Genomic DNA, 117,746 nt, shown 5'->3' with positions numbered 1-117,746 from the left:
ATTAAAAACAGGGTACAGGGAGTTGGGGAGATAGCTCGGTGATTAAGAGCACTGACTGCTCTGCCAGAGGTCCTGAGTTCAATTCCCAGCAACTACATGGTGGCTCACAACCATCTGTGATGGGATCTAATGCTCTCTTCCTGTGTGTCTGAAGACAGCTACCATGTACTCATATAAATAAAATAAATAAATCTTTTAAAAAATATTTTTTAAAAATGGGGTACAGAACTAAACAGTTCTCAAAAGAGGAAACACAAGTGTCTGAGAAACACTTAAAGAAACATCCTTAGTCATCGGGGAAATGCCAATTAAAACTTCTTTGAGATTTCAAATCTTATACAGGTCAAAATGGCTAAGAGGTAAGACAAATGACAGCCCATGCTGATGAGGATGGGGAGTAAGAGGAACACTCATCCATTGCTGTGGGAGTACAGACTCGGACAGTCACCATGGAAAACAGTGAGGCAGTTCCTCAGGAAGCTGGGAATAGATCTATCTCCAGATCCAGCTTGACCACTCTTGGGCATCTATCTATAGGGCTCTACACCCCGCTACAGAGACGCTTGCTCATCCAGGTCCATTGCTGCCCTAGTCATCATAGCCAGAAATTGGAAACAGCCTAGTTCCGTCGACTGATGAACAGAGGATAAACAGTGGTACATTTATACAATGGAATATTATTCAGCTGGTTTTTTAAGCAGTCATGGAATTCAAAGATAATTGGGCAGAGCCAGGAAAAAATTACCCCGAGTGAGGTAACCCAGACCCAAAAAGACAAATATATGTGTTTTCTTATATGCAGGCATTAGCTTTTAAGCTTCTGACAGGCATACTACAATCTGTATAATCACAGAGGTTAGGTATAGAGGAGGAAAGTAGGGGAAAGGGCAGGGTCTCCCAGAGACTTTATAGTTATGAAAGACAGGGAGAGATCAGAACAGGAGTGGTAAGTGGAGAGAGTTAGGAAACAGTTAACATTAAGGGCCATTTGGAAACTTACTACAACAGAAGCTTCTTGAAATATATACAGATATGAAAGAACTCTAAATGGACTCATGGAATAACAGGGGAGACAAAGCCTCAACCAGACGTCTTTTGCCACTAAGTCAGACCTCCAGGGCCAGGAATGGGCTACACCTAGTTGGATTGTTGGCCAAAGGGGACCCACAGAACACCCCCCCCCAACTACTCAGGGCATTGCTCTCCACAAACGGATGGTAAGGCCCTACTGTGGAAGACGACACTTACATTCTCTTGAAGTTGAACTGGTGCCCAGCCAGAGCCCAACCCCCACTAACTAGTGTTTGTGACACTGGCAGGTATGCACTCTCCATGCTACCAGAGGGGAAAGGTAACCACCAAACCAGCTGGAAATCATTCTATCCACAGTGGTGACTTGCCTGCATGATACATGGGCACAGTGGTGGCACACATGCCGTGGGAGCAACCAACCACTATCTGATTGGACTCACGACCCACTCGGTGAGATGGAAGCCATTCCCAACACTGTCCAGATGGCCAGAGACCTTAGACTAGATAAGTCACGGACTTAGAGGAAAGCCAAATACTATTGCTCTGCTAAAGGAACCTCGCGATGAAATGACTCCAGGTGACGTTCTCCTATACCCATAGATCAGTGTCTCATTCAGTCATCAGCAGAGAAGTTCCCTGCTGCAGGAGATTGGAGACAAATACAGAGGCCCACAGTGGACAATGTGTACAGAGTGAGAGACTTTGAAACACTCAGTCCTGGATGGGATGTCCCCATCAAACCCTAAAGGTGTGGCTTAAAAATGTGGCAGCTCGAGCTGCCCCACGTTTGGGGGCCAAAATGTCTCTGACCGTTCTGTCATTGTTCGAACACATACTGCCAAAGCCTTGGGGGCTAAGTTGTTAGAGACTGCACTGCCCCAAGCTGCTCAGTTTGTGGGTCGGAGTTCAGCAAGAGAGAGAGTGAGGACAGACGCGAGGAATGCAGACCAGACAGAGTGTGATTCAATCCCGTTTATTCTTCAGTCTCTCTTCTTCTGTCCAAGTCCCAAGTCTTGAGTTCCTAGTCCCTAGTTCCTAGTCCCTAGTGCCTCCAAGTTCCAAGCTTCTTCTTCCAAGTGCTAAGTGCCTAATGTCTAATGATCTTCCAAGTGCCTAATAACTAACTCCAAGTTGTACTCTAAGTTGTACTCTCTAACCTAATTCCTAGTTCCAAGTTGTACTGAACTCTTCTGTCTGCCTCTTGCCTTTTATAAGTCTCACTTCTAAGCCATGCCTCTAAGTCAGGCCTTTAAGTCATGCCCTTAGGTCTCCTCTCTAAATCTGATCTCTAAATCACGCCCTTAAGCCTCGGCTCTAAATCACACCTTTAAGTCTCACACACCCAAGGGAAGATCCTGGGTATCTAAAGCAAGATGTTATCAGAGTGTGCTCAGCTGTTGTAGGCTATTGTAATCAAGTCTCTTGTCAGGGTATATGGCTCAAGATGGCTGCAAGGATGATAGCCGCCTTCTGTTGGCTCCCCACAAAACCCCTCCCCTTAGAGCTTCAAAAGGAGATAGAAAGGTGATAAGAGCCAGAGGGGACGGAGGGCACCTAGGAAAGAGCGTCTTCTAGACACAGTAAGATTGGCATGCGTATGGACTCACAGAGAGTTCACACAAGCACAAGGGTCTCTACAGGACCCAGCCAGATGGGGGTTGCAGTGCCAAGAGAAAAGGTGAACACAAGCTCCCATCCCTAACTGAGAAGGTATTTCCAAATAATAACCACTTGCAAAGAAAAACGTAGTTTTCCCCAACAAAGTCTCCAACCACATTTGTGGGCATGCCCCATGTCCAGCAGTAGATGGTCAACAGAAACCAAACTCAATGGAGTTTCTGAAGATTTTTTTTTTTTTTTTTATTTGTCTGATATTGCTTTGTGGTTTTTTTTGTTGTTGTTGTTGTTGTTTTTTTTTTTTTAACCTTACTGGTCTTTTGCTTGTAAATAATGATCTCTGATTTTGTGTTTTTATGGTGTGTGTGTGCATGCACACACAAGTACATATATGTTTGTGCTTCTTTGTTTTATGAGGGGTTTTTTTTTTGTTCTTATTGTTTTGTTTTTTCCTGTTTTTTTTTTTTTTTTTTTTTTTTTTTTTTTTTTTTTTTTTTTTTAAATAAAGAGAGAAAGAAGGTATGGATGGGGTAGGGAGGTGGGGAAGACCTGGGAAATAAGGGAAGGAAACCAAGATCAGGCTAGAAAAAAGAAATTTATTTTCAATTCAAAAGGGGTGTGGGGAATAGGGAGGATTATTAAAACAAAACAAACAGACAACAAACACCTAAGCTTCAGAAGCTAAGACAAAGTTTCCACCATTTGTCTGACTGATGCTGTTGAAAGTATTTCCCATCATGCTCTCTGATCTCTGCAGCAGAGGCTGGAGGACACAGTGGTTCCAAAACGTTTGCTTTTGTTTGTTTTGTGTTGAGATAGGGTCTTATTGTATAGTTTTGCCTGGCCTGGAACTCACTGTATAGACTAGGCTGGATTGGAACTCACAGATCTACCTACCTCTGCCTCCCAAGTACTGGGGATTAAAGGCCTAGGCCCACCTTGACTGCAAGCCTCTCCCTCCACAACAACCATGCCATCAGCAGAGAGAAGAAATGAATTAAGGGGAAACAGTCAGAGAGGGAATCAGCAGAAAGGAGAGCCGAGTTGGGGGGAAATAGTCTGATATTGACCGTATTTGGAATCTGACTGCAAATAATCGAATGTACTCATGATCACTACCTGAAAGCTTGAGTCAGGCTGTGGCACTTCCTAGGGAGTCTGCTGAGGTGCATGGTGAAGAAACCTGACAAGACTGAGCAGTGTCTCAGATATCCTCAGCATCTTAGTCCACATAAAGAGATTCATGGAGAGAGAAGCACTAAGAGATTCATGGAGGAGGACAGACTAAGGCAACAGGGGCAGAGGAGGACTGAGAGAAAGAGAGAACAAACAAATCATAGTGACTATGGAATAGATTTAATTTTTTAAAATTTTATCTAAATGGACACTTTGCCTGCATGTATGTCTGTGTACCAAATTTGTGCCTGGTGCCTAAAGAGACAGAAGAAGGTATCAGTTCCCTTGTTACTAGAGTTACAAATTATCTTGTGAGCCACCACGTAGGTGCTGGGAATTGAACCCAGGTCTGCTGAGAAAGCAGAGAGAAGTCTTGCCCATTAAGCCATCTTTCTAGCCCACTACATAATAGGTTTTTAAGACTAAAGTTATTACTAGAAACAAAGGACATGTTATAATAAAAGGATCAATACGTGATTGTACTGGCTGGTTTTATGTCAACTTGACACAGGCTGGAGTTGTCACAGAGAAAGGAGTCTCCCTTGAGGAAACTCCTCCATGAGATCCAGCTGTAAGGTATTTTCTCAATTAGTGATTAAGGGTGGGAGGATCCATTGTGGGTGGTGCCATCCCTGAACTGATGGTCCTGGGTTCTAGCAAGTTGAGTAGGCAAGGGGAAGCAAGCCAGTAAGTAACATCCATGGCCTCTGCATCAGCTCCTGCTTCCTGCCCTGTGTGAGTTCCGGTCCTGACTTCCTTTGGTGATGAACAGCAATGTGGAAGTGTAAGCTGAATAAACCCTTTCCACCCCAACTTGCTTCTTGGTCATGATGTTTGTGCAGGAATAGTAACCCTGACTAAGACAAATTGGTACCAGCATAGTAGGGTATTCCTGTGACAACCTGACCACAGTTTTGGGGAGGACTGTGGAAGGACTTTAGAACTTTGAGCTAGAAGAACAATTGGGATGTTAAGAGCTCTGTGGGATGTTCTGTAGGAGCTTGGAAGATAATGTTGAGAACAGTGCAGAAGATGGAGGCCTGAATTGTGAAATTGCAAAGGGAAGATTGAAGACTCTTTTCAGGGCCATTACTGTTTTGATTGTTGCCCCAGCCATCAGGGCATTGAACAGGGGTCTGGGGAGGTCACCTGAAAGAGAGAAGGGGGGAAACAGGCGAACGCAAAGAACCACGATTTATCTATAGGCTGATCAAATCACCATTTTTACTTTTTCACACAAGGGTTAAATACACAAAAAGGCAGGATGAGGGGAAGAGGATGACGCAGGAGCATAGGTGTTCAGGGGGAGTACAGATATCTTCCAGAACAGAGTGTCAGCTGGGTAAAGGTTCAGGGGACAGGTCACTATGACTCTGCCTATGATTCACTTGTCCTTATCTAAGTTGGTACTATCCACCAAGGCTACCCAAGGTCTATGACTATCCACAAGACCTATGACTACTTGTTCTCATCCAGGCTGGTAAATTTCCACCAAAGCTGCCTGTTTACAACGTCTTATAGCTATCTGTTTCAGTGTTTTTCCACAGAGACCTAAGACTTTGTGTTAGCAAGCTGACTTAGGCCTATTGCTGATTTTAGGCCTTCAATGTATAAGCAAGGCTGCCCCTGACAGAATGTGAAGATTCTGTGGTTTTGGTTAGCTGGGGCTGGAGAATCAGCTGTGAACTACTAAAGCGAAACCTTTGCATTACTGGGACTATTAATGCTGGTTAACTGGAACTAAGAAATTAGTGGTGATTAAGAAGAGACCAGTGGGCTGAAGAGATGGCTCAGAGGTTAAGAGCACTGACTGCTCTTCCAGAGGTCCTGAGTTCAATTCCCAGCAAACACATGGTGGCTCACAAACATCTGTAATGGGATCCGATGCACTCTTCTAGTGTATGTCTGAGAACAGCTGCAGTGTACTCATATAAATAAAAAAATAAAAAAAAAAAAAAAGAGAGAGACCAGCATCACTGAGGTGAAATCTTCTGGGAAGGTGTTTTCTGAGAGCATAAAGACGCTGTGTTCCAGAGATAGCCAAGGTTGTACCTCTTGCTGCGGCTGGACTTGGTAATGTGTAAGAGTCACCCAGGTGGTACTGGTTTGAAAGCATGAAGGGGTCATGGAGAGCAGCTGAGGCTTGGCACTGTAAGAGGTCATGGAAGGCCATTGGTGAAGGTACAGCCTCAGTTGCAATTGATGGCACAGAATTGAAGGGGTCATGCAAAGGAGTGTTTTGGAGATGCCAGTACCATGAGATGACCACCAAGAACAGAAGCAGCAGTGGAGTACAGGCAGCTGGAGCCTAGAAGACAAGGTGTGTGTGTGATACAAAGGCCAGCGCTGGAGAAGTGACCCAAGCCCTTAGAGGAGCCCAGAAGATTGTGAGTGGATCCCAGACATTGGACAGTTAGAGTCTGACTTTGGTTTTGATGTGACTGTGCCCCATATTTCTCCCTCTTGAAGGAAAAAAAGTATTTTAGTGGAGCCCACGGTTAAGAAACTTTGAATTGTAAAAAGACTTTGAATTTTAAGAGATTATATATTTTTAAAGGATTAAAAGTTTAATATGTAAGAATTTGTAGACACTGTGGGACTTTTAAAGTTATTTAGATCTTGGGGATGAATAAGTAAGTAAGGGTTGAGGCTTAATAGTGATGGGTTTGTGTGTCAAATTGACAAGGGGTGAATTGTCCTGGCTGGTTTTGTGTGTCAACTTGATACAAGCTGTAGGCAGGCCTGGAGGACCTTTTCTTGAGTAATGATTGATGTGGGGGGGGGGGCGGTAGGGGGGTCCCAGCCCACTGTGGGTGGTGCCACCCCGGGCAGGTAGTTCTGGGTGGTTCAAGAAAGCAGAGGTCACTAAGGCAGTGGGTACTGGAGAGTATCACAGAGAAAGGAGCCCCCCTTGAAGAAATGCCTCCATGAGATCCATCTGTAAGGTATTTTCTCAATTAGTGATGGAGGAGGGAAGGCCAGCCTGTTGTGGGTGGTGCCATCCCTGGGCTGGTGATCCTGGGTTCTATAAGAAAGCAAGCTGAGCAAGCCAGGGGGAGCAAGCCAGTAAGTAACATCCCTCCATGGCCTCTGCATCAGCTCCTGCTTCCTGACCTGCTTGAGTTCCAGTCCTGACTTCCTTTGGTGAATACTTATTAACAGAGCATAAAATGCAAAACCGACACATCTAAAGAAAATGGACGAGCCAAGAATAATAACTGGAGATTTTGATGCCTACTTTCTTGTTTATTTTGTTGTTGTTTTAAGATTCATTTTTATTTATGTATATGTGTCAATGTCTGTTAACTGTTTAGTTTTTTTGTTCTTGTTTTGTTTTTGTTTTTGTTTTGTTTTTTTTACCAACTTGACACAAGCTAGAGTCATCTGGGGAAAAGGGAAAGTTGATTGAGAAAATGCCTCCAACAAATTGAGCTGTAGGCAGGCCTGGAGGACATTTTCTTGACTAGTGATTAATGTGGGGGGGGGTCCCAGCCCACTGTGGGCAGTGCCACCTCTGGGCAGGTGGTTCTAGGGGGTTCAAGAAAGCAGAGGTCACCAAGGCAGTGGGTATTAAGGAGCAATCCAAGATGACTAGAGAATTGGTCGCTCACAACTGTCTGTAACGCCAGTTTCAGGGGATCATTAGGAGTAGCCTTCTTCCAGGCTCTGCTTCGGCTTCTGTCTCCAGGTTCTTGCCTTGGCTTCCCTCAGTGATGAACTGTGATAAAATGTATAAGGTAAATTAACCCTTTCCTTTGCTTTTGGTCATGGTTTTTAATCATAGGAATAGAAAGCAAACCAGGATTGTCTCTGCATGTGTACATCACGTGCGCAACCCAATCTCCTGGTGCTGGATTTACAGGCAATTGTCAGGTGCCCATGGTGGCTGCTGGGAGCAAGCAGCAGACATTTAAAAAATAAAAAGATTTATTTGTATATGAGTGTTTTGCCTACACGTATATCTCTGTGCCATATTTGTTCCTCATGACCACAGAGGTCAGAACAGGGTGTCAGGTCCTCCAGAACTGGAGTTATGGATGGTTATGAACCACCATGTGGGTGCTGAGAATCAAACCCAGGTCCTCCGCAAGAGGCCGAGCCATTTCTCCAGCCCTGTACAATAGATTCTTTGGGTTGGGGGTTTCATGGCAGAAAATGAATGCATAATTCCTTTCTCAGGGTCTGACCCAAGATTAAATACCTTTTACAAAGAGGACTATCTGGGAAGAGAAGCTTATTAGCTAAACCCTCAGGGCCTCTAGGTACCTCAGAAGCATGGAGAACCCCATTTTGGGCCTACGTGACCATAGGACATGTTTCTTTTGCATGAGGAACATGGCACATGACAGGGGACAGGGAGTGACCTAAGTCTCAGGTGTGTGCCCACAGAGTCTCCTAGTCTCTACTGAACTTCCTGGCATGGTTTTACCATCCAATATACACATCTAATGATTTGCTGGACTCTGGTAAAAATTAAAGTGTCTCTGCCACAAAGTCTAATCATCATTACTAATTTTACATGGAGAAACATAGGTATTCATATAATGGAAACTGTGTTTGTGGTGGTTTGAATATGCTTGGCCCACAGGGAGTGGTACTGTTAGGAGGAGTGGCCTTGTTGGAGGAAGTGCGTCACTGTGGGGTGGGCTCTGAAGCTTCACCCAGTACAGAAGAGTCAGCTTCTCCAGGCTGCATTTAGATCACGATGCAGAACTCTCAGTCTCAGCTCCTTCTCCAGCACCACGTCTACCTGGATGCTGCCTCGCTTCCTGCCATGATTGTAATGGACTAAACCTCTGAACCTCTAAGCCAGCCATAATTAAATGTTTGCCTTTATAAGAGTTGCTTGGGTTATGGTTTCTCTTCACTACAGTAAACCCTAATTAGGACAGTGTCTATGCCTAAAGGCATAAAAACAGGGCTGAGGAGGTAAAGAATGCTCTCTGCCCTTGCAGAGGACCAGGGTTCGGGTCCTAGCATCCTATCAAGTGACTCACAGCTGCCTGCCACTCTGGCTCCAGGGGATCTAATGCCCTCTGGCCTCTGAGGGCTCCTGTGAGTTCACACACAAACTCACCCAGGCACTCACACATATACACATCTTGAAAGAAAAAAAAAATAATTAAAAGCTAAATGTGGTGATATGTACCTGTCAATATTGTGTGTGCATAGAAACAGAAGAATGGAGGAGGATCTCAGAGTAGCCTGGGCTATGTAGCAAGTCTCAAAAAGCTTCACACACAAAAAACTATAAAATGGTGTTGAAAGAAATGGTCTCTTATCCATGCCTAATGTCCTTCATTGTCACCCACTTAGACAAAGCCACTGTGGTGATTCACTTTCCCTGGTTCTTTGGCTCCCACTGTGACTACCAGAGAAATTCAACACTTGGAACTTTACAAAAATTAGAGAAAGGGGGCTTGAAGGTATAAGCACATTAGGAAGGGTGGGTCCTGTGCAAGCATGAGGACCTGAGCTTGATCCATGTAAAAGAAGCTGAACATGGAGGCAGAGACAGCAGGATGTCTTGGGGCTCGCTGGCCAGCCAACTGAGCCTAGGCAAACCCTTGGCCAGTGAGAGTCCTATTTCATTTAGAGGTGTGTGGCGGGAACAGTAGATGGCTCAGCAAGTAAAGGTGCTTGCACTTAAAGGTGCAAGCCTAATGCCACGGGTTTGATTCCCCAGGCTCTACATGGTAGAAGGGCAGAATGGAGAGAACTGACCCATGAAGGTTGTCCTCTGACCTTCACACCTGCACTACACACACACACACACGCACACACGTTAAAAAACAAAACCTGAAGAGGCTTGTGTGTGAGCTGTCCTCCATGGACGCACACGCACAGGTACTCTCGAATATAGAAAATGACTGGGTTGGGAGCAGGGATGGGGGTCCTACCGTTAGTCTACCATTTGTTTACTTAGTATAATACTAGGTGAGGTCTTTTCGTTTCCATAGTTACCAGGGAAGTAATTTAAACAAACTCTTGAAAATAGAATCTTTGTCTGAAAGCCTTGTCCTGGGAAACAGTGGTGGCCATGTGAAGAAGGTGGTCACTCTTCCAAAGACCTCAGATATTTAGGTCATAAACCAAAGAAAGGGTCCTTCATGAAGCCCTGTCAGAGTTGCTGTTCCAAAGCCCTTACACAGAATGACACAGCCCCAATACGATGCTGTGGGTGGTTTTGTTCTTGGCTTGTTTCCATGCAGTCAAAATGATGATTACAATCGCATACCAGTGATACTCTGAAGTATCATTAGGGACCTACGAACATCGACTGTAGACTAGTTTTTAGCTAATGTGCTCACTCTGCCCTGAGAGAGCACACTCGCAATTTCTCTTTCATTTTCATGCAGGCCCTGCATGGAATTTTCCTCTCCTCTTTATTCTGAGGGAGTAATGCATAGTGACGTGAGCCTCTTATTGTTTCCCCCCCCGGGGGGTGTGGGCATTTCCATTTTCTTCTCCTGCTTCATCTTTTCTCCCATTATACACTGTAACAGAAATCCTCTTCAGGGTTCCTGTGGCCTCTATTCTAACAGGAGAGCACATGAAAGACAGAGAGAAAGAGAGGGGGGAAGGGGAGGGGAGAAGGAAAAAAGAGAGAGAAGAAGAAAGCAGCTGGGAGCTGTGAGTTGTAACCATCTCCATGGAAACAATTCCTTAGCGATCAATCTGGAAACAATTCTGTAGGCATCACCGGAACAGCAGGGTCCAATCACACCAAGCCTTACAACAAGATTCAACTGTGTGAGGAAAGATCAGGTGTTTTTTTTTTTTATTATTTTTTTTTAAATTAGTAAACCAAGAAGCTAATAAAAATCACCTTTACCACGGTATAATGCTCCTTTAAACTAAGACGTTCCTGTAATAAAAGAGGCAAGAGAACTGGATGTACTAATTCCAAGACCTTCTAAACGGTCATAGTGGTAGAGCACTCATCACAAAGAAATGATAGAGACACACTTCCAAAAGAAACAGCAGCACTGATTGAAAAGTCATACATTAGAACCATCAAAACGAATTGAGGATTGTCACCCATAACAACACAAAGTGTGTGCAGACAAAGCCAAATATATTTGGGCGGTAAATAGACTGAATACCAGGGGAAGAGGGAAAGGGATTACAGAATTCCACCTACCCAATCATGTTGAAGGAGTGAAAGAGAAAGGAGCCCTGTAATTTAAACCCAACAGAAGAAAGGCACTGGGGAGAGTTCATCCTAAGTGTTCAGCTTGGAGTTCTGCTAATAAGCCAGTTACTTTTTGGTTTGTTTTACTTCCAAGACAGGGTTTCTCAGTGTAGCCCTGGTTGTCCCGGAACTCACTCTGTAGAACAGGCTGGCCTCCAACTCAGAGATCGGATCCGACTGCCTCTGTCTCCCGACTGCTGGGATCAAAGGTGTGCACCACCACCCAGCTAAACTAGTTACTTTTTTTTTTTTTTTTTAAAGAGAGCATACTTTAGACTCTAAAACAACCCCCAGCTATTAAAAGGAACAATAGGATAACCAAGCATGCAAGTCTCTAGCCAGAAAACTACTGCAACCACATAAAAGAGTTTAGTGTTATCTAGTGTAATTATTTTCACTCTTATGGGACTGGGAACCACATCTGTGAAATAAATACCACTTTTTAAGGCTATGCAGACACAGATGACATGGAGGTCAGAGGGTCAGGAGTTCAAGGACATCCTTGGCTACCCAAGAACAAAGACAATGAATTGCTTACCATGCCATTCCAGTAAGTCCTTAATAAATCTGAGCTATGACGGCTTCTGGAACAACTTTTGATTTTCCTGTCTGTAATTATCATCACACTAACCCCCCCAACCTTTCTCTGAGGGATATTTTGGGTTATAAAATCAGTAGAGCACTAAAGACTTTCAAATAGGTTTGACGATGAATTAAAGCTGTGAAATGGAAGTTTCCATACAAGAAAGTAATTGGCCTCTTGGCTCTAAACAGAAATAAAAATCTCACAGTAAATAAAATCCATTCTTCTACCGAGCCGATGTACCACCCAGCCCCCACTCCACTCCTAATGGACTTCCCAGTGTCTGTAGCACAAAGAAATCTCTGAACGCACACTGAAGGGTGATTCCAACCTAACCCCATCCAGGTTTGCAGTCTTAGTCTGTCCAGCCTGGCCTCTCTTTGCCCTCACACTGTCCGTTCCCACTTTAACTTGCTTTGCTCTTCTAAGTCTCTTACACCAGGGCGGCCCTCCACCTTCCCAGACTTTCCATGTGCAATTTGTGTTACAACTTAAAAGGCCATAGCAATCTTGGTAGCACGACAGAGCCTCAACAAGCGTTTCTTTAGGTGTCTCATTCTGCCAAGCACAATTTTTTTTGGAATACCAAGTTCTATTTAGGTAAAGTCTACTGCCATGAGCCGCTGACCCGTCACTGGGTTTAATGGAGAGAAAAATGAAACTTGGCAGGCAGGTAGGAAACCAATCAAGACGTCGATGAACAAAAGGGATACCCCAGGCTAGGGCGGGAACCCTGCTGGGTTTAGAGGCTTTGTATCTTCGCAGGTGCAACATTTTTTTTTTTTTTTTTTTCTGATTGCATAATGCAAACATGGTGGACGAGAAAAGCCTTCCCCTGGTTTGGGAAGAGGGGAGTTAGGGGGGACAGAAACCACGTGGCTCCTTCCGCGCCGGGGGCCTTTGTGGCATTTATTCCCAGGGGAGCAGAAGAGGGACTTAGCAAACCGCGTCACCACGGCTCCTCAGAAGCCACACACGCGCTCCCGTGGGGGGGGGGAGCGACAAACCCGAGCTCGGGCGTTCAGAGGGGATGGTCGGTAAGCCGGAGACGACGGAGACCGCCACAACTCCGGCGCACGATTCCGCGCCCCACCAAGGGTCCCCACTAGGCAGGTCCCGAGTGCGCCGGTGAGCTTCGCCCCGCCCTCACCAAGCCCACGCTGTCACTCAAGTCTCGCGAGAGCAGCGCGGCGGGCCTGGGCGCTCCGCCCCGCCCCCTCCTTCTCGCTCGCTCCCTCCCATCCCCCCTCGCCAGTATCTTAGCTGCGCAGCTCCCTGAGCGGTTGGCGGCCCGGGAGACGGTTGAGGGGGGAAAGGGGATAAAAAAGAAAACAAAAACGTTGTGGAGAGCGCTAAGCCGCGGACCGGCCAGTCGTCCCTGCCCGCGACCGGACCCCCGCGAGCGTCGGAGTCACCCCACAGGGTATCTGAAGTAGAAGGGGGGTAGGTTGGGCCGGCGGAGCCGACAACTGAGTGGAGAGAAGGACGAAGAGGCCGGGAGCGGGTGAGGGAACGTGGAGTCGCCGCGCGCTCCGGCCGCTCGCTCTCCCGGGCCGCTCGGCTGCCGCCATCTTGGGGCCGGTAGCGGCCGGCTCGCCTTCCCGCCTTTCCCCGCTCGGGCTACTTGGTCGCCTCCGGCTTGCGGAAAGTGTCGGGAAGGAGGGAGTGAGGGGCGGGAGACCCGAGCTCTCCCGTAGGGATGAGGGTGGGGAGCTCGGCGAGCCGCTGCGGGTGGAAATGGCGCCCGGCGGGCCCGGCCTCCCACCGCGGCCTCCGGTGCGCTCGAAGGGACAACCTGGGCTGGCGGGGCTGCTGACGCGGACTCCCGGGATAGGGCAGGGGGAGCGGGGGGGACGGAGGAGTCGGTGACGACCGGGGCGCTTCGCTGCCAGATGCAGGACAAAGGCGGCCGCGGTCCTCCTTTGTAATTCCGCCGCTCGGTGCGAAGGCCTCGGCCGGGGACCGGAGGGGGGCTGTCCCCTGGTTCTCCGGTCTCTAGGGCAAGCTAGGCAAACGGAAACTCTCCAGGAGGAGGTAAAGGACGCTTAGCCGACCTTTTAGTCCCGAGTTGGAACCGCGGAAAGAGTACGTACGCATCTCCAAAGGACTCCCACCCACCCCGCGCCCCCGGCTTAGATGCTTCCCTAGACTTTAATTTTGTAAAAGAAGTGGATGGCTTATCCAGTAGGAATAGGGCGAAATGGGTATGTTTCAAATAGGTCGGGTCCGGGTGAAGTACGGTGGTGCTGTTTTGGGGCAGGGGTGGGATAGTTCAGTAAGGTTTTGTGTAGTTAATTCTCCAGAAGTTGTGTTTTGTGTCGTTTTGTAATTGAGACCGGAAGTCAAATGCATTCCGTTTCATTTGATGGCTAGGCATGTTGAAAAGTTAATAAGTATCGAACTGTGCTGTTTTGAACCAGAACTATGTCAGTTAAAGCGGAAGCCTAATCGCGTACTTAGTTGATGTGGTTTGGGTCCTTAAGTTGGAACTGTGTCAGTAATTTTCATTGAAGATGGGTTAAAAAGGAAAAAAAAAGACACCTGGGCCCGAGTTAGCTTGTAGTATTGCTCAGGTGTAATGGGAAAACTGTTAAGAATATTCCAAGATTTAAAACAAAAGCTGGATAAAACGCACAGTAGTATTTTATGAGTTCCAGGCTACAGAGCAAGAAAACTCTGTCTCAAAAACAAAACAAAACAAAAAAAAAAAAACTTGTCAAGAAAGAGATTACCGCCTAGAAAAAGGATATCCTTAATGGACTTCGGAAATGCAGAGGGCTCAGCTCTACTGTAACGAACTAAATGATACGCCCACACTTTCTTGATTGGATTACATTACCAATATCTTTGCTTTTTTGAGACAGGATCTTGATGTTAGCTTATAAGTGGATGTGTACAGAAGGCTGTCCTCTAACTCTTGAAGCCTCTGCCTCCCAAATGTGTTTTGTTTTGAGATAGGATTTCATTATAGATCGTGCTGGCCTTGATTGGAGGAGCTTGGTATTTCTGCCTCCCAAGTGCTGGGATGGCAGCTGGGAGCCATCATCATCTCTTGTTCAAAGTGATATTCCATTGATTTTAGTACATTACTAGTTGTCAGACTATCACTACAATCCAGTTTTTAAAACGCTTCTATCATTTCAAAAAGATATATGTACCAACAGTCATCCCACGACGGTGTTCTCTATTTCAAACTTCAGAAGCAACAGATCATGGGTTTTTTTAGATTTTTATGCTCTGGGTATTTGTATAGTTGGAATAGTATGTAGTCCTTTTGTGACTGAAATTTTTGTTTTCTATTTAAAGTCTCAATGTTACTAAAGTTAGCTTCATTTTAACTGCTGGTATTTTAAAATTGGTCCTAACAATTGGAGGATTCGTGGTTAGTGTTTTGCTGCTTACCATCCTTCTCCTTTGGCATCCCTGGGCCACGAGCAAGGGGCTGCACCTATATAGCTGGGGGGGGGGGGGGGGAAGAGTGACTCAGGTTGGTCTCCTGCCTCAAGCTCTTAAATTAGTGTCATGAGAACAGTTGGGATCCCCAAAGCAGAGTAGTGATGACACTGTTACAGAGATTGGGGTATTGTAAATAGTAAACTGTTACATAGCCTCTGAAAACTATATCGAGGACCAGAACAAACTGTCCTTGGTGTTTTAGTAGGACTCTGGAGTTGACCTAAAAGGTCTGTTAGAGCAGGGCTGCTGCGTCCCTACTTTCTTTACTCGGAATGGAAAGTCATCCTATGAGACAATTTGTTGTCCAGATCAGTTTTTGCCCAGTAAAATTTTGTTAATTGAAGTCAGAACTGTTGAACCAAAATTTTCCTCTGCAGTGAGATATGAGCACATATACCAGATTAATTAACTGAAATAAAAGATTGTTAAATAAAAGTTATTATCAGTGTAGTGTTTTTCAGAGTTCTTGTTTTCCTAACAACTTTTATTTGGCAAAACTGGTGTGTTAAGTTTTAGACACACAAAAGAGCTTTCTCTCGAGTTTGCTACTGAAATACTAGTCTTTTCCTCCCATTTATTTTAATTTTATGAATGTTTTGCTTGCTTGTACGTCATGTATACCATATGGGTAGAAAACCCAAAGAGTGTTGGATCCATGGGAACTGGAGTTATACAAAGTTCTAAGCCACTGTGTAGATGCTGGGAATAGAGGCCAGGTCCTCTGCAAGAGAAGCCAGTGCTTTTTGTAATGAATTACAGCCATCTCGTTGGGGGGCTGGGGGACTATATCCTAAGCTGGTGTGGTAGCACCTGTAGTCCCATCTGAGTGCTGTCCAAGTTCTAGAGCTCCACCTGGCAATGGTAGTTGTTCTTATACTCAAACCTCAGCTACGAATAGACAACTAGTATCTATATATACACCTTTGCCTTATTAAACATTTGCAGTTGGGCAGGTGTCTCAGGAAATCTTTAGTACTCTGTAGCTGAGGCAGGACTACTTGAAGTTCAAGGCTAACCTAGACTACTGAGACCCTTGGATTTTTTTTGGTTTTGTTTCTTGTTTTGTATTTTTGTTGATGTTTATTTTTTGAGACAGAACAACCCTGGCTATCCTGGAATTTACTTTGTAGACAGGCTGGCCTCAAACTTCCAGAGATCTGCGTGCCTCTGCTCTCCACTTCCCAAGTGCTGGGATTAAAGGCAAAGATCCTTGTTTTAGAACAGAAACAGATTAGGTATATAGTGACATCCTGTCTGCAAAACAAAGTTTTCAGAGCTTTGGATCAACATTAGTTAAAAAAAAAAAAAAAACCAGTGTGGAGTGAGGAAAAGGATAGTGTGTGTTACAACAAATTTTACTCTGGTGGTAAAATCCTGCAAGCCTTATTAGATCTTCAGGGTTGTTTGGTAGGAGGGGGGTGAATTTCATTGCCTTTTCCTACCCCACCCCAAAGAAGCATGTTAATAGACTACTGTTGCTGATTGTCCCAGGAGTCACTTTAACTTTTGCATGCATTTTGAGCTGTGACTCTTGTCAGAGTTGTTGGAGTCTTGGTAAGAGTGTGTTGTGATTGACTGCTTTCTGTGCTTGTTTATTTTCATAGCATTTAAATCAAGCGGTATTGAAATGGATTGGGTTATGAAACATAATGGTCCAAATGACGCTAGTGATGGCACAGTGCGACTTCGTGGACTGCCATTTGGTTGCAGCAAAGAGGAAATAGTTCAGTTCTTTCAAGGTACCTCTAGTACTAGTCAAAGTTTAGTAGTATTTTAATTGTATGTGTTTTTTATTAGCTGTTATTGTTTTTAATTTATAAAACTCATTTGATTTTAGAACTTAGTTTTGTGATAATCTGGGTTATATAGTAAAATGGGAAATGTGCTCCAGTTACTATTGAGTAGAGAATGTGTAGGCTATGTAAACATTGATGATGTACAGTATAGTTAACTGAGAGTAACTGATGACATGAGCTGTGAGTTACCATTGGGAGCACAGTTAAATGATTTGTAGTTTTTCGTGTAGTGAGCTTTTAGAAATATAATTTTAAGACACTGGTCACAGAAAGTATTTAATCCAATGATATTTGAAGAATATTCCATTTGTATTATGGGGTGATGGGAAACTAAGCCTTTTGTTTTGTTTTGTTTAGATTTGTTTTAAATATTTGATTCAGATGGGAATGTTTCAGCCTTTAACACTGTTCCCCTTGATGGGGTATTTGTCCTTGGGTTAAAGGGTTGGAAATCGTGCCAAATGGGATAACATTGACGATGGACTACCAGGGGAGAAGCACAGGGGAGGCCTTCGTGCAGTTTGCTTCAAAGGAGATAGCAGAAAATGCTCTGGGGAAACACAAGGAAAGAATAGGGCACAGGTGGGGATGGAGAGTTTGGGATGGTGTTACATTTTTATTTTTGGGGGTTGTGGGTCGCTGTTGCTTAAATGGGGGAGGTAAACATAACATTTTTTGGGGGTAGTTTTAAAGAATTGATAATTACCTAAATTTAACATGGAAACTACAGATTTGGGTGGGGAATTAATGCTTATAGTTTAAATTAAAATTAGATTGTTTCCATTTCTTTGTAGGATGTTGTTAAATTTGTTTTTGTATAATCACCTGGTTTTTTGTTTTGTTTTGTTTTTTACATACCTATCTTTGTACTAAAGGAAACAAACTAAAAATCATATTCCTAATTCAGTGTTTCAGATGACTCATTTGTCTATGTAAAACTTTAATATTTAAGTTTGTAGGTGTAGAAAATGTTAACCGTATGTTTTATTTAGGCAATTTAAATTGGGATATGTACCTAGATATAGACAAACTTACTGTATTTTGCCCAGTATCTAATTTACTCTCTAATGCATCTATGCTGAAACTTGTACCTTAAAACATTTTTAAATAGGTATATTGAGATCTTCAGGAGTAGCAGGAGTGAAATCAAAGGATTTTATGATCCACCAAGAAGATTGCTGGGACAGCGACCGGGACCATATGATAGACCAATAGGAGGAAGAGGGGGTTATTATGGAGCTGGGCGTGGAAGTATGTATGACAGAATGCGACGAGGAGGTGATGGATATGATGGTGGTATGTGTGTCTAATGAACAAAGGCTCTGTTGTCATTTTCTTGATGTTCCTGACACTTTGTCAAGAAATACAGAAATGGCAGTAATTCCAGTACCTATGAGGTTTCAAAACCTGGTCGTGAAGTTATGGGATGTCCATGACCATCTGGTAGAACTTGATTGATGCATATATTGACACCTAGAGAACTTAATGTAGAAATAACAATAAAGATGATTGGCATGTTTTCTTCCTGGCATAAAGATGAGACTTGGTTTTCATGTTGTGTTTGAATTTATCCTCTGTAAATTTCCATCAAGTGTTAACTTTTTCTCATATGCAGTCAGCTGCAAACATTAATGAAGAAGCTAAGACAGCTGACTACAAAATGATTTTGTAAGCTATTTTACAAAACAATGGCTCATAATTGTATTTCTTTTTCCTTACATTTTACACAGGCTATGGAGGTTTTGATGACTATGGTGGCTATAATAATTATGGCTATGGAAATGATGGCTTTGATGACAGGATGAGAGATGGAAGAGGTAAACAGAATATTGTCATGCTGAAGTGAATTTTACTGTTTCCTTTGTAAAGTTCCAGTAGTAATTAGGTAACTTTCCAGTAGTGGTAAGGCAACTTTGATAGGTTAATGGAAACTTGTGTCAATGCACTGCTTTGGAGATTTATATGGATATACTTATGTGAACCCACAATGGTTTATAATCTAGGCATGGGAGGACATGGCTATGGTGGAGCTGGTGATGCAAGTTCAGGTTTCCATGGTGGTCATTTTGTGCACATGAGAGGGCTGCCTTTTCGTGCGACTGAAAATGATATTGCTAATGTGAGTAATTGCGGTTTTATAGTGTTTGCGTTTTTTGTTTTGGGGTTTTTTGTTAGTAATAATTACTCATGGCGGGGAGGCCAAACTGGGCTAGAATTTGCAAATGCTTGGCTTTGAGCATGTTAGAATTCTAGGCAGCTACCATGCCCAGCTGACTCATCTATTTTATTTGTTGAGATTCAGACTAGGGTTGTCACTTAGTGATTGATTATTCGCCTAATGTGTACATAAGTTGTTTTGTGCCCATTATGTGCTGACCTAGTGATATTTTTAAGCAGGTAAAAAAAAAATGCATTAAAAATAAACAACAAAACCCCAACTCTGTTTAAGAATAGTCAGGTAGGAGCTTGCCTTCAGCAGTACGGTCTGAAGCAATCCCAAACTCAGATATTCCTAAGCATATTTATCATGGAGCTGTATCCCACAGTTGCACAATTTTCATTTAAAATTTAGTATTATCTAACTTTAAAAACAAAAGTGCTTTTTGTGTTTTAAAATATGTACTCCTTCCCGTGGGAGCTAAGGTGACCACTTCTGTAGCAAAAGAAGACTAGCCTACCTCCAGTGCTGCAGCCTTTAGAGACTCTCAGTAGTGTTAGTGGACTAGGAAAAAAAAAATTAAGGTATGTGGTAACTTTTAAATAACTGGAATTTAAAAATGAATAACTTCTATTTAGTTCTTCTCACCACTCAATCCAATACGCGTTCATATTGATATTGGAGCCGATGGCCGAGCTACAGGCGAGGCAGATGTAGAGTTTGTGACACATGAAGATGCAGTGGCTGCCATGTCTAAAGATAAAAACAACATGCGTAAGTGGTATCTCTGGTATGCTTGTTTTATAGGTGTGTGCAGTTTATAAAATATTTGTTAAAGTGCCTGTAGTAGGCCCTAGGATTTAAAATCATTTGACCTGTTAATAATGCTTAAACTTTAATGGCTGTCTGAATTAGTTCTGTATTTATGGATAAGCCTATTTAAATACTAGCTAACTGACCTCTGATCTTTGATCCAGCATACTTTTCTCTACTACTCTTACCTTTTTCCACTTTTTTTTTTTTTTTTAAAGAACATCGATACATTGAACTCTTCTTGAATTCCACCCCTGGAGGTGGCTCTGGAATGGGAGGTTCTGGAATGGGAGGCTATGGCAGAGATGGAATGGGTAAGTATAGTTCTGTATTTGTGGTGGGTAGCATCTCACTCTGTAACACGGCCTGGCCCAAAACTCAACAATCCTCCTTCCTGGTGCTTCAGCATATCCTTCCAAAACCTAGGTTTATACATTTTGTAGAATAAGCAAGTGTTGGCTACTCTGCAAGGCAATCATCCTCTGTCGCTTCTTTCTTATGCGCAGATAATCAAGGCGGGTGCGGATCTGTTGGGAGAATGGGAATGGGGAACAGCTACAGCGGAGGCTATGGCGCTCCTGATGGCTTGGGGGGCTACGGTAAGTAGTTGTTTCTGAATCATGGTAGTGTCCTTCATTTAAAGTCATGGATGTCTCCTGATGGGAGGTTCTTGCTATCTTCTTAAGGTCGTGGTGGTGGAGGCAGTGGAGGTTACTATGGGCAAGGTGGAATGAGTGGAGGTGGATGGCGTGGGATGTACTGACAACACCACCCCAACGTACACATCCTAACACACCTGCTCTACTAGACTTTCTTACAGATCTCATTTCTTTTGTATTTCAAGAACTTTATAATGACTAAAGGAATGTGTTTTCAAGATATTATTTGGTAAAGCTGTGATGGGAAAATCTGTTTTCTGTAGGTTTTATTTGTTGCATACTTTGACTTAAAATAAATTTTTATATTCAAACCACTGATGTTGCTACTTTTTATATATAGGTATTCCTAAAGAGTGCTGCCTTCATAAGATTTGGGATGATATATTTTACTGTTAGCATAGTGCAGTATTAGAGGGTTAGACTGCAAGTCTTAGTAAGTAGGCATCTAGGATAGCACTAACTTTCACTCCCAGACATAATGTAAATAAAAAGCCTAAAGATGTGTTCAGGTGGTTTCAGGAACATAAGTTAAGCTAATTCTATATTCTCTTTTCAGTCTCATTTATCAGGCATAGCTCTGAATAATTTATAAGAGGTATCTAGATTCTAAATATTCACAATTGTATTATGAACAGGGAGGGGAGGTAGGAGTATTAGTTGAAATTATAGCCAGAGATTTTAAAACCCTCATAGCACTTGACTAAGATACCAAAAATGTTCCCAAAACTTGAGAGTTTGTTGGAGTAGTTTGAAATTCTCAATAATGACAGAGAAACTCAGTGTAAACACATGGGTATTTACTATAGTGGGTGTATGCTTACTTGTATGTTCAGTTTCTCACCCAAGAAAACAGAGTCTTTAGTGGTGTAAATGACTACATTTAGGAAAACAACGTTGTAGCTGGTTTTGTGTCTGAAACTGGCTTTGAGTAGTCAAATGATCAATAAGACTTTTCCCCAGATTGGCTAATGGATCAAAATGAACCTGTCAATGTGAACTCAGTTATTGAACTTGCTACTTGTTTTTGCTAGACATGTTATTGATGTAATAAATGTCAACATAGGAGATAAAGGAATGTTGTCTGTCCTAGAGTGCTGTGTGTTGGTTATTGGCTATAATGCACTGGTATAGAGCATCGCCATGCCTTTAATCCCAGCCCTTGGGAGGCAAAGGCAAGTATTGTTGGATGCCAAATTGAGGTTCTGATCAAGTGACTGCAAAGGAGTGGTTTTTCCCCATACTAAGAAAAGAGAGTTGCCACGGCATGTCTCTAGGAGCCTGAACGGTGAGTTTCTGTCTTATGGATTTAACTTGGTGCCTATACACTGATGAGCTAGTTTGCATGCCTGACACAGAAGTCAAAAGCACTTCAAGGGTTACCTTCTTAAAATCTCAAAGCAGGTGGCTGGAGAGGACTTAAGCAGAGTGGTTAGAAGTACTTGTTGCTCATTCAGAGGGGACTTTTGGTTCCCAGCACCCACATCAGGTGAATCACAACCCAGTTCCAGTGAATCCAGTACCTTTTTTTCTGGCCTCCATGGTCACCTGCACACACATGGCATACGCACGCGCGCGCGCGCGCACACACACACACAACAAATCTTTTAAGGCAATAAAAATAATTGTTAATTTTCTAGATCTTTGTTTTATAAAATCACATTTATTTTAAAAACATTACAGATCAGAATTACAATTGCAATTCCTTGGCACCATGATCACATCTTTGTGGTAGTCCTGGCTAGGGAAGTAAGGGAGTGACAGACATTTTCTGCAAAACAAGTGTGAATGTTCTGTAATGAGTAGGATATCCTAAATTTAAAGTTGGGTGGCTTTTTGGTTTTGGTGATAGTAGTGTGAAGTGAATTGAGAATCCAGGCCCTTAATAGCCACAGTAAGCAAACATTTTACCACTGAGCTATATTCTTAGCTCAGACACAATGGGGAACAAGTTAATGCTGCTCCAGAAAAGGCCCATGTTTATGACACAAATTTTGAGTAGTAATGAAAAGCACATAATAAAGCATTTGAATTTTTTTCATCTATGCTCACTTTCAACAGTCAGAAAAAAATGTTAGTCATCCCCATCAATACAAACTGGTTCAAGAATATAATTCTCTCTCTTTTTTTTTTCCTTCTAATTTTTGTGCCAGGTTTCCACTGTGTATATATAGCATAGGGATGGACCAAGCAAGCTGTTCTTGAAACTTGTGGTAGTCCTCCTTTCCTGCCTTACTATCTTAATTCTGTCCATGACCATTTCTGTCCATGCTCAACAAATGACATCTGGGGATCAGGGAGTAACTCAGTTGGTAGAGTACCTGGCCAATGTGCACAAAGTCAGGGGTTCCATCCCCAGCACCACATGCAAATACCAGACAGCTGTAATCTCAGCAGCTGGGAGGTGTGAAAGGTCTTCCCCTGCTGCACACCATGTTGGAAGCTGACTTGGGGTTTCCCTGTCTCCAAAAGAAGAGACATCTAGAAATCTGTCAGACCACAGAAGCTGGTAAATACTAGTTTTGTAATTTTGGCAATTTATAAAAACTTAAACACAGCAAATGAAAAGATCCTACAGAAAAAATACCCAGTGACTAAACAGTGTTCTTGGGAATGTAAAATTGCTAGAGTTTTGAAAGGCTTATAGACTTAAAAGTACAAGACTGGACATTAATACATTTAAGATCCTAAATGGTCATGATAAGTAACTTAATGCTTTTCCCACCTGCTTAAAAAAAATAAGGAACCACTATCTATTTAAGACCATAGCATAAAGGTACTTGATTCACATTGGGTAAAATTCTACTGTGGGTAAGTGTAAACACACCAATGTAATGCTTCCTAGAAGTTCTTAAGAGAACTGAGGGTGGAGAAACAATTCTTTCATAGCAAAGGCAAAGTTTTAAATGCTCTTATTTTCAGTGCTTAGAATCTTTAAAGGCCTGTGGTCTCACTCGTTGCCCTGTTCCCTGGGAAGGATTATTTTCTCCTTTGGAATCTGACCCTTTACAAAATCTGATAAGGATGATGGTTATGAGTAAAACTTCCCTTAAAAAGTGAAAGAAAAGCTAGAGGCCAGACCACTGGTCCTTTAGTCCTCTATATGAAAGGTATGGGCAAGTAAAAAGGAAAGGACGGGATAAAATCATTGGTCTTTTCCGTTGTAGAGAAGGGAAAAGAACAAGCAAATAGATAAAACTAAATTAGAATCTTACCAGACAATGAAGAATAGACAGGCCTGGGATGGAAGCACACACCTGTATCCCCAGCACTTCAGCACCGAGTCAAAGTTCATGGTAATAAACGAACAACTTTGATTCAGTCTGTCTTCTTTCTTTTTCTTATTTTTTCCCCTTCCCTTCTCCCTCTTGCTCTGTCCCCAAGTATACTGTAGCTATCTTCAGACACCCATATGAGGGCATCAGATCATGTGGTTGCTGGGATTTGAACTCATGACCTCAGGAAGAGCAGTTGATGCTCTTAACCGCTGAGCCATCTCACTAGCCCCTTTCTTTTTCTTTTTAAGACTGGGTTTCTCTCTGTAGCTCTAGCTGTCCTGGAACTTGTTCTGTAGACCAGGCTGGCCTTAACCAAACTCAGAGATCCACCTGCCTCTGCCTCCTAAGTGCTGGGATTAAAGACATGCACCACCATTTCAAAAGACAATGTTAAATCAGCATATAACATAAAGTGAATGCATTTCCAGGTTTTTCTCTGAGAATTGTGATGATTTTAAAGTGCATTAAGAGATATACAGGCACCATCCAGTGCCAACTCCACAGTTCAGAAGCAAATAAGCTGCGGCTTTGTTTTCAAGAAGGCCTCTATACGGTAAGGCAAGTGTCCATTAGCTCGCTATCTGACCTTGGTTAAAGGTTACTTGATTATTGAAGTAGTGATAAAACATGCTATCTTCAAATCTGATTGAGTACAGGAATGGAATACTAACCCATATAACTTAGAAACCTGTGTGGTAGCTGGAGACAAGGTACAGTACTGACTTGGCACGGCTGTACACAGCCCTCACGCACTGCAGGTGCTTCTGTGCAGGAGCACTGAGTCCCCGTGTCATGGCACGTTAGAGGAGCATCTCTGAATGAGCACTGCGTGACAGGAATCACAGACTCGAACTGGCTTTGGTGAAGAAGGCAAAGGCAGCTCGTTGTCAGAGCAGGCATTACAGAAAATTTCCCCACAGTTTCTACAGTGGTGCTATTAATGGAAAAATCAGGGGAAAATAAAACTGAATTAGAAGCCATTTTGTTGCCAAACTCTTTGGAATCAGTTTCACTCCTCTTACCTTTCTTTTGGAGAGTGAAAATTCCTTCTCACAAAGCTTGCAGTGGGTTGCATCTTTGTCTTTTAGCCAGACCAGTCCCTAATAGGGAAAGATGGATGTTAATGTTCAAATCAGTAACTCTTGCCCTTACTTTTAATAGTATGAAAACAGGCATTCTCATGTGCACAATTCCTGTGATTCATTTTCACCATTTTTTAGGGGTCACTTCTGTTCAGAATGAAGGGATAACAGGAAAGAAGGCGCAAGGCTCAGGCAGTAGCTCTCAGAGCTAGGTCAGAAACTCAGGAAATGTGGACAGAAGAGTGTCCAGAAGTGGGCAGGGCGCCTGACTTGAAGACAAAATAATGAGCAACTCAGCTTCTTCAGAGGACATTTGTTAAAGGTGCTGTGTTGTCACAGAATGATAACATTCTGGCAATGAAAACACTGGGAAATAACTGACAGGCAGTTGACTTGAGGAGAAATAACAAGGGTGGGGTACACCTGGGAGGCAGTGGTACTTCTTGGATCTCTGAGTTCAGGGCTATGACAGGAAACCCTGTCTCAAAAATAATAACAAGAAAGTTCAGGCCAGGTGTGTGATTGCATATATCTTCAGTTCCAGCACTTGAGAGGCAGGAGGATCACAGGGTTACAGTGAGACCCTGTCTAGACAGGAGCTGACCAAGGGGATGTAAGGAAGAGATGAGTTTGAGAGAGCAAGGTAAGAAAACATGTTACACTGTGGCAGTGTTTGCCTAGCATGTGCCAGGCCTGTTCAGTTCCATTCTCTGCACTACAAAAGGGGAAAGCAGTATGACTCATGGAGTACAGGGATAGATGCCAGAGGAAACAGCTATAAGAACTGAAGCAGCTCCAGTTTTATAATAGGTTAAAGGCAAGGAAAGCAAACGCTTTTTGTTTGAAATCTTTAGAATGGTGTTGGGCAGTGGCTCAACCATTAAGAGTGCCACTGTTCTTCTATAACCCCAATTTCAAATCTAACCCCCTCTTCTGGTCTCTAGATTATTTTTACCTAGTTCAGAGTACTGGTATTACAGCAACAACATAACCTAGTTTCTAGGACATTAGCATGACTTTTTATTTGTTTTGTTTTTCAAAACAGGGTTTCTCTGTGTAGTTGGGCATGGTGGTACACACCATGGGAGACAGAGGCAGACGGATGTGTCAGTTCAAGGCCAGCCTGTTCTACATACAAAGAGTTCCAGGATATCCAGGGCTACACAAAGAAACCCTGTCTCGGGGGGGAAAAAAATGGGCGGGTGATTAGGAGTAGAAAGCCATCTGTCACTCATTCACAGGTCCTAGGAGTCTTTCAGGCACCAAGAGTAACACATTGTCAAAGCAACATATGCATCAGAAGCCTTTCTTAGAAGGGTATAAATTGAGGGTCAACGAGAACATGTTAACACTAAAGTAGCATTATGGAGTCCTGGTTCACCAGGATCATTATACAGCCTCTAACAGATACTAACATTCCCTTCTTTTTAAACATGTCAGTAAGGATGGAGATAGTAAGAGAAGAGCAGCTGCCCCACCCACTCCCCATCAGGGCTGCCACCTCTGTTCACATCCTTCTGATGCAGGGACCAAGCCACGGGTCCCCAACATCCCCGTTTCCAAACATTCCAGGTTTGCCAACTAAAAAGCTTTGAGCTGTTCTCCCAAACCTGTTTACTCACCTGTAACGCTTTGTTGGCTTCTTTTATGTCATCTATTTTAAGTTTAGATCTAAAAATATTATAAATGGGTCCAAGTTTAGTATGCATGTAAATAAGAACACTTAATATTTCACAGATTATTTTTTCATTGCATATAATTTTAGATCCTAACAGTCTCTAAGGGGATAGATACTTTGTATTTTCCTATTTTTTTTTCTAAATGTCCTAAAACAAAAATCAGTGTTTGAGATTTCCACACTTGATTTTGGTTTTTGTTGAAATAATCTCACAATCTACAACTGAGTTTTCCAAAAGCTTTTGTGTATGTGTATATTTGTGAAAGTGCTGTACAGATCCCTCTACTAGATTCCCCCATCCATATAAACCCAGGTGTGGTGGCCTGCGCCTGTAATCCTAGTTTATTGGGAAGTTATACAGCAGGAAGATCTGAAGTTGTTCAAGGTCATTCCTGACTACTTGTATAAATGTTATTTTTTTGTTTTTGAAACACCACTGAAATTACATAGCCCAGGCTGGCCTCAAGTTAGGTTACAGATAAAGCCTGTTACACCCAACTAGCTTGCATTTTCAGTGGACAGTCACCTTCAGGAGATCTTCTCACCAGTGGATACTGAAGGCTTGAGGCTACTAGTTGTTACTAAACATTAGTCACATTATACTAAATGGTTACATGGTATATATTTTTACCTGCTGTTGAGCTCTAAACATGTTCTAATTTTCTCACCAGAGTAACTGTTAATTACACTTGAAGTGGCTGGATTAATGGCATATGGTTCAGCCTATTTTTGACACTGAGTCATATGAGGCCAGGAATTCAACACCAGCCTAGACAATATACCAATATCATTTCTCAGAAAGAGTAGTAAAGGGAGAGAAAACACAATCCTAAAATAAAAAATTGAAATGGTGGTTTTCTTAGATATTTCCCACCTCCATCCATTTATTTTTAAAGATTTATTTATGTGTATGAATGTTTGCCTGCATGTATGTATGTGTACCATATGCATGCATTATGCTCGAAGGTCAGAAAGAAGCCACTAGATTCCCTACAATTGGAGTCATAAATGGTTGTGAGCTACCATGTAGGTGCTAGAAATTTACCCTAGGGTCCTCTGCAAGAGGAGCAAGTAGTTTCTTTTAAGATTTGTTTATGTATATGAGTGTATGCCAGAAGAGGGCACCAGATCTCATACATGGTTGTGAGTCAACATGTGGTTGCTGGGGAATTAAACTCAGGATCTTTGGAAAAGCAGCCAGTGCTCATAACTGCTGAGCCATCTCTCCAGCCTCTACCTTTTTTTTTTTTTTTTTTTTTCAAAAAAGGCATGCACTCAAGGCTGGCCCTGATTCTTTGTGTAACTGAGGGTGACTTAAATTCCTGACTTCCTTTTCACTATGGATCCCAGTAACATTACAGGATCACACTGAAGCATGGTAAGCTTTGACCCTGCAGGCATAAGAACTACCTTTACTTCCCAACATACCTGGCTCTGTCTGATAGCCCTGGACATTTTCAAAATTCAGCTTTTGTTGTCCTGACAAAATTAAGTTTCTGGATTCTTTATCACTGAAGAACTCAAGCAATAGTTTTTGTTCTCACTTGTTGGAACCCTTCAGAGCACAGAGCACTGGAATGCACAGAACTACTAAAATGCCTCTAAAGAATCTAGTCTTGCTTTTTGTGTCCCCATGTGCAAGCCCCTCTGCACGTCCGATGTGGTGTGGTACGAGTGTCTTTCACACACGTGTGGGCACTTAGCTGAAGGAAGAAAGAGGAATTACTCGCAGAGTTTGCTGCCGAGTTCTTGCAGAGCCTGTTCTTGTTCATGATATATTCTTTTCAACTGCTGATTTTCATCCTGGAGGTTAAGAAACTCCTTCAATAGAAAACAGAAAATATAACTTAAAAAAAAAAAACCCTCCAAATTACATATGTATCATTAATTAGCAAAGTATGAATATCTGTGAGCTTTGTTCTGATCGTGCTTTTATTTCCCACGTGCTGGCATTACAGGAGTATTCTATCAAGCTTGGATAAGGAATTGTCAGATACTTTCCTCCTCCCTCCATTTCTCTTTTTAAAAAAAGATTTATATATGTGAGTGTTCTTGCCTGCATGTGTTTCCATGTGCATGCTTGATGCCCAGAGGTTAGAAAAGGCCATCAGACCCTGCAGCTTGGAGGTAAATATGGTTGTGAGAACTGGAATCTTAGCTCAAACTGTTCTGGAAGTCACTGTAACTCGGCTAGCCTCAACCTCATGATTCTGCCTCACCCTGCTCAGTACAACCTCCTTACTCATATTCCTAAGATGGCCAGTATATCCTGTTTACTCATGTACATGCAAATTGTATAAAGCATCTTGTTTTAAAAGATATATATGTATTTGTGTGCAGGTGCATGTGGAGGTTGGAAGATAACCTGGTTGTTGTACTTGAGACTGCCTACCACCTCTTTGAGACAGCCTTTCGCTGGCCTGGAGCTCACAAATTAGGCTAGACTAGCTGGCCTCTGGGGAGGGATGCCTCCCCAGAGCTGAGACTACAGGCCCTACAAGCACTTTACTGACAACCATCCCCTCAGCTCCCAAATCATTTATATAAGTTAACAGAGAAGTCGGGCACAGTGGTTCATGCCTTAGTCCCAGCACTCCTGAGGCCAAGACAGAGCTGCTGTGAGTTCAAGGCCAGATTTTGCTATAGAGTTCAAAGATAGTCTGGACTATAGTATGAAATCCTGCCTCCAACAACTTGTCAAGATGTAAAATTTAAAGTTTTACCACTATTTACTTTTTTAAGGCTTATGATTTTTTGGGTTTCGTGTCTAAGATGAGATAGGACATCTTTTTCCTTTTGAAGATCTTCTTGCAAAGTCTGCCTCCATTCCTTCTCAATCTTCAAGTCCGTTTCCAGCTGCACCCTTGAATGGCAAACATAGAAGCTCAGTGTGTGATAGGGTCTCATGTATCTAAGTGTAGCCTTCAAGTCCTAGTTCTTCTGTGTCCACCTCCTAAGCACTGGGTCACAAGTGTTCTCCACTGCCAGGCTGTGCTGGTAGTCCATGCCTTTAACCTCCGTACTCTGAAGGCAGAGGCAAATGGGTCTCTGAGTTCAAGGCCAGCCTGGTCTATAGAGTAAGTTTCCTGACATCCAGAGCTACATGGAGAAACTCTGTCTAGAAAAAGAAATAACACCAAAACAACTGTGCTATCATACCTGGCTCTTTTATTATTTTGTTAAAGGTGTTTTTTTGTTTGTTTTAAGACAGGTTTTCTCTGTATAGTCCTGGCTGGCCTCAAACTCAAGAGATCTGCTTGCCTCTGGGGCTTGAGCCACCAGTGCTCAGTTAAAGGCTTATTTAAATTACAAGTGGTAGTGAGACACCTGGTATGGTGCTGTGGACTGAAACCGAACTGGTGATCTTCTGTAAGAGGAGTCCTATGTCACTGAGCCATCTCTCCAGTCCCTTTATATGCTACCTAGCCAAAAATAACCTTTAATGTCTGATTCTTTTGACTCTGCCTATATTAACGAGGACCCAAGGATAGGCCACACACCTTTAATCCTAGTACTTTGAAGGCAGAGGCAGGCAGATACCTTTTTTTGCTTTTGAGACCCCAGTTTAGTGGGTAAAGGCTCTTCCTGCCAAAGTCTGACACCTGAATTTGATCCCTGATCCCACAGTCCCACATGGTGAGAAGAAAACCAACTCTCACAAGTAGGCCTTTAACATGCACATGCATGCTCACAGACTAAATAGAGTAAAACCATGCATTGCCTATATGTTTGTATGTACAAAGTCTTATTTTGTCTTTATTTTATTGAACTTCGGTCTTTGTGCAAACTAAGAAGCACATATTCTTTTTTTTTTTTTTTTTTTTTTTTTTTTTTTTTAGAAGCCCATATTCTACCACTGAGTTACACTGTAGCCCAGAACAGTTTAAAGCTGCTCAGGAGGGTTTCAGTCTTTACAAGGATCACCAGTGCTCTCCAGGGACCATGCACTGCCTCTGTTATTCAAAGAAGATGGGCTGGAGGGATGGCTCAGCAGTTAAGATATACACAATTGCATGTAATTAAAAATGAAAATATTTTTTAAAATCTTAGAAACCAGGAGCTGAGGATGCAGCTCAGTGGATAGAGTACTTATGCAGTGCAGACAGCCTCCCAGCATTACAGAAGCCAGGCATGGCGGTGCTCACCTGTGATCCCAGCATGGTGGAAGCAGGAAGAGCAGAGGCTCAAAGTCACCCTCCCTTGTGTAGGGAATTATGTACACCCGCCTGGGGTATATGAGACATTATCTCCAAAAGTCAGTAGATAAAAGTCAATAGATAAAATAATCAGAGTAAAACTATAAAAATTCTTACAACTCTCCCCCCCCCCCCCCCCGCGTGTGTGTGTGTGTGTGTGTGTGTGTGTGTGTGTGTGTGTAGTTTGAACCCGGGGCCTCACCAATGCTAAGGGACTGAATGGCATCTCTAACCCAATTGTTTTTCTAAAAAGGACATGTATTTAGTGTGAGGAGCTGGGACATTTGCAGGACATGTCCATACTGAGCCATGACAAGCATCTCACACCTCCTTCAGGTGCTGTACTGGCTAGCAGAGACCATGTCAGTACAAGGATTTGATTCTGAGACCAAACACTCACAGCTGCTGCTCCTTCTGCGAGATCTGTCTCTGCAGACTGTCGGACTTGCTCAGACACTCTTGGGCAGATTTCTCATCCTCAGCTTCAGCTTCCATTTGCGCCTTCTCTGCTTGCTGCAATCTGGTGTAATTCAAATCAACTTTGGGTAAAACTGAGGCTAGAACTAGGGTGTAAAAGGGTGAAGAAGACAAATAAAAGAAAAATGGGGAAATAGAAACATTTCTAAATGAAAACAAAGTTTGGGGGCGAACTCACAAACTCAAACGTGAAAGAGCCACACAATGTCTAGAAATTATTTTGTGCTTTTTTTTTTTTCAATATAAGATATAATGTGCCCAGAAAACTATCTTTAAATTTGTTTTATTTCTTGTTCATAATTAATGCAAAGCAATACAGTTTTTTACTGTTAGGATAATGATTCAAATCTCAAATATGGCTAGGTATGATACTGCCTTTTTACAAAGCCATGAGCACACTTGGGTCTATAGTAAGTGCAGAACACACCTGTTGTATGTGATGCTAAGATTTGTATGCCAGGAATCAAATGCACTACAAGGCCAAGAACAAAGAGCAAGGTACTCTCAGTAACGGAGTCTTCCTATCAGAACTCTGTGCTGCTGCTTAATTATGCAAAACTGTATATGTATGTGTATATGTATATTTTTAAGATTCAAAAATATTGAGTGCTTGGCATCATTCCCTAGAGAGAATTTCTTAGATATTTGTTTTACATTTATGAATGTTTTGCTTGCATGTATGTCTATGTACCACATATACGCTTGGTGCCCACGGAGGTCAGAAGCAGATGTTAGACCCCATGGAACTGGAGCTACAGACAGTTGTAAGCCACACCTTGTGGGTGCTGGAAGGTGAACCCAGGTCCTTTATAAGAACACGCGCTCTTAACTGCTGTGCCATCTCTCCAGCCCTCTAAATACAATGTTTATTCTTTACCTTGAATCTTAAAGATTCGATTACAATGTCATGTTTCCTGTTTTTATTAAGTCACTGTTTGTCTCCAGGCTCAGCCACACCCCTTGCCTCCCTTGGCCATCAAGATCTCTGAGGTTTATCTTCAATATTTTATAAGAAAATATTTCCCAGAATTCACAAGAGAACTCTTGCATCTTCATATCTGCCTCAAACACCCTAAGTAAGGCAACACACACTGCGAGTATAAAAGCCTCCAAGGAAAGGAGAGGAAGTCAGTCAGCTCTAGGTCTACATTGAAATGAAAGGACTAAGGCGGTAGGGTGGACTTGGCTCTCTTCTAAGGTTACAGGAAGTAAAGTGAGTGAGGTAGGCCTGCAGTTGTGCTATCACAAGAGGGCAGGAGGATCAGAAAACAGGTGCTGAAGCCCAGGGCCAAGGCCAGCCTGGCTTGAGAATTGCTTTAAGACTTAACTTAGAAATCAGTACGGAGCCATTAGGCAGAAAATATGCCAGTGGGTGTGGGTATATGTTTTATCTGTGCCAACACAGCTTGAAACCAAAGGTTTCTAGCTTCCATCAAAAGGTAGCTAAGAAGATAAAACTTTGAAAATCTTGCCATCCTGGATCGAAGGTGAGACTCAGATCTGCCCTTGTGCACAAGGCTGAGGATCATGTGAGGAGCCCGCCCAGTGCACCTGCTGTGTCTCACAGCAGCCGTGAAGGGTCCCTACAGAGCCTGTACATGTGAGATAGCATAAATGCTTTTTCATTTAACATGTGAGAGAGTATGGGGGTCTGCTCTTGGAGTGGGTTTCAGAAGGAGATGTCTTTGACCAGCTTGTACTGGTCCTGAGGGTCACTGCTAGCACTTTTCACCAGTGACACTGCAATTGTCCTAGTTTGAGTTAACAAGTCGTTGTCACTTCATAATGGAATGGACAGAAATCAAAGACAAGAAACGGTAATAAGGATGTCCAAAATGTAAAAGTGGGGATAAAGAAAACAACAAAAAGAAAGAAGAAAAAAGAAGAAAGAGGATGTCAATAAAAGAATATTTGTGTCATAAACCATCAGCAGTTATGTTTTTCCTAAGTAGGTTCAAAGAAAGCAATGGTGACACATGTTGACTCAACATGACAGGGCAATGGATATGGGAGGATTTCCAATAGTAAAATGAAAATAGGGAGCCCCACTGGCATGAGAGCCTGCCTTGGGAAAGCAGCTTCACGTTAATGCATGCTGCTTTCAGAGAGGAGACCACCAGCATCAAAGGATCGGGCAGCGTCTCACTGGGCAGTCCCTCTGTGCCCCGTTTCATTTTTCCAGGTGTTTGTTTTATGTCACAGATTAAATGACAAGAAACTACATGTAATGTGCCTTTAAATTATCTCAAAAAAGGCAACTTCAAGTGAATCGCCCTAACTAAAGCAACTTGATTCCATGCAGCAACCAAAAAAAAAAAAAAAAACAGACAAAACCTGGCTTGGCTTTGGCAGACACAGGCCCTAGGTGAGGTCTTCCTAACAACTTTCTGTGGCAGATGTTAGAGGTGAAGGAAGGGGAAGGGAGACTCATGTGAGTAGCGTACCTTTGTTCCAGCTGCCTCATGGCTGTAGTGATTTTATTGGTCTTTTCTTCTAGTCGGGCAATTATTTCATTTTTTTCTTTCAAGCCATCTTCAGAGCCCTATTTATAAAAACAAAACAGCTATAGTGATTTTGAAACCTAAACATTAGGCCAAGTATAGTTACTTTTGCCTTGGAGTCCTAGCACTCAGGAGGCAGAGGTAAGAGGATTATGGGTTTGATGCCAGCCTCACTACACACGGGCATTGAGGCCAGTCTGGGCATCAGAAGATCCACATGGCTGACCTGTGGAGTTGGGCCTCTGGAGCCCATCTGATGGAAGGAGGGGTTGGTTACTCCTGAAACTCTCCTCTGCTTCCACACATCCCAAGGCACATACACAGCCCACTCACAGTAATACAAGAAACAATTCAGTGTGATTGAAAAATAACGGACTGAACATGGTGGCTCACATCTTTATCCTAGCACTTAGGAAGCAGAGGCGGGTGGATCTCTGAGTTCGAGGATTATAGAGTTGAGTTCTAGAACAGCCAGGGCTACACAGGAAAAACCCTGCTTGGGAGCTGGAGGGTGGTTGTATTTTAAAACATTTAAGTTGAATGAGGTAGGGGCCAGCAATCTGAATTCAAGGCCAGGACTGTCAGGAGGGGCCTTGTCTCAAAATAACAACTGAGTGTGAGATCATTTAGTGGGTAAAGGTGTTTGCTGCCGATCCAGAAAAATCAAAGTTGGATCCCCAAGATCCATATGATGAAAGAAGACTGCCCATTCCACAAGGTGTCCTGACCTACGTGTGCGCACTGTGGTACACACACACACACACAAATACCAATTAGTGAATGTAGTAAAGGATTACTGAGGGCCAGATGTGGAGCACAGGCCTTTAATCCCAGCACTGCAGAGGCTAAAGCAGTGAGTTCAAGGCTAGCCTGGTCTATGAAATAAGTTCTAGACTAGTCCAGGCTACACAGTGAGACCCTGTCTCAAAGACAAAATACTGAAATTAAGAGGCTGGAGAGATGGCTTGTTTTGGCAGAGGACCTCAGCTTGGTCCCCAGCATTCACATGGTGGCTCACAACCATCTATATCTCCCATTCCAGAGGATTCTATGCCCTCTCTGGACTTCTAAGGGCACAGGGCATGCATGTGGTGCACAATCATACAATCTACATTAAAAAAAAAAAAAAAAGTGAAATTTAAAAATCAGTTGGGAGGAGAGGGAAATAAGGGGAAATAGATGTGGGACGAGGTGGGTGGGGTGTCCCCAACATGAGGGGGGGTCTAGGGTTGGACCAGCACAAGGAGAGGGGGACACTTTTTGTGAATTTGTAGCTGAAATGAACAAGTTAGTTATTGCCTGCAGTAACAATTGCCAAGTCAACTAAGTCTTGTATTGGAGGAACAAAATAGACTGGCAAAATGGCTCAGAAGGTAAAGCACTTGCCACCAAGCCTCATGAGTGTCATCCATCTCCAAAACAATGTGGTGGAAGGAAAGGGCTGACAGATTATCCTCTGACCTCCACATTTGCATCTTAGCATTCGTGGGTTTGTAATCTCAGCACTGAAAGAACGGAGTCACTAGAGGCAGATAGCCTGGCCACCCTTCCCGTGTGAGCAAGCAGCTTCAGTAGCCAGGGCTACAAACCACTCCTGTCATTGCCTTCCCCAGCATGGCTGAGTATCCCTCAAACTGTGAGACAAAATAAATCCTTCTTTAAATTACCTTAAGTATTCTGTGCCAAAAATGAGAAGAGAAATATACCATCTCAAAGGAGAAAGGATCCAGGTGTGGTGGCACACAATTTAGCACTTGGGAGGCAGAGGCAGTTTATGAGCTCCAGAACAGCCAAGGCTAGATATATAAAGAAACCCTGTCTCATAAACCAAAAATCAAGATGGGGGCAGCTCAGTGGTACAATGTTTGTCCCACAAGCATGAAGCCATTCTGTACCTGCAGCTTCTGATACATCTCAATGTTGATTGCTTTGACTTCTTCCAGCTGTTGCCGAAGGCCTATGAGAGTATCTTGTTTCTCGTGAATATCTTTCTCCAACAACTTCATGGCCAGTTCGATCTCATGCTTCATGCCAACTTGTACTGATAGCTCATTCTCCACATCCTGCAATTTCACAGTGTCTTCAATTCCAGCTTATCAAAATCAGATGTGCAACTGTTAACAAGACTGGGAACACTCACTGTCCCACTCCTCTGTCCCGCTTAAGTCTATTACGGAACATCAGCCTGCCTGGGGCGGGGTTCACACATGTAGGGTAGCACTGAACATGGAACATCAGCCTGCCTGGGGCGGGATTCACGCATGTCAGCCCAAAACTGAAGAGAATGGGGCAGGAGGACTGCCTTGAGTTCAAGGCCAGCCTGGGCTACACAGTGAGGTCTGGTTCAAACACAAGGTCTGGGCCTACTGCTGTATACCTTCATCTAGCACTCCTCAGGAGGCTCACTGAGGCTAAAGTTAGCCTGGTCTACATATAAGGTCGAGGCCAGCCAGAGCTACATAGATTTCATCTGTCCTAGTTTGCTATTTTTTTTAATTTATTTTTGTGTATATGAGTACACTGTCGCTGTCTTCAGACACACCAGTAGAGGGCATCAGATCCCATTACAGATGGTTGTGAGCCACTATGTGATTGCTGGGAATTGAACTCAGGACCTCTGGCAGAGCAGTCAGTGCTCTTAACGGCTGAGTCATCTCCCCAGCCCCCAGCTAGTTTGCTTTCTATTGCTGTGACAAAACATCAAACAAAAGGGCGGTGGTGGCACACACCTTTAATCCCAGCACTTGGGAGGCAGAGGCAGGTGGATTTCTGAGTTCGAGGCCAGCCTGGTCTACAGAGTGAGTTCCAGGACAGCCCAGACTATACAGAGAAACCCTGTCTCCAAAAACAAAAACAAAAAACAAAACAAAAAAAAGACAGAGGGTTTATTTGGCTTAGGGTTCCAGCCCATCAGTTGAAGGCAGGAACTAGAGCAGAAACCATAGAGGAATGCTGGTTTGCTAGCACACTGTCAAAACAATCAGATGAAGACATTTCCTAAAGTTAAAAACAGGAAGAGTATGCTGAAAGGCTAGCAGTAGCCTCTTCTTTGCCTGGGCAGTGGGTATTAGTATCTGCATTTTGCTTCATTAAACTATGTGTGCATTTTTTGTGTATGTCCCACCATTTGAAATCTACAGTTTTAAATATGATGTTGCTAACATTTACATATTCCACTGTTCTCTGTTTCTGTGATGGTCTGCATTCACATTAACAACCAGAAACTGTAACTCAGTTGTAAAAATACTGAGAGATGTGGGTGGTTTTGTTTTGATTTTCAGACAGGGTTTTTCTAACAGCTCTGGCTGTCCTAGAACTCGATTTGTAGACTAGGCTGGCCTCAAACTCACAGAAATCCCCCTGCCTCTACCTCCCGAATGCTGGAGATTAAAGCTGTGCACCACCACCACCAGAGTTGGGTTTTAGTCCTGCTCATCTTCCCTAGTGTCTACCTTCTTCCCTTGACCCCCCCTCATCTTCCCTAGTGTCCACCCTCTTCCCTTGACCCCCTCATCTTCCCTAGTGTCCACCCTCTTCCCTTGACCCCCTCATCTTCCCTAGTGTCCACCTTCTTCCCTTGACCCCCCATCTTCCCTAGTGTCCACCCTCTTCCCTTGACCCCCCATCTTCCCTAGTATCCACCCTCTTCCCTTGACCCCCATCTTCCCTAGTGTCCACCCTCTTCCCTTGACCCCCTCATCTTCCCTAGTGTTCACCCTCTTCCCTTGACCCCCTCATCTTCCCTAGTATCAACCCTCTTCCCTTGACCCCCCATCTTCCCTAGTGTCCACCCTCTTCCCTTGACCCCCCATCTTCCCTAGTGTCCACCCTCTTCCCTTGACCCCCCATCTTCCCTAGTGTCCACCCTTTCCCTTGAACCCCCATCTTCCCTAGTGTCCACCCTCTTCCCTTGACCCCCCATCTTCCCTAGTGTCCACCCTCTTCCCTTGACCCCCTCATCTTTCCTAGTGTCCACCCTCTTCCCTTGAACCCCCCCAAAAGAAAATATAAACCAAAGCATAGAAAACACTGATATGTGTGTTTAAAGCGCCATGGCTCTATTGATGTCATTTAGCTTTATGGTGCAGCCTAGACTCACCTGTGGTGTGTCTAGGGGGAATGTCGGGAATATCAGTTAGCTGACAGAGGGCCCAGCCCGCCATGTAGTGCAGTTCCCTGGGCATGTGGGCCTGAGCTGTATAAATAAAGCTAGCTGAGCACCTCTGGGTGAGCAGACAAGCTTCAGGCTCCAGCCTTACATTCCTGCCCTGCCTCCTCCCAGTGAAGGACTGTGACCAACCCTTCGCTTTGTAGACTTGAGTGAGTGCTTTATCACAATCACAGAGAGGACTAGAACTCTGGTTAGCTTGACCACCAAGCCTGATGAGCCGAGTTCATTCCCTGTGGCAGAAGAACCACATGATAGAGGGGAGAACTGACTCGGGTAAGCTAAGCCTCTGACCTCCACACATGCCATGCATGTGTGCAGACATAAAGAATAAATGCAAAGACAGAGTCAAAGTGCATTATGGGTGTTAGGTTCTTCTACACCTCCAAGACGCTAAGGCCAAGACACCTGAATGGTGTTGCCTGAGAGTAAATTATCCCGAGTTTTGCTAATGTAACTAAGATTAAACTACCTGTCGGAGCTGCGACTCGTCTCGAAGCTGCCGTCTGGCATCGTTATACATCTCGTCTAGACCTTGCCGGGAATGCTTGTATGTTTGAAGCTCAGTTTCTACATCCACTTTGGTAACCTAGGATGCAAAGTTCACACCATCACACAGGGTTCTGTCATCCCACATACCTAGCCTACAGGACTCAGGACCCCAGTTCTCTGCAACGGTGACTCACCTCCAGGTGCTGCCGAGTTCTCATTAAGATCAATTCATTTTCACTCCGTAACTGATGGTTTTCTTCTTGGAGCTTTATGATATTATTCTTCGCTATTGCTAACTGCAAATTGTGAAACACAAAGAGCCATTCTGAGCATCTTTGGGTAGGCCTGCTGTATAGGTTACGTGTGTGGCTACAAACTGCCGGAAAGAAAACCCTAAAACCACTAAGAAGAGTCTCACACTGTACAGAAGCTTCCATCATAAAAATGTGCTGTGGGCTGGAGAGATGGCTCAGCAGCCAAGAGTGTTTCCTGCTCTGCAGAGGACCAAAGTCCAGTTCCCAACACCCACACAGGAGCTCACAACCATCTGGAACTCCAGTTCCAGGGATCTGGTGCCTTCTTGGCCTTCCATGAGCACCAGGCATTACACAGGCATGCCTGCAGGCAAAACAGTCATACACATAAAAATAGGTATGAGGAGCTGGAGAGATGGCCCAGGGGTTAAGAGTACTGGCTGCTTTTCAGAGGTCTTGAGTTCAATCCCCTGCAAGCACATGGTAGCTCACAACCATCTATGATAGGATCTGATGCCCTCTTCTGGCATGCAGCTGTACATGCAGATAGAGCACTCATAAATAAAATAAATAAAAAAATAGGTATGTTCATCTTATTTTGGTGGAGTTTTTTAGACAGGAACACACTGTATAGCCCTGGATGGACTTGACTTCAGCTCTGTCTGCCTCTGTCTCCTGAGTGCTGGGATACCAGGCATGGCCACCATGCCCAACTGTATTCTTTTCACTGTTTTTTTTTTTTTTTTTTTTTTTTAATAGTTGTGTATGTATGTATGTACATCATATGTGTGCCTGGTGTCCAGAATTCAAAAGAGGGTGTTGGATTTCCTGCAACTGGAGTTACCGATGGTTGTGAGCCACCATGTAGGTGCTGGGAATTGAACACCTGGTCTCCTGCAAGAGTGGCCAATGTTCCTAACCACTGAGCCATCTTCTTAGCCCTCGTACTGGTTCCCTCCACAGTTGAAGCACAAGCTCATCTGCTAGGCTTATGAGGAATGGTGCACTTGTCAGACTCACTGTATGTGGAGTGCAGTGTAGGAGGAAGCCCAGGAGAGTGGTGTGTAAAGCAAGCACACTGTAAAGACTTGTGCACATGGAAAGAGATGGTGCTGGGTTTCAGAATGTGACAAATGTTCATGGTGACTCAACAGGACACCCACCCCATGGATGTGACAGGTGACAGGACTCAAAACTGTCCACTCTCAGACAACTTCAGCATCAGAGCTTTACACTAGTGCCCAGGAACCTTGCCTCTGAAGCCCGGAACAAAAAGAAAAATCCTGAACAAGCAGAGCAGGGGCCATCTCCTGAAGGAGGCAGCAGTTTGTACATTTCTGAACACTCTGGGGAAACAGCCCAAACCTTGTGTATGGAAAGCCAAAAAGAAACAGGCTCATGGGAGGCTCCAGAATGTCCCCACAAAGGATCCCACCAGCAGTAGATACATGGTGTTCTTAAGTGCTCTTTTTTGTTTTTTGGTTTTTTTTGTTTTTTGTTTTTTGTTTTTTGAGACAGAGTCTCATGGGTCAACTTGCTCAAATTCAATGATCTGTAGCTGAGGCTGGCCTTGAACTCCCTACCATTTCCCTGCCTCTCATGTGCTGGGATGTAGGTGTGTGCCACCATGTGCTGGGATCATAGGTGCGTGCCACCATGCTTGGCCGCACATATACATTTCTTATGTGCAAGTATTCGAACTTCTCACAACTGCCTGGTTTGGAAAGAAATCAGAACAATTCTAAAAAGAATTCTAATTAACATGGAATAATAGGGTCATAGTACTAATAACTGACTTCTAGCATACTTCATGCTTCTACCATATTTCAGAAAATAGGTTTGACAGACTTAAGGAAAAAAATCAAGTGCATACCTTTAATCCTGGAACTTGGGAGGCAGAGGAAGGCCTAGGCTATACAGTGTGACCCTATCTCAAATAAATCTCAAGAAGCAACTCTACAAATAGAAGAGCTGATTTTTTTTTTTCCTGGAACTCACTCTGTAGACCAGGCTGGCCTCGAACTCAGAAATCCACCTGCCTCTGCCTCCCAAGTGCTGGGATTAAAGGCGTGCGCCACCACTGCCCGGCTAAGAGCTGAATTTTTAAAGAGGTTTTATTCATGTGCTGGAGAGATGGCTCAGCAGTTAAGAGCACTGACTGCTCTGCCAGAGGTCCTGAGTTCAATTCCCAGCAACCACATGGTGGCTTACAACCATCTGTAATGGGATCCAATGCCCCCTTCTGGTGTGTCTGAGGACAGGATTATACAGTTCTGCTCGTGAGGAGAAATCTGACTAGCCAGGCAATGACAGCCAGGCCTACACATAGACAGTTGTAATGAGAATCTCATTCCATGAATTTAGGATTCTGTGTGACTTTTGTCTCTTGGGCTGATTTCCAGTTAAAATCACAAATAACAGTACCCCAGGGTATGCAGTTGGGATATGTGGTCTATGTGGGTTCCCTAGAACTCATAATCTTTGACTGCAATACCCCACCATGTTTGGCTGGGGGGGGGCGGGAAACGGGGTATGAGTATGTGACTGTGTGTCTGTGTGTGTATGTTATGGTGTGACAAATGCTAACAGCATTCACACTTAAAACAGAAAGGATCACAAACAGCAGGTACTCAGAACACAAACATCCATTGCTGGAGACTGTACCTCTTCGATCAGCTTAGTGTTTGACTTTTCTAACGAGTCCACTCTTGAATGGAGGCTGCTGACTGTGCTGCTGGAATTGGCAATGAAAAATAACTCATTCAAAATCACACAAGCTCAAAAAGGCGAGGACAGTACAGCTCCCCAGACTCCCGGTTACTGACACGTACCAATGACCCACAACAAAGTTTCAGAGGTAAGCAATTTCATTAGCCTGGTTAAGTGGAGCTGGGCTAAAATAGCAACAAAGACCACAGCAAAACAATATTCCTGTTTTGATTTCTCTTGGACTGACTCAGCCCAGGGCCTTGAACAGGTAAGGCACCTCCATCTAGGGGGAGATGCATCAGCAGCTTCTGGGCCTTTTATTTTAGCTTTGGGTTTGATTGGTTGGTTGGCTTTGGTTTTTCAAGACAGGGTTTCTCTGTGTAGCCCTGGCTGTCCTGGAACTCACTCTGTAGACCAGGCTGGCCTCAAACTTAGAAATCCGCCTGCCTCTGCCTCCCAAGTGCTGGGACTAAAGGCGTGTGCCACCACTGCCTGGTGGGTTTGCTTGTTTTAAGGCAGGGTCTTGCTTAAGCCAGGCTGGTCTCAAACTGACTAGCACAACTTCTGACCCGACCTCTACTTCCCAGTACTGGGATTATTACAGTCATGGGACATAGCTCTCCCTGGGTAGTAGTCATTTCTGTTCTGCATCTAGTCAGCCCCTCAAGCACCTCTCAAAAATGCTTAGCAATCCAAGGTGCTAAGGAGAACGGAATAAAGATTAAGGTGGAGACAAAGCAGGCCCTACAGTGAGGTTCTTTAGCTAGTGAGGTGCTCAGGATACTTACTTGAGTTGTCTGTTTAGCTCTTCAACATAATTCTTCTGGTCTAAGATGGCGGCAATTTGAACGTTCCTATGGTCGGGAGGGAAAGAGGCGTTTAGAATATACCTAAAGCATCTGGAACCGTGTAAAATCTACCACAGTGATAAAATATGGCTTGGCTTTTGAAACAGGCCGCCATACATCAGTAAACCCTGCTGAGCAACCTACTTGCTAATGGGTCATTAAACACCTTAAGCCAAGGCTCCAGGCAGGGAGGAGCAGAAACCGCACCGTGAACAGACAGCTCGTTCATTCGCAAATAGTTACAAGTAAACTCCAACCCTAAAATGAGGAGGGGGGCGTACCTTTCCTTGTTTCCAATCTCTTCTTCATTCTTTAAATACATCGAGAAATCAATCACTCCAACCTGAAGTGAAGAAACCCATTTTTATTTAAAGACAAGTACTGGTCACCAGGTCTGGCATGATGGGTAGTCTTGTCAGTTTTCACTGGCCTGAAGGATGAGCGGTCAGGGAAGCCTGCCAACTGGGTCTAAGCGGGTGCTTCCAGGGATATTTAGGTCCCGATGGCTCTGAGCTAAGGAATGGTTTATCCCTTCTTTACTTAAAACCTCAACAGACTACAAGGAGCCAGGAGAACTGTGGCAGCTGGGAGCTGGCTGGAGGAAGCCACTGCTGAGAACAGGCTTCTAAAGAATACATCTTGGCCCCCTGGCCTTGCCTGCTACTCTTTTTGGCCACCCTTTCTGCCATATTGTTCCCTCGACACCACAGGCCCATAGCTCAAGCCAGTCTGCCAGAAACCTCTAAACCGAAGAGCCCAAATAAACACTCTGCCTCCTTTGTGGTGGTTGAATGACAAGTGGCCACCATAGGCTCATGGATTTTAACACTGTCCACAGCTGGTGTCACCATTTGGAGAGGTTATGGAACCTCCTTCCAGCCTCAGTAAACTTTCAGGGTTTATAGCCACACTCCGTTTCCTGTTCCTGTGGGCATGCCATGCCTTCCCCACCATTAAAGACTCTAGCCCTCTGCAGCTGTGAGCCAGAACAAACTCTCTTACCGTGCTTTGGGGAACAACATTCCATCCTAACAACGGGAAAGTAACACTAGCTGTTTCTATCAGGTGTTTGTCTAACACAACATGCAACTGAATTTTGCTCAAGTGACTAACAGCACCGAGCACAACTCAGAGCTACAAGGACCCAGGAAGAGCTGTGCGCAAGGAAGACACGGGTCTGCATTACCCATGCTCGTCGCTCACCTGGGAGTCTAGGTCCTCTCCTTTCACACACAGATTGGCATCAATCACATTCAGGCCGACCAGCAGCCCAACAATCACAGCGCCCTCCTCCTCCATCATCAGGGCGTGGTACTCATAGAACTCACTGGGGACATGAGAACAGAGACCTTCATCACAAGCCTAACTCTTACAACTCAGCTTTGAGACCTTAACACCTTCCCAACCTCGGCTCCCACCTTGTAGACGTGAATCTACCTAAGTTCCTCTAAATCACATTCTCAACCTGTAAAAAGGCTCGATGTCCACATAAAAAAACAAAAGGACTGAAGGAAGTAGGAGACAGACATTTTGAGGGAAAAACAGAAATCAAAAGAAAAAGGGATAATGCTGGGCATGAAAGCCTCCTGCAATCCCCGGGAGGCTGAGACAGAAGGATTCCTATGAGTTCAAGGCTAGCCTGAATTATGCAGTAAGTTCCAGGCCATCTTGTGCAGAAAGTTAGACCTTGTCTTTTTTTTTTTTTTTTTTTTTTTTTTTAAGTTTTATTATTTTATACATGTGTTTTTCCAATATGTATATATATATAATGCCACGTGTGCAGAGTGTCCACAGAGGCCATAAGAAGGCATCTAATTCCCTGCAATGGAGTTACAGCTGTGAGCTGCTACTGTGGGTGTTGGGAACTGAACCCAGGCTTTCTAGATGAACTTCCAGTGCTCTTAGCTGCTGAGCCATCTCTCCAGCTCGTGGACCATGTCTCAGGGTCAGAGAGAACGGAGGTGACCTGGAGGCCTAGGATGCTGGAATCTCAGGACTCAGTCACTGCTGCTGATTTGATTGTAACACTAAAATTACAGCAGACATTTCAGTCTTCAGATTCCTTAAGATCTTTGGAATAGCTGGCTATGGTGGCACATACCTTTAATCTCAGCACTCAGGAGGCAGAAGCAGAGAGATGTCTTGAGTTAGAGGGTAGCCTGATCTACATAGCAAATTCCAAGCCAGCCATGGCTACTCGTGATGCCCTGTCACAGATTTTATATGTTTGCATACATGTATGTGCCTGGTACCCTGAAAGGCCAGAAGAAAGCATAGGAGTCCCCAGAATTCAATGGTTGTGAGCTGCCACGTATGTCCTTGAAACTGAACCCTGGTTCTCTGCAAGAACAGCAAGTGCCCTTAACTACTTAGCATCTCTCTAGGCCCCTAAGTATTCTTAATGGGTAGGTAGTTAATCATCAACTAAGGACACATGGAAAAGTACACTCTAAAGGTGTCCAAGAGACGTGGTCCCCAGGCATGCTGGCACACACCGGTAGTCCTGGTACTTGAAAGGTAGAGACAGGAGGAGAAAAAACTCAGGGCCATCCTTGGTTATGCAACAAGTTCAAGACCAGTCTGGCCGGGGAGTGGTGGCGCACACCTTTAATCCCAGCTCTTGGGAGGCAGAGGCAGGTGGATTTCCAAATTCAAGGCCAGCCTGGTCTACAGAGTGAGTTCCAGGACAGCCAGGGCTACACAGAGAAATCCTGTCTCAAAAACAAACAAACAAACAAACAAACAAAAAAGACCAGTCTGAACTATATGAGACCCTGCTGAGAGAGAGGGAGGGGAAGAGAGAGCCTTACAAAGAGACCAGTCTAAAACTGATTTTACCAGTGTTTTTATAATCAGGACAAGCTCAGGTGCCATTAAGTGTTTCATGTGTTTCACCTATGGCTTTAATTGGTCCTGGTCCTCGAAATACTGCCGAGGAGTCCCTGTGCTTCAGCTATGCCCGTTGTCATTTCACAAATGCCAACGGCTGAGATGTGAAACCAGAGTCATACATAAAAACAAACACAGAACACTCACTATTCCCGAATAGCAGAGGGGTGGGCCAAGAGAACGCAGGCCAGGGGTCTCCCTGGACCAGCTCCCTGCTCCCTGCGCTGCTCCGAAAACTGTCTTCAGTGTCTGACCTTCAGTTAAACAATGCTCAGGATACTGCTGAAGTGCTCAGTAAGATCGTAAAAAGTAATCTTCAATCAAACCCCCAAGTGCCAATGCAAATCTGTATCCGCAAAATTATAATTCGGAGGAAGGGAAGCACCTTGGAATCGTGCTGAGGTTACCCCGTGTTCAGCGATAAAGAGTTGATGCGATTTCTCTCAGGCATGTCCCTCTCCCGCCCTTTGCTTTCTCATTTTGCCGCTCCTGCTATTTCACCGTATTTCATACATCTCTCCTCACTTCTTTTTGGATGACGACATATAAATGTGATAAAAAAATGAACATGACCTAATGATACTGACCTCAGGAGCTCCCTCTGGATAATTAAGCAACGCAGGTAATCGGCCATTTTTTTCTGCATGAGGGCTAATCGGAGCCACGCTCTAGCGCGGCCCAGGGGGGTCCTAGAAAGAAGAGCCATTGGGTTACAAGACAGGTGCGAAATTTGCAGGCCGCGTGCTTCGTATCTGCTGGTAAACACTGTTCACCTTTAGATCGTGAAGCTGATTTGCGGGGTCGGGGGCGGGGAGAGAGAGTGGAGAGAGAGCGAGAGAGAGAGAGAGAGAGAGAGAGAGAGAGAGAGAGAGAGAGAGAGAGAGAGAGAGAGAGAGAGAGAGAGAGAGAGAGAGAGAGAGAGAGAGAGAGAGAGAGAGAGAGAGAGAGCTCTTTTGACCAAGAGGACACACCCGGAAACCAAAGATTGGCGTTGGGATCGCTTTCCAGTTCATTTTTGGACATGGTCTCCCACTGAACCTAAACTGTCCTGCCCAGTGATGCCTGTCTGCCTTCTCACCCAGAGCACCTAGTTTTTACTGGGGTTCTGAGGGTACAAACTCAGGTCTTCGTGCAGTTAAGCCCTTTTACCCCCGGAGTGATCTCCATTGTCCTTATGCTTTAAAGTTTCTGTGTACGGGTGTTTCACGTGCATCTATATGCATATAGCGCCTGCAGAGGCCAAAAAAAGGGCATTGGATCCCCTAGAACTAGATGGGGTATAAAGAGTTATGAGCTGCCACATGGGAAATCAAACTCTTGTCGTCTCAAAGAGCTGAGCCACCTCTCCAGCCCCTTACGCTAGTTTCTGAGCAAGCAATTCTTCCTCTCAGTGGAATTTTTTTTTTGAGATTTTTTTTTTTTTAAATTTATGTCACATAAGTGTTTGCTTGAATGTATGTTTGTGTATCGTGTAGATACAGTGCCTGCCCACGGAGACCAGAAGTGGGTGTCAGGTGCCCTAGGACTAGGACTAGAGATACAGACAGTTGTGAGCCACCATGTGGGTACTGATCAAACACAGATTCTCTGGAGGAGCAGCCAGTGCTCTTAACCACTGAGCCATCTCTTCAGACCCAAGTTATTAAGTAGGGCTGTAAGCCTTGGAAGAGAGAATGCTGTAGAATATTTACTTCTATTAGAGGTGTTATATCATAGTGGGCTGACTTCACACCTACACCATGGGACATGTATGTGTCTGCTGGAAAACACACACATACTCTTGAACACACACACACACACACACACACACACACACGTTTAGGGTAAAAATGAAAACAGCTACACCATCTTCGTCCTAAGGATTAAGGGCTGCTGAGACAAGCCTAGTGCCCTGAGTTCCAGCCTCAGATCCCGCCCTAAGGAGAAGACTGACCCTGAAAGTCCTCTGACCTCCATACGCATGTTCTGGCATCTGCATGCCCTCTCGACCCTACACACACATCATACATAGGTGTTCATGTGTGTGTGCAGGAACACACACACACACGCACAAATAACAATATAAGTTTAAAAAATGGAGGAGCCAGGTGTGGTGGCATACAACTTTAATCCCAGCACTTGGGAGGCAGAGGCAGGGGGATCTCTTGTGAGTTCTTGGCTAGCCTGGTCTACAGAGTGAATTCCAAGACAGTCAGCCATACATAGTGAAACTCTGTCTCAAAAAAATAAGAAAAACAATTTGCTAACTTGAAAAAAAGTTTTCCAGGTTCAGGATTTCTGAGCTAGAATGCACTGGCTTGCAGGTTTCTAGTTGTTGGTGCTGTTGTCCTGACAGAGTTTCTCTGACGGCAACCGTGTGAGGTGAGCTGTAACAGTGAGCAGGGCTTTGGTAGGAGAAAGCGGAAGTGGGGCTCAGGCCTCGAGGATGGTAAAGCAGGCTGTGAGTATCCAGGGATGGGCAGGTGTACTTCAGGGAACAAACAATAGACCATACTTACTTAAGGCCAGGCAAATCCCGGACACTCGCTCCAATTTCCTCTGCTTCTGGGTACAGCTTCTCCACCAGTTCCAGAGGGCCCCAAATAGTTTTGTTATAACTTAAAAATGATTTTCTCACTGGATAGAAAAATATATATAACATGTAATTTCAACTCATAAAATGGGAGTAACATCCATCTTCAAACATTTAGTTAACAGATCTGGAGAGTCAGTCCAGTGGCTAACAGTGCCTCCTCATCAAGCATGAGGCCCGAGTCAATCCTAGTACCCACATGGCAAGCTGGGCATGGCATCGGACGGTGGAGGACAGCCTTGAGGGCTCACTGGCTAACCTGCCCAAGCGAAACTGAGTTTCCAGTTTAATGAGAGAGGCTGACTCAAGACAGTAGGAAAAGCCGGGCAGTGGTGGCACATGCCTTTAATCCCAGCACTTGGGAGGCAGAGGCAGGCGGATTTCTGAGTTCAAGGCCAGCCTGGTCTACAGAATGAGTTCCAGGACAGCCAGGGCTACACAGAGAAGCCCTGTCTCAAAAAACCAAAAAAAAAAAAAAAAAAAAAAAAAAAAAAAAAAAGCAGAATAAAAGTACTTTCCTTGTAAATGCAAACAATTTTAACCTTTATTTTGACATCAGGTGACATTTGAGCTGGGGATATAGTTCCCTTGACAGACTGCTTGCCTAGCACTGCAGGAAAAACTGGGCACCATAGCCCCGTCTGTCATCAGGGAGGTGGGAAATGGAAACACTAAGGTTGCTGGACCAAACGCACACGCCTTTAACCCCAGCACCTCTGAGCATGCTCTGTGAGATGGAAGCCAGCCTGGTCTACACAGACAGTTCCAGGACAGTCAGGGCTACACAGAGAGACCCTGTCTCAGGCTGCTCTTCTGAGAACAGGGCTTGGTTCTCAACAACAGATCACCAGGGGAGCCGATGCCCTCTTGTGGTGCCCTTGGACACTGCACGTAGGCAGCACATAGACAAACATGCAGTCATTAAAAGACACACACACATACAAAAAAAAGTAATCAGGCCTTCTGCAGATATAACGTGGCTATCATGGGCAGACTGCAAGGGCAGCCACCAATCTCAGAGGCTGCACAGCTGTACAGTCGTGCGTTAAGCCTGTGACTACGACACCTAATACACTGAGTTTATGAAATCCAGGATGATACAGCCTGAAAACAATTTGAAGTTCAACTGTTTGGGCCATGATCATCAAATTCCAATTCATCAATTTAGGGGAGAAGAAAGGTTTTGATCACTGCCATTTCAAAATAAATAAATGAAGGGAGCAGGTTAGAGAGATGGCTTCTGGGTAAAGGCACCCCCTGTAAGCCCGACACCAGATTTTGATCCCCAGGACACACAATGGAAGCCTGGAGACCGGATTCCTGCAAGGTGTTCTCTCTCTCTCTCCCCCCCCTCTCTCTCTCCTCTCTCACACACACACACACACACACCTTGGCACACAATTGGTAATTTCCTTACATAATAAAAGTACCTGTGAGATGGGCTGGCGAGATGGCTCAGGGGTTAAGAGAATATACCGTTCTCCACAGGACCTCACCCAACCCACCTGTAATGCCAGCTCCGGGGAATCAAAGACCTTAGGCCTGCAATGGCCTGCACTCATAAATATGCACCCACATGCATAATTAAAAAATAAAATTTAAAATCCTTTTCAAAAGTATCTGTGGGCTGGGCAGGCGGTTTAGCAGTGATGGGCCCTTGCTGCTCCTCCAGAGTGTAGAATTCAGTTCCCAGCATTCAGGTCAGGAGGCTCCCAGCTGTCTCTTAACTCCTATTCCAGGGGACCAGACACCTCTGCTGGCATCCGTGGATAACTGAACACATATGGCATAGAGGTGCATACAGATACACAAAAATATAATTGAAGTAGCCGGGGGTGGGGCTGGAGACGTAGCTCAGGAGTTGAGAGCACACACTGTTCCAGTAAAGGGCCTGGGCTCAGTTCCCAGCACCCATGCCAGGTGTTCACAGCACCCACGCCAGATGTTCACAGCCAGGCCTCCATGGGCACCTGCACTCATACGCATAATTTATTTATTTATTTGAGACAGGGTCCGACTCTGTAGGTCTGATATATAATTTAAAAAATTAAATCTGCCGGGCAGTGGTGGCGCACACCTTTAATCCCAACACTTGGGAGGCAGAGGCAGGTGGATTTCTGAGTTCGAGGCTAGCCTTGTCTACAGAGTGAGTTCCAGGACAGCCAGGGCTACACAGAGAAACTCTATCTATCTTTGGAGGGGGGGAAGAGGGTGCACAGGAAGCAATTCTAAAATATGTGCCCAGATATATATTCCCAAGATAATCTTTCAGCACTTTGTAATCTGGAAAATGTTTAATAATCTGAGTTTACATGGGAGAGTGGGTTCTGTTCAGAGGTGGCTGAAGATGGCTATCTACTTTTTTTTTTAAAGATTTATTTATTCTTTATGCATATGAGTGCACTGTCACTATCTTCAGACACACCAGAAGAGGGCATCAGATCCCATTACAGATGGTTGTGAGCCACCATGTGGGTGCTGGGAATTGAACTCAGAACCTCTGGCAGAGCAGTCAATGCTCTTAACCGCTGAGCCATCTCTCCAGCCCCTGGCTCTCTACTTCTAATGTTCCTGCCTCCACCTCCCAAGTGCTGCCATTACAAACACGAGCCACCATGGCCAGTTTATGAGGGGCTGGAGGTCAAAGCCAGCAGGCTAAGCACACACCCATCAACTGAGTGCATCCTCAGCTTGGATGTACAACTCTTTCCCAGCCCATGACACAGACACTGGTCATCCAAGTAAGAGATCAAAGCTGCCTCCAAACCCGGGTGTACATTTATGTACATATACACATGGATGGATGGATGATGGATGGACGGATGGATGGATGGATGATTTTTTTTTAAACAGGTTCTCATTATGTCATCCTGGCTGGCCAAGGAACTCCCTATATAGACCAGGCTAGCCTCAAACTCAGCAACTTGCCTGGTACTTGCCTTCCTTGTGCTGGGATTAAAGCTGTACCACCACAGACACTCCAGTCAACACAGGCTGGCCTCAGACTTGCTCTGTAGCTGAAGATGTCCTTAAACCTCTGAACTTCCTGTCTCTGCCTTCATGGCTGCTGGGATTATAGGCATGTGTTACCACGCCTGACTTAATTGTTATTTTAAGTAAGAGAATTACTATTATCCAATATATATTTAAACACTGCATACTACAGAGCCAGGTGTATCATCTTATCTTGGGGTATGCGTGTGTGCAAGGGAGGCCAGACAGTAGCTTTGGGAAGCATTCTCAAGAGCCATCCACCCTGTGTTCTGAGGCAGGGTCTCCCCAGAGGACCAACGGATGGAAACTAAGCTAGCTGAACTCCAGGGATCCTCCTGCCTCCTGCTCTCCAGGTTAGGGATTACAAGACTGCTACCAAGTCTAGCTTTCTGTGTGGGCACTACAAATTGAACTAAGTCCTCAGACTGGGCCATCTCCCTGGCCTGCTATCCTGTATTTCATTCCAAACGTAGTTCTGAGTTGCATGATTCCTTGAAAAGCTCTCTTGCCTCTGCACAGAGAAGGCGCCCACCACTTCAGTCCTTGGGGCTACACGGCAAGAACCAGACCAGTCTGGGCTACTTGCCAGTTCCTTGTCTCAAAACATAACTATCACCTGAGCACGATAGGGCCTGGTTAATCTCAGTAGACAGAGACAAACAGACTTTTGAGAGTTGGAAGCCAGCTTGGTCTATATAGTGAGTTCCAGGCTAGCCAGGGCTACATAGAGAGCCCCAAAACCTACACATTTTCCACATATCAACCTCTGATGTGACCTGCGTAGCAGAGGGTCATCCTTTCCCGGATCACACCTGGTTCAGAGGACACTTTTCCATGCATGGGGACATTACTATCTCAGCGATCTACTTTGACGTAACTTTTTCAATAGAGTTCAAACTATCAGTGAGCTCACACCACCATCTCCACTCAGTTTCAGTTTCAAAAGCAATCTAAGGCCACTCACTGAGAAGGCTCAGTGAGAAAAGGTACTGGCTGCATGCAAGTCGCCCTCTGATCTTTATGTTCGTGTGTGTGTGTGTGTGTGTGTGTGTGCATGCACATGTGTGTAAATAAATGTAATTGTTTTTAAAATTACCCAAGAAATTGCAAACCTGTTGAAGGGTAAATGTGTAAAAACATGTAATCAGGTCAAACATGTTGGCACCCGCCTTTGATCTCAGCATCTGGGAGGAAGAGTCAGACAGGTCTCTGTGAGTTCAAGACAAGCCTGGTCTATATAGTGAGTTCAAGGCCAGTTATATAGGACTATCTCAAAAAATTAAAAAAAAAAAAAAGTCATCAAGTATGTTTTTCACCAATTATTATTTAAAAAAAAATGTAATGCAAGATGGTGCATACCTTTAATCCCAGCCCTGGGGAAGCAGAGGCAGGCAGCAGATCTCTGTGAGTTGCAGGCCAGCCTGGTCTACAAAGTGAGTTCTGAGACAGCCAGGGCTGCACAGAGAAACCTTGTCTTAAACAAACAAATGGTTTTTCTGAAGATCATACACACACCTTAAACTAGATTCCAAAGCTCAAACTGGGGAATTCCAGCTCCACGAAGCCATTCCATTGGCCCAACATTCAGATTGAAAATGCAAAATAGTCAACGGCAGCTCCGGCCTCAAAACTATCACTCCAGGACATTGAGGGCGAAAAGCGAGGGACCAGAAGGTGGATTGATTCTGGAAGTCTCGTCATACCTTTCAGGCCGTGTTTCAGACAATGCTCCATTACCACGAAGAACTGCTGCAGAGGGGGGTAGTCGGAGTCCAGCGTGCGGCCAAAGCTCAGGGCGGACTCAATGAGGCCTTTGATGCTCAGCTTAGCCATGTTTAACAGATTGGCTCTCTCCACAGCCGTGGGGTCCTTCGTAGCTGAAAAATGCAAATAAGTCCAACATCATTCCCAGGACCTGACAACAGTGGCAAGTCCACACGTCTGTCCTTCCCCATGGAAGTCAACACTGTCCGCTTTTCCCCACTTTGGCAACTGGGTATCTCCTCAGGCCAGGGCGCCGCCAGGAGACCTCTTCTCTCTCACAGTGCCACGCCCAGTGCGGCCATGCTTACGGATCATCCTCAAGACTCCACACAGAGAATGAGCTCTATTTTCTGGCTGGCAAGATTGCTCAGAGCGGATGTGCAGGCCTGAGCTCCATCCAGAACCCACGAGGAAGCCGGAGAGAACGTCTCTGACCATCACTGACCAACTACAGTTATATTTGTGCTTATCTACTGTGTGTGTGCGCCTTTGCACACACACACCACCAACAACACACCCAACACACACACAAAATACACACCCAACACACACACGCACACAAATCTTTATTTCAAAAACATTAGCCAGGCAATGGTGGTGCACATCTTTAATCCCAGCATTTGGGAGGCAGAGGCAGGTGGATCTCTGTGAGTTATAGGCCAGCCTGGTCTACAGAATTCTAGGACAGCCAGGGCCACATACTGAAACTGTCTCAAAAAAAAAAAAAAAAAAAAAAAAAAAAAAAAAAAAAAAAAAATTCAAAATACACTAGCAACAAAATAAAAGGTATCAGATACCAGAATCTCCCAGAACAAACATCACAGGAAAAACAACAGAAAAAAAAATCAAAATATTCTGACAAATATGGGGATACAGAAGAAACAGCTCAATCGTAGTCGTCTGTTCCGTGCCTTTAACCTCAGCAACTGGGAGGTAGGTTCCAGGCCAGCCAGGGTAACATAGTAAGACCCTGTCTGGAAAAACACAACTCCCAAATCAAAAGAACAGAAAAAGAAAAGAAAAAAAAAAAAGAAAGGAGAAAAAATTCTAGTATGGGCTGGAAAGAGGTTAAGTCCCAGTACCTGTGGCAACTGCTTAACTCCAGCTCCAGGGAGAGCCAATGCCTCTGGAGGCCCCTATACTCCGGTACACACCCATTAAAAATTATCATTTTTAAAAATCAGCTGTTTTCCCCAACACTCAAAACACTGCAGAGTGGCACGAATAGTTTCTGCAAAGATGGCAAAACAGATGTGAAAAAAACAAACACAACATTTCTTAATCTCCAGATAGCTCTGCCATGGCGTTGCTTCTGTAATCCCAACGTCTGTGATTCTTGAGTCCAGCCTGGTCTACACAGTGTTTCGTGACAGCCAACCTTTATATAGTGAGACCTGTCTCAAAAACAATCTTTAAGTAAGTGACAAGCTCAGGTGGTCAAGGCGTTCACTAAACCAGTTTGGGTTATTTAGTGGCACACTTTCTCAAAACAAAACAGCTGGGTGTGGTGCGGCACACATTAATCCCAGAATTTGGGAGGCAGAGGCTGGGGGATCTCTGAGTTCGAGGCCAGCCTGGTCTACAGAGCTAGCTCCTGGACAGCCAGGACTATGCAGGGAGAACCTGTTTCAAAAACAAAACAAACAAACAAAACCAAACCGAGCATCCCCTTGCTCTGGCCCTCGGTTATGGTTTGCTTTTCAGCTCTCCGGGCTGACTTCCTCCGCGATCTAAAACAGCCCAGCTGGGTGATGAAGGATCTGCCCACATCTTTTCCTCCACTCTCCGTCGAGGTGTGAGTCCCTCTACCCACCCCAGCGCCCGAAGTGAAACAGCCTGACGTTTCATAATCGGCAGAATTCTTTTTTTAAAGAGTGTTCATCACAACCTGTAACCAGCACCCGACGAGCTAGGGCAGCGGCTGTGCAGCGGCGGCCGCAGGTGGGGTCGGCCGCCGGCGCTCCCCCGCAGTCCCTAGAGGCGGCCCTGCTCCCTCCGCGCCCCCAAGCCTGCACCGGGGCCCCAGGCCGGGCACGCTCCTGGAACCTGGCACCACAGGGCTCCCCTCCCCAGCCTCCCGCTCGCCACCCGCGAGACTGGGAAGCCATCCTTGTCCCTGGACGCCCTCGTCCCCGCCCGTTCACCAGACCCAGCCGCCAGGCCCCAGGGCGGGCGGGGCGCAGGGATGCGGGCAGGCGAACGTTGCCATGGCGACCCCGGGAGCCCCCCCCACCCCCGTCCCCGGGTGACTACGTGACTCAAGCGGAGGATGGTGGCCCCGGCTGCTGCCCTTACCCATGGTGGCGGTGCGTGCGGGACACGGGCTCGCGGAGCGGGTCAGCAGCTCCCCGCAGGCGCGCGGCGGCCACCGCGTCTGACCCGGCTCGGCGCCGCCACAGCGCCCCTGGCGGCGGGAGGACGCCACGGTCGCGCGAAGCCGGTCCCCGCCGATCACATCCCATTTGACCAACCCTGACGGCGTCAGAGAAAGAGGCGTGACGGGGATCTGGGGGCTCCGGCGCCGCAGCACAGCGCCAAGGGAGGATGTAGACGCGGCCTTCAAGCTACCTGCCAAGGTTTCGTCCTCGCAGGCCGGATGGGTTTAATGGGACACACCGGCAAACTCGGAGCGAGCCACAGATTTTAGAAAACCTCATGCAATTAGCAGAGCCGGCGGCCGGTAATCCCAGCATTTGAGAGATGGCGAGTGAGAAGGATCCGTAGTTGAAGACCAGGCTCAGTTACATAATGGATTTGAAGCTAGCCTAGTCTCAAAGGAAGACATTGAAACCCGGCTGCTAACCTCAGCACTCAACAGGAGGCGGAGGCGGGAGGACTGCTAGGAACTTGAGGTTACTCTGAGCTACCCAACAAGTGCCAGGTCGTCTAAGGCTAGCTGCAAAAATCCCTGTTCCAAATAACAAAATGTAATACTTTGTAAGTGGGTGTGGTAGACCTATAATATACCACCTTTTAGAAGTTGGAGGCAAGGAGACCTGGAGTGTTTGTTGCTAAAATAATAATAATTACTTTCCTGAGTGAGGTGTAAACCATGTCACCAAATCCTTCCAAAATCCCGAGGACACACCAAAACGATTAACACCGTTCACGCTTTAGAATCAGTGAGCTATGGGGAATCGTGAGGGGACCTTGAAATCGCCAGATGGATGATTTACTCCTCCCTGGCGGCAGAGAATGCAGTTAGGGTAGAAGTGCATACAACAGCTTGCAAAGGAATGACTGGTTATTCCGGTGGAGGTCCCATGTCCCTCCCTGCCCTCCTCCTGAAGGAATTCAAGTCAATTTGCCCAGCTGCGATCTTTTGCAGGCAGACATAGACCAGTTTGCTGAAAACACTGGTAGTTTTGACTGGGTCCTGTACAACAACATAGTTCAAGGTCATGCTTCCAGACACTTGAGATTTCAAGGCCAGCCTGGGTTACAAGGGCCTGTCTTTTTAAAAAAATGAACACACACATAAATGAATGTTTCCTCCTGCCTTTCGACTTGCCTAAAACATGCAACAGGCAAGCTGGGTGTGGTGCCTGTCATACACCTGTAACCCCAGAGCTCACCCTCGGGGCAAAGGCAAGCAGATCTTGATGTTGAGAGCTAATAAACCTGTCTCGAATTTTTAAACAAACCACTAAAAGTAGGTAGACAGCTACAAATCACAATGTTAAATCAACACTCCAGTTTATAACATTAGGAGACAGTTGCTATCTCAGGACCAACATCCATCCAGCTGGCAGAGACAAAACTGAGTTCATGTTCCCAGGCCCCAGAACCAACTCCTACCTTGCTTCTTCAGGGGTTTCATGTTAGCCAGTAAAAGGGAAGTTGCCTTATCTAAACTAAGACGTGCAAGTATTATCTCTGGTGACTTAATAGATTGCAGGCAGCTGGCCCACTCTTTTGTTCCCTTATCATTCTGAATTCCAGACCAGAGTCCAGGAAGGGACCTTACTACAAAGCTAAGGACCCTGAAACCAGGTGACCCAGATAAGGCCCTGTCACCAACGTTTGCTTCCTTGCTCAACCCTTGTGTAGAAATACGACTGGACAATGCTCTAGTCTGCCCCCATCCTTCGGGGTTCCATCCTTTTAAAATGCTGTATAATTTCTCTTTTGCATCACGATGAGCTCCCAAGTCTGATCTTGCTCGATCAGTCGCAGCCATAAAAACTTGTCGTCTGCTAAGATGAACGTTCAAAGGCACAGTCTGTGCTGTAGACACTGACTGGTCAGTTTTTGCTTCCTAATTCAAATAAAGATCTTGCTTTGCTGGCCTCTGGTGACTGCTTCGGTTGCATTTCAGTTAGGGCTCCATTGCTGTAAAGAGACACCATGGACCAAGCCAACTTTTCAAAAGGCAAACATTCAGTTGGTGCTGGCTTAGTTTCAGAGGTTCAGCCCATTATCATGAGAGGAATGGCAACATTCAAGCAGACACAGACGTGTTATTAGAGAAACCAAGAGTTCTACATTTTGCTCCAAAGCAGCCAGGAGACGCTTTTCCACTGTGGGCGGAGCTTAACACCTCAAAGCCCACCCTCACAGTGACGTACTTCCTCCAAGGCCACACCTCCTAATAGCACCACTTCCCATGAGCCAAGCATGTTCAAACCATCTCAGGTTGCTTTGGTTTTCGTCTTGTATTCCAACAATGATATATTAGATGCCATGGTGTCCAGCGAGTCTAACAAATGTAGGGGAAGAATCTTTTTTTCTCTAAGAGGTTTACTGTTTCGTGTGTATGTGCACTCAGGAGTGTGTGCATGTTCACACGCATACACGTGTGAATTCCTACCTGAGGCAATGAATTCTGGTTTTAGATTTCCTTTTGTTTTTGAGAGGTCTTATGTAGCCCAGGTTACCCTTCAATTATATATGTAGTGGAAACATTTTCTTTAATGTGAGATTGTCATACATGGAGTCCTAATGTAAGTGGGAGATGAAGATGGAACAGAGACCTACCCAGGCCCTGAAAACCTAAGAGCATTTGACCCAGAGGTCAGTACTGTCCTGACTCTCATGAAAATCCTTTCCGACTTTGATAATATACTACCACTACCGAGGCATGTAACCCTAAACAACAGGGCTCTGGATTTAGGCTGCTTACACCCCCCCACAAATGGAATAGTGTACAACTTTGTTACTTATTTCTTCCCCTCTTCATATCTAGGTGGAACCCAAGCCTCTGAGGAATCCCCCAAGCTTGAGGTGTTTCCTGGTTGCACATTGTACAAGTTTGATCTGGTTCTTGATGGGAGCCCCATGCTCCCAGAAATAAGACTCAGACTCAAAATAAATTTACAAATACCTTGGCAATATAGCTAAGTTCTTTTTTACTAGATGTAACTTATTCTAATCCACATTCTGCCATGTAACTGGTTACCTATGTCCAGGTACCATACATCTGTCTCATCAAATTTTCCCAGGCGAATCTCCTGCCTGGCACTCTCCCAGAATCCTTTCTGGCGCCCAGATGTCCCACCACTTGCCTAAGCCATAGGCAACGGATTTATTTATTGACAGGTACCATATCCATACAGATCTAAGATATTCTCTCTACAGCACACCTACCCTTCTGTGGAACAGCACAGCAAGTCTCTAGGGCTCACAATACCAGAATGGTCTGACGGGACTGCTCAGTGGGTAAAAGCAGAGCCACCAAACCTGAGTCTGATCCCCTGGGGCTCACATGGTGAACTGATTCCTGAAAATTATCCCCCAACCTCTACATAGGTGGTGCTAGGGCATAAGCATCCGCCACCCAATAAATAAATATAGTAAAACAGTCTTTAAAAATTAACACAAATACCAGGAAAACAGCATTACCTTACTTTTTATGTTTGGTTGGGTTCTGGTGGAGTTTTGTTTTTGTTTTTTTGAGACATCTGTGCATGGCTCTCCCCACTGAGGGCTGGCAAGAGCAGAGCAGCAGCTGAGAGACCAGCCTTCAACATGGCCTACTCAGAGGTCTTATCCACATGCCAGTCCAGCCTCAAACCTGTGATCTTCCTCTCTCAGGTCTCCCTGGTGCTAAGATTTAAATTGGTGATTTTTAGGACTGACCATGAAGACAGTTAAGCAGACCAGGCTACTAGGGTTAAGTTTCAGGAAGAGCAGGTGCTGCGGGTGACAGCTGGGCCCAGAGGCTTGACTCAGGTTTCCCAGCAGGTCCAGGACCAGGGCTGCTGAGCGTCCATATTATCTCATGTTGTAATTATTATGTGTATTTGCATATGTGCAGTGAATGTGTGTGTGCATGCACTTGCAAGAGTGTACATATGCAAGGGAGGTCAGAGGGTATCAGATTGCCTGAAGTTACAGGCTACCGTGGTGTACTGGGAATCAAACTCGGGTCCTCTGCAAGAGTAGGGTGTGCTCTTAAACACTAAGCTCACCTCCAGCCCCTGAAAGGCCACACTATTTTCTGAACCTGAGCTCTGACTAGCACGAGGAAACCAAATGGGTCAATGGTGCTTTGACAAGGAATTGCATCTAGGGAGTCTCCCCTCCCCCAGACAAGAGATGATAGCCCTCCCACTCCATTTTGTGCATGTGCACACACACACACACACACACACACACACACACACACACACACACACACTTTAAATCTCTTTGGGATACTGTTATTTCTTGGGTTCAGTTGTATACTGTTGTGGTAGATTAAAAACTATCCCCAGGAGGCTCAGGGATTTGAACCCCCGGTTCCCAGGTGGTGGGGATGTTTGAAGATGGCCCAGCTTTGTTGGAAGTGGCTCTCCCAAGGCAGACGTCAGGTGTTCACAGCCTCACCTCACTGCCAGCCCGCTTTCTTCCTCGTGCTTGTGGTTGAGGATGCGACAGCTCAGCCTCTCGCTCCAGTCTCCTGCTGCAGTGCCCAGCAACCATTACGGACTCTCCATCTGGAAACCTAAAAGAAACTCTTTCTTCCTTAAGTAGGCTTTGGACACGATGCTTTATCTCAGCAAAAGTAACTGATGTAAGTATAAGTAACATTTCACCCATCATTAGGGGAAAAAAGTGAGGCGCCTGAGCTTAATCATTTCTGGGGCAACGGAAACTGAAACCGGGTGGCTCGGTTGTGGGATGCACATGTGCAAAGCTGGAGGCTCGATCTCTACCACTGCAGCAACCAGACAAGCAGCAGGATCACACGTTCAAGGTCACCTGCGATACAGGAGACCCTATGTCACACACACATAAAAGTCACAAAATGAAAAAGGATTCCGTGAACTCTATCGAGACAAAAATTTTATTAAACTGTACATTAAATAATAAAAAAGATAGAAGCACCAACTATTTTAACATATTTAAACTTCCACTTAAGTGAGGTAGAAGTTTTTCCCCTCCAGGAGATAAAACCTGATGTGAAAATGTCGCCATATATAGAGAGATACTAATTATTTGCTGGTAAATTTATTCTTAAACACATCTGTACATAAGTGAAAAAAACTGAGTAATACCCCCAACGAGGCAAACCAGGATGAAACAGGGCGTACCGCATAAGCTAGCACCATATCCCAAGAATAACAATATCCCAAAGAGATTTATAGATGACTCCCTGGGTGGGCCTCCTAAGGGCACAACCCTGTAACACATGTTGTATTGCAATTCAGAAACCAAAACTCCTCAAAAAAAATTTTTTTTGCTTTATATAAAATACATTAAAAATACATTTTATATTGAGCCCTCCTCTAATTTTAAACTGCAGAGTCCCAAAAACTCACAAAGGGACAAGGGGAGATGAGGAATAAAGAACGGGACACACAACTCATGGCTGTAATTCAGAGACCAGGCTCAGAGCAAAATCACAGGTGACACTGAAAAGCAAAGCCAACCAGGAAACCCCAAGATTCAAGACTCAGAGTAATTGTCCCCTGGTCTCCTTGGCACAATGGCTTCAACCAATGAGATGGGCCAGTCTGTCTGACCTTTTAAGTTTAACTACTACTGATTCTGGAATCAGACCCAAAGTTGTAGTTTCTTTTGGCGATCTTGACCTTGAGATATAACTGATCCTTAGGCGTTACAGTACAGAGCCCAAGACTTTTAAGGTGAAAATCTTATTTTTTTTTTTTCTTGGCCATACACAGATATTTGTCTGTACACAGAAGTTTTTCCAAATTTAGACTTCTCAACTTTGGGTACATCAGTACTTTTAAAGTAGAATTTTGCATGGTAACAGAAGAGAAAAATCTGGAACTGTGGAAAAAGTACATTCACATCCTTATGTACCTTTTGGCTAAAAGTCATCTTCAGTTTAAGAGTGGCATCCCAGCAAACGCACGCTGGAGATCAGGTGACGCTGTCACTGCTGATGCCAAGGCAGGTAGTGTTTCAACCTCTCTGACAGTCACCCAGGATGTGGCAGAGGCTCTCATGCTCTCTTGATGGAAGGTCCACAATGTAAGATAAATTAAGGAAGACAGAGCCAATAAATGTACCTCCTGTGCACGCCGGTGCACATCCATAACCTCAGCCCTAAAGAGGTGGAGGCAGGGGGATGAATTCGAGACCACTGCTCTATAGTAAGTTGTAGGATAACCTGGGATACACCCTACAGGGAGGTAGAGAAGGAAGAGAGAGGAGAGAATAATCTGAAAAGTAACAGAAAGCCAGGCATGGGGGCCCAGACCTGAACCCGGGACTGCCAGAGATCAGAACTTCAAGGTCACCTGTAATTATAGTCAATTCAGGGCCAACCTGGGATACCTGAGACTGCATCACACAGAACGATCTGTTTGAAAAGTAATGGAAGTGAGAGATGGATATGGTGCACACCCTTAGTCCAGTGGTTCTCAACCTTCCTGATGGCATGACCCTGTAGCACATGTTATATTACAGGTATTTAACAGAGTTTCTAGTGCAGTGACCTTAGCCATAAGACGATTCCATCGATACCTCTTATCCATACCTTTTCCACTTCTGAGTTGTAATATAAGTGGCTGATATGCAAACTCCGTGAAAGGGCTGTTCACGGGGACACATGGGCTGGGGACCCATAATTGAGAACTCCTGCCATAATCCCAACCCTGCAGAGGCAGAGGCAGGATCTCAGTCCACGGCCAGTGAAGGTTTTAGAGACTGTCTCCAAACAAACAAACAAGAAATGCCAGTGTTTCACAGAAAGACTATCAACAAACAAGCAAACAAGCAAAGGAAAGCCAGGCTTTGTGGAGCACGCCTACAACCCAGCAAGCGGGAGGCTGACACAGGGGCTTCAAGTCTCGACCCCCACCCTCCATTTTTTGAGACAGGGTCTATATAAGTCCTACCTGTCTTGGAACTCTCTGTAGACCATGATGTAGGCCTCAAACTCAGAGATCCACCTGTCTCTGCCTCCCCAGGGCTGGAACTAAAGGTGGGCAAGCCTGATTTTTCCAGTTATAACACTTTGCCCTGTATCAACAGGATGCAGTATCTGGAGCTAGAGGACCAGAAGGGGGAGCCCATTCCTGCATACGCTGGTCCCAGGTGGCAGAGAAAGCCATTCCCTCTCTCCGGCTCACTCCGAAGACTACCTTGTCCATCGCCATCACTGTCACTGATAGCTGGACAAGACTTCCTGTCAAATGCCAAAACGGTCTCTGAACTTTGCCCACGGAAAGTCTCCGTTCACTCAAGCACAGGAAGAACGCACAGGCGCAGAGCCTGAGCAACCACAGGGATGAAGGATATTAACCGCTCCGCGTTCAGATGGTCAAAGAGCTTCTCCAGAGGCGGGAAGCGCTTCAGTGAGGACACACTGCCCAGCAGGATCAGCTTGTGCTTGGCTCTGGTCATCGCCACATTGAGTCTCCGCCAATCTTTGAGGAGCTCGCCAAGCTGGGAAAAAAAGGAAACTTCCAGTTGTTTCAGTCATGCTGTATATCTAAACTTGTCATAACACGGTTTACCTTAAACGATTTCAGTTTTTTTTTTTTTTTTTGGTCTTTCGAGACAGGGTTTTTCTGTGTAGCCCTGGCTGTCCTGGAACTCACTCTGTAGACCAGGCTGACCTCGAACTCAGAAATCCGCCTGCCTCTGCCTCCCAGAGCGAAGATTAAAGTGGTGCACCACCAGCATTCAGCATGATTGAGTCTTAAAGACAAAACCCTGATGCATCCTATATTAGGAATCAACTCAAGTGCAGTAAGCCAGTCACAGATAATTATTATAAGAATTAAGGGACAGAAGAAAGAACAGTGGTTACCAGGGTAAGGAGTGGAGTTAACAAAACAAAAGGTTTCCAATGCCTCCTTTGAACAACAGCCTTGTTTCACAGGACTGAGCTACACACACACACAAATGGTAAAAACGCCAGGCATGGGGGCAGACAGCTGCCATCCCAGCTTCTAAGTGGTACACATGGGAGGGCTGGGGCAGGGGTCGGTTACAAAGTGAGCTGGAGATAGCTCTAGGCTACAGAACACGCTGCCTCCAAACACGCCGTGGCTGGCCTGGAACTCAGATCCTCCTGCCTGGTACCTGAATTTGTTTTATTTCTACATCTCAGTGTGTGAGTGTGTGTGTGTGTGTGTGTGTGTGTGTGTGTGTGTGTGTGTGTGTGTGTGTGTGATTGTGAAAATTGAGAGGTAGGGAGATGCTGGGTCCATGTGTGTGGAGGACTTTAGGTCCCTTCCTCAGGAATGTCATTTTTGTTTGAGATAGGGTCTCTCATTGCACCAGAATGTCACCACAGGCCAGGCTGGCTAGCCTACAGGCTTGGGGAGACCCTCCTGCTTCTATCTCTATGGTGCCTTCACTGGGATTACAGGACTGCACAACCACACCAGCACTTTACATGGAATCTGAACTCAGTCTCACACTTGTGAGGCACAGCCTGTTACCATGTGGGTGTCTTCCCAACTCTTTGTTTTGATCAAATTTGTATTTACTGACTATCATGTATGTCAGCGCACAGGTGCATTTGTATTTACTGACTATCATGTATGTCAGTGCACAGGTGCATTTGTATTTACTGACTATCATGTATGTCAGCGCACAGGTGCATTTGTATTTACTGACTATCATGTATGTCAGCGCACAGGTGCATTTGTATTTACTGACTATCATGTATGTCAGCGCACAGGTGCATTTGTATTTACTGACTATCATGTATGTCAGCGCACAGGTGCATTTGTATTTACTGTGACTATCATGTATGTCAGCGCACAGGTGCATTTGTATTTACTGTGACTATCATGTATGTCAGCGCACAGGTGCATTTGTATTTACTGACTATCATGTATGTCAGCGCACAGGTGCATTTGTATTTACTCTGACTATCATGTATGTCAGCACACAGGTGCAATGGCACATGAGTGAGGTAGGTCAGAGGAGAACTTTGGGGAGTCAGTTCTCTCCTACAATGTGGCTTCTGGGGATCCAGCTAGGGTCACTGGACTTAAAGAGTCAAATGTGGGGCTGGGGAGATGGCTCAGTGGTTAAGAGCACTGGCTGCTCTTCCAGAGGTCCTGAGTTCAATTCCCAGCAACCACATGGTGGCTCACAGCCATCTGTAATGGGATCTGATCTGGTGTGTGTCTGAAGACAGCTACAGTGTGCTCATATAAATAAAATAAAGAAATACTATTTTAAAAAAAGAGAGTCGAATGTGCTGGGAAGTGGTGGTGCACACCTTTAATCCCAGCACCCAGAAGGCAGAGGCAAACAAATCTTCAAGGCCAGCCTGGCCTACAGAATGAGCTACACAGAGAAACTGTCTCACCCACGCCCCCAGAATCCCAGAGTCAAATGCTTTTATCCACTGAGCCACCTGCCTTCCAATCACTCACACTTGGTTTTTAAACTATTCAGCAAGAGAGTAGGGAGGCAGGCTGGAGAGATGGCCTGGTAGATTAGGGCACTTGATGCTCTCCCAGAGAACTTAGGTTCAATTCCCAGCACCCACATGGTATCTCACACCCACCCATGACCTCAGTTCCAGGGGATCTGACACCCTCTTCCAGCTTCCAATGACACCGGGCACTCACTAACAAGGCACACAACACATGCAAAGCCCTCATTTTCTCATTTCATATATATAATAAAAGTCTAAAAACTTTTTAAGAAAGCTACAGTGTAGCCATGCTGGTGAGGTGCTTGCCTGGCGAGCACTGAGACCCAAGGCCTTGGATTTTAGCTCTGATGATGTGAGGCCGGAAGGGAGGGAGGGAAAAGACTGCCCAGATGGATCAGTAGAAGACAGTCAACTTACCGTTCCATCGTCATTACTCCTAACAAAGGACACCAGGATGAGACTCTTGTCCCTTCCTTGGTACTTGTCTACTGTGTTAACCTCGACCATCCCAACAGAAGACCGGGCCAGTAGGTCGCTGACGACCCGCAGCTGCTGCCGGTACGGTGCGATGACGCCAATATCTGAGGGGCTGCAGCCTGCCTGCGAGGAAGACGAACATGATTTAACTGCTATGTCCCGATTTCTAAGTTCTTTAAGCTTTATTGTCTGTCGCTCAATATTTACATTTTTTGCCCCAACTTTTAACACGTTTTAAGTTTTCACCTTTTGCAGATGTATGGTTTGTAGCGTGTTTGAGTGTGTTTGGGTGCCTGTATGTGAGGGGGGGTTGCCCATGGATGTAAAGGCCAGAATTCTGACCTTACAGGCAGGCCAACACACACACACCTGACATTTACATGGGTGCTGGGGATTTGAACTCAGAGCCTTGAGCAGGCAGAGACAAGTCCTTTTATCCACCATGTTCTCGCCCAGCCTTTCAACTTTCTGCTGTAGCATTCATAATTAAGGTTTGTAGCATGTAGTTTCTTTAAGCTCCGGGCGGACTGAGCTACCAGCCCCTGCTCAGCAGCCCCTGATCCACATATGAAGCACTCACACATTAACTTAGATTAAATAAGCTTCAGCTCAATGGCTGGGCTCTCTCTCAGCTAGCCCGCCCTCTCTTCACTCCCAGCTCAAAACCTCAAACTCTGCCCTCAGCTCAGTTGCTCAGTTACTTTTGGTCTTAGCTTAGCACCCGAAATCTGCCCTCAGCTTAGTTGCGTTTCTAATCTCCCACCTACCCTAGGCCCAGTTGGGGAAGTGGCCAAAGGCCACTGTGCCCGAGATCTCACATGGCTGGTGGCTCTTCTCCCTCTGAAGCATGGTGAATCTTTTTCTGCTAGTCTGCAGAAAACTGGAAGTCACTCCTCTTCTGCCCAGCCATTGGCTGCTATCATCTTTATTGATTTGATCACCAATTGGAGGACAGGACCTTCAGTGTTCATTTCCAATTAGAGCATCAGAACCACTCCCTACAGAGGTTCCAATGACTCTGCATACTCAGAACAGTACACAGGGACACTAAAGGGAAACTTCAATTGCTACCAAAAAAAAAAAAAAAAAAAAAAAAAAAGAATTGCATGTCACTGGGCCTGGTGGCATAGGGAGATAGATCTCTGTGAGTTCTAGGCCAGCCTGGGCTACAAAAGAGCCAGAGCTTTGTAGAGAGAGAGACCCTGTCACAAAATACAAGAAAAAAAATTCTTAAGTTTTCTGATTGTAGCTTTTAGAGTCTAAGGTTTGGGTTTGGATCCTGGGAGTTGGGGTTAGAGGTGGCCGTGAAGTGTCTAACACGGCTGACAGAAGCGGGATTCCAGTTCTCTCTGCAGCAGCCCCCAACCACTGAGCCACCTCCAGACCCTGACCCTCTTTATCTCAACGAATAGCTTTAACACCAGACCTTCTGTTCCTCAGAGCTGATGATATTTAATAAAACAGTCAACAGTTACTCGTCGAGCACAGCGGCTAGCTTGGAGACCCTACCTTACCTTTACAAAAGTCGAGGTTAGGAAGACGACGAGTCTGGCTTCCGTGACATTGCTCACGCCACCATTTTCAATTTGTTCTGGCGCTGGGACCTAAGCAGAGAAATGTGAGCCAGTGATGCAATCTGTCAGGCTCAAGCAGCGGGGGGGCCAAAGACCTGAAGGTTAGGTTTGGAGATAGATGGAGAGCAGTCTGAAATAATACACAGGGGGAGACAAGCACACACACAAAGACACACATGCACAGACACACTCAGTGTGTACAGGCACAGAGCGTATTTCCAGAAGAGCACATGATAACTCATAACAAGCACACTGCAGCTCTGGCTGCTCTCACACGTCTCTCTGTTGCGTTTCATGGAAACCACAGCCAGGGAAGACAGCACCTTTAAAAAAAAAAAAAGTATGGGTGTTTGCCTCCATGTAAGTCTGTGTGTCATGTGTTTACCTGGTATTCACAAAGGTCAGAAGGGGGTGTGAGACAATTGTGAGTTGCCATGTGGTGGCTGGGAATTGAACTCAGGTCCTCTGGAAGAGCAGCCAGTGCTCTTAACCACTGAGCCATCTCTCCAGCCCCCACACTGTGTATCTTGGTGCCTTTTATTCAAACAATGCAGCAGAAAAGCCCCAAGCCTGAGAGATGCTCCAAGGAGTGATCTGCCCACACTTTCCTCACACAGCCTTCATCTTATATGTTGGTTTAAAAAAAAAAATGTGTGTTTGTTTGAAGTGTCTCAGGAACCCCACCGTGGCCTGACATTACACCAGTGGCCCAGGATGATCTTGAACTTCTGATCCTCCTAACTCCACACCCCAACTTCAAGTTAACCCTGACACTCCTCAACCTGTAGAATAAAGACCCGAGAGACTGGAGCCAGCAGGTGCAGTAACGCACTCCTTAAGTAGCTCACTTGTGAGGCACAGGCAAGGATCACGGACCTCAGAGTCTGGGGCTGGTCTTCAGGTGAGAACCAGAAGGACAGACAGACTGTGGTACTGCGCTGAGGTGTGGACATACGTATGTACTAAACTTGTTTGTAAGTGATCAGCTCAAAAAGGTTCAACAGGCTGAGAAATTTAAATACTGAAAATTTTCCTCACTCTCATCTTACCTTATCTGTATTAAGGAAACAAACAGGATTGTCTGGCTCAAAGGCTCCCACCAGCCAGGGGTTATCAGAGTAATCGGCATACAACTCCAGGCTCAGCTTGACATCCTTGAGGTTGGGCAGGGCTATCACTGCATTGGCCACTCTGTCTGATCCGCACTCCAGTTTCCCTTCATAAGTGAGCTTGTTGCTCAAGGACATAATCTTCCTGGAGGGTCAGAGAACACCACCTCGGTTTGGATGGAGATGGAGACAAGGCTGCCGGGTCCCCGGGGCTGGTGGGCCGCACGCACCTGTTCATTCTGTACTGCACCGTCAGCTGCACAACAGCGCTCTTGTTCTGCTCCAGCCTCTTGAACAAGCTGTCGCTCATGCCCAGAGCTCTGCCGACAAACCAGATTGTAAACACATCGGCCCGTCCCTTAAAAAGCATCCAACTAACTGTTTGACTTTAGCGACCAATAGGTAAACGGGTATGTGCTTTGCACCCCCCACTGCCGTGTTCCTGTGGGGGCCGGAGGGCAACTTTCTTTGGTGGCTCTCTCCTTCCACCTTACCTGAGGCTCCAGGGATCGAACTTGCTCCTCAAGCTTGAAAGTGCTTTTCCCCCTAGGCAATCTCACTCGTTCCCAAAAAAATCTAGCTTAAAACTAAAACTTGCTAAAAAAAAAAAAATTTACTAACAAAAAAAAAAAGTTGAGACGGGGTCACGTATCCCAGGCGGACCCACAAACTTGAAAGGTAGCAGTGGATGGCCTTGAACTTCTGATCCTCCAGCATCTATCTCTCAAGTGCTGGAAGTGTGTGCACTATGCTTGGTTCACACACTACTTGGATCAACCCCAAGGCTTCATGCACAGCAGGCAAACACTTTGAGAGCTGAGCCACATGCCCAGCTCCTGCGGTTAAAGCTTCAGTACTGAGTGGTGACACAGGTCTGCCATCCCAGCTCTCTAGAAGCCTGAGGTGGGAGTCTGAGGCAGAAAGATCCTTCAAGCCTGGACAATACGGCAAAATCCATCTATTAAAACCAGACTGAAACCTGGGTGAGGGTGCAGGTCTTTAGTCCCAACATTTGGGAGGCAGAAGCAGGCAGATCTCTGGTCTGCAAAATGAGTTCCAGGCCAGCCGGGGATACACAGTGAGACTCTGTCTCAGAAACAAAACAAACACACTAAAATGAAATGTCTACTATCCCACTGTTATCAGCTAAACGCACTGGGAAGAGAACAAACGTCGAGACAACTGTCTCCATCAAATTGGCATATAGGAGTGTCTGTGGGGCTTTTTTGTGATTGTTCTGATGAAGAAGCAGGGCAGAGCCCACTGTACTGGACAGGGGTCCTGGGCTGTATGAGAAAGGCGGAACATGAGCCTGGAAACAAGCCAGTCAGCAGTGCTCCCATGAGCCTGGGAACAAGCCAGTCAGCAGTGCTCCCATGAGCTTGGGAACAAGCCAGTCAGCAGTGCTCCCATGAGCCTCTGCTGCAGTTCCTGACTTCACTTCCCTCAGGGGTAAACTAAAATCTATAAGCCAAATAAATTTTCCCTCCCACAGGACGGCGGTTTTGATCAATGTCTGACACCTCAACAGGACAGAGACAAGAGCATCTACCCACCTGGCTTCCCGGTTTAGAACCAGGGGAGGAAGCTGCTGATGGTCCCCCACCAACACAAACCTCCGAGAAAAGAACAGTGGGCCCAGGCAGACGGGCTGACTGATTTGAGAGGCTTCATCCACAATACAGAAATCAAAGGTTTTCCGGGAAAATATTGGGTGGTTTATTCCCATGCAGGTTGTTGCAACGATAGGCTACAAATAAACACAGAAAACCAGTCGGTTACTGACTGTCAAAGATGATACTTGCCCCCTCCCCACCACTTTATGAAATTAAAAGATCAAAACCACCCCCCTCCAATAGCAAGAACTTCTCAATATTACTTGAGAAACATTTATAGTTTGTATCTTTCTTGAGAGACTCTTGTTGTGTAGTTAGTAGAGAATCCCATAAACTATGTAGCACAGGTTGGCCTAAAACTGCTGGCTCTGAGGGGCTCCATAGCCTGAGGCTCAGGGGAGCTGAGAGATCAGACCCCCTCCATCACACCTGGTACATTACTAACTCCCTTGCTCTGCAAGAGATGCTATGAAGAGAACAGAAGGAACTTACAGAGAGGGAGACCAAGAAACCATGTGTGCAAAGACAGGACCAGAACCTAACATGCAGAGTGCCCCGAAACTCAACAGCAAGTCAGGCATGGAGGCATAGGCCTGAAATCCCAGCTCCTGAGAGAAGTCAAAGGCAAGCTTAACTACAAAGTAACTTCAAGGTGAGCCTGGTCTATGAGCCAGCCAGATAGACAGACACAGAGAAAACAAAAACTTTTTGCGGAAACAGATGGATTCTCTGGGGCTTGATGGCTGGCCAGCCAGCCTAACCTACTTGGCAAACTCCAGGACAAACATAGCTCTTGTCTCAACCTGAGAAATAACAGAGACTGTCCTCCGATGTCTACATGTACACACACACACACACAAACACACACACACGCACACGCACACACGGTAAGAATCAGACTGACTTACATGACTGTTATAGAGTCCTTCTAGATGGGCTAAGGACACAATGGACCTCGATCTGCAAATCTCCTCCTCTGTGAACTTCTGGATGTCTGGGTGGACCTTATGAGACTGACCCAGACGCAAAAATCCGACTTTAAACTTGGCTAGCTTCAGGAGAATATTGTCAACAGCGGAGTGCGTGTAGCTGGTCAGCAGAACGCTGAAACCACAGGCAGAGAGGATCCTTACCTAGCAACGGGAGGCCGAGGAAAACATCAGCACTGAAACCCCGATAACTTAACAGGCTTAGTTTTCAAACATGACATTTAGTAAGACTGGAATCCAAAAAGAGAGTTTGCTGAGCCATCTCACCTGCCCAAGGCGTTTTTATTATGCTATTAATCATATCAACCCCAGAGTGGTGTAGGTATAGGCCTGTACCACCACACCAAGTTAATTTAACATTTTTTGTTGTTGTTGTTTCTGAGGCAAGGTCTATGCACCCTTGGCTGATCTGGAGCTTGCTATTTGGACCAGGCTGGATTCAAACTTACATATATCCATTCTGTCTCCGCCTTCAGGTGTTGACATTAAAGGTGTGAGCCATCACATTAGGCAAAATCCAGCAGTTTAAGGGCTAAAATAACTTGTGAACCCCACGTGCCCAAGGACAGCTAACTTCCTGAAATGCTGAGAGCTATTGTTTTTGTTAAGATAACAAGTCACACGTTTTCAATCTAATAAACAAGGTTGGTTGCCTCAACTACACAGGATGCACTCAATGACACGGAGGCGAGAGACACGTAGGCAGGAAGTATGTCAGGACATATGCTTGGCCCCGACAGGACGGATGTAGAAAGAATGAGCCTGGTCTTTATAGGCACCTTGACTGACCTAATTCAGCGCCACTCTCTGGGAATCCTGGGTATAGACCTGGCCTGTGTCCACCTTCCTATCCAGTACTAAATAAATAAAGCTTGCTTTGATTGCATAACTGTGGAACTGGTCTTTCTCCTCGAGGCTTTCAGGTTCAACAGCAGCTGTGTTATCAGGCATCAGAAACTCAGGAAAGAAGGATCCAGTATAAGCTTTAGTTTCAGAACTTACAAGGGCACATATTGTCGTTGTCTTTCCTGTCCCTGGCATCCCAACAATGAGCGTGTAGTCTTTAGAAAGAAGAACTTTCTTCATTGCTTGTCGCTGAGGCTTATTCAAACCTGTATTTCAATTTAACAGAACAAAAACAAGATTTGATTTCAATGAACTTTTTTTTTTAAATACAGGATCTTGCTATCTAGACTGTGTGGCACAGGCTGGCCCTAAAATGTGCTTTTCTCTGCTTCCCAACTGCTGGGATTATTTGTATATTACCATGTCTGGCCCATAAATTCACCTTTTATAAGAAATAGCAGCCGGGCGGTGGTGGCATGCGCCTTTAACCCCAGCACTTGGAAGACAGAGGCAGTAGGATCTCTGAGTTCAAGGCCTACAGGATGAGTTCCAGGACTTTTCAGGACTATACTTTTTTCCCGTCTAGGGGGAAAAAAAGGAAAAGCAAGCTCTCAGTATGTTTTTAAAGCAAAACAATGCTATGGTGATTTGTGTGTTTTGTTTAATTTTTTGAGACAGGGTTTCTCTGTGCAGCCCTGGCTCACAGAGATCTGCCTGCCTCTGTCTCCCTAGTGCTGGGGTATCACCACCCAGCAATGATTCATGTTTTTTAAGACAAGGTGTAGTATGTAGTCATGACTGACCTAGAACTCAGAAACTCACCTGTTTTTCCCTCACAAGTACTGAGGTTATAAAAGGGGACCACCACAGCTTGCTTTGTTATGGTGATTAGCCTTTGGTATGCATATGCATCTATATGCATATTCAAATGTGTGTGTGTGTGTGTGTATTCATGTACATGTGTGTGTATGCATGCAGAGGCCCAAGGTTGATACTAGGAGTGTTTCTCAGTCATACTCTACCTTATTCATGGAAGCAGGTAAGGCAGTGTCCACGGTTATGGGGAGAGCTGGCTATCCAGCTTGTTCCAGGGATGCCCTGGTCTGCCCAGCTGTCATACACACCAAACATTTATGGGTGGTAGGGATCTAAACTCCAGGCCTCACATCTGCACGGCAAGCACTTTACCACACCGACCCATTAAAGTCTCTATCCACCTTTGTGAACTTATCGTGTGTATGATGTGTGTACAGGAACATGCGTGCTATCATGTGTGGAGGTCAGGTGACAACTTAGAGTTGGTGGTTTCTTTACACCATTTTGAGGCAGGGTCTCCCTCACTTCTGCCATGCTGCACACGTGAAGTTATCTGGCTGGCTCGGGAGCTTCATGACGATTCTCCGGTCTCCACCTCCCATCTTGCCACAGTATCCTTATGTTTCAAATGGGTTTCAGGGACTAAACTCAGCTCACCAGCCTTGCTTACATGGCAAGTCCCTTTCCCGACTAAGCCACTTCTCTGGCCCTATAAAACTGTATCCCTATCAACGGCTAATCAACCGGACACTTATAGTTTAGGTTACAAAAAAAAATCAAGAAGATCAAATCAAAATGCTGGCTATGCCATACCCTTTAGAATGCTGGCCACTGTGTCCTTCGCATCGTGTGGAAGGACGGAGCTGAGGTACGGTATGAACTGAGGTGCCCTGAAGTCAATGATTAATTCTCGAAGTCTTTTGCTGCAAAGAAGAACAAAGGAACTTTTACTAGTAAGTATCTCGAAGAGGAGAAGTGGGAAGAGTCAGACTCCATCGTTACCAACCTGGTATCTGTGTTGTCCATGAGTTTAGACAGATTTCCTAACGGGGTATTTATATCACCATGTCTTTCTTCCCGGTCTAATCGAAACAATGTTGTTTCTGGGAGTGTCGACAAGTTCCTAAAACAACAAAACGGCTGTGTAAGGCACACACTGCTGCGGGCCGAGTCCGTAAGAACCAAGTGAGGGATGGGCACTGTAATCCTGGCACTTGGGGAGTGGAGGAAGCTCAAGGTCACGGTCAGCTACACAGCATGTTCCGGTCTTCCTGGACACAACATGCAAACCTAATCTCATACCCATATGTTCACAAAATGAATAAAAATCCTGCAGTATAAGGGCTAAAATAAATTGTAAGCCCCACACATAAATACATACATACATATATATGTATAAATTTTTTATAATAAACTGTATGCCGAGGCACCTCTAATACCTCAGTCATATCAACCCCAACCAACACGCCTTCCTCCAACATGGTTAGTCACCCCTGGGATGTGCTTCACACTCTCAGCTAACCTGTGGTTGGAAAAATTAGCTCTCCCAGAAAGCCTTCAAAGTGGAGCACAGGCATGAAGATTACTATTTGTGTGTGTGTGTGTGTGTGTGTGTGTATGTGTGTGTGTAAGTGTGGGGGCAGATAGGCCAAGGCCTGTTCGTGGAACCAGAAAACAACTTTGTAGAGTGATTTTCTCCCTTGTCTTTCCGTGGGCTCCTGGAATAAGGTCAGACTTGTGTAGAAAGAACCTTCTCAGCCATCTTGCTAGCCACCACTGTCTTCATCACTGAGCTCAACGTACCAGCAAATGGTGAGGAGAGCTAAGGATATGCCTTATGCCTTGGCAACAGAGCTTTCACCTACTGTCGGCGAGTTCCTGGGCTCAAACTTCAGCATGAAAGGGAAAGGGCTGGACAGTGAGAACCATGGAGGCAGACTAGGGGCTGCTGGGTGCAGTGGTGCACAACATATGTAAAAAAAAAAAAAAAAAAAAAAAACCTCAGGGAAAGAACACAAAATGCTATGATAAAACCCAGTCACCAAAGACGTTCTATTGAGTCAGTTTGTTTGAACTGTGTAAGAGGAGAATTTACAGAGACAGACAGGGAGCAGCTCAGCACGTATAATCCCAGTTCCATATGGACAAAGCTGTTGTCTCCAAACAATCGTTTTATCACCTGTCCAGCAAGCAGGTTACGGCTGCCTTGTTAATCTTCTTCACGTAGCCTTTAGACAAAGCGAATAGTTTCCTCTCTTCTCCACTTAAAATAATCCTGTCCCCTGCCATCAGATTGGTGGCTGGCATGGGGCCATTTTTCCGCTGAAAATTATGTAAGTACTGTCCATCACAAACTCGCTTTACAGGCTCCGTCCTGACCAGGTTTCCAACGCAGTTGCCACTCTCCTCCCTGTGGAAGAAAGAAAGAAAGAAAGAAAGAAAGAAAGAAAGAAAGAAAGAAAGAGGAAAGGAAAGGAAAGAAGGGTCCATTGACATAACGTATTTGTTTTTATTACAATGTATTTGTTTACATAACCCATAAAACTTTTTAAAATAATAATAATAATTATTATTATTATTATTGTGTGTGATATGAATGTGCACATACATGTGGCAAGCTGCTCCTCTGTCTGAATCAGGGGACGACTCCCAGGATGCAGTTCTTCCCTTTCTCCATGTGAATAGCAGGGATTAAACTCAGGTCATCAGGCCTAGCTGCTCCGAGAGCAATCTTGCTGGCCTGTGGCCTCTGGCAATCAATGCTAAGTTTGTCTTTTTGTTGTTGGTTTTAAACACTTTCTACAATACACTATAAAATATGAATGCTGCATTAACAACCTTCTATTTCTTCTTTTTTAACATAATTTTGTGGCACCTGTGACAAGGTCATGACTAAATGAAGCCAGACACTTTAATTGATTTATTTAATGTATATATGAATGCACTGTAGCTGTCTTCAGACATACAAGAAGAGGGTATCAGACTCCATTGCAGATGGTTGTGAGCCACCATGTGGTTGCTGGGAATTGAACTCAGAACCTCTGGAAGAGTAGCCATTGCTCTTAACCGCTGAGCCATCTCTCTAGCCCAGCCAGACACTTTAAAAACTATGCTTGTGCATTTAAATGCATTCAGGTGCCCACCTGTGCAGATGCAACCTTGGGTGATCCCTTAGAAACTGTCCACCTGGATTTCTCACACAGCCTCTCAATGGCTTGGAGCTAGACAACTGAGCTGTGCCAGCCAGTGAAGTTCTGGGATCTAGCTATCTCAGTGTCCCCAGCACTGGGATCCTTCTTTACAAAGGTGCAGGCATTAAAACTCAGCTCTTTGTGCCTGCAATACAAATACTTTACAACCGAGTCTCCTTAAAACCCTGTCTTTATTTAGCATACTACGCAAACCTCTGCTGTCACGGATGCCAAATGTTACAGTGTGCTACCTAACACAGTAGTGACAGTCCGCTCTGTGGAACACTCACAGTTGGGAAGCAGGCGTTAACCAGATACTCTGGTGAGTCTTCCTGTTATCTTTAGATTGCGACTCCAACGTTAACATGAGACACCACAGGCTGAAATACTTCAAGTGCGCCAGCTGCAGGTGCCGGGTTTCTTCCTGGATTTTGGACAGCATGCCTTCTGGGATGGAAGCATCATCTACCTGTTCTTCAATGGCTCTAAATACAGAGTTCCAATTAGAGCTAAGCATACATTTCCCTGGCAGGAATCGAATTAAGGTTTCCTAAACACCTGGCTCTTTTTTTTTTTTTAAACTGTGTGTGCACTTGCCACGTGTTCAGGTGTTTCTGGCGATCAGAAGAGGGCATTGGATTCCCTGGAGCTGCACATACAGGCAGAGGTGTAGGTTTTTTGAGACAGGGTCTCAGTACGTGGCCCTGGATGACCTTCAACTCTCTACATAGACCTCACTGGCCTCATATATTCAGCAATCCTCCTGCTTCTATCTCCAAGTGCTGGGATCCCAGGTGCCACCCCCAACACACACACACACACACACACACACACACACACACAACCAAATCAAGATGAATAAAAATTAGATGTTTATAAGCAAGACACCTAGACTGTCCAGTAAAGCAATGCATACCTATAGCCCCACTATGTGAGAGGCAAAGGCAGGAAGATCCCAAGTTCAAGGTTGGATTCCGTAATATCTGGTGCTACCCTGCCTCAAACTGACCCAGCCTCCCAAAAGTTCAAGGTCACGTTCAGCTATATAGCATACATGAAACCAGCCTGGGCTACATAAGACCATCTTAAAACACACACACATACACATACATACGCACACACGTGCAGACACATGCACATGCACACACACTCACACAAACACACACAGAATGTTTACCTGCTATAAAGAGCACAGTTGCCCATCTGCGAACAATATTTACAAGTTTTCTCATCCTCGATTATTTGTGGCAAGGCAGAAAGCCGTGCCCCCTCCCCGGGAGCTGCTCTGCTCACACAGTGCAGCAGAGAAAAGGCCAGCTGGTTCCTAAGCTTCAGCAGTTCTGGAGGACAGGTAAAGTTGGCGTTTTAGAATGAGGCAGAGTTTCTACCAGTGAAAGCTTCACATTTAAAGACAAAGCAGAGAATACAGGTATTTGCCTCTGTATTAAAGTAACCACAGTCGTAACGTGCTGGCATACTTCAGGGTTTTCAACTTGAGGGTTTGACACTGGATGAAGTTTTTAAACAACCTCCTCTCTCACACCTAGTAAGTACTGTGAGGCTGTTTACGTGCTTTTGTTTTGAGACAGGGTCTCACTGTGTAGACTTGGCTAGCCCGGAACTCAGTATGTAGACCCACCTGCTCCAAGGGCTAACACTGGGGTTGAAGGTCCACGCCACACTGAGCTAGTAAGATGGCTAAGCAGGGAAACTATTGTGCAAACCTAGAAACATGAGTTCAATCTCTGGAATCCACATAAAGGTGGAAAGAGAGATCTGACTTCCGCAAAGTTGTCCTTAAAGCCCCATACCTGCACTCCTCCCGTAAATAACAAAGACGAACGATACATTTATAAAGTATAGAACTACAAATCATAACCTGCAGTGCTGTCTAGTGAGTAGCCTACGGGCATCACCAGGGAGGGCAGTCGGGGCGCACGCCTTTAACCCCAGCATACGGGATGCCGAAGCAGGCAGATCTCTCAAGAGTTTGAGGCCAGCCTGGTCTACAGAGTGAGTTCCAGGGCTACACAGTGAAACCCTGTCTAGAAAACTAGAAAACAAACAAACAAACAAACAAACCAAAAAGCATCACCAAAAGCTGGCAGGAGGAGCAGGCCTGAGAGGAAAAGGCCAAAGAGGACAAAGCAGTCCCACCTCTTTTGTCCAGATGGTTGGCGGGCACAGGGTACATCTGCCCTGTCTTGAGGTAGAGAAGCCAGCCAGCCTCGGGGTCCTCTCGTCTCTCCTGGCTTAGCAGAGTGTACAGGACCACCTGTGTGAGACAAGCAAATGGTGCGCTCTCCCTATGTCCTCTGGACCCAGACACAGGAGAAGGCCGGCCACAGCGTGGATGTAGCACAAGCACTCGGTAAAGGTGACAAACCAAACTCACTGTCAACCATTTAAACTGCACAAAACAAACAGCTGTTGCTCTGCCGGTTTAGGCTGACCGGTTATGCTGACCCGGAGAGAAATGTGGTGAGCTGGGAAATGGGGGCGTGGTTCAGCAGTGTAGTACCTGCCCCAAAGAATAGGAAGACAGGGAGGAAAACGTTCTCTCACCTCAATAGTCAAATTCTGGACACCCCCCCCCCCAAGTTAAGAAATTAACCTGTTTCACATTTCCAAATTAACAACCTCTACACGTTTACTTAAATAAATGAACTCTAAAATGCTTAGATTGACATCAGTCACTATGACAATTCAATAAAGCCAACAGTGACTTTTCCAAAACAGGAGGTCTCATTACTTGCTGGGAGAGCTAACGTTAAAACTGTCCAGCAGAGGAAGCTACTAAATCCAGCACAAATACAGCCTTCCTGGCTGGAGTATTGCTGAGTTCTAGGATTGCCTGGTCTACGTAGTGAGCTCCAGAACAACCAGATCTACATAGTGAGCTTCAGAACAACCAGATCTACGGACCTTGGCTCAAAAAACCAAAAGGGAGAAAAATAATTTGACAAGACTGGAGAAGCTGACTGAGCAGTTTAGAGTCCTGACTACAGCCGGTGTGGTGGTGCAGGCCTGTAACCTCAGCACTCGGGAGGCAGAGGAGGGCGGATCTCTGAATTCAGTACCAGCCTAGTCTACAAGCAAGTTCTAGGACAGCCAGGGCTGTTATAAAAAGAAGCCCTGTCTCCAAAACAAAAAAATGAATGACTGCTCTTCCAGGAAATGCAGATTCAAGTCAAACACCCACATGACCGCTCACAACATTGTAACTCCAGTTCTAGGAGATCTGGTGCCAACTTCTGGTGTCCATGGGAACCAGGCGCATGTGGTACACAGACATATATGAAGGCAAAATAACAACAGATATAAAAGTTTTCTAAAACCTACACACTTAACCACATAATTAAAGATAAATAAATAAATAAATAAACAAACAAAAAACAACTTTTTCATTTAACAGGATAGATGATCTTGCAAGCTGCAGATATAACTTGGCACAAGGCACTGAGTTAGATTCCCTACACTGAAAAAAAAAAAAGCATAGGCTGCTTGCTCCTTCAGAGGACCTGGGTTCAAATCCCAGCACCCACATGGCAGCTGATAACTGTCTGTAACTTCAAGATCTGACACAGACATAGAGGTAAGACAGCAACGCACATAAAATAAAAAAAACTTAAAAACAAAACAACAAAAAAAAAAAAAACCTGAAAATAGCTGGGCAGTGGTGGCACATACCTTTAATCCAAAAACTTGGGAGGCAGAGGCAGGCGGATCTCTGTGAGTTCAAGACCAGCCTGGTCTACAGAGTTCCAAGACAGCCATGACTACACAGAGAAACTGTCTCAAAAAACACCAAAAGAAAAGAAAAAGAAAAAAAACCAAACAGCTGAACCTGGAACCCATTGAGGCTACATTTCTATGCTAAACTAGCTATCTAAGCAGACATTTTCTGTGTGTTTGGGAGCTATGTATATTTGGAGATTCTACCATGTACACTGGTCTGTTCTAAGCAGTGTACTCTGAGCTTCAGTTACAAATTACAAACTACAACATGAACATAAACACTACCAAGCTCAACAGAGACCAGGAAACAGAGCATCCGTTTAGAGACCCTCAACACTACAGACGTCTGTTTAAGAGTTATACCTGACTTCGGTGTTCAATAGAATTCGATTCTTTGCCAGTTTTCAGCTCCAGTGGCATTATCTTATATTTCGTTTTACAACCTCGATGGATTTTGACCCCGACTGTGACATCTATTTTGCCCTTCAGTCCAAACCTAGGGGACCAGATGCTTTCTTCAATATCCAGCGACTTGATGACTTCAATGTTACAAGGTGAACTTCTGTTACTGCCATCCACAGGCCTAAACAGGAACACAGCACACACTCACTCCACACCTGATCCAATGACTACCACACAAGTACCTTTTCTGGTTGCTGGGGGGTCTTGTTGCTTTCTGAATTGCAATGTTGGCATCACCTGGGAACAAGACCAAACAAGGTGCCCTGTGTTTGGCAAGTGACTGACTGATCTGAATTCCGCTGCTCAGCCTGTGGCTAAGACTGTAGCTGTGACAAACTGTCTTGAGATACTTTCCAAAAAGGCCTGACAGGGGTGCCTGCCAGTAATCCTAGCAATCTAGTGGTAGACGCAGATCTGCTTGGTCAGGGCAAACCTGGTCTACATGGTAAGTTACAGGCCAGCCAAATTGCATAGGGAGACCATGTGGCCAAAAAAAAAAAAAAAACAATCATTCATAAAAGATGAGACAAATCGGAGCTGGAGAGATGGCTCAGCTATTAAAAGCAAGGGTTACTCTTCCAGAGGTCCTGAGTTCAATTCCCATGGATTATAAGACATGGAGTCTTATAATCATTTATAACTGGACCTGATGCCCTCTTCTGGTATGTAAGTGTACATGCAGATAGAACACTCATATAGAAAGGAAAATTAAGTTAAAAAGATGAGACAAATCAGAACTATTCTAATAGTGAAAATTCTTATGAAATGAGATTGACTAACATTAGGATGAAACTAAAATCCTCAAGAGATTTCTTGGGTCCTGGGAAGATACTATAGATAGTTGTTACTGTGAAAAACAGTAGCCATAAAATGATACATTGTAAAAGCTTATCCTTTTAGAGACTTTTTTTTTTTGGGGGGGGGGGTGTTTCCGAGACAGGGTTTCTCTGTGTAGCCCTGGCTGTCCTGGAACTCAGAAATCCACCTGCCTCTGCCTCCCAAGTGCTGGGATTAAAGGCCTGTGCCACCACTGCCCAGCACAAACAATCTTTGAATCAACAGGCATAAGGGAATCCTGTCTAAAACTCTGAACAGCATATAAACAGGACCCACTTCTTACAGAGAGAGCTGCAGCTGAGGGGAGTCAGCAGAGGAGCCCTTGTGCATGAAGTCCTCGGCCCACTTAGAGAAAGACGGGAGATACTCCTCAACTTCACATCGTATTTCATCTTGACTCAGATTCAAGCGATACCTGCCAAAAAGGGGAAACTGAGTAAGAAAAGAAAAACATTAGAAATCTAAACGAGGAAAATAATATCGATACAGGCTAATACACAGATGTTTCCAAATGTGGTACAAACATCAGAATACAGCTCAGCCTTAAAATATTCAGGGGTACAGAACATACTCTGCATGTTTAAGTCTCTTGGGGTTGTGCCCCAGATTCCTCTTTTAAGGTGTAAAACCGACATAGGCTTGCTCGCACACCTAACGTCAAGCGGGTATAGCGGCTAGGACTTAGCATGTGGAAGCACTACCCCCAAGCCTGAAATCCCCAGCAGGAGGAGAACCAACTGCACAGAGATGCACTCTGACGTCCACATGTGCTTGCTCCACACACCACACACACACGAATACGCAAAAAATAGTAAAATGAAGTTTAAAAACAAACAAACCTAAGTACCAAATGCTCCTACAGCGAGACAGGAGACAGTCAGGCAGCCAGCCTGGATTACACAGCAAAGCAGCAGAAGCGAGGCTGACTCTGCCTCATGGGGGGAAGCAAGGGCCAACCCCCAAAAGCTGTTTCCCTTCTCTCCCTTCCCCTACCCCCCCTCCCACTACACACACACACACACACACACACACACACTTTAAAAAAAGATAACAGAACACTTTAAAAAAGATAACCTAATCTTTGGGTAGGGATCCACAAAAGTCTGCAAAAATACAGATTTATTCACATATACACTGGCTAAGCTATATGTGAACACTCCTGCTACCTGAGTCTAAACCCATACAGTGCTCAGCCTATCAGTCTTTAGAACTAATGATAAGCATTTTGCATTTGTCACACGTTCTCTGAGGACTGCGGAGGCAGCTATATAGCATGGGTTCCGTCCTTGAGTACTGTAGGGTATTTCAGCAATGTTACCCAGCAGTCCCTGTTGCCCAGAGACACCACAGGGTACTGTGAACAAGTTGGCTGACGTCCATTGTACCGAAGGGTCTCCTTCCTGAAACCTGAATTGTAGGCTGGAAGTTACAGGGTGACGTGGCATGTAGACTTCTCAGTGACTTACATTTCCTTCAAATGCCTTACTTCTTGGAGAGTTTGAAGGGCGAGCTCTTGGAGCTTCTCTGGGGCAAAGCTCTCACTTACTGCTTTCTGAAAGACTTCATGGAGAATCGTACCGATCAGCATTTGGTGGGTGACTGGATCGGAGACCTATTAAAGACAAATCATGTGCACATCTCATGCTGACACACTGACACAATGATTGCAGTTGTGAAGCCAACATGAACTAAGACAAATGGCAAGAAATTTGCAGAGTTGGTTGTTTTTTAATTGATTCACTCTCCTTGAGGATGGGTTGCCTTGTCTGCACACTGCTTGCGTGCCTGGTGCCTATTGTTGCCACTCACTGCTTATTTTCCTAGGCAACGCCCATACCTTTTAAACAGTCCCTCACAGCTCTGTTGTTCTCTCTCTGTCTTCTGGTCTCTCAGTCTGTCTGTCTATCTCTCTCATGTCCCCATTCTGAGACGGCCTTTCACGGTCCCCCCACAATAAACCTCTCAAATTAGATCAGTTTCGTGGTGCAATCTCTTTGCCACAAACCTTGGACCCAACCTGGCAAGGTGCTTCTGCCACTAAATCCTAATACTTGCCCCACAAACCTACTGACCTGAGTTTGGTTCCTGGATCCTATGTTAGAAACAGCCAGACACATCTACAGGTGGTGCCTGGCTTTAATCCCAACATGAGAGCAAAGCACATGGACATGTGTGAGGAGGAGGCCAGCCTGGTCTACAGAGTGAGTTCCAGGACAGCCAGGGCTATACAGAGAAACCCTGTCTCGAAAAACAAAAACAAAAAACAAAAAAAACAAAAAACAAAAAAAACTTTCTTTGACAGGGTGGTGGTTGTCCATGGCTGCAATTCCAGCACTCAAGACAGTGAAACCCTGTCTGGAAAAATTAAAACCAAAAAACAACCTTTCTACCACAGAGCGTCCAGTTCAGTGACAACACTGCGCCCTGACTTTCAGGGTGGGTGGGGCTCAGGAGCCCCTTCCCCAAGCTGAGAAGTCATTGACAGTTGATGGCTTCAAGATGAATGCAAGTCAGTTTTCCTCAGTGGTGTGGGCCCCAATAAGTTGACTGAATTCTATCGATGGTTTTGTACCAAGGAGTGTAAGGACAGGACAGCACAGACTGGAATTGGATTATTAAAAGAAAAGGAGAGAATGGGCTGGAAAGATGGCTCAGCAGTTGAGAGCAGTGACTGATCTTCCAGAAGACGTAGGTTCAAATCCCAGCACCCACCTAGCAGCTCGCACGTCTGTAACTCCATGATCTGACCACCTCACACAGACATGCATACATGGAAGAAAAACACCAATGCACATAAAGTAAAAATAATAAATTTTTAAAAAGAAAAAATGGGGGATACAAAGTTGGGGGGAAGTTAGATCTGGGAGGAACAGGGTAAAGATTACCAAAGTTATCACATGAAATTCTCAAAGAATTAATTATACACTCGCACACACACTTTTTTTTTTTTTTTTAAATTTTGTGAGACAGGGTTTCTCAGTATAACCAGCCCTGGCTATCCTGGACTAGGGAGTCTTAAACTCACAGAGATCCACCTGCCTCTGCTTCACAAGAACTGGGATCAAATGTGTGCACCACCACACCTGCCTATAGAAACCTATTTTTAGAAGCAGACGCCTGCAAAGCAGCAGACACGCAGCTCTGTGGGTCAGCCGACTTTTCTGAGTTACTCACAAACCCGTAACTTTTCATTTCCTCCTTTCCACCTTTCTCATCATGCTTTTTGCATCACTCTGGGCTTCCGTACCCCATCTTGGGGCTGCTGGTCTACCAGATAGCTGACCTCCACGCTGGCTTAACTCAGGTGCCATGGCTTCTCTCTCCCTCCTTCTGAGCAGCTGCTGAGGTTTATAGCTGCCTCCTGTGGAGTTTTCCTTTTAAACTCTTAAGAAAATTGTCCTTGAGCTTGGGGAAAAAGAAAAAGCAAGAAAACGTATATGCTGGGCACAGGCATATACTCTCCCTCTCATGAACACTGCTAATGAATGCTTAGGGTGGTTTGAATACGCTTGGCCCTTGGGAAGTCGCACTATGAGGAGGTGTGGCCTTGCTTAGAGGAAGTGTGTCACTGTGTGGGCAGGCTTTGAGGGCTCCTAAAGCTCAAGCTACAGTAAGTTTGGAAGTCAGTCTCCTCCTGGCTGCCTTAGGAGCAACATGTAGAACTCTCAGCTCCTTCTCCAGCACCATGTCAGCCTGGATGCTGCCATGCTTCCCACCATGACGATAATGGACTGAACCTTAGAAACTGTAAGCCAGCCCCTGTCCTTTTTAAAACTTCCTGTGGTCATGATGTCTCTACACAGCAATAAAACTCTAACTAAGACAAAGCTAAATAAAATTCAAAGGACCAGATACATGGTTTGAATTCCAACACTGCAATTACTAGGTACGTGACTCTGGTCAGGTCACACAGCTGGCGGCCCGTTTGCCCTCTGTAAAGCACAGCCGGTGAGGACTGAATACTAGCGTGAAGGCCTTCCATAGGGCAGCAGGACAAGGCCTCGGATTCCACCCTCAGCACAGCCGGGGGAACACTGTAGAAATACTAACAGAAGTCACTTACCCTGAAAGTCTCACTCAGGACAGCTCTTCTCAGACACCGAATGCTGCTAGCCACGCTTGTGCCCGAGATGAGCATGTCAGGGTACAGGATAAAATATCCAGAGTCATCGTCTATTACCCACGGCTCCGATGTACAGTCTCCCTCTAAGTGAACGATGTCCCCTGGTTCAACTGGTACCGAACACCTGAAAACAGGTAAGGCGGAAGCAGAAACATATAATCTAGGTCCCCACAGTTAAACACACCCAGAAGCATCGAGTATTTTTCTGAAGAATAAATATTTCTAAATCTCTGGGCATTAAATTTCATTTAAGTGGGGGGTTGCTACAGAGATGGCTCTATGGCTAAGAGCATCGCGTGCCCCTGCAGAGGACCCTGCTTCAGTTCCCAGAACCCACAATGCAGCTTACAATTGTCTGTAACTCCAGTTGGAGGGGATCCAATATACTCTTCTGGCCTCCGTGGTTAGCATGCACACACATGGTGTTTGAATATACACACGCAGACAAAACATACACATAACATACTATTTTAAAATTAAAATTAAACAAAATTAGCTTGTCAATTTAAATTTTTTATTTATTATTATTATTTTATTTAAGTATACGTGCGTGTACCTGATTGTATGCATGCCACATGTGTGGAGTGCCCAAGGAGGCCAGAGAATGGTCTCAGAGCCCCCTGGGACTAGAGTTACATGAAGTTGTGAGCTAATTTGTGGGTGCTGGGAACCGAACTCAGGACCTCTGCAAGAGCAGAAAGTGCTGCTAACCACTGAACCACCTCTTGAACCTTCCTCTCCCCCCCACTCTTAAAATTATTTTTTCTTTTTTTAACATATTTGTGTGCCTATATGGGGTGGGGATCCACCAGGTTCTTCTACTACGTGGATCCCAGGTATCAAACTCTGGTTTTCAGTTTTGGTGGCAGGCACCTTTTAAATAATTTATCCACACAAGATGGGTTTTCAGGTGCTACCCTAGAGTTGGGACTGTAGCTCAGTGGAGCTCAGTGTGTTTGCCAGGCACACTCAAGGCCTTGGGTAAGGTGGTGCCCTCCAGACGCCACCAAATCATGCCAAGTAATCGCAGTATTTGGAGGTGAGGAAGTGGAGACAAGATACAATCAGTTCAGGTATAGCCTGGGCTACGTGAAAGCTGGTATCCAAAGCAAACAAAAACAACCAACCACCAGACCACCAAATCACGGCTCAAAGTCAAATGCAAATCACCAGCCATTCCTCAGGATGCACAGCACTTCCTGCTCTCCGTCCCGGGACGCCGTGATGAGCAAGTGCTTCTCCTCAGCTCCTCTCTCATTCTGCACGGCCTCAACGGCTAGCACCAGGTATCGGTTATCCACTCCTCGGCTCAGAATTGTTTCAGGAAAGAAAGACTTCTTCGGAGGTCTAAATCAAAAACAAAAACCATCCTATCAGAACCGTGAGATGAGCAGCCAACAGTTGGCTGTACTCTGCGGAAGTCTTTTGTTTTTTTTTTTTTGGTTTTTCGAGACAGGGTTTCTCTGTATAGCCTTGGCTGTCCTGGAACTCACTCGGTAGACCAGGCTGGCCTCAAACTCAGAAATCCACCTGCCTCTGCCTCCCAAGTGCTGGGATTAAAGGCGTGCGCCACCACTGCCCGGCTACTCTGCGGAAGTCAATCTTCTGGGGTTTTTTGGTCTTGTTTGATCTGAAAACCTTAAACTAAAGAAAGACATGGGGGAGAATTCCTGTTATAAAGACTGGGCATGGGGCCCAGTCGGTAGAGTGCTTGCCTAGCCTGTACAATCTCATCCCCAGCACTGCGCAACCTAGGTGTCTGAGTGTGGTGGCTCATGCTTGTAATCCCAGCACTTAAGAGGCAGAGCCAGGGGCTGGAGAGATGGCTCAGTGGTTACGAACACTGGACTGCTCTTCCAGAGGTCCTGAGTTCAATTCCCAGCGAGCACATGGTGGCTGAAAACCATCTGTAATGGGATCTGATGCCCTCTTCTGGTGAGACTTAAGAGAGCAGTGGTGGACTCACATACATAAAATAAATAAATGAGGCAGGAGAGCCAAGTCATCCTCAGATGCATAGGGAGATAGGGGAGTTTGGGCTAGCCTGGACTACATGAGGAACCATTTCAAAACAAACAAGAAGTGACTCACTCCTCTCCTTTTAAACCATACATGAACATTAAAACATAAGTGAAGCTACATATGGTAACTGACTCCCAGGACTTGGAGGCTGGGGCAGAGGAACTACCACAAATTCAAGTGTTGCAAGAGACCAAACCAAAGAACTAGACATCCAAACTGCTTTAAGTAAGGAAGTGGACTATCTCTAAAGGGTCAATACCATAGGCTAGAGAGCTCCTGACAGCTGGGTGTGTGGGTGCAGCACTCAGGAGGTAGATGCAGGCAGATCTCTGTGAGTTCAAGGATAGCCTGGTTGGTATACGGAGTAAGTTCCAGGACAGCTAGAGGTACACAGAGAAATCCTGTCTCAAAAATTCAAAAAGGAAAAAGGGAGAGCTGCCGAAGGCACAAGATTGTACTTGTGTACACTCCTGCCTTTGCCCTTGATAGACAGTTACATATCTTCTGATTGGTATTTTAAATTAGTAGGCAGTAATGGTTAGAATTGTGGAAGGGGCTAGGGTTAGGGTCAGTCTACAAATACCTAGACTGGACATTAATCAGCCCATGCGGCTGTTTCTGAAAGAAGGGTGGGGAGGGAGGGAGCAGCATGAAAGGTTAGCTGCAATTGCTGCCAAGAGCTGCCAATCATTATAATCTTTACAGCACTAGAGGGCTTGGGCCTACCAACACCACGAAACAAATCTGGTCCAACATAGTCGGATAGATGCTACTAGTCCAGGTCTTCATCTTCTTGTTAAGAAAGCAAGCTCCCCCTGGGCTTCCCAGGAGAGGTGTCTCTGTTAATGCAAAGGCTGGTCCCAAGCATTCCTGCTGGAGTCATTAACAGCAACTCCTGAGCCACAGTACCTTGCTTTATTAACGGGGATCGCGGGGTGGAGGGGGTGCTGGGATGGCGTGGCAGGGAGGCTCACTTCTGTACAGTAACCCAGGAGTTTCTTATTTGTATTTCACTATAATGAAACTACTACGTAAACTAGTATGTAAAGCCACACCCCTTCCCGTTTTACATCTTTCTGGGTGGCTTTCCATTATCCTAACAAGCCACCAAACCCTCTCCAATTAAAACCATGAAATGCTGCCAGGCATGGTGGCACACAACTTTGATCCCAGCCAGCAGTCTGGAGGCAGAGGCAGAGGCAGAGGCAGGAGGATCTCTATGAGTTGCGCGCCAGCCAAGAATATTGAGAGACCTTGCCTCAATAAACAAACAAATAAATGCCTTCCACCTTCTCCTATTAATCACTTGGGGGTGGGGCAGCACCGTCCATTGTTCTGTAAATGTTATCACTCGACACCCCTATTTAGCCTCTCGTGTTAATTTCCGGGGGTAAATAGGCACGTGCACATATACACGCAAATAAATTAAAAAAAAAAAAAAAATGACACTGGGTCTCACTAAAGGCAATTCCTGGCCAGCCTTAAGCCCGGAGTTTGACCCCGCGGTCCCACGTGAAAGCAAAGAACTGGCCCCAGGTGCTCCTCCGACCGCCACAAGAGGGTCCTCCGCACACGCAAATAAAACAAAATCAAACCCAAGGTATCAATGACAGTGGTGAGCTGTCGTGTGAAAAACCAGCGGGCTACACAACCAAGCCCAGGTCCCAATCCACACTGGCCGATGAGGATCCCCCTCCAGCTAACGCCGGGGAAAGAAGGCGCGGGTCCCGCCCGCGCCCGCCGCCCTCCCGCAGGCTCACAGCTCCACCCGCGGCGCGTCCTCCGCTCCGCCGTCCTCCTCCAGCAGCAGCAGGTCCAGCTCGTCCAGCGACTCCATCCTGCCGAAGCCCGCCTGGAGAGCTGGCCGCGTGAGGAGACCCCGACCGCAACTCGCGGCGCAGAGACGCGCCAGCGCGCTGCGCATGCGCAGCCGGCGACCCGCGCGCCAGCAGCTCCCGCGCTCACGGTGCCGGGAAGCACAGCTCAGGACCGGAGGCGTTTTCCCGCCGGCTCGCCTCCGGGACCAGATGCCTGCGTGGACCTGCCGGGCTGCCACGCTCACCTCATGTAGCTCACAGCAGTCTCCTCTCGGGCTTTTCAGAGCAGGAGGGCGGGAAATGCACTTCAGCTGGTGGCAAACGCGCACACAGACACACACACACACTGGCTGCTTCTGGCAATTCAACTGGTGGCAAACACACACACACTGGCTGCTACACACACACACACACACACTGGCTGCTTCTGGCAATTCAACTGGTGGCAAACACACACACACACTGGCTGCTTCTGGCAATTCAACTGGTGGCAAACACACACACACACACACACACACACACACACACACACTGGCTGCTTCCCACTGCCTTTACTGGCTGCTTCTGGCAATTCAACTGGTGGCAAACACACACACACACACACACACACACACACTGGCTGCTTCCCACTGCCTTTAATCCCACTTGCAGGGAATCTGTAATGCCTCCTTCTGACCTCCAAAGGCACCCTCATGCACTTAGTGCACACACATACTAACTGGGACACACCTTTGGTCTCAGTGCTCCGGAGGCAGGGGCAGGCGGATCTCTGAATTTGAGGCCAGCCTAGTGTACAAAGAAACCCTGTCTGGAAAAAAAAAAACAAAACAATCAAATGAAAGATAAGTCTAAAGAAAAATTCTTTTAAAAGAAGCCATTTCATAGTTTTAATATTTGTCCACTCTGATGTCTGTGCATGTGTTTGCGTCTGTATGTGGACATGTGTGGATACTTCTACTGTTAAGACAAAGAGATGAGATTATAAGAGACAAGATAGAAGATACTGATCTTTAACTTTAAGATTAAAGTTATTCTAAACAAAAGGAGTAGGAATGTGAGAACAAAATTTGAAAACAGCATTGTAACAATAACAAAAATTCATGGTCAGCAAAGACCACCAACAATTTGTTAAATATAGTCATAATAAAAATATTAAGCCCCTGCAGGGGCAGGGTGACAAAAAATAAAGGCATACAAGGGCATGCCCAGACAAGTCCAAACAAGCCCAAGTGAGTAATGGGCTATCTGGTGTTTACTTTTCTCTCCCTCCCTTTTCTGGGAGGTCCGAGTTTCTGCAAGTTCTGCCAGTTCTGCAAGTTGCTGATGTTTGAAATATCCAATCATATGTAACCGCGCCAAATTTTCCCTGCTCTTCCCAACCCCTACCGATAAATATCCCAAGTTCCCTGGGTCCAGGGCCGGAACCTCTATCTCCTGTGTGAGATATGTTCCAGCCCGAGGGCCCTCGTCATTAAACCTCCTCTGCAATTGCATCAAGAAGGTCTCTCGTGTGTCCTTGGGGCGTACAGGTCCGGACTTGGGTGAGAGTCCCCTTGCGGGGGGGGGGGTGGGGGGTCTTACAGAGGGTCCTCTTGCGGGGGGGGGGGGTCTTACATTTTGGTGCATGGGCCGGGAAGTGCGCGACCCCAGGACTCACGACAACCTCTTGGAGGTAGGTCTGTATGAGTGGAGTGTGTCTGAGTGCAGCGCTGCTGTCTTTGTCTCTGTGTTTTGGTTTCTGTGTCTGTGCCATGGTTTTGGTTTCGGGCAGCGGTCACTACAGGCCGTCAGGACTTAGTGACCAGCGGTAGCTGCAACCCTGGGGGACGCCCTAGAAGAGCTGGGAGAGCCAGCTAGGTCAAGGGATTTGACCATCTGACGGTCGAGGGATTCGGCCGGGCGGTTGAAAGATTCAACCGTTGAGTTTCTGAATCTGGGAGACGGAGTTCTCCATCTGGAGGAGAAGACGTGGTGTGCTTCTCCATCTGAGGTCGCGTTTGGCCGATGTGGCCAGGTGTGTTTGTCTGTGTTTTCTGTCCCACCCGTGGCAGGGGTGAGCTATCTGTGTTATTTGGTTTATATGTTCTTGGACTCTGACTGACGATCGTCGTTTCTTTTCTTTTCTTCTGGACTGAAATTACTGTGTAAAACATCCTAAGTTAAAAAGAGATAACATGACCACCAGCAGAAAAAGAGATAGAACAGCTGGTGAGTGCTGCTACAGAACAGTGAGACAGGCAGGTCCTGTCCCACAGCTTGTAGCCAAGAGAAAATTCTGTTTCTCTGCTGTTAGCAGAGGCTACAGAGGAGGTAGGACATGCAGGTCTTCTGCCCGCTGCGGTCTGAAAGGCGAGACGAGTTCCCAGCCTCCCACCAATGATAAATTGAGGTGTGGGCAGCAGCGCGGGCTGGGAGTGATCGATGAGCGTGTGGGGGTGAGCTATCTGTGATTTTATTGTTGTTGTTGTTGTTGTGCCACCCATGGCAGGGGTGAGCTATCTGTGTTTTTTGTTATTGTTACAATGCTGCTTTCAAATTTTGTTCTCACACTACCACTCTTCACTTTATACATACACAGGGTCTATGACTAAACCTGGCTAGTATGTGGGTGCTAGGAATGTGTATGTAGTTTATATAGCTCTATCACCTGAACCATCTCCCCAGCCCTTCCATTCTCTTATTTCATATCTAACATTTTTCTTTATCAATAATGCAAACAATTTAAAAGAAAGGTATTGGCCTGATACTGTGGCACATATCTATAATTCTAACACAGGAGAAGATTTTGAGTTTCAGGCCAGCTTAGGTTAAAGAGACTGTTTCAGAAAATAAAGGGCTGGAGAGATGACTCAATTGTTAAAAACACTGGTTGCTTCCAGTGTTGACTCCAAGCAGCTACAGGGCAGCTCTCAATAACCTGTAACTCCAGTTCCAGGGGAGCTGATGTTTTACTTCTGACCTCCTCGGGTAGGAGACATGTCTGTGAGGCACAAACATACCCGCTGGCAAAACTCATTCATATAAAATAATATTAAATAAATAAGGAAAAATAAACCGAATTAAATAGTCTGGCTGGGGATCCAGTTCAGTGGTAAGGTGTTTACCTAGCATGTGTTGAGCCCTCGGGCTCCACAGGTGATAAATAAATAAAACAAGCCATCAAAACAAGGGTAAAAAAATTACTTTTAATATCTTATGGATTCTATCACAGACATAGAATGCAATTTCTTATTTTAAAAAATATTTTCAGTTCTCTTTATTGATAATATAATTGAGATATTTATTTTACAGATTTAAATTACCTTAAGATTGAGTGGAATAATTAGCTACAGTGTGGTCCAGAAATTAAAATATACAAAAGAGCTTTATAAACAGACTTATCCCCACTCCTGGTACATTTAAAATCACAAGATACATTTTTATTTTTAAAACAAAGATCATAAAAATGAAATTAATTCACCTAATTTTTTCAAGATATGACAAGAAATCTTTACATACATGAAAATGCAGAAGTAACATTTGCAGCTTAATTTTAATGTTTTAAAAAATCACATCAATTCTACAAATCACTACCTCTAGAGACAGCTTACTGCTTCTACTCCATGTGTCATGCTTACAATGAAAAAGTGTTCTAAACACAATGATCAGAATTCTTATATTCTATATAACCTCTTTAAAATGTAACAATCAAAACGTGTTTTATATTTACGCTTAGGACTATGACATACTAAACCTACATGGAAGAACTTATGTCTCGACATAATACCTCAGAAACATTGCTTCCTCTAAATTAATGGTCCATTTAAATTCTCTAGTGCATACCAAGTTATTTAAGACAAGCATCTGCAATGCTACTCTCCTTTTAAGAACAAAGATATTTAATTTTTATTATCACTGCCTTTGGGAAACACAGTGGCTTTTTAAAACTCATGAAAATCAAAGTCCATGATCATAGCATTTGAACAAGACCTGGGAACTTATTCATTTGTTGAATATCTCCTTTAAAATACAACACTAATTTTATTGAGAATGAAAGACAGCTGGGGATGTGCCTCAGTGCACACCTGGCTTTCTGATGGGATCTCATCATGCCTGGGCTGTACAAGGGCCTAGATTCAATCCCCAAAGAGAGGAAGGAAGGGAGGGAGGGAGGGAGGGAGGAAGGGAGGAAGGGAGGAAGGGAGGGAAGAAGGAAAGAAGGAAAAGAAAAAGAAAATGCTTTTCAAACCATGAAGGAAAAGGTGTCTTTTATCAACTGGAGCAGAATTATGAGAAGAAACATAGTAAGAACAGTACGTTGTTGCTGGCTCTCTTTTACAGACCTTACATATTCAGTTCTCATTCTGCTACCATACAAGGAAGTTGGCTGATTTTAATAACATTACATAATGTTAGAAGGCTGGAGATGTAGTTCAGAGGTAGAGCGCTTATCTAGTAAGATAGGCAAGAGAGACCCTGAGTTTACTCCCCAGAACAAGCAGAGAAAGGACAGAGTGGGAGGGGGAATAATGAGCGGGGGGGGGGGGGGGTGTCAGCGGGCTGGGGGTGTAGGCCATTGGCAGTGTGCAATTACACAATCAGCATGCATGAGTGTGATCCCCAGCGCCATAATAAGAAGGAAAGGCCAGTGACATAGCTCAGTGCTATGGAGCTTGCAGGCCTGGGGCGTGGCTTAGTGGGTACAACCTGTGCTTGGCACGCAAAGGCCCCTCCCCACACCTCAGTAACCACAATTATAACGGAAAGTTGGGAATCCTATGGTAGGACTAATGACAATCTCTTGAACTCAAATGTGAACTTTCTTTTCCTTCCAAATAACACTTTAAAATAACCAAACAGGTAGCCACAGTCAGCCCAAGATGACTGGCTCTTCAGGGTTGTAAGGTATAATGTTGTCCATTAAAAAGTATGTCCGAGCAGGCATGGTGGCCCACACCTGGAATCTCAGTACTTGGGAGGCAGAGGCAAGAGGATTGCCTCTGCACAAAGAGGTTTCTCCACAGTGAGTTCCAGGCTGGCCAGGGTAACATATGGAGATCCCATCAAAAAGAAAAATCAAATTATGCTGAGCATTTTTGATCTATGATTTAAAAACTGAAAAAAAAAATCAAGTATTAAAATACCAGTGGTTCCTGATTCAGGGCAAATGTCCCCTTCAAGTAATGTTTCCCTCACAATTAAGGTATCATATATATGCACGCACGCACGCACACACACACACATACATACATACACATCTTTCTGAGAATTTACTGAGGAAAATAACTACAAATTATGATTTTTTTTTAGTTGAGGTGGAAAGCTTGCTTCATCAGCTCGTAGGTGGTGAAGGCCACGGCCTGGGAGGGCACGCAGCGGATGTAGTTGAGAGACAAGCCACGGTACAGTCCTCTCCGAAGCCCGTGCTGCCCGTACACGTACCTCATGGTCTGCCGCATGGTACTGAAAGACAGCAGAAAGTGAGGCAGCAACCATCCAAAGGGGACAAGCCATCCACAAGGTGGCAAGCCACCCAGAAGCTGACAAGACAATTCAGAGCTCAGAACAGCTTTGTTTATTGTTTGTGTAAATAGTTTCTTCAGACAGAATCGTGTCTGGGCTAAGCTTTGAACTGTAATCATCTGCTGGAGAAGGAGGACTACGCCACCAGAACAGCCTATTTGAAAGGAGGTTGACCTGGCTGTGCTTGCTCAAGCTCGCGAGCCTAGCACTTAGAAGCTAAAACGGGAGTGTTTCAAGCCAACTTGAGTGACAGAGAAAGACTTTATCTCAAATAAAACAATATATTTGCATATATAAATACATTCATACAAACGAGTCCAGGTGGTGCCTGTAAGTTTAGCACTTGGGAGATGGAGACAGGAAGACCAGGAGTTCAAGGCTAACTTTTGCTAAAGTAAGTCAAACATTTGAAAACTGGCCTGGAAAGCTGGTTCAGAAGTGAAGAGAACTTCTGAACTCAGGTCCAATTCCCAACACCCACATGGTGCTCTACAACCATCTGTAACTCCAGTCTCAAGGGATCTAACGCCCTCTTCTGACCTCACCAGGCACCAGGAATGGCCATGGTACACAGACATACATGTAAGCAAAACATGCATAAAATAACAAAACAGGTCTTTAAGAAAACAAGTGGCCTAAATCCAGTACATGAGTCTGTGAAAGCTTCCATCTGAAATAGCTTTTGGAAGACAAAGGTGACACACAGCCAACATATCACAATGACAAAAGCAAGCCACTGCAAGGGGGAAGCGTTCTACACATGTACACTGTGAACAGACAGCACTAGCCCAGTCACACTGATGGAAGCACAGGCTGTAGGAGCATCCACTCGGTAAGCTTCCAGTGCCATGCCTGGGGTACCGTGCCTGGGGTGACCCAAGTGATAAGAGGCACCGCTGGGAATGATAGGACCTCTCCCAGGTGGGGCCAGGCGGGAAGCAGTTTGGGAAGATTGTAGGATCCAACCCTCTGCTTTCTCTTTCATTTGTTGCCCCTGGATTGGGTCAGGCTGAGTTTCTCTGAGACAAGGTCTTGTGTAGCCCTGAAGGATGATGGTGCATGTTCAAGGCCAGATGTGTGTATTACATAGTGAGATCCTGTCTCAAATACCAACCAACCAAGAAGCCAGGTAAGAGGGTCACACCTTATCCCTAGCACTTAGAATTTGAGAAAGGAAAGTCACAAGTTCAAGGTCAGCCATGTTGCATACAGAGTTAAAAGACAATCAGGCTACATGAGACCCTGTATTAAAAACAGAAATGAAAAGACCATTGGGTCTCTAAAGATTACGAACAGTTAGACGTCAGGACACTCACAGGCACTTGTCAGACTCCGGCAGGACCGCCCCTAACTGCATTCTCCGACGGGTCACATCAAAAGGGTAGCTGAAAAAAACACAAGAATTAAAGATGTAAAAACAATCTCTTATCTCCTATCTGACAATCATTGAAAACAACATCTTAAATCTACTGAGCAGTCTGGAACTGGGCAAGTGGAGGCAGGAGGATCTTAAGTCAAAGCTATCCTCACATACATAACAAGTTAGAGACTAGTTTTGACCACAGGAGACCCTGGTTTTGGTTTTTTGGGGGTTTTTTTGTTTTGTTTTTTGTTTGTTTGTTTGTTTTTGGCAGGGGGAGGTGAGAAAGAAAGAAGACAGATTAAGCTGTGAGTCTGCTTGAGGAAAAGGAGGTGACAGGACCAAGAAGAGGACTAGCACATCAGGAGACAGTCAGGAGTCCACAGAAGTCCACAGCCAGCCCTCCACAGCAAAGCGGACACCTCTCCTCTACCCTCCATAGCATAGCATTACCTGCCATCCGAAGATACAATCTACTTTTCCAGGGCTGACTCTGCCTTTGCTTGGTCCACCCAGGATTCAGGAGCCAGGTGACAGCACTCCAGCTGCCTCCCTGGTGCTCAGGACATGTCCTTCATCACCTCAGAGGCTTTCTAACTTGCTTTCTCTGAAAAGTCCTGCTGCTTGGTGTTTAGCCCTTCATGTCTCCTTCTACTTAGTCTCTCCTGGTCTGAAGAAATGTCTAAAAACCACCTTCCCAATTCTGATATAGTAATGGATTTATTATAATGTCCCTTCCACATGGTAGCAACTTTAACCAGTTAAACACTTAAGTGCTTCAGTAAAAACAGCTTGGGCTAGCTAGGGTGCTTGCTTCTGTTCCAGAGAACCTGAGTTTAGTTCCCAGCATCCATGTCAGGTGGTTCACAAGCACCTGATCTTAGCTAGGGTTTCTATTGCTGTGACAAAACACCATGACCATAAAGCAAGTTGGGGAGGAAGACTTTACTTGGCTTATATTTCCATATTATTGCTCATCACTGAAGGAAGTCAGGACAGGAACTCAAACAAGGCAGGATCCTGGTGGCAGAAGCTGATGCAGAGGCCACACAGAGGTGCTGCTTACTGGCTTGCCTCCCCTGGCTTACTCAGCCTGCTTTCTTGTAGAACTCAGAACCACCACTCCAAGGATGACACCACCCACAATAGACTGGGCCCTCTCCATTGATCAATAATTGAGAAAATGCCCTACAGCTGGGTCTCACGGAGGCGTTTTCCCAACTAAGGCTTCTTCCTCTCTGATGACTCTAACTTGTGTCAAGATAACACACAAAACCAGCCAGTACAGAACTGTGATAACAGCTCCAGGGGATCTGAAACCCTCTTCTGGCCTCTGAGAGAACTGTACTTTTATGCACAAACATAACTATATGCATAATTAAAAATAAAATATAGCCGGGCAGTGGTGGCGCATGCCTTTAATCCCAGCACTTGGGAGGCAGAGGCAGGTGGATTTCTGAGTTTGAGGCCAGACTGGTCTACAGAGTGAGTTCCAGGACAGCCAGGGCTACATAGAGAAACCCTGTCTCAAAAAACCAAAACCAAAAACAACAAAAAACAAAACAAAAACAACAACAACAAAACAAAACCCAAACAAAACAAAAAACAAACAAATGACACTCATATTTACGATTGTTTTTTCAAAGGGATCTACAGGAAAGTGGGAGGATCTAGATTAGTGCAGTTGATTATTGGCATGTAGTTACACGGATATGCTTATGATGAAGGTATGTCTAAGAAGAGGATTAAATTAATATTTATCGATATGAAGTGATATTTTATAAGGGATTCTGTGCTCACTGACCTATTAGAAGAGAATAACATGATCACAGTGTCAGACAGGACCAGAGCCAGGGACTTAGGAACTGAAGTAGAGGCACTTACGATATCGTCTGTGCTATTGCTCCAGCAACACCACCACAAAGGAGGTTTATGTGAGTTTTCAGAACTAAGACATTGGGGTTGTCAGACGAAGGTCGGCCAAGCAGGGTGGGAGCGTAGGAAAGCCCAACACTTTTCAAGGTACCAAAGGTAAAAAAGGAAACACCTAAAAAGCAGGATACAAACTCACCATGACATGCATTGAGAAAGAGATCTTCATTACACGATAACAAAATAATCGAAGGAAAAAAATATGCATTTCCTAATCTAAAACAATTGCTTAATTATTACTATAAATACTAATTCAAAGACATTACCAGTTATCAAAAAAGATAGCATTAGTTTTCACACACTAATATATTCTATGCACTGAAGGAGCAGAAGTGAAAAGTATTTCAAATCATAGAGGAGAATTAAAATCTTCCAAGGTTTAAAATGAGAAAAATTTAAATCATAATCATAATTTGATGCAGGGGGGAGGGCATCTGAGACATAGTCTCACCATGTAACTCCAGCTGGCCTGAACTCACCATGTAGCCCAGTGGAGCCTAAGCCTCCCAAGTGCTGAGATTAAAGGCATGTACCACCCAGTCCACAGTTCATAAGGTTTTTGGTTTGGTCAGGTTTGGTTTTTTGGTCTTTCTTTTTGGTTTTTCGAGACAGGGTTTCTCTGTATAGACCTGGCTGTCCTGGAACTCACTCTGTACACCAGGCTGGCCTTGAACTCAGAAATCTGCCTGCCTCTGCCTCCCAAGTGCTGGGATCCAGCTATAAGTTTTATATACACACACACACACAATAAATAGACTGTGGTGGTTTGAATATGCTTGGCCCATGGAAAGTGACATTATTAGGAGGTGTGGCCTTTTTGGAGAAAGTGTGTCACTGTGTAGGTGGGTTCCTGGACTCAAGCTCCTGGATCCTGGCTACCTGCAGAAAACAGTCTCCTTCTGGCTGCCTTCGAATCAAGGTATGGAACTCTCATCTCCTTCCGGAGAATCATGTCCACCTGAATGCTACCATGATGATAATGGACTGAACTTCTGAACCTGTAAGCCAGCCCAAATTAAATGTTTTCCTTTATAAGAATTACCTTAGTCATGTGTCTCTTCACAGCAGTAGAAACTAAGACACAAATGTAGTCAGAATATTTCTTAACTATAGAGACATAGAAGCCAGGCTCAGTGGAACACACCTGCCAGCCCAGCACTTGAGTCCCAAGCAAGAAGATCAAGATGTCAAGGTCACTGTCAGCTACACAGCACAAGGCTAGACTAGGGCACATAAACCTCGTCTCAGAAGTAAATAAGCACTCAGGAAACAGCTCCACAGCAAAAATAAGAAAATATGTTTATGTTTTGAACCTCAAAACTACACAATCGAATCAGTCACACCATGACTTCCTTTATATAAAATGCAGACCTACAAAGATGCAAAGATGAATGGCTGCTTAGACTTGGGAGTCCTAACTACAGATGCAAGACAATGTTACATCAAGTAAAAGCCAGTGACTTGGACACTTACGTGGACGAGTTCTATGGTGTTCTAGGCATGACTCAATGAAGCTGTTACTGAAAATCAACTGAACTGCTATTCCTTAAAGACGCTTTAGGGACTAGAGAAAGAGCTTGGCCTTAAGAGCACTTGCTGCTCTTGCAGGGGACACAGCACCCACATGATGCTTTCCAGCAGTATGTGAGCCTCTTCTGGCCTCCAAGGCAACAGGCACACACGCAGTGAGTGTGCACAAACACAGGCAAATCACTTGCGAATATAAAATAAAAATAAAACTTAAAGACGAGAGTGTTTTAGCCAGCAGAGCAGTCACGGTTATAATCCTAGCACTGGGATTCAAGGTCCTCAGCTATGGAATGAGGCCAGCTTGGGCTACAAGACCTATCTAAAAACAGAATGAGAAATGAGATAGCTCAGCAGTTAACTGCTCTTCCAGGTCCTGAGTTCAATTCCCAGCAACCACATGGGTGGCTCACAACCACCTGCAATGGAGTCTGATGCCCTCTTCTGGTGTGTCTGAAAAGAGCAATGGGATACTCATATATGTAAAATAAATAAATCACCAGGGCTGGTCCCAAACTCCCAGGCTCAGTCTCCTGCCTCAACTTCTCAAACAGCTGGGATTACAAGTGTTTACTACTTTGCCCAATTGTCAAATGTAGATGATCTTGAAATTCTGACCCTCTCACCTCAACCTCTCCAGCGCTAGGATTAAAGAAATGTGCAAAGATACATTTTTTTTTTTACTTTATTTTAAAATATGAGCATTTGTGTGTGCACCACATGGATGCCTGGTGCCTGCAAAGGCAAGAAGAAGTTGTCAGACATCTGAACCAGAGTAGCAAATGATTTTGAGCCATCAAACTGCAAACCAAACCCTGGTTTTCTGTAAGTGCTCTTAACTACTGAGCCATCTCTCCAGTCCCAAACCTAAATTCTTTTTTGTTTGGTTTTTTTTCAAGACGGGGTCTCTCTATAACAGCCCTGGCTTTTCTGGAACCCACTGTGTAGACCAGGCTGGCCTCAAACTCAGAAAGCTCCAGTTGCCTCTGCCTCCTGAGTGCTGGGATTAAGGCGTTTGCTGGCTCAAAACTGGATCCTTAACAACATAAGTGTTAATAAGTCACATATTAATAAAAAGACATAAAATTGCATTTCTACGCAGTGTACATAAACAGTAGGCTTTATATATAATGGGCTGAGTGACCATATTTGAATTATAACTCTATCTTCATCATAAGTAAAAACCATTTCAGAGAGCATCTTTTTATGTTGTCACTTAAAAAACATTGGTGACATAAACACAAAGTAGGATGCTGACAACTTCATTTTGCTTGCCTTGCTCTGCTTTATGTCTGAGATGGGATCTCGCTGTGTAGCCCTGGCTGGCCTGAAGCTCACTGTGTAGACCAGGCTGTCTTCCAACTCACAGAGCCCTGCCTGCCTCAGCCTCTGAGTGCTGGATACAGGGTGTGTAGCATTGCCTGGCCCAGTTTGAATCGTACCTGCATATGGAGCCATTCCTAGTATAGTAGGCGTCAGACCTCTGTAGAATCCAAGGAAACCACCTTCCTTCGAATGAAGAAAATAGAGGATTATATCATATTTATTATGATAAATATCATCCAGTAACAGCATGATGCTACAGAAGTGACCCTAGGACTCATTTGAGATATAAACAAGGGCTTCTTAGGGCTACTGCTGCTGTTACCATTAATAACGCTCTCCCTCCTCTTCCCTCCCACCCTCTTTCTTTCCCTCCTCCCTCCCCACTCTCTTCTTTACTATGTACTATGTATGGAATCAATCCAGAACTTTTGCAGGGTAGGCAAGCTCTCTATCACGGAACTACACCCCTAACCTAGTATTGATTCAAGCAGAGGAAAAGATAGCTATCCTTCGATAGTTTCCTAGATACAGGAGGCATGCTGCACATTTGTAAAGTGGGGTGGAATACCTTGGCGTAGATTGTCTTGAAGGCGTGGATGATCCCTGAATAGGTGTGCTCTCCTTTGACCTGGAAGGCCAGGCGTACCCTGACCACATCCAGAGGGTAAGTGCAAATAACTGCTGTCATGCCTGGAAGGAACAGAGCCACAGATGTACAAATAGTGACATCTACATGTGTATACACAGACTCCAAAGAGTAACATTCCTTAGTATTATAAAAATGGTGAAACATACTCAGAGCAAAGGTGAAATTAAGGACTAAAGACTCAAACCATCCAATAGCAGTACCTAAGGAGGGCTAGGGGTTTTTTGTTTGTTTGGTTTTTGGGACAGGATCTCACTATGCAGCCTTGGCTGGCCTAGAACTCAGAGATCCACCGGTGAGTCTCTGTTCACGAGTGCTAAGCTTGAAGGTACCAGTCCTGGCAAGGTTCAGCTTTTTAAAAATCATGAGAAGTTCCTCTCATTGTGAAATCCTGCTGTAGGCACCAAATAATGCAGCTCCAACACATCATGAGTTTGGCTTTATTGAATGTGAGATCAGCAGAAAAAAATGACTATAGGTCAGGTGGTGGTGGTAGTGCGCACCTTTAATCCCAACACTAAGGCAGAGGCAGGAAGATTTCTGAGTTGGAGGCCAACCTGGTCTACAGAGAGAGTTCCAAGATAGCCAGAGCTACACAGAGAAACTCTGTCTTTAAACAACAACAAAACAAGCTGGTGGTGTGGGAGGTCACGCAATAAGAAGGCCTCACCAGCACAGGCTGCCGCCTGTCGAGCACACTGAGACTGAGATTTATTTGACCCTACAGCCATCAGGGGTGAGACGATTCTTAGTTACTATGCCTTTAAATTCATCAACATGAAATTTGGTGAAGCCCAACTTCTTGGACATGTGGATCTTCTTGCAGCCAGGGAACTTGAACGTGGCTCTATGAAGAGCCACAGTCAAATCACATGTTCCTTATTCTGCAGCTTGGTGCAAATGAACAAACATGATGACCTGGCCAAAGTGAACCTGACTACTGTGTCAAGGGACCATGAATAGCTGTTGGGAGCCTGCTGGCCCAGCCCAGGGCAACATCGTGTGGAAGCAGATGATACAGGAAGGGTAGAACCAAACTTGAACATGAACGTCACCTTCACAAAACTCTGTGTCATGTACTTGGCACAAATGTGGACGGACTCCAGGGTTGGAAAAGCTGCTCTTGTTTATCTCACACCAGTGGCCGCAAAGAAAAAATTCATCCACACTGCCTCCTTCCACCCCAGGTCAAAAATGAATATCTTAGCACCAGCGATACCAAGGCAGATGGGAGACTCTGAGTATGGCCTGTCCTTACAGTTCCCACAACACTGGGATGGAGTCCCACATTGATGTCAGGATCAATTCCTGCAAGCACTCCTCTAATGTGAACACACACGCACACAAATGTAATTTTATTTGACTTGGTGCTTCTGTTTTGCTTCTGTTTTGTTTTCTGAGACAGGGTTTCTCTGTGTAGCCTTGGCTGTCCTGGAACTCATTCTGTAGACCAGGCTGGCCTAGAACTCAGAAATCCGCCTGCCTCTGCCTCCGAAGTGCTGGGATTAAAGGTGTGCGCCACCACTGCCCAGCAATTGCCCAGCAAGGATTTCTTTTTTTTTTTTTTTTTTTTTGTCTTTTCGAGACAGGGTTTCTCTGTGTAGCCCTGGCTGTCCTGGAACTCACTCTGTAGACCAGGCTGGCCTCGAACTCAGAAATCCACCTGCCTCTGCCTCCCAAGTGCTGGGATTAAAGGCGTGCGCCACCACTGCCCGGCCCAGCAAGGATTTCTTAAACAAAGATCTTTTTCTCTTATTTTTAATTCTGTGTGTCCATCTATCTGTGCGTTGAGTGTGTGCACGAGAAAACAGTGCCCATAGAAGTCAGAGGGATCAGGTTCTCCTTGAGCTGGGATACTGAGACACTGCAAACCACCCGATGTGGGAGCTGGGAACCTAACTCAAGTCCTCTGCATGAGCGGAAATGGGGCTGGAAAGATGGCACACTCAGTAGTTAAAAGTACATATTGCTCTTCCAAAAGACCGCAGTTTGGTTGTCAGCACCCATGTTGGGCACCCTACACAGCCAATAACTCCAGCTCCAAAGTGTCCAACACCCTCTTCTGGCTTCCATGGACATGTATGTGTAAATACTCATATATTCTCTCTCTCTCTCTCTCTCTCTCTCTCTCTCTCTCTCTCTCTTTCTCTCTCTCTCTCTCTTTCCCTCTCTCTCTCTCTGTTACACACACACACACACACACATACACAGATGCATGCATGCACATTTGCATGTAAATAAAAATAAATATTTAAGCACAGGCCACCAGAACTACATAGTAATAGTGTGTCTCAATAAAAAATAAATAAATAAATATTAAAAAAAAAAAAACAGGAATACTCTTAACTGTTTAGCCATCTTTCTAACCCCCAAATTAAGCACTTTGATATAAAGAAACCTTATTTATCAGATACAAAATGTATCTACTCATCTTACCTGCCATGGATCCAGCCATTAATCTGTGCACATGACCAGAAACTCCCAGCTTTGTAGTAATGAACTAGAAACAAAAAACACTGAATTAAATAAGATGCTATTTTATGTGTTAAAGTTAGAGGGGGTGGAAAGATGGCTCAGAGGTTAAGAGCATTTGCTACTCTTGCAGATTTGAGTTCAGTTCCCAGCACCCACAGGACAGCTAATAACTGTCCCTAACAGCAGTTCTAGGGGATACGTCGCCCTCTTCTGACTACCATAGGCACCAGACATGCACAGTGCATACACACAGATATATATGAAAGCAAAACATCCATATACATAAAATAAAATCCCAGCACTTGGGAGACAGAGGCAGGCAGATCTCTGTGAGTTCAAGGCTAAACTGGTCTACATAGCAAGTTCAAGGACAGCCAAAGCTAAACAAAGAAACCTGTCTTTAAAAAATTAGTTTTTAGGTTTTTTTTTTGTTTTGTTTTTTGTTTTTTGTTTTGTTTTTTCGAGACAGGGTTTCTCTGTGTAGCCCTGGCTGTCCTGGAACTCACTCTGTAGACCAGCTGGCCTTGAACTCAGAAATCCGCCTGCCTCTGCCTCCCAAGTGCTGGGATTAAAAGCGTGCGCCACCATCACCCGGCCTTTAGTTTCTTTATATAGGTGTTTTACTGCCTGTATGAAAGTTTGCCACATATGTACAGCACCAGTGGAGGCCAGAAGAGGGTATCAGGCTCCTTGAAACTGGAGTTACAGATGTTTTTGAGATACCTTATGGGTGCTAAGAATTGAGCCTGGGTCCTTAAGAAGAGCAGCCAACCCTCTTAACCACTAAGCCATCTCCAGTCCAAAATATAAATAGTTTTTTAAGTAAAGGCAGGCTTGGTGTGGTGCCACATACCTTTAATACAGCAGAGGCAGGTGGACCTGTTAGTTCAAGGCTAGCATAGGCTATAGAGCAAGTTTCAGGACAGCCAGTGCTACACAGAGAAAACCTGTCTCAAAACACCAAAAAACAACAACAAAAAACAAACAAAACAAAAAAAAAAATAAAACAAAAAACAAAAATAAAACAAAACGAAATAAAAACCAAACAAGAAAGAAAGAAAGAAGCTGGGTGGTGGTGGCCTTTAATCCCAGCACTTGGGAGGCAGAGGCAGGCGGATTTCTGAGTTTGAGGCCAGCCTGGTCTACAGAGTGAGTTCCAAGACAGTCAGGACTACACAGAGAAACCCTGTCTCAAAAAAAAAAAAAAAAAGAAAGAAAGAAAGAAGAAAAGAAAGAAGTAAACTTAGAAAGATTAGAGAGCTGATGAGTATAACAGTATAACAGGAAAGCTGTTGAAGCACTGCTGCAAAATAATAAACTTTTATTATAGGATTTCACTTATTTAATAACAGAGTCCCAAACTAGGGATGTAGTTCATTGGTAAAACATTGGTCTAAGATGCTCAAGGCTCTGGGTTTGATCCTCAGAACAGCAAAATATGTATGCACATGAGTGTGCACTATATGTTTACATAATTTACATGTATTAAGTAAGCTATACACTTATACTTTATGCCGATTGAAAACATACAAACATAATAAATGAGTATAAATATATAAATATAAAAGAAAGGCCACACTGGAGTTCTCAGAGACCAGGAGAACAAGCTTATTAAATAGGCTGGAGAGACAGCTCAATGGCTTAAGCATGCTTGCTGCTCTTCCAGAGGTTGTGACTTCTGTTTTGAGCACCCTCATCAGCTAACTCCAGCTCCAGGGAACCCAGCACTCTCTTCTGGTCTCCACCAGCACCCACATACACATATACATGCAAATACTTTTTAATTTAAAAAGTATATTAAAATATTATAAATTTATCTTTTAAAAACACTTTAATTTTTTGTTGGTTTTTTTTTTTTTTTTTTTTGGTTTTTTCGAGACAGGGTTTCTCTGTGTAGCCCTGGCTGTCCTGGAACTCACTTTGTAGATCAGGCTGGCCTCAAACTCAGAAATCCACCTGCCTCTGCCTCCCAAGTGCTGGGATTAAAGGCGTGAGCCACCACCGCCCGGCAACACTTTAATTTTTATTCATTTTATTTTCTGTGTGTTTGTGTGAGTGGGTGTACACATTCATGAAGTTAGGGGACAGCGTGAAGGAGTCAGCTGTCTACCATGTGGATTCCAAGAACTGAACACAGGTCCTTAGGCTTGTCACCCTTACCCTCTAGCCACCTCGGTGACCTGTATCTATCTTTCTGGAAGGCACTTTTGAGCGGGGCATGGTGGTATATGCCTACAATTCCCGAATTTGAGAGGGAGAGGAGGCAAGATTGTAAGTCCAAAGGCAGCCTTGGCTACACAGTGAATTCTAGGCCAGCCTCACATAAATTCCAGATCCATCTCAAACTAACAGGAAATGAGAAGAGGCTCAGTTGGGAAAGTGCTTGCCACAGAAGCACAAAAGTCTGCACTGAATTCACAGCACCCAAAATTAACTGGTGTGCACAGATTTGTAGGCTCAATCCCCAGCACTGGGGAAAATTCCAATGGAGAGCATACTATTAACCCATATAATCCCAGGGTAGAAAGAATCTTTTGTGTATTGTATGGCTGCATCACTTGTCAATAAAAGTCCTATGGCCTATAGGAAAGGGCGGAATAGAAGGTGGAACATCCCGTTGGTAGGAAGGATTCTGGGATAGAGCCAAGTTGGGATTTGCCTGGGAACATGGAGGTCAAAAACATGGCAGCTGAGCAGAGGTAACCAGCCATATGGCAGAACTTAGATTAGAATAAATGGGATAATAGTTATGATCTAATCATGGAACCAAGGGGTTTGTAAAGATATTTTGAGTCTCAGAGTCATTCTAGTTGTTTGGGCCTAGGAGGAAAAAAATGGACTCAACATACCTGTACTTGGGAGACTGAGGCATGAGGACCATTAGTTCAAACCTAGCCTGTGCTTAACATAAAGATACTGTTTCAAACCACAAAAGATGCAAGAAACTACAAGATGATTCAGCAGGAAAGACACCAGCCACAGAGCCTGAGAACCAAGTCCAATACACAGACCCCACATGATACAAGGACTTCTACAAGTTGTTCTTTGACCTCCATGTTCACACACACACACACACACACACACACACAACACAACACAAATAAAAACAAATGTTTGGTGTAAACATAACATTCAAAGACATAAAAGAAAGAAGAATCCAATTACCGTTTTATAATGCTCGAAGGCCATGAACTGGATTGCACCGTAAGGGAAGATCCGAATCATCATCGCACCATTTCCTTTATATAATCCAAGGTAGCCTTCCTTCTGGGGAACAGCGCGCAGTGTGGAAAGGACCCCTATTCACGGAAAGTTTAGAAGAAGAATACATTAAGGTAATGGAAACAAACTTTGAGCCAGGCATGTGGCTCACATGTGTAATCTGTCTTAACTGTTTTTGTTTTGTTCTTTCAGTTTGTATGCTTTTTGTAAAGATTTATTTATTTATATGAGTACACTGTAGCTGTCTTCAGACACACCAGAAGAGGGCATCAGATCCCATTACAGATGGTTGTGAGCCACCATGTGGTTGCTGGGAATTGAACTCAGGACCTCTGGGAGAGCAGTGCTCTTTACCACTGAGCCATCTCTCTAGCCCTATAATGAGTTTCAAGACAGCAAGGTCTGTATAGAGACCCTGCTTCAATACATACATACATACATACATACATACATACATACATACATAGGGTGGGCAATGGCAGTGCATGCCCTTAAAACCAACATTCAGAAGCAGAGGTAAAATCTGCGTGAGCTCAAAGCCAGCCTGGACTACATAGGAGTTCCAAATAAGCCAGGGCTATGTAGAAAACCCTGTCTTGAAAAAACAAACAAACAAAAACAAAGAAAAAGAAAAGGAGGGAGATAACTCCCTCGCAAGGCTTGTTCCAAACACAAACATTAATTCTACCCCTCTTTCTACAAAAAAACAGGTAGATAATGTTCCATTCTTTTTCATCTTTGGCTTTTTGGCAAGTTGGCAAAATTCCAATCAAGCTTTTTGTCCACTTGACACAAGCTAGAGTCACCTGAGAGGGGAGAGCCTCAACTGAGAAAATGCCTGCACACAATAGGGCTTTGGGCAGGCCTGTAGGGCATTTTCTTAAAGAGTGATTGATGTAGAAGGGGGCCCAGCCCATTATGGGTGGAACCACCTCCGAGTTCTGCAGTAAATTGGTCCTGGGTTCTATAAGAAAGTACACTAAGAGTGGGCCATATTAGCATACCTTTAATCCTAGGACTCAGAAGGCAGAGGAGGACAGATCTCTGAGATCCAAGCCAGGCTGGTCTACAGAGGACTGCCAGGGCTATACAGAGAAACTCTGTCTTAGAAAACAAAAAAGAGTAGCTCAGTGAGTAAGAGCACTGACTGTTCTAGAGGTCCTGAGTTCAATTCCCAGCAACTACATGGTGGCTCACGGCCATCTACAATGGGGTCTGATGCCCTTTTCTGGTGTGTCTGAAGACAGCAATGGTGAATACATAAAATAAATACACAAATCTTGGGAAAAAAATTTAGAAAGAAAGAAAGAGAGAGAGAGAGAAAGAGAGAGAGAGAAAGAGAGAAAGAAAAGAAAAAAAGAAAACCAGAAAGAGGGCTGGAGAGATGGCTCAGTGGTTAAGAGCACTCACTGCTCTTCCAAAGATCCTGAGTTCAGTTCCTAGCAACCACATGGTGGCTCACAACCATCTGTAATGGGGTCTGATGCCCTCTTCTGTTGTGTTTGAAGACAGCTACAATGTGCTCATATAAATAAATCTTTAAAAAAAAAAAAAAGCCTGAGCAAGCTGTGAAGAACAAGCCAGTCAGCACCCATCCACCATGGCTGCTGTCCTGATGCACACTCCTGCATCGGCTCCTGGCCTGATGCACACTCCTGCATCAGCTCCTGGCCTGATGCACACTCCTGCATCAGCCCCTATGATTCTGCCCTGCTCCTGACTGCCTTCAGTGATAACTGTGATACAGAGAAGCAAGTGAAATAGACCCTTTCTTCCCCAGAGTGCTTTTGGTCCTGGCGTTTTATGACAGCAATAGAAACCCTGACTAAGATAGCATGTAGAACTCACCTAAATGTTTGTAATGGTGGTTGTGAGCTTGTAACAAAACCTTTACGCGATCCAAGGGAGCAACTGTGGTTTTGGCGCAGCATCCAGCAATACCTAAAGGAAAACGGAAAAGTCAGAAGGAAACTGGATACCATCTCTTCCTAAAGGGAAATCATCACAAGTCCAGCCAGAAAACTACAACAGTTCAGTTTGGTCTCCAGGGGGAGACATGCTTAGTAATAGGTTCTGCAGATCAATGGCCCCATCCCCTGTAACTTAGACAAGTTCGAAGTATATACATGTAATACCCAATGCCGGATGAACAGAGGGCAATTTACCCAACTGGGAAGTTCCATTTGAAACTCTCTTCTAAAAATTACTTTTTTTTTTTTTTTTTTTTTTTTTTTGGACTTTTCAAGACAGGGTTTCTCTGTATAGCCCTGGCTGTCCTGGAACTCACTCTGTAGACCAGGCTGGCCTTAAACTCAGAAATCCACCTGCCTCTGCCTCCCAAGTGCTGGGATTAAAGGCATGCGCCACCACTGCCCATGAAAAATTACTTTTCAATAAAGCATCAAAACAACTTTTGCCCACAAAATCAATCATTCATTTACGATGTAGTAAGTATGCGTTTGGAGCCTACTCTTGCACTGGTCAGCAGGTGTGCATAGAAGCAGAGACGTGCCTACAGAAAATTGCCATAGATGCCTGAGCTATTAGCCTACCAAGGATGGCTCTAAAATGACTGAATAAAGGACATGGTAGCACACTCCAGCCTCGGGAGGTTGAGACAAGAGAACTCTGAGTTACCATTGCTGCAGCTGCACAGTTCCAGGCCTGCCTGAGCTACAGAGTGAGATCAGGTCTCAAAAAATGAAACAAGTACCAGACCATGCCTTTAATCGCAGCACTTAAGAGGCAGAGGCGAGCAGATTATCTGTGAGTTAGGGGCTAGCCTAGTCTACAGAGTGAGTTCCAGGACACCCACAGCTACAGGACTACAAAGAGAACCAGGTTCAGAAAAAACAAACTACAAAGAGAAACAAGAGCTAGAGACACGCTGTCGTGCTGTAAGGCACTTGTTGTCAATCCTCATGACCTGAGTTTCCTCCTAAGACCCACATTACAGAAAGAGTAAACCAGTTCCTACAAGTTACCCTCTGACCTATGCACGTGCCCCACACACATATGCACACACACTCAAATAAATGTACCTTAAGAAATTTTAGGAAGCCAGTTGTGGTGGTGCATGCCTTTAGTCCTGGCACTCAGGAGGCAGGGGCATGTGAGTTTGAGCCCTACCTGCTCTACACTTCAAGTTCAATACAACCAAGGCCATATAGAGACCCTGGCTCAAAAAAAAGTTAAGAAAGAAGAGAAAGAGAGAAAGAATTTTAGGAACTGGAGAGGTGATTTGCAGTTAAGAACACTGGCTGTGGACAGCCAAGGCTATACAGAGAAACCCTGTCTCGAAAAACAAAACAAAACAAAACAAACAAACAAACAAACAAACAAAAAAAAACCAAAAAAGAAAAAAAACACTGTTTGTTCTTCCAGAGGACCTGAGTTCAATTCCAAGCACCTACACAGCTGCCTATACGATCTGTACCATAAGATCTGTAACCAGTACCAGGGGATCCAATGCTCTCTTCTGGCATCCACTGGCACTACCTGCATATGGTGTGCAGACATACATACAAGCAAAACACCCATACATAAAAATAAAAATGAAGGAAAAATTATTTAAGCACACACACAAAAAAATAAGGCTTTCCTACTAGATAGAACCAGGCATGGGTACACTCCGATAATACCAGCACTTGGGAGGTAGAAGCAGAAGATCCGCTTCAGCTACATATCAAGTTAGAAGCCAGCCTAGACTACATGGGAGCCTGTTTCAAAACCCTACTACCACTACCTCCCGCACACACGTGAGGACTGGAGTTTGGGCTTGAGTTCAGTTCCCTTGTATCCATGTAAAATCTGGGCATGGTGGCATCTGCCCGTAAACCCCAGCTCTGGCAGGTGGAGACAGGCAAGACTGATCTCTGGAACTCACTAGTCAGCTACCCTAGCCAATCAGCAAGCTTCAGTGAAAGACTGCTTCAAAAACTTAGGTGGATGGCTGGTCACAGTAGTGCAGAGTTTTGATCTCAGCACTTAGGAAGCCAAGGCAGGTTGTTTCTGGTTTCGGGTTATCCAAGGCTACATTGTAAGATCCTTCGTGAATGGATGGGTAGATATAGACAGACAGGCAGACAGACAGACATAGATAATAAGAAAGAGAGAAAAAAAATAAGAAGGAAGACACTGGTGGTTCACACCTGTAATCCCAGTACTCAGTCACCTGGGAGGCTGAGACAAACCAACTGCCTTTTAGAGGCCATTCTGAGCTAAGTAGTTAAGTTCCAAGCCAGTCAAGGCTACCCAGAGAGATCTCAGTCTCAGGAAAAAAAAAAAAAAAGAATAACAAAAGAAAAGAAAAAACTGAGTGTTCACTTTGTAACAAGCAGGAGGCTTAAGAAATCTGACTGTAGACACTGCCAAGATTGTTACAGTCTCATTTAACCCTTTCAGCACTCTAACAGTCTGGTGATGAAGGCCTGTGATCCTACCTACTAGAGAGGCTGAGCAGAAGGATCCCGAACTTAGACCTTGCCTGTGCTACAGGGCAAGTGCAAGGCTGCCACAGGCACTTAGTGAGACTGAGCATGAGCAGAAGGGCTGGGGCAGGAGCTGCTCTTGCAGAGGAGCTGGCATAGCGCATATCATAGCCACCTGTAATTCTAGGTCCACAGGATGGCACCCTCTTCTGCCTGTGGGCACCAGGTCTGCACAGGGTGCACATACATACATGCAGAGAAAACACACATAAAAACTAAATAAGTAATTATTTTTTAAAAAGGAAAGGGGAGCCAGGACTTGGGAGGCAGAGGCAGGCAGATTTCTGAGTTTGAGGCCAGCCTGGTCTACAGAGTGAGTTCCAGGACAGCCAGGGCTACACAGAGAAACCCTGTCTCGAAAAAAAAAACAAAAACAAAAAACAAACAAACAAAAAAAGGATATCTTTCTTTCTTTGTTTGCTTTTTCAAGACAGAGTTTCTTTGTGTAGCTCTGGCTTTCCTGAAACTTATTTTGTTCATTTTGTAAACCAGAATGGCCTGTAGCTTATGGTAGATCCCCCTGCCTCTGCCTCCAGGGTGCTAGGACTAAGAAATATCTTTTTAATCTGCAGAAGAAAATAATTACATTCCCAACACAGCTGCAAGCTAGGACACTCTCTCTCCATGAGTCCTCATGATGTGTTTTTTTTTTATTGCCAGTCATAAATAATTAAGTGATGACAACTCAAATAATCATTATGGGAGGGGGCAGTTAAGAGATACAAATATCTGCATACAGAAAGGGAAGGAGACCCGAGACCTATAAACCGACTCAGTCATTCACCCACAAACTACAGCTCTTCTTTTCAAGCAGTTGCAAGTTTGTTTACCACGATTCCTGGAACCAGTTTTGGCTGTGGGCAGTTTTGCACAACACCCTTAGTCATTTTATTTTGCTTTTGAGACAGGGTATCACTCTGCATTCCTGGCTTGCCGGGAACTTGCTATGTAGACCAGGTTGACATCAAACTCAAGATCTGCCTGCGTCTGCATCCCTGGTGATGCGATTTAGGACACATTCCACCATGTCCAGCTCATACCCTAGTCTATTTTTTAAAGTTGGCCCCCAGAGATGGACTGTGCAGCCTGTGCCTGTAATTCTAGCACGTAAGAGAATTAAGAGTTCATAGCCAGCGTCAACTACATACAGAGCTTGAGGTAGGAGTTACATGAAATAGTCTCATATTGTCCTCGCGCGCGCGCGCGAACAGACACACACACACACACGAAGTGGGCACGAGCTCAAGCTGGCATCCACCAACAATATTTGTTTTCCTTTTAAGCAAACAGCAAAATCCAGTCCTACACTGTCACTCAGGTTGTTTGTAACAAAAAGGGATGGTGTGCCCACCATGTCCCACCTAAAGGATCCTTTTTTTCAACCTTTGGGAACAGGTACTTGGTTCAGTGGAGGGATTAGCCCGGCTGGATGCTGCAGCAGGAGAAGCCCCGGACTGTCACCATGGCCGCTGGCTCTGACCGGCCGCTGGCCGAGCTTCACCACCCAGCCCCGGGGTCCCGATAGCGGACACCTACCTCCGGCCAAGAAGGAACGCAGCCAGTAGAAGTCTCGGCGCGAGGTTGGGCCCCCGCTCCCTGCCGCCTGCGGCACCGCGGGTGCAGGCTCGGCCGCCGCCAGGGCCGCCGCGGCCGCCAGGGCCGCCATCGGGACCTGCGCCACGTCCCGAGCCTCTGCTGCCAACTTACAAAACACTGGGCAGCACCATGACTGGAGCCGGCTCTGACAGGAGCCGAGCCGCCGCGCGGGCGGGGCCAGATGATGCCCATGGCGCGGCGGCGCGGAATGATGACGCAAACGGTCGCCGCCGGGTCCCGGACAAGAGGGCAAGGCGGAAGTGGGCGTCACCCGGGGGGGGGGTCTGGCTTGCTCAGGGTCCTGATGTTCTTGCTGAAGGTTTTTGGGAGCCTCTTTAGCCTGAAGAGTTAGTTAGCTCAGGCTTGCAGTCTCGGCACTCGCGAGCCTGATGCAGGACAATGGAGAAAGATCAAGGCCCGCTTGAGCTACGTAGTGAAACTCATGCCTTGTAAATCCCAGCACTCGGGATTCTGAAGCAGGGGGATCGCCTCCAGATCAAGGCCAGCCTGAATATTATAGTGAGTTCCAGACAAGCCCGGAGCTGCAGAGAAACCATGTCAAGTAAAAGGCTAGGCAAGCTAGCTGGCTCAACGGGTGAAAGCACTTGCCACTAGGCTGGACGACCCCTACTTATCTCCAGACCCGGCGTAGTTAAGGAGACAATCGATTCCCACAAGTTATTCTTAGACCTCCATACGTGCACCTTGGCGCGCACACACACACACTATAATACATGTCGAGTGCTGGAGAGATGGCTCAGCGGTTAAGAGCACTCTTGTTCTTGTAGAACAAGACCCTGTGTAGTGACCCTGGTATTAACACAAGCAGCTCAGCCTTATCTTTCTGATCCATTCCCATCTTCTACTAGTCATATCTCAGTCCATGTCATATACAATAAATTCTTCTTGAACCCGCTGGCTGTCTTCACAAACTCTTTGTCTTATTTCTCCCCCTTTTCTCCTTCTTCCTCTCTCCCTGTCTTTCTCGGGACACACTATGAAGTCTTGGTTGGTTTGGAGGTTCTAGCAGGGTGACACAGCTATTCTCAAACGCTTTATCAAAGACCAGTCTTCCTCTCTTAGGGGAAGGTCATCCTCTTTGACCAAATAGGCATGTAGCTCTGGAAGGCATGTACATGGAGTGGGAATGGGGGAGGAGACCTTCACATAGCCAACCAGATCAACTTGGTGATCAGTGCGGGGACAGATGGTGCAGCCACGTCCCCTTCACATCCACGACCTAGGAGTAAATACTACATATGGCCCAGGCTGGTCTCGAGCCTGAGATACTTCTGTTTGAACCCTGAATGTGCTAAGAGTGCAGGATTTCATCACCACTCCTGAGGCACTCTCTGTCCGTCTCCTCCTTCTCCTTTTCTCCTTCTCCTTCTCCTTCTCCTTCTCCTTCTCCTTCTCCTTCTCCTTCTCCTTCCTCTTTCTTCTCCTTCTTTCTCTTCCTCCTCTCACTCCTCTTCCCCTTCCCCCTCCCCCTCCCTCCTCTCTCCCTCTCCCTCTCTCTGTGTCTCTGTGTCTCTCTCTCTCTCTCTCTCTCTCTCTCTCTCTCTGAGGGAAAGACAGAGAAGAGAGACTGGGGATCCATCGAACTCAGAGCTCAGAGCTTATCAAATGCTAGGCACTTTAGCCCATTTGTAACTGACATCTAGGTTACCAACATTTAAAGTCCTAATCTTCTCTCTTTCCTAAGTATACCATTCATTCAGTTTTCACTCTTCCACAAACAGGAACATTGTGTCCTGTCCATAAACTAGAAAAACCATGGTTAGTCTCCCAGCTTTCTCTTGACCTCTACTGTCTGCTCTTGACATAACAGCTAATGTGTAATTTATGTTTATAAATTACACATGCATTCCTGTTGTGGTTAGGGACCTCATGTGTGGATGTCAGGTGTTTTTCTCCTTGCACCATGTGACTCTTTTGGATCAAACTCAGGCCTTCAGGTTTAGTAAAAGTACACTTACCCCACTGTGCCTTCTTGCTGATTCTAAAGATGTAAAATAGCTTGGCATGGTGGCAGCTCATGCTTGTGATGACAACATTGGAAAGGCAGGGTCAGGAAAAATGCCAAGAGTGTGAAGCCAGCCTGTCCTACATGGCTCTGTCAAAGCCACCCTGGGCTAAAGAGTGAAACCTATTAGAAGAATAAGGGCTTGAAGGTGTAACTATGTTACATAGCCTGGAACACGCTCTAGAAGGTCCTGCAGCACCAAAGGAACAGGATGTGGTGGTGTGTAATCCTGCAATCCATATCAAGCAAAAAAAAAAAAATTTTTTTTTTTTTTGGTTTTTCAAGACAGGATTTCTCTGTGTAGCCCTGGTTGTCCTAGAACTCACTCTGTAGACCAGGCTGGCCTCGAACTCAGAAATCCGCCTGCCTCTGCCTCCCAAGTGCTGAGATTAAAGGCGTGCACCAGCCACCACTGCCCGGCAAAAATGTCTTAAAGAGAGCAAGTGTGTATCCTACAATAGTCTAGTGAATGTCCACTGTATCACAGCAACTAGGACAGGGTTCAGGCACACCAGCCTCTTTGCCAGACAGATGTGTGCTATCACGCCCAGCAGATGATAGATATACAGAAAGATGAATCTTGTTCACCTTTCCCATGTTTAGAATATCTGGAAAATAGTATTCCTAGACTAAAAGAGAGTTTAATCGTGTCTCTCAAAGAATTTGCTTTTTTCATGGCATGCATGTATTATTAATAGAAATGTATATCACAGAAATAAATGGGAATGCCACTGGCCATGGTAGCTTGCTATGTCCCTTTAGAGGCAGAAACTAGTAGATTTCTGTGTCCTCAAGGTCTACATAAAGAGTTCCAAGACAGTGCAATGCTGTTACACAGAGAAACCCTGACTCAAAACAAAAGGAAAATAAAAGAGTACCAGGCCAGCCAGGGCTGCATAGGGAGACAAACCAAACCAAATGGGAATACAGAGAAAAACATGTTTCAGGAAGACAGCAGTTAAACGGGACGGCCAATCATGGGCAAGCAGAGAACTCAGGCACCCACAAGTAAAGAACCATAACTTGTTCAATAAAGAAAAGATAGTCCAGTTCGGTTTGCTTAAGTTTCTGGTTCCCTTACCTGTGACTACCCAGTTCACTGGCCAATTTCCTTTTCTTCTGATACAGGTTCTCATGGAGCCCAGGCTAGCCATAAACTTGCTGCACGGTGCCCCACAGTAACAAAAACTTTTTTTATTTAAGATTTATTGGCTGGGCAGTGGTGGCGCATGCCTTTAATCTCAGCTCTTGGGAGGCAGAGGCAGGCGGATTTCTGAGTTTGAGGCCAGCCTAGTCTACAGAGTGAATTCCAGGACAGCAAGAGCTACACAGAGAAACCCTGTCTCAAACTAACTAACTAACTAACTAACTAACTAACTAACTAACTAACTAAAAAACACCCTAAGATTTGTCTGAGTGTTCTATCTGCATTTACACCTGCTTGCCAGAAGAGGGCACCAGAACTCATCATAGATTGGTTGTAAGCTACCAATGTGGTTGCTGGGAATTGAACTCAGAACCTCTGGAAGAGGCGCTGGTTCTCTTAACCACTGAGCCATCCTTCCAGAGAGAACTGTTTGCTTTCAAACTTTAAACTTCTGATTCTCTTGTCTCTACCTCCCAAATGCTGTGGTTACAGGCATTTCCTGCCACATCTTGTTTTATGCATTACTATGGTGAGTGGACTCCAGGCCTTCATAAATGCCGAGCAAGCACTGTAGCAACTGAGCTGCATCTCCAGCTACAATAAGCAATTCTGTTAAAGACAAAGGTCAAGGTTATGTCACGAACAGTCTTAGTCTTGGCTGTGGAGTTGAAACTTAATATTGTGCATAATGAGAAGCTGGTGACTGCTATATTTGGAACAGTTAATCACAGAGTAATGGATAAGATGGTAGGGGAGACAGACACGGACAGATCATACACCAGGAAAGTTGCTTAGGAAGACTTTCAATGATCCCAGCAAAGGGCTTATAGTGCCAGGTATAGGGGCTCTTGCTTTTAATCCCAGGATTCTGGGACCTAGCTAACAGATTGATGTGAGGTGGACCCTGGTTTACCTAGAGAGTTAAGGCCAGCTAGAACTATCTAGTGAGACCCTTTCTTTGGGGGACAGGGGAGGAGTATATGTTAGGGGAAGGCGCTGTTAGGGACAGAAATTATTTAGAAAGGAATTAGACATGGTGCATACTCTTCAGAGGCTGAGGCAGGAAGAATGGGAGTTGTTTGTTTGTTTTGCTTGTTTGATACAGGGTCTCAGTATATAGCCTAGGTTAGACTGAAACTCACTCTGTAGACCAGGTTGGCCTTCCACTCACAGAGATCCAACTGCCTCTGACTCTCAAAGGTGTGGGCTACCACACCTGGATGGATCCAGAGTTTCAAGGTTATCTTTTTAGGACTCAGTAGGAAAAAAAAAAAAAGGAAAAATTTGAATGAACAAGGGTATAGGGTCACAAGCCTGTAAACTCAGCACTGAGGGAGCCCAGGGAAGAGAGGAAGAGATTGACAAGTTTGAGTTTGAGGCTAACTTTAACAACACATAAGATCTGACATTCAGGAATCAAAAAAACAAATTTTGTTTGTGTGGTTGGTTTTAGTTTTTGTTGTTGTTTGAGACAGAGTTTCTCTATGTATTTCCTACTGTCCTGAAATTAGCTCTATAGGTTGGGCTGGCCTTGAACTCAGAGATTCACCTGCCTCTGCCTCTCAAGTGCTGGGACTAAAAATAACATGCACCACTACCTCCAGGTCAAAAAAAAAAAATTTTTTTTAAGGGGGATGAAGGCATAGCTCAGCTGTTAAGAGCAATTACTGTTCATGTAGAGAATTGGGGTTCAGTTCTCAGCACCCATATGATGGTTCACAAGTATCTGTAACTACAATCCCATGGAGTGTGAGCCACTCTTGGACTTCCTTGGGCATCACACACACATGCAGTACACAGACATGCAGAAAGGCAAAAATTCACACGCATAAAAGAATAAATCTGATTTTGTTTTTTTTAATTATGCATTTATTTATTTTATTTATGTGAGCACACTGTCACTGTCTTCAGACATACCAGAAGAGGGCCTCAGATCCCATTACAGCTGGTTGTGAGCCACCATATGATTACTGGGAATTGAACTCAGGACCTCTGGAAGAGCACTCAGTGCTATTAACCACTGAGTCATCTCTCCAGACCCCTGAATTTTATTTTTGAGACAGAGTCTTGCTATGTAGTCCTGGCAGGCCTGGAGCTCTCTATGCAGACCAGACTAACCTCAAACTCACAGAGATCTAGCTGTCTCTGTCTCCCAGGTGCTGGAATGTGTCCTCATATCCTGTTTTATGCAATGCTGGCATAAAACAGGCCTGTGTCCAGGCCTTCAAGCATGCCAGACAAGCACTCTACCAAAAGAGCTATAGCTTCGGCTACAATAACCAATTAAAACCAGTGCCACCAGGCTGGAGATATGGCTTCAGAGGTTAGGAGCACTGGCTATTCTTCCAAAGGTCCTGAGTTCAATTCCCAGCAACCACATGTTGGCTCACAGCCATGTATAATGAGATCTGGTGCCCTCTTCTGGCTTGTGGGTATACATGCAGGCAGAATACAGTATACATAATAAATAAATTAAAAACAAAACAAAACAAACAAACAAAAAACCCAGTACCACCGTGCCTGGCTGAAATATTTTTATTTGTTTTTTTTGAAACAGGGTTTTACTATGTAGCCCTGGCTGCCCTGGGATTCATTCTGTAGACCAGGTTAGCCTAGAACTCACAGAGATAGGCCGACATCTGCCTCCCTAGTGCTAGGATCAGAGGTGTGCGTCACCACTGCCCAGTGGGAAAAAAAAT

General features: G+C 45.1%; 4 protein-coding genes across 19 annotated transcripts; 1 reads left to right on the top strand and 3 right to left on the bottom strand.

Moving 5' to 3' along the window:
- Positions 1-12,827: 12,827 nt before the first annotated feature.
- Hnrnph3 (heterogeneous nuclear ribonucleoprotein H3) lies at positions 12,828-20,799 on the top strand. 5 transcript variants are annotated; one of them, XM_034524226.2, is made up of 10 exons: positions 12,828-13,026; positions 16,664-16,798; positions 17,299-17,437; positions 17,967-18,106; positions 18,586-18,672; positions 18,859-18,974; positions 19,652-19,787; positions 20,045-20,140; positions 20,333-20,425; positions 20,513-20,799. In XM_034524226.2, exons 2-10 carry the CDS (start codon positions 16,687-16,689, stop codon positions 20,587-20,589), a joined length of 996 nt encoding a protein of 331 aa, XP_034380117.1. In that variant the 5' UTR covers positions 12,828-13,026; positions 16,664-16,686; the 3' UTR covers positions 20,590-20,799. The 5 variants fall into 5 exon arrangements, with proteins under 5 accessions (XP_034380117.1, XP_034380113.1, XP_034380115.1 ...); XM_034524222.2 differs by having other exon boundaries at positions 17,967-18,151; XM_034524224.2 differs by having other exon boundaries at positions 12,828-13,046; positions 17,967-18,151.
- Positions 20,800-22,125: 1,326 nt separating this feature from the next.
- On the bottom strand, positions 22,126-54,941 carry Rufy2 (RUN and FYVE domain containing 2). 11 transcript variants are annotated; one of them, XR_004608810.2, is made up of 18 exons: positions 54,680-54,941; positions 52,324-52,497; positions 47,553-47,670; positions 45,642-45,743; positions 43,369-43,492; positions 42,447-42,508; positions 42,106-42,171; positions 41,273-41,342; positions 38,549-38,650; positions 38,335-38,451; positions 35,590-35,757; positions 33,638-33,735; positions 31,117-32,971; positions 29,254-29,383; positions 28,247-28,341; positions 26,465-26,513; positions 24,783-24,860; positions 22,126-24,694 (listed from the first exon to the last, which is right to left on the bottom strand). XR_004608810.2 is itself a non-coding variant. In XM_034524171.2 (18 exons), the coding sequence occupies exons 1-18, from the start codon at positions 54,681-54,683 to the stop codon at positions 24,551-24,553; spliced, it is 1,821 nt and encodes a 606-aa protein (XP_034380062.1). In that variant the 5' UTR covers positions 54,684-54,795; the 3' UTR covers positions 22,126-24,550. The 11 variants fall into 11 exon arrangements, 7 of the variants coding, with proteins under 7 accessions (XP_034380062.1, XP_076773218.1, XP_076773219.1 ...); XM_034524171.2 differs by having other exon boundaries at positions 31,117-31,236; positions 54,680-54,795; XM_076917103.1 differs by lacking the exon at positions 54,680-54,941 and adding an exon at positions 54,273-54,507 and having other exon boundaries at positions 31,117-31,236.
- Positions 54,942-59,637: 4,696 nt separating this feature from the next.
- Dna2 (DNA replication helicase/nuclease 2) lies at positions 59,638-87,887 on the bottom strand. 2 transcript variants are annotated; one of them, XM_034524519.2, is made up of 21 exons: positions 87,742-87,887; positions 85,130-85,306; positions 83,900-84,083; positions 81,303-81,448; positions 80,120-80,251; positions 78,901-79,120; positions 76,957-77,074; positions 75,977-76,139; positions 75,090-75,284; positions 73,788-74,018; positions 72,615-72,731; positions 72,422-72,531; positions 70,949-71,058; positions 69,866-70,090; positions 68,898-69,091; positions 67,572-67,661; positions 67,282-67,486; positions 66,173-66,262; positions 64,599-64,781; positions 62,078-62,224; positions 59,638-60,805 (listed from the first exon to the last, which is right to left on the bottom strand). In XM_034524519.2, exons 1-21 carry the CDS (start codon positions 87,816-87,818, stop codon positions 60,737-60,739), a joined length of 3,183 nt encoding a protein of 1,060 aa, XP_034380410.1. In that variant the 5' UTR covers positions 87,819-87,887; the 3' UTR covers positions 59,638-60,736. The 2 variants fall into 2 exon arrangements, 1 of the variants encoding a protein (XP_034380410.1); XR_013105200.1 differs by lacking the exons at positions 59,638-60,805; positions 62,078-62,224 and having other exon boundaries at positions 64,722-64,781; positions 66,173-66,555.
- A 3,076-nt stretch (positions 87,888-90,963) lies between these two features.
- Positions 90,964-112,063, bottom strand: Slc25a16 (solute carrier family 25 member 16). Its single transcript, XM_034524798.2, has 9 exons — positions 111,815-112,063; positions 107,637-107,729; positions 105,732-105,865; positions 102,528-102,591; positions 100,014-100,135; positions 99,562-99,628; positions 96,545-96,707; positions 94,617-94,685; positions 90,964-93,240 (listed from the first exon to the last, which is right to left on the bottom strand). The coding sequence occupies exons 1-9, from the start codon at positions 111,942-111,944 to the stop codon at positions 93,084-93,086; spliced, it is 999 nt and encodes a 332-aa protein (XP_034380689.1). The 5' UTR covers positions 111,945-112,063; the 3' UTR covers positions 90,964-93,083.
- Between the last annotated feature and the right edge of the window lie 5,683 nt (positions 112,064-117,746).

The sequence above is a fragment of the Arvicanthis niloticus genome, chromosome 20 (assembly GCF_011762505.2).
Source record: "Arvicanthis niloticus isolate mArvNil1 chromosome 20, mArvNil1.pat.X, whole genome shotgun sequence".
NCBI lineage: Eukaryota > Metazoa > Chordata > Mammalia > Rodentia > Muridae > Arvicanthis > Arvicanthis niloticus.
The sequence above is the reverse complement of the archived record's forward strand: the minus strand, read 5'-3'. Positions and strand labels throughout refer to the sequence as shown.

Bases quoted from the DNA above. Each gene is read 5' to 3' on its own strand.
- Dna2 (XM_034524519.2), bottom strand. From the start codon at position 87,818: ATGGAGTCGCTGGACGAGCTGGACCTGCTGCTGCTGGAGGAGGACGGC. The intron at 75,285-75,976 runs GTAAACATTCTG...CTCTGTATTTAG, and splicing joins AACTGTGCTCTTTATAGCAG to AGCCATTGAAGAACAGGTAG. The intron at 72,532-72,614 runs GTTGGTAACGAT...TCTTCTTTGCAG, and splicing joins ATGGACAACACAGATACCAG to CAAAAGACTTCGAGAATTAA.
- Rufy2 (XM_076917103.1), bottom strand. From the start codon at position 54,492: ATGGCTTCCCAGTCTCGCGGGTGGCGAGCGGGAGGCTGGGGAGGGGAG. The intron at 43,493-45,641 runs GTCAGTATCATT...TCATGTCCCCAG, and splicing joins ATCCAGAGGGAGCTCCTGAG to TGAGTTCTATGAGTACCACG. The intron at 24,861-26,464 runs GTGAGTAAACAG...TTTCCCTATTAG, and splicing joins AAGCCAACAAAGCGTTACAG to GGACTGGTCTGGCTAAAAGA.
- Hnrnph3 (XM_034524222.2), top strand. From the start codon at position 16,687: ATGGATTGGGTTATGAAACATAATGGTCCAAATGACGCTAGTGATGGC. The intron at 17,438-17,966 runs GTGGGGATGGAG...ATTTTTAAATAG, and splicing joins AAGGAAAGAATAGGGCACAG to GTATATTGAGATCTTCAGGA. The intron at 18,975-19,651 runs GTGAGTAATTGC...ACTTCTATTTAG, and splicing joins CTGAAAATGATATTGCTAAT to TTCTTCTCACCACTCAATCC.
- Slc25a16 (XM_034524798.2), bottom strand. From the start codon at position 111,944: ATGGCGGCCCTGGCGGCCGCGGCGGCCCTGGCGGCGGCCGAGCCTGCA. The intron at 102,592-105,731 runs GTAATTGGATTC...TTTTGTTTCTAG, and splicing joins CCTTCGAGCATTATAAAACG to TTCATTACTACAAAGCTGGG. The intron at 96,708-99,561 runs GTACGATTCAAA...CCTGCTTTTTAG, and splicing joins AGGAATGGCTCCATATGCAG to GTGTTTCCTTTTTTACCTTT.